The 110,566-nt window shown below is 41.0% G+C and overlaps 11 protein-coding genes, 1 long non-coding RNA gene and 4 other non-coding genes across 17 annotated transcripts; 11 read left to right on the top strand and 5 right to left on the bottom strand.

Moving 5' to 3' along the window:
* Positions 1-450: 450 nt before the first annotated feature.
* LOC115753449 (ABC transporter B family member 27) lies at positions 451-6,668 on the bottom strand. Its single transcript, XM_030692058.2, has 17 exons — positions 6,455-6,668; positions 5,643-5,717; positions 5,519-5,554; positions 5,364-5,438; positions 4,579-4,703; positions 4,206-4,305; positions 3,746-3,917; positions 3,540-3,658; positions 2,952-3,062; positions 2,706-2,850; positions 2,410-2,542; positions 2,041-2,116; positions 1,888-1,953; positions 1,641-1,748; positions 1,298-1,405; positions 993-1,190; positions 451-887 (listed from the first exon to the last, which is right to left on the bottom strand). The coding sequence occupies exons 1-17, from the start codon at positions 6,536-6,538 to the stop codon at positions 681-683; spliced, it is 1,938 nt and encodes a 645-aa protein (XP_030547918.1). The 5' UTR covers positions 6,539-6,668; the 3' UTR covers positions 451-680.
* Positions 6,669-11,599: 4,931 nt separating this feature from the next.
* Positions 11,600-14,669, bottom strand: LOC115753430 (ABC transporter G family member 1-like). The gene is made up of 8 exons (XM_030692034.1): positions 14,360-14,669; positions 14,080-14,159; positions 13,533-13,997; positions 13,357-13,443; positions 13,145-13,270; positions 12,848-13,042; positions 12,646-12,732; positions 11,600-12,556 (listed from the first exon to the last, which is right to left on the bottom strand). Exons 1-8 carry the CDS (start codon positions 14,667-14,669, stop codon positions 11,789-11,791), a joined length of 2,118 nt encoding a protein of 705 aa, XP_030547894.1. The 3' UTR covers positions 11,600-11,788.
* An 11,120-nt stretch (positions 14,670-25,789) lies between these two features.
* LOC125312898 lies at positions 25,790-34,821 on the bottom strand. The gene is made up of 3 exons (XR_007196974.1): positions 34,811-34,821; positions 32,918-33,102; positions 25,790-25,800 (listed from the first exon to the last, which is right to left on the bottom strand). It is a non-coding gene; the product is annotated as an uncharacterized LOC125312898 (long non-coding RNA).
* On the bottom strand, positions 29,973-33,029 carry LOC115753443. Its single transcript, XM_030692050.2, has 2 exons — positions 33,022-33,029; positions 29,973-30,547 (listed from the first exon to the last, which is right to left on the bottom strand). Exon 2 carries the CDS (start codon positions 30,526-30,528, stop codon positions 30,145-30,147), a length of 384 nt encoding a protein of 127 aa, XP_030547910.1. The 5' UTR covers positions 30,529-30,547; positions 33,022-33,029; the 3' UTR covers positions 29,973-30,144.
* Positions 34,822-36,098: 1,277 nt separating the features above from the next.
* Positions 36,099-36,200, top strand: LOC115753485. Its single transcript, XR_004016877.1, has one exon. It is a non-coding gene; the product is annotated as a small nucleolar RNA Z43 (small nucleolar RNA).
* Positions 36,201-36,509: 309 nt separating this feature from the next.
* On the top strand, positions 36,510-36,597 carry LOC115753486. The gene has a single exon (XR_004016878.1). It is a non-coding gene; the product is annotated as a small nucleolar RNA U83 (small nucleolar RNA).
* Positions 36,598-36,711: 114 nt separating this feature from the next.
* Positions 36,712-36,803, top strand: LOC115753490. The gene has a single exon (XR_004016881.1). It is a non-coding gene; the product is annotated as a small nucleolar RNA snR60/Z15/Z230/Z193/J17 (small nucleolar RNA).
* A 5,348-nt stretch (positions 36,804-42,151) lies between these two features.
* Positions 42,152-42,243, top strand: LOC115753491. Its single transcript, XR_004016882.2, has one exon. It is a non-coding gene; the product is annotated as a small nucleolar RNA snR60/Z15/Z230/Z193/J17 (small nucleolar RNA).
* Positions 42,244-43,057: 814 nt separating this feature from the next.
* Positions 43,058-44,875, top strand: LOC115753457 (uncharacterized protein C9orf85 homolog). 2 transcript variants are annotated; one of them, XR_007196852.1, is made up of 8 exons: positions 43,058-43,257; positions 43,380-43,501; positions 43,616-43,668; positions 43,838-43,901; positions 43,981-44,023; positions 44,161-44,208; positions 44,316-44,454; positions 44,504-44,596. XR_007196852.1 is itself a non-coding variant. In XM_030692071.2 (7 exons), the coding sequence occupies exons 1-7, from the start codon at positions 43,177-43,179 to the stop codon at positions 44,745-44,747; spliced, it is 621 nt and encodes a 206-aa protein (XP_030547931.1). In that variant the 5' UTR covers positions 43,061-43,176; the 3' UTR covers positions 44,748-44,875. The 2 variants fall into 2 exon arrangements, 1 of the variants encoding a protein (XP_030547931.1); XM_030692071.2 differs by lacking the exon at positions 44,316-44,454 and having other exon boundaries at positions 43,061-43,257; positions 44,538-44,875.
* A 1,159-nt stretch (positions 44,876-46,034) lies between these two features.
* LOC115753431 (probable methyltransferase At1g29790) lies at positions 46,035-47,144 on the top strand. Its single transcript, XM_048272264.1, has 2 exons — positions 46,035-46,175; positions 46,225-47,144. The coding sequence occupies exon 2, from the start codon at positions 46,279-46,281 to the stop codon at positions 47,044-47,046; it is 768 nt and encodes a 255-aa protein (XP_048128221.1). The 5' UTR covers positions 46,035-46,175; positions 46,225-46,278; the 3' UTR covers positions 47,047-47,144.
* A 2,698-nt stretch (positions 47,145-49,842) lies between these two features.
* Positions 49,843-51,088, top strand: LOC115753458. Its single transcript, XM_030692072.2, has 3 exons — positions 49,843-50,024; positions 50,595-50,683; positions 50,814-51,088. The coding sequence occupies exons 1-3, from the start codon at positions 50,001-50,003 to the stop codon at positions 50,959-50,961; spliced, it is 261 nt and encodes an 86-aa protein (XP_030547932.2). The 5' UTR covers positions 49,843-50,000; the 3' UTR covers positions 50,962-51,088.
* Positions 51,089-71,082: 19,994 nt separating this feature from the next.
* LOC115753477 (cytochrome P450 85A) lies at positions 71,083-74,406 on the top strand. The gene is made up of 9 exons (XM_030692106.2): positions 71,083-71,458; positions 72,090-72,414; positions 72,840-72,986; positions 73,087-73,332; positions 73,432-73,518; positions 73,621-73,699; positions 73,796-73,902; positions 74,033-74,157; positions 74,284-74,406. Exons 1-9 carry the CDS (start codon positions 71,268-71,270, stop codon positions 74,372-74,374), a joined length of 1,398 nt encoding a protein of 465 aa, XP_030547966.1. The 5' UTR covers positions 71,083-71,267; the 3' UTR covers positions 74,375-74,406.
* Positions 74,407-86,454: 12,048 nt separating this feature from the next.
* LOC115753406 (probable UDP-arabinopyranose mutase 2) lies at positions 86,455-89,661 on the top strand. Its single transcript, XM_030692007.2, has 4 exons — positions 86,455-87,039; positions 88,073-88,323; positions 88,408-88,576; positions 89,069-89,661. The coding sequence occupies exons 1-4, from the start codon at positions 86,710-86,712 to the stop codon at positions 89,408-89,410; spliced, it is 1,092 nt and encodes a 363-aa protein (XP_030547867.1). The 5' UTR covers positions 86,455-86,709; the 3' UTR covers positions 89,411-89,661.
* A 190-nt stretch (positions 89,662-89,851) lies between these two features.
* On the bottom strand, positions 89,852-91,556 carry LOC115753432 (scarecrow-like protein 3). Its single transcript, XM_030692036.2, has one exon. It carries the CDS (start codon positions 91,361-91,363, stop codon positions 90,092-90,094), a length of 1,272 nt encoding a protein of 423 aa, XP_030547896.1. The 5' UTR covers positions 91,364-91,556; the 3' UTR covers positions 89,852-90,091.
* A 10,184-nt stretch (positions 91,557-101,740) lies between these two features.
* On the top strand, positions 101,741-103,282 carry LOC115753434 (MYB-like transcription factor EOBII). Its single transcript, XM_030692038.1, has 3 exons — positions 101,741-101,870; positions 102,261-102,390; positions 102,835-103,282. The coding sequence occupies exons 1-3, from the start codon at positions 101,741-101,743 to the stop codon at positions 103,280-103,282; spliced, it is 708 nt and encodes a 235-aa protein (XP_030547898.1).
* A 1,687-nt stretch (positions 103,283-104,969) lies between these two features.
* LOC115753408 (agamous-like MADS-box protein MADS2) lies at positions 104,970-108,905 on the top strand. Its single transcript, XM_030692009.2, has 8 exons — positions 104,970-105,525; positions 106,811-106,889; positions 107,014-107,075; positions 107,183-107,282; positions 107,637-107,678; positions 107,774-107,815; positions 107,950-108,086; positions 108,538-108,905. Exons 1-8 carry the CDS (start codon positions 105,341-105,343, stop codon positions 108,632-108,634), a joined length of 744 nt encoding a protein of 247 aa, XP_030547869.1. The 5' UTR covers positions 104,970-105,340; the 3' UTR covers positions 108,635-108,905.
* Positions 108,906-110,566: the final 1,661 nt, after the last annotated feature.

Raw genomic sequence — 110,566 nt, 5'->3', positions numbered from 1 at the left:
TGTCGACACACCACCACGACGGTCACTTTTGCCGCCAGCACCACTTCTGCCATCGCAAGCAGCACCGATGAAACAAGAAACTTTCATCTTAATAGACAAACAAGCATCGAACAGTATAATGACTGTTTTTTGTTATTGGAAATGGCACTCTGCTAGGATCCTTCTCCATTTATTAAGGACAATATTGCACCCTAAATCTCAGTCGGGATTGTAGTACAGCTTGGAGAAAAAAAATGGAAAAACAAAGAATGCCTTAAGTTAACCTGTAAGTCTCATGATTGTGCTTTACAAATACAAATTGTTCCCGCCGAAAGTGGGTGACTTTCTTGAAATGATTTCTCCAACTTTCGAAGTGTTTCAATAGCCATTTCAACTATTTTTTGCATCCCTTCTCTCAATGGATGTTATCACGATCTGTTTCTGTTTTCTAGATTACAAACAAAGCAGTGATCTCAGTAAGTCAAGATAAATTTTTATCTGCAACTTGCTGTTGAGCCTCCTGATCACATCAAGAAGTGGTTTCAACAAAAGTGGTTTGTTGCCCAACAGGCGTTTTGACAGCAGGAATTAGGATCCTGTGGTTCCCAGGTTAAAGCCCAGTTGCTAGCATAAGGGAACTCATAACAGAGGGCAATTCAGAAAGAAGAGGACCTCCTACATAGATAACACAAAGGAGCACTTTAAACTTCGGTTCTGGGACCTTCCTGTAGTTGTCGTCTTACGAGCGCGGAGTAGATACCATTCTGGCTAAGAAGCTCTTCATGAGTGCCGCTTTCGGCTATCTGCCCATCAGATATCACTGCCACACTATCCGCACTCTTCACCGTCGAAAGCCTGTGAGCTATGACGAGCACTGTCCTTCCCCTCATTAGAGAATCCATGGCATCCTGAAGTTTTTTTACGAAAGATGAGGCGCAAAAGGAGAAATTTATACAGCAGTACAGAACACTCTCTGAGTAACGCATCTCTGAAAAATGTGAAAGATCTATAACCTGAACGAGGAATTCACTCTCAGCATCCAGAGCGCTCGTGGCTTCGTCCAACAGCAAGACTCTTGGATCCATCAATAGCGCTCTCGCGATAGCTACCCTCTGCTTCTGGCCTCCCGACAACCTCAGTCCTCGTTCTCCTACCACGGTTTTGTATTTATCGGGGAAACCTTCTATGAAATCGTGGGCATTGGCCATTTTCTGCAATCGTCGTTAAACTCCATGTGAGAAACATCTTTTTGTGAGGATGAAAAGGCAAATACATAGGAAAACTGCTAGGGAAGGAGAATTATCCATGGAGAGCTTACAGCTGCATTCTCAATGTCGGAAAAGCTAGCTCTCCCATTTAACCCATAGGCGATGTTTTCTTCAATCGAACAATTGAAAAGAATAGGCTCCTGGCTGACTATACTGACCTGTTGTATGTTCCAATATTTCAGACTTTTTCAATGAAAAATGATTTGGCCAAAAAAACTGAAATAACAATATCAGACATCCTAAGCATCCATCAGTATGCCAATGTGCTACTAAGGCGGACAATAAAACTGCTAGCAATCTCTTCATGTCCGTAATGCAGGCCACCTTCACAGGGACAACTGCACATCCTAAAAGAATAAGAGTAGGAAGTGGGCATGGATATGAAATGATTACCTTTCTGTGGAGATATTCATGTGATATTTCGACAAGGGGAATCCCATTAAGCATAATCTTTCCTTTCAGAGGATCATAAAACCGTTCTATCAGGTTTGCGATAGTAGTCTGCAAAAATATGAAGACTGTCACTTTTCAAATGAACTTATGAGTGCATAGTATGTTCAAGAAAAACCATCTATAGAAAGTAACAGGAACAGAAAGGGACAAAGGCAAATTTAGACAGGTAAAAAGATGTTAAAATTACTTTTCCGCCACCACTTGGACCGACGAGTGCTATTTTGGAGCCTGGTCTCATTTTCAATGTTATTCCCTGCAGTACAAAGCAGTCTTGACGATGACACGAGCGAAGAAGCATTAATAAACTCGGAAATTGCAGCACTGTGAGATTATGCAATACCTTGAGTACCATATGACTTGGACGAGATGGATAAGCAAACCAAACGTCATCTAATTCCACATCTCCGTCTGGATCTCTGAAATAGAAGACCAAACCTCACTCAGACATATATAATCAGATGTTTAATTAAAAAGCTTAAAATGGCATATCTTTGTGCCTCATTACCAGTGCAGAGTTAACTAGCAATCATCAAGATTTTTTAAGGTAAAACATAGAATTACAATTTACAAAAGAGGACGTCATGCGCTGATCCCTCAGATAAGGGTTCAAGGCATCTAATGGTGGAGGTAAGGAGCATGTGCATGTCAAATGCGGGGAGAGAGAGAGAGAGAGAGAGAGAGAGAGAGAGAGAGAGAGAGAGAGAGAGACCCAATAGGGCATTTATCTCCCGATTTTGGCATGGATGAAACACGATCCAGGAGCTGAAAAACTCTCCTACTTGCACCTGCAGCTTTCATGGCAGTTGTGTATAGTCCCGATAAAGAGGAGACTGAGGATCCAACTGCAGGAAAAGAAATTAAACGAGTGAACACTTAGATTACCGAGTGCAAATAATATTTGGCCGCAGGAGTGTCAGTTCACACAATGGAAAAACATTTAAAGCCAATGGAAAGTCTGATGCTTTCAAATTAGCCAGTAGTTTGCAGGAAGCAACAGGCATTTACCTGTCAAGCTGTAAAGGATGAAGGATGTAAGTGAGCCTGCAGTCATAGTGCCTGTTATTGTCAAGTATGCTCCATATACGACCACTATGATGACAGATAAGGTCGACGCAGCATTTAGACCTCCGAAAAATATACCAATCACTCTCTGCAAAGACAAAAATGTAACAGATGATAAACTACCTTAGGATTCGTAATAGTACCGTCTTATAACCCGCAGACAGTGGAAGTGAGGGAGAGAGGACTTACAGCTTGTTTGAGCCCAAGTCTTAATGTTTCATCTACTTTTTCCGCATAATTTGAGGTTGCATAACTTTCTTGAGCAAAGGATCTCACTGTCCGAATAGCCCCAAATGATTCCTGAAGATACAATTGTAAAGGCGAACGTCAATTGTAGAAGCCGCACAATCGACCAATAAAGCCTCTCTATCATACTTATGCTAATGGTCAGCTTGTTAAAAAAAATCAGTGTAAATGTTTGCCTTGTTCATCTACTAGAGCTGCAGATGTTACTGATCTGTTTTTCCAAACACAATAATGTAAAGATTTGGCAGCTTAGGATGTAAACTGTTTAAGTAAAGGTTGATAGGCAAAGAAGCATCATGAAGGGAAAAAAACTCAATTTCCCTCATTTAAACTAAAAAAGAAAACATTTCCGACTGTTCATCACATTATTCTAACATCTATCCTGATATTTGTTTATTCTCATGTTTTGCAGTCCTCCATGCTGGCTAAAAGACAATTGGTGGCATATACATAAAGGGAAAACAAAAGACAAATCCATGACCCAAAAGCTTCCCAGACAGGGAAACGATTCGAGAGGATGTAGTGAGAAACCTCAGCAATTGATGCAGAAACTGCAGCGGCAGCTTGAGTTGAATGTGAAAGTTCACGAAGATAGCGCCCAAATTTACGGACAGCAACTGAGATGACTGGAACTACTGCTAGTGCCAGCACTGAACAAGCATGGTAGTCTTCAATGAGCCCAAACACGACTCTACTTGGCCTCAGAAATTCAAACCACTAGTCGAAGAATTACTTACATGCCAATTTCCATGATGACGTGAACATGAAAGAAATACCAATTATTGCGGTTGTTAAGTTCCGGAGTGCCTCCGAAAGATTGTTGGTTGCAGCATTTTTTATGACTTGGGTATCTTCTGATAGCCTGCTTAAGAGTTCTCCTGTCCTGGTGACATCAAAAAAGGCTATTTCCTGTTGGGTTGACAAAGAACGGCGAGGGTCAAAACCTGTCCTCAAGGATTCATGCTCATAAAAAAATCAGTCATAAAATATCATAAGGTCATATTTGTCTCCAACGCCACTCAACCAGCAGTCCAGGGTGCTTCAGTCTCAAACTCCGCGAGAAAACCAAAATGCCAGAATAAGATTTAAATACAGTGTGATGCTAGTTTAACCAATAATCCAGATGCTAGATGAAACGTCTCCATGTGTTGGATACTAGCACTTCAGTATGTCATCAATGAAAGAAGCACGCCTCACCTGATGGATAAGGTGACTGAACAAATCTTTTCTTAACCGAGCCACCACCCTTTCACTAGCTGAAGCGAACAACCATGATCGAAGAGCAGTGCAGAGAGCTCTGAGAACAACCCAGCTGATTAATTCCTCGTAAATGACCTCACACACTAGGGGAACAGCAGAGCACATATTTTGCATCCCAGAAGCCAATATGAAGCAAAAGCAACAGCATTGGGAAGATTCTTCCTATGCCTCAAACCAAGCAAGACCAACAAGAGAAATGTTTTACATGGCATCAGAAATAAAAACAGCCAAGAGCCAGAAACTAAAGCAAACACAAATCAAGAAAAAAAAAAAAAGAAACGAGTACATAAAATCAAAATTTTTGACCTACCCGATTACAACTACAAGCACTATTTCTAAGATAGTGTTCTTGACAGCATTTAAGGCCTCAACTTGCTCTTCTGGGCTCTTTATCTCTCTGGATACAATGTCTATTATCATGCCTCCAAATCTGGGCTGCATTGGAATTAGTGTCTTTCATAAAATTTCAAAAGATATATGATGATATGGAGGCCACAGCACTGCCACAGTTTCAGTCCCCTTGCAATTATTTGACAATAGTCTATCTTATACAATGTTGGATGAGAGAATGGAACTTTGCATCAAAAGAAAAGAGGAATCTAATCCTCTCCGTTAACACCCTGCTTAAGTTTAAAAAGTCCCTGCCAATAAGCCTTGACGGACACAATTTAATGCTCTTTGAAAGGAAGCTATGAGATCTGCCATGTATCCGGATCAAGATGTCAAAAAAATTTAAGATTTTCACCTCCTCGATATTTAGAAGGTAACAGGTCTTATAATATCATGTCTATCAATAGAACTACCAATTTAGTCACTATAGCATCCCTCTCTTTCCATTGCCAATGACAGTTTGACGTATTACGAAGTCGTGTGAGCTTGAATGATTGCAGAGCAGACAAAGGAAGATGAATCATCCACAGTCAAGTGATGCTCAGAAAGGACCATCTTTTTTAGGCTCTTTGTAGCAGAATCATACACAGATGACATCTGAATGTAGAACCAAATGATAAGCAAGAGCACTTAAAAATAAAAAGACTTGTGTAGAATGTGAGATCGAGATGTGCTTGTAGAGCCACATATAAATGGAATACATACAATGAGGACGCTCGAAGTTGATGCTATCAGTAGGGCAATGGTGCCAATACTCAGCTTTCCTGCCTCGGGTTTTGCCTGCAAGGTAAAGATAGAGTCAAAGAGCATCAAAATTGGAAAATTTCTTATGAACCTTGAATGATCATAAGTCTACTTACCAGTGAAAATACCCGAAAGAATCCAACGTTGGCTGCCTGAGATTTCCAAAACAGAATTACATTTATTGGAAGAGCATCTCAAGAGAGAATAGTTAACCAAATGAAATTGCATGAACATCCCCACCTCTACTGCATCCCCGAACTCAAGGTCCGACACAGGACCCTCTTCTGACTGATCTTCTTTTGCCTTCTTCTTAGCCTAGATGAATTAGATTTCAGAAGTGAAGAACAATTTTTACAAATTTAGGCTCGCAAATTGCAGTAGCATCGCGAAAAACTGACCCATGAGTCCCTAAGTTACTACTCCAACCGCGACTGAAGAAGAACAAATAGGCTTGAAATCCCAACCAACTCCAAGTACCAGAAAAGGCAACAATCCCAAGATTTTCAAAGCAAATGCATGCCTGATAGGGCACACAAGCACTCTCTGCTATTAACGCATTTCAAAAGTTGGGACTTTTCTAGTCAGTTCATATTTCTTTCTCTTGGTAACTATTCTCGCACTCACGCCTTGTCGGAATCATGTCAACGGTCAACTCCCGAAGTTCCATGTCCAACCATAACAAGCAAAAGGGGAAAATCGAAAAGGCAAGGAAGGAGAGCAATCACAGCGCACAACACATATAGGCACCCAAGAAAGGAATCAACACAATTTCCTCCTTCATAACCAACACACACGCACACGCACAAAGAGCTCAACAGTTGAAATTCCCAACCAGTCTGAGCAGAATTTACAGAAGAAAAGAAACCCGAGACAAGTGGAAGTGACCATGAAAAACACAAAGAACAACAGCTAGAATCTAAATCTCAATCGTGCAAGAAAAGAAACAATTGGGTATCTCTGAAAAGGCCTCAAACTGCTAGAACCATTCACTGGGCTCAAAATCAAGAAACCAGAGAGAGAGAGAGAGAGAGAGAGAGAGGCAAGAAGCGTACGTTCTTGTTGAGGAGAGAAACTCTCTCGCTACCGGCGCTCATGATGGAGCCGGAGGTCCAATCCAGGTGCTGCTTCTTCCCCATGTCGGATCGAACGCTGAAAGATCAGACAAAAGAAACAAGAAAGAAGCACTTTCGCGGGAAATGAATGGAGAGAGAGAGAGAGAGAGAGAGAGAGAGAGATTGGCTGGAAAATTATGTGAGAACCGGAACCAAACTGCTCACTTGATATTTGTTGGTTGGTGGTTGGTGCCTTCCTCAAGTCAGCTCTCACCACGTGGCCACGTGTCCTCGTACCTTTTCTTTACCTGACTCCGTCATTTTTACCGTCGGTTTCGATGGATCCTGTCTCATCCGACGGTACACATGAACTGAACTCACATGCACATTGTACGACCTTCTTGTCTACCCAAATTAATTAACCGAGTGTCGAATTCGGACCAAAGCTGTCCGTCCCATGCCGTGTTTTCATCAAATCGTTTCTTAACGGGGCGCACATTACCGGCTTACGTATCCATGTCCGTCGAGCTTTATCGGTACATGATCGATTCGACGGTCTTGCATACTCCACCATATCTCAAAAGCTTATAATCTTTCCTTTTATAGGGACGCGTTTCTTCAATGGTTACTCTGATTGCTGAATTATAAACACGGAAATCACCCAATTTTGAATTTTTACGTAAAATTGCATGTGATTGGTGTCGATACCTTACAACCCCAATAAGAGGTACAGCTGAAGAAGACTTCTTTTCGATCCGATGAAAGATGGAGCAAAGCATAACCCCTTTTCAATAATTCAAACGCACAAGCACAGGTGGATTAACCTTTTCGAGTTGTGCATGCGACTTGACCCTGAACAAATTCACGCACATCAACTAAAATGCGAATGCATGACCATCAGTTTTTAGACCGAAAATCTCCCGACACTGCCCTAATTAACCGCGCCGAGGACACAGTCTTATGTTCATGCAACTGTAATCACATAATAATCACTCCCCCGGAAAGCACCCAGCCAAATAAAAATAAAAATCTATTTATGTCACTGCTAGACCAGGTGAGGCCTCCACCGGACAAACCCCGACCGACTTCGGGAATGTGAAAGAGACTCGGATCCCACCTTCCTCGCTAAATCGCTACCCAACAATTTATCCTCTCTATGTACTTTCGAATAAGACAAACATTCCGTAATAATCATTGTAATAATCATTGTAATAATAATAAAAACATGTCGTGTCTTTTTTTTCTTCCTTTTTTCATTTTTATCTTGGGATGCACTCCATATTAAATCAAGAGATCAAATTCAGACGACACCAAATATATGGACGTTCAAGCTAATTTCTACGCCATTTATGTCGAAGTTATCACGGAAAAACTTACTCGGCTTAATCTGAGCCTTATATATAAAAAGGACCCAACTCAAATTAAATGTCAACCGTGCACTTAGTCTATCTGCCGCAACGACCCAGTATGTTTTACGAGCAACCAATAGTCAATTTATAGTATGTCGAAATCGAGCAGGATGGTGTTTGTATTGAATTAGATCGCGTTGAGAATACCACTGTTGCTGACATAATAAACCTCCCTACCAAAAAATGCTGACATCAATAGAAAAAGGGATGGTCCGAATATTCGCGAATTGCTGATGTTTTAAGTAATTGCTTTCTTTGATGTCAAAAAAAAAAAAAAGTAATCGCTTTCTTTGACCCAAAAAAAAAAAAAGTAATCTTTTTCACCCAAGTTGGAGCTTGGGCAACAGCCAATCGATCATTATCTTAAAGCAGACCTGTCCAAGAAAAGGACATGATCATTTTCAGTCCAACGAAGCGATTTCTTGTGCGGTTTGCTTCTATAGCTCTGGGCAAACAAGAGGGAGGCAATTCCTAGTGGTCATCAATCGACATCCGTTCGTAAACAACAACTTAGTTGCAGGCAAACGTTGGGGAGAAAGGAACTGCTGCGGAACTTTGTGCTTTTCATTTTGTTAACTTCTCTTGATTAAGCGGCCGGGCGAAGTCTCGTGTCGGTTTTGATGCATTAAGCTATCTAAAAATATTAACCGAAGTCGACGTGATTGTGCTCTTTTGAAAATGACCGTGGCACGTTCCGTCCTATGATTGATTTCACCATAGATACCTTCTTCTTATTCCTTTTGGAAATCTTGATTTTGTGAGGAAAATAACCAGTTTTTTTATTTTCTCCCTTTTGCGTTAAAAAAAACGTCTTTGAGAATTCATCATTGCTACATTCACCGAAGTTATCTTTCTAAACTCTTCTTTGAAAGAAAAAAAAAAGATATGTTAATTTTTTATTGTAACAATCTTTCATTTATGCAAAAATTTGAAATCCATAAAAATTTGTGATTAAAACGATTCCAAAATCTCATTTCAATGAATGACAACTTTCAGACAGACATGTCTCTTCAAAGTTAACTCTTCTATCCAATCCAACGATCATGTCTCTATTCACGAGATACTAACTCAACTGTTCTTATATGAACATTTTCCATCGTTCGGTTCGGAATAGCTATTCCAATTTTCATGTTGAGAGAGATTAAGTTGAATTTCGATGACGTTATCAACTTGAGAAAGTGGTTCAACATCCCTCTAGCCGAACAAATATGTTTTCCGTCATCCTTTTGCCCATCATGGAGCAGTTTGCACGCAACTTGTATATTTGAACAAGTAAATTTCCGATTCTAGAGTTGACTATCCCTGCACTCCAATCTGAGTGCGCACTGACCCCGAATATAAACCTGTCTTTTGTCATTGCTTTTGATCAATTCATTCGTCCTGTCATCATAATTATTGTGCATCTGTATCATCCTCCAGTCTGGTAAATTTTTTTTTTTTTTGTGAGTATGAAATATGGACAAGTGGACGATAATGGGTAGATTCCTATGTGCCCAGTTATCTAATCATGTCTGATCATCTTTTTGGATTCAAAGCATGAGGAACAGTCCAGGATTGTTGGTTTTGAATATTCTAGATTCCCCACCAATCAGACAAAGGCAGAGACAAAAATCTTGGTTGGTCACGCTCCTCTTTTCCATAGAATAATCCCAATTGCAACAATAATATTGTAAATGAGTTTGTGAACCCTTCCGAGCAATCAGAAGAGCGCGGAATTGGACCTCCCTCGAATGGATGGATCTAGGATTGATTGTGGCACAGAGCAAAGAGAACCCGGGACGGGCAGGAGGATATGCTTGGTGGAATAGTCGCTCTAGAGCAGGTTCTCCCACCAGATCAATGCATGTATGAATACTAAAAAAAAAAATCTCGAAGGTCTATATATATATATATAGTATAGATTTTGTCTGCTTCTTATCAAATTGAAGCCCAAAACCCCAGATGATAAGTAGCCTTTAATATAGAATTCCCTTCTTTCGTGACAATGAGCACTTTTGCGCGCATTTTTAACCTAGGAAAGCAATGGATGATCTGGCAGGATCAGCACTGAGCTTGTGTTAGTTAATCTCTCATCTGAGTACGAATGTACTTTACCAAAACAAAAAAAAAATATTGAAAACGCCGCGTTATTTAACAATTATGCTCAATAAGTCCTTGAACTTTTGTTCATTTCGTAACCTAAGCTTTTCTTTTTTAATTAAAGCATCCTCGAAAGATACGTCTTTCTGTCCGACTCGTAGATAATCATGTGCGTTCCACATGAGAACGCAAGAAGACGCATGTAAGAACCACATGCTTTCTTCAGCACGATGCGAGTGTGATCCGAGAATTCTACTATAAAATGTTATTAAGTAAAACGATAATGTACATTAAAGTTTAAAAGAGAACCGGGGAAAATTTGACGACTTACATCTTATGATCACACAAAAAAAAGCGACGACGATTAGGTTAGGTTCCTATCAAATCGTTGATGAAATGATTTTGGCCTTTTCCAGGGTCTACTAAGAAATGCTTATTTCAAAAAAGAAGAGAAAACAAAAATAAGCAAACCAAAGGAATGAATATCAAAACGATAAAAGAAACAAGATAAATAGCAAAACATAGGAAAAGTATTTAAAAAAAGTTTTAAACCTATTGCATTGATATCAATTTAGTCTTAAACCAGTCAATTGGACCAACTTAAGCCCGAGTATTTTTACACTGGTGCCAATTTAGTCCATCTAGCCAATTAGGATAAAAATTGATGACGTGAACGTATGCCGTCCTACGTTACATGATTGAAATTAATGGGGACATTTTTTTAATAATTAAATATTTTTTGTGATTTTTTTGTTAATTCTTTCTCTTTTTTCCTTTATTCTCTTTGCCAATTGCCAACCTCCGTGTTGGCCTCGGACTTTAGTGAGGGCTGGACTAGGCCACCAATCGCTAGATCCTGCCAAGGGCCCCTAACCCGAGACCGGCCTTGCCTAGGTGAGGCCCCTCACCATCGCCGCAGGTAGGTGAGGCCCCTCACCGGTTGGGTGAGGTCACCCCTTGCCGGCCGACCTCTAGCAAGGGTTGGGCAAGGGTCCCCTCGTCGGATTTGGGGAGGGGAAGCCTCGCCTAGCCCTCGTCTACCCTTGCCAAAGGCCGAGGAGGCGTCATGGCCCTCACCGTTGTCGGCCATCACGGAGGTTGGCAACCGGCGAAGGAAAATAAGGAAAAAACAAAACAAAGAAAGGAAAGAAAAATACCCCCGTTAGCATCTACCATGCCATAAGGATAACTAATGTCCATGTCCGCAATTTTTGGCCTAAATTATCCACATGGGCTGAATTGGTACCTATGTGAAAAAAATTAGGACTAAATTGGTTCAATTGAAGGGTTTGGAACCGAATCAGTACCAGCGCAATAAGTTTATGACTTTTTTGGTACTTCCACCAAGAACACTAAACATCACATTTGTGTCAAGTGGCTTTGATGCCTTGTAAAGTTTTGCCAAACGCCCTTACCGCACTAGTCGAATGAGAATCGCATAGAGTTTTAACAGGTACGGACGGTTGGCAAGTGAAAAATAGTTCAAATTATCGAATCGGACCAAACTAAACCGATCTAGTCTAGTCTAATCTAATCCAATTTAATCTCTCTCGAACACTACATAAAAACACAAGCTCATTGAACTTTTCTCAATTTCCACACTACCCTTAATCATCAAAATTACTGAGGAATGGTTGTATGAATCACTCTCTATTTAAAAAGTGGTGAATCAACTCAACTCAACTTACTACCACCACATATTACGAAACGCAAGCGGGATGGTCGGATGTCGCGGCTTGTGATCTTAAACGGAGTCGACCAGTCGAGTCGATTGTGGAATTATCACAATCCTTGCAACGAATTAGACACCAAAAAGCACACACAAATCATCAAATCCCAACTTCTATCAGCATTGACTCAAATGCAGATGCCCGCTACTTGTATTCCCAGTCCCCACCCAGCCTCGTGCCACTGCATTGTTGCTTTCCGACTCTGGCGACGATGACCTCCGTAACGGATTCACCGAGTCTTGGCCCTTTCGCCTCCGCCACGCTGACATGATCTCTTTGGCAACTGGCTTCAATGTCTCGGTCGTCTTCAGGACGCCGAAGAAAATGAGCCGGTACGCGATTACCATCTCAAACAATATGGCGAGATCAGTCCACTTGGTGTAACTCATCTCCACTTGCCATGTATCTTTCAGCACATCTTCACCGCTGATCAAGCCGGTCCCTGCCAAAGAGGCCGGGTTCCTGGGAAACATTAGGCCCTCGAACTCGTTCTTGAACATGCCGTGAAACGCGTACTTGTTGAAGGACAAGTAGTAGACTGGATATCTCCAGAATACCCTGGGAAGGTCATTCGGCAGGCGGAAGAAACCGCCCCCAAGGATCATCAGTCCCTGGATACCCGAGCCGGCCGTCAGCCCCATGAGGAAGCTCGGGACGACACTCGCCACGATCATCATCAGGCTCTCCACCAGCATCATACAGGCAAGAAGAGTCGTGGCGAAGAATAGGAAGTGCCCGAGTTCTCTCTGGAGGCCCACGAGATAGTACGTGATGGCTCCGGGAATTAGGGATATCATAAGCAAGAAGGGCACAGAAGAGAGTGTATTGGCGAGAACGAACGCGCCCGATCCGTAGTGTCCGTTTAATCTTTCCCTTTCGAATACCTGATGGAAAATGATCAAAAGTGATGCGAGTCAGATTCGCATTGAATAATTCCTTTTGCCAAGTAACTGAGCAATCCTGATTGCCGCACCTTCAAATCCTCGATAAACGAAGGGTAGCCACCGATTGCCATAATCGTCAAGAATGAAGCGACGAACGTTATCAGTGAACCTCTAGCCTGGATCGAGTAAATAAATGGCAATGTTTCATTCGTCAGTGCTGTGGAAAATTGATCGAAAAGTAATGGAAAGACAAAAAAGATAAGGAACAGATTGGGTGTGTGCAGAGCTTACGTGAATAGAATCATAATCCAAGCCGATTTGGTAGAAAACAGTTCCCAAACTCAAAGCTATGGCGACGTACATGAGGAGGCGCATCCAGTAGTATCCCAGGTCGCGGTACATATTCATGAATGACCTCGTCACGAGGACGAGGAACTGGGTGAAGAAGCAAGCTCGGCTCTCTTTCTCGTGTACTTCATGGTCGACCTAGGACGATAATGGCATCATAATAAACATGTTCATTCTAATATTTCTCCTTTCGTGATCCCCCGGAGCATACCGCATTTGTATAGTTCGGTTACGAGTTACCTTTTGATGAATGTCAGCTATCTGCTGCAGGACGTGCCCGTAGAAATTCGATGACTTGTACGATTGGACGAGTACTTTGATCACTTCCTGTGTCCTCGGCTTTCCTCCGAGACCAGGGTCGATATCCTAGCCATTACAAAGGCAAGTTCTAGTCATGGCGGCTCGGCAAGATAGTTGCAAGGATGATCGAAAATGGGAGACTTCCAGTGTACCTCGTCAAAGTCAGTGTTGATGGTTCTGAGGTAGTGGTCCGATGGATTTTGCATGCTTGGACATGGAAAACCATTCAGAGAAAAGAACTGCAAAATTTCAAATTCAAGAGCTTCAGTCCTCTCCTTAGCTTGAGGATAGGATTACGGGGTCCTGCGAGGTTTTCCTGGTATGATACCTCAGGTGCTTTACTGGAGGGACCGAAGTAGACGGTTCGTCCCTGAGAGAGGAGGCACAGACTGTGGAAAAGCCCGAACACCTCGCTGCTCGGCTGGTGGACGGACGCGAGGACGGTCATGTCATTCTGTTTCGCGAGGCCAACGATGCGCCGCATGACGTAGTAGGACGCGGCGCTGTCGAGGCCGCTGGTGGGCTCGTCGAGGAAGAGGAGCTTGGGGCGGGTGAGGATCTCCATGCAGATGCTGACCCTCCTCCGCTGCCCGTTGCTCAGGCCCTTGTTCCCCCAGCTGCCGATCCTGGTGCCCACCGCGTCGTGGAGGCCCATCTCCCTGATGGTGGCTTCCGCCCTCTGCTTCTTCTCCGACGGCAGCATGGTGTCGGGCAGCTGCAGTTGAGCCGAGAAGTAGACGGCCTCTTTCACGGTGAGGGTCGACGTAAGCACGTCGTCTTGCGTCACGTAAGCCTGCGCTAGGGAAACGTTTTACTTGATCTCCACGAAAACTCTCCATGAATTTCGTTACAGAACATGAGAACAATTTGCTTACCGAGGTCCCATAAGCCAGTGGCTCTCTCCGTCCATTGACAAGAATCTGTCCGCTCTGTCTTCTCTTGGAATCCAGCCTCCCTGCAACGATCATTTGTTTATTGGAGTATAAATTTATTTAGTGCGGACCGACATAAATAATCACAAAATTATGACTAAGAATTCTTACAAAATGCACATTATCATATTATCCAAAGTGAACAAGGTATCCTAGTTTTTGGGAATCTTAAATCAAGTTTCCCTTCCTAGGGAAATCCGCAAGTTCACGATCATGTGTATACCGGCCAAGGCATCAAGAAGAGAGGACTTGCCGCACCCGGATGGCCCCATGATGGCCAGCACCTCGCCGGGCCGGGCGAAACCCGTCAGCCCCTGGAGGATGGGCACGCACCCGCTCTCGTCGTCTCCCACGGTCACCCACACATCTTGCCACGTCAGCGAGACCACCCTCCTGTTCGGCCTCAGCTGCTGCGTCGCGCGCATTGAATCCTGCATGTGAGGGCCATGGACGTCTCCCACGAAGCGATGATCGCGTTCCGGGCCGACGATCTTCTCCGCCTTCCGCGAACCGAGGCCCGATAGCGAATCCATCCAACGTGAGTTCGTTCGAATCGAGACGCCTGATCATTAGTGCCACCTTGGGCGAGCTCCGAGGGCATGTATATAAGGAAGGTTGCCAACATAGGGGGCTCCAGACATTTTTTTGGATCGTTGCGTTTGGGCGAATATATGAAGGCGATGAGAGAGAAAGGCATCATAGTCCAAAATCTGGTGATTATTCCTAAAAACACAAGTTGGACGAGCATTGGTCAACAGGAAAATTAACGTATGCTCAGCCTAAGTTCAAGGACGGCGAGTTGTTTTTCGACCAACCTCAGGAAAAGGACCTTATAAATTGATCGTCCCCCCCAAAAAAAAAAAAAAAAAAAAAGAAGAACAAAGTTTATAATTTTCGAAATTCTCTTTCTTTCATCCTAATCCCTCCAATAAAATCACTGCCGGATTGGGAGCTAGAAGACGATAATGAAGGATTTTTATTTATAGCAAGCTGCATCGAGCCTTTGACCGCCACCTAGTAATGTGTCGAAATCGAATAGTGGGTCGAATTAATTTATGTGATCTAAGTCAAAAATACCAACATATCCAATTCAAAAAATCGTTTGGAATTGGGATGGAAGTCGCCCGAGCTTTAGGTGAGCGACCAAAACCTTAGCTATTCTAGTGATTTTTGAAGGACATTAGATACATTGGGAATTCATCCGACATTGGGCTATTTTCAATTTTAATTTTATGCAAACTATGTAGGAGCATTAGATTTGCCAAATTAAAATTGCATTATCCACATGTCAATACAGCCGATCGGCACTTGCTAGGAGCTGCTACGGCGAGTGCGTTGGAGAATATTTCTGTGATTAATTCAACTTTTTTGGCATGAGATATGATGAACATAGGGAAAACAACAACAACGAAAGACCAAAACTCATTGCGCTTATAAACCTTTCAATTATGCTAATTGAGTTTTATATTTTTTGACGGTCGATTTTAGTCGGAAATCTTTGACATGAACTTTTCATTTATAATTTTTAAATAGTTGTTTTGGTTTTTTTTTGTTTTTACTAAGTGCCGGCAAGGGTCACCGGCCATAAGCAAGGGTTAGAGCACCCTAGCCTGATCTGGGCATCGCAACCTCTCGTGGGTTGGCGAGGGCTGCAGCGCCCTCGTCTAGCCCAAATTTGGCGAGGGCTTTGGCGAGGGCCTGGGTCTACACACCCTCGATTTGGCTGGAGTGTCACAGCCCTTAGTCCAGGCCCATCCTGGCCACAGTGAGGACATTGAGCTAGGGCTGCGTCACCCTCCCTAGTGCCAGCGAGGGTCGCCGGTGAACGATCCAAACAAAAAACAAAAAAGAGTAAAGAAAAGAAAAGAAGAAAAAGGTAAAATCAATGCAATTATTAACAAAATTATTTTAAAAAAAAAAGTCAATGTCAAGACCGGTCGTACCGTGTGTGATTGTCTGTGTCCACGTCAGAGATTTCTTGTTTAAATTGGTCGGATAGACTCAATTGGTAAAATTTGAAAATGTTTAGTATTAAATTAGCATCTCGAAAGGTTTATAGCTGAATTGACGCTAATACAATAAATAGATGAATTATTATTATTTTTTTGGTAATTTTTCCTTCACTAATCGAAGATGGAAATTGGTGAGTTCCCAATATGAAACAGTGTTTACGTGTTAGACATCCAAGTCCCGACACGTCCGATCATCGAATCTGGCCAAGTAATTCAATGTGAGAAGTGTCGATTGAGATCAAATTGAAAGATCGCTCTCGGTTGTCCGTCACTTGTCGTGTCAAAATAAAATTCAAAGATTAACTAACACATCAAGAGAAGTTTCAAATCGGTCAAAACCGACGGAGATTAAATGGTTCATTGACGCAAAACGGGAATAAAGCATGTAATTAGGTCCATTAATCGGTGGAGTCAATTTCAAGGCACGAAAATGGAACTAAAGTCGCATGTCATTTTCTTTAATGGGCTTGAACAAACATTCGGTGTCAAGGAAAAAATGGAAGTCAAATGGAGAGCGAAAAGTGAACAACATGCAAATTAAGAATAATGACGTGACGCTTTATCTCACCATAATTATTCAAAAAACTTAAGCCAATAATTGAAAGCGTGATTTAATAATTAAATATTTCTACATACTCTCTCACGCGTAAGTTGAACTTTGGCTTCAAACTAAAACGTGAAAACATAAAACAAGAGTGGCAAATTGAGGGTTTAGAAAGATTTGAAGTCGAGATCTTCGTCTTTGATACCTTGTGAAATTTTATAAGATCACATTCAACTATTTTAAAAGAATAAGTTGATAATCAAGGCTTCATTTACCGTTCAACATTTTAATACTACATTTAATTTAGAAGAAAGAAATGGTCATATTATCATGAATGAATTCACATGCACAATAGGGAAATAAGATCACTTTAGACATTTACCTCCAATTAATTCCTCTCTTCGCAAACATAAAGAGTGGTAGGGGTCAGCAGTTTTAGGCTATTTTCGAGTTTCAGAACCTCCGTCAGAATAGATTCCTCATTTTTTGAAACTTGGGAAATATCCTATATATCATGGAACCTACCTTATCACATGTTCTAGGATATAAGCGGGTTTCACCTGTATTCGTAATTGAACGATTGTAGTGTCTCTAAAGATCAACATTTGCTATTACAATTCATTGATCATAATTCATATTTAGATTTGCGAAGAATATGAAATATTAATAAAATAAAAATCTTAGTCACGGATATTGTCAGAAATGGAACACCGGACTAAAGATTTCATATTACACACTCACCATCAGACGCCATGAAATTCTTGTGAAGATATAGAACGAGAAAAATAAAAAGACTTGTTTCAAGTTCCGTAATTTGTGAAACCAAAAGCCTACCCTGTTTTCACCAGTTGGGCTCTCCGATTTTCGGTTATACCTTGCAACCATACTCACTCCTAAAGAGTGGAACTAGTTATTTTTCTCCTCTTAGCCTTTTTTTTTTTCCCTTCAACTTTCCTCTTTCGTCTGATTCAAACCCAACATTTGAGGTCAAAACCTAATAAAGATTGTTTAATATCTCAAAGAATTTCCCCAATGAGCACCTACAAATGATATTAAACGAATTTGTCGGGTTGCTCAAACAAGATTGTCTGACAAATAAGCCTGTGGTCCTCCTCCAACCGTGGAAAATTGTAAAAAAGTCCTAAACCTATAGCTTTAGTGGTAATTAAGTCCTAAAACTTTTTTTGATGCCAATTAAGTCCTAAACCTTTTATTGGTGTCAATTCAGTCCTAAAACTTTTGCATTAGTACCAATTTAGTCCTAAATCTTTTGTATTTATGCCAATTGAGTCAATTTAGCCAATTTTGGCCGAAAATCGCCGACATGAATGTCATTATCCTACGTGGCACGGCTAGTGCTGACGTGGATATTTTTTTAAAATATTTTTTATATTTTAAATAAATTTTTCTACATATAACCAAAAATTGCTTAAAAATTATTTAAAATATTATAATAATATGAAAAAAAAAATGTTCAAGTCAGCGTTAGCCATGCCACGTAGGACAATCAACCTCCACATCAGCGATTTTCAGCCAAATTAACCAGATTAACTCAATTAGTGTAAATACAAAAGATTTAGAACTAAATTGGCACTAATGCAAAAGGTTTAGGGCTAAATTGGCACCAATAAAAGGTTTAGGACTTAATTAGCACAAACGTAAAAGGTTGAGGACTGAATTGGCAACAAAAAAAATTTATGACTTAATTGGCACTAATGCAATAGGTTTAGGACTTTTTTGACACTTCGTCCCCTCCAACTGCACAACACCAAAAGTGGATGAACAGTACACACATCAAGAGAAGTTTCAATCCGATCAAAACCGACGGAGATTTAATGGTTCCTTGATGCAAAATGGGATTAAAGCATGTAGTTAATCCATTAACCAGTGTAGTCAATTTCAAGGCACAAAATGGAACTAAAGTCGCATGTCATTTTCTTTTATGGGCTCGAGCAAATGGCCGGTATCCGAAAGAGGAAGAAATGGAAGGAAAGAAAAAAAAAAAAGGGACTCAAATTGAGAGTGAACAGTGAACAACATGCAAATTAGCAAGGATGACGTGACGCTTTATCTCCCCATAGTTATTCAAAAAACTTAAATCCATAAATGAAAGCATGATTTAATAATTAAATATTTCTATCAACTCTCTCATGTCATGTGTAAGTTGGACTTGGACTTGAAACTAAAGCCTAAAAATATGTAAAAGAGTGGCAAATTTGGGGTCCGAAAAGATTTAAACTCGAGATCTTTGCCTCCGATGTTAGGATTTGGGAGCGCAGCAGAAGTTTGATATCTTCATCCACAGAGATCGCTACGAGGGAACCTAATTCCGAGTTCATCAACATATACGATTGGACACACATTCACTTAAAAGCTTAAACTAATGAGTTATAAGCTAACTAAGATATATTAACTGCCCCACATTACATCAACTCTCCGATATATGACTTTTCTAACACAACTTACACGTGCATCCTAATAATCTCCTCCTCATATGTGAGCTCCAGTACTAGGTTTGCTTTCTCTTTATTCAAATATGCTTCTGCATCAACTTATCTAAAATTGAATCTCCACAACTATGCACCCCAACCAACTAACATCAACTGCTAATTTGGGATTACATCACTCATGGTCAATATCTTGTATTACAAGACCAATTGTCCATTGCATCACCCATGGTCTATATCTTATGTTACTGAACCAATTGTCCATGGTCTCTTCTCGCAAGCTCGTGTTACCAAACCAACTATTTATGGTCTCTTCTCGCCAAACGAACCATGATAGCAATTATTTTCCACTCGAAACAGGTGTCGAGATATTCAATAAACGTTGGAAGAGATTGAAGGAACACCGGAATAGATTCGAGACCCACCAATCAACCATCGGCTCTAATATCATCCATTGGGAGCACGTAACGTAAGTCCGATACATTATCCGGGGAGATCGCCAAGAGCGAGCCCAAGTCCAAACCCATCAATAAATCTAGTTGGACCCACCTTCACTCAAAATGTTTAAGCTAATGAGTTACGGGCCAACTAAGATATATTAATTGCTTCACCTCATATCAATTATCCGATGTAGGACTTCTCTAACACAACTCACGCGTGCATCCTAACATCTAGTACCTTGTGAAATTTTATGAGATCGCGACAAACTATTTTAAAAGAATAAGTTGATAATCAAGGCTTCATTTAATAGTCAAACATTTTAATACTACATTAAATGTAGAAGAAAGAAATGGTCATCTTATTAGGAATGGATACACATGGACAATAAGGAAAGATCATCACTTTAGGCATTTACCTCCAATTATTTCCTCTCTTCGCAAACATCAAAAGTGATCGGGTAAGCCGTTTCAAGTTCCTTCCAGGTTCCAAAACCTTCGTTATAACCAGTTCCTCATTTTTTGAAACTTGAAACTTATCATGCATACATTGAAACTCACCCTATCACAGGTTCTAGGATATACCCGGGTTCCACCCGTATTCTTAATTGGATGATTACAGTGCCTCTAATAACTACCATTTGTTTATATAATCCATTGAACATAACTCATATTTAGATGTGTGAGGAATATGAAATATTCACAAATTAAAAGTCTTAGTAATGGATATCATAGAAAATAGTACATCATACTAATGGTTTTAGATTATACACTCAAGCATTAGATGCCATGGAATTCTCGTGAAGATATAGAACAAGAAAAACACAAAAACTTGTTCCATATTTCATAAATAATGAAACCAAAAATCTACCTTGCATCCCCTAAAGCCATGTTTCCACCGGTTTGGTTCTCCGATTCTTGGTTCTACCCCGAAATCATATTCATCCTTGAAGAGTGGAACTAGTTATTGTTCTCCTCCTCTTCAGCTTTTTTTCCCTCCAACTTTCTTCTCTTTTCCGATTCAAACCAAAGATTTGAGGCCAAACTCTAATAAATATTGTTTAATATCTATAAGAATTTCCCCAATGGCCACCTACAAATCATAGTGAATGAATTTGTCAAGTTGGCCAAACTTGATTGTCAGACGGATAAGCACGTGATCCTCCTCTAACTGTGTGACACAAAGATGTGTACATGCAAATTCAAATGGATGAACAATACACACCAAAAAGAAAAAAATAGAGGAGAAACCAGAGGAGACAACACATTTACATGCAATAGATTTTATTTTCCTCTTCTTTAGTAGGGTCAATGGAACCCGCATGTCTCTATTAGATTTAGAGAATTAGATAGTAGAATGAATGAATTACTATTTGGCACAAGGCCAGTATAACTATACAAGCGAAGAAGGGTATAAATGTAGTTGCATACAATAAAGTGAAAACCCTAATTCTAATATATACAATATATTTAACACCCCTCATCAAACTCAAGTGGGTCAACCAATGAGAGTTTGGAAAGAAAAGCAGCAAATCATTGCGATGTAAGAGATTTGGTGAAGTAAGCAAGCTGGGTTGTAGAGGCCACAACAACGAGAGAAATGATGTGTGCCTAAAGCTGATGACGCGTGATGTGATAATCGATGTCGATATGCTTGTGTCACATCTTAGACGCGCCACGGCCTTTAGAAATGCTTGCTAACCTCTCTCTGCTTTCTTTAACGCTTTATTACTTATACAGAGTATAATTAGCATATGCAAAAGACTTGATCATAAATGATCGGGAGAGCCATAAAAATTACAAGTGTATATCCTTCATATCAATTAGCAGACATGCCTAATAGAGTATGGCTTTATATGTTTCACTACATGCATTCATTTTATAAGTATGACTTCATCAGTAGTCATTTTTCATCCAAACTCTTATATCACATAGTCATATGTACATTGATATTTACAACAACACTAGTCTTTACGTCTGGGAGAAAACCAAAAACAACTACACCAATCTACATCAAACTTCGATATTATACATTGGTTACTAAACGACTACTCTCAAAAAGTGACTACGTCGTTCCAAAACGTTCTTCTTCCAAACTTCACTTTCTTCATCCCGACTATTCTTCACCGCCTCCCGCTCCACCATCATAAGCTTCCGAAACTAAGGGGCGAGGGCCCAAAATTTCCCTATTCTTGCCAGCAACAAACATGCTACGAAGCAAAACGACATAGGAGCCGTTCCAAACCACTATCAATAGATAGGATACTAACCAATTTCTTCAATTTAATTTTCGAAAAGTCGGGATCATCATGGTTTACCATGCACTAAAGATGTCTTGGGGGACACCGTAATAAGCAGAGGTAACAGGAGTGTTCACAGGTGGCATATTCACTTATCCGAAAATCACAATTTATGAACATTGAGCCGAAGCCCTACGAATAAAGGTCTACAGCAATAGCTACCGATCAATGATTTCAAACCATACGCATTAACAATTGATATTCAAAAGGTGTAAGAGCGTATGATTCAATAGCCATTCTTTGTCGAGGATGTCATGAATGCACATGCCATCTCTCATATCTAACATTTTGTAACCATGTCTGTCATAGACGAAAAAAAATCCACGGAAAACTCACGTGGCTTCTCGCATCGAGGCATCCCAATTCATACAGCAGAGGCATTCTCCGATAAAGGTTATCGAAGGCATCCCGAATTCCATACCGGCTCCACGGAGCATTGTTAGCATTAGACATCGATGGATAACTCTCATCTAACAATCAAATTTCATGAGATGTATATTCAACGTAGTGTCACTTTCGTTGACATATCCGTCCATCACCAGTTCAAAGCTCAATGATATAAAATCAATAGTTCATATCCCTTTCTCATTCAAAGAGAAATCAAGATGGACATTAGAATATATCAATCAAATGTTATACAGATCTAAAGCCATTCTCTAGAGGCTATCAAAATTGGAACTTTACTCGCCTTAGTTTCCTAACGGAAATCCTCGCTATCAAGCAACGCGGCGAAGCCAACAACGATGAACGATCCGAACAACGTGAGGCGACTACAGAGTGTGGACGGCGGAACTAGGGTGCTTGCAAGCAGAGGGAGGTCGGCGGTGAGCGTTTTGGAAAAGTGATTTTTGATTACAAAATGACGAGACAGACTAACGTCAAAGGCATGTATAAGCGAAGCAAAGTGGAAATCCAGACAATTAGGGACTGCCACACATCCCTAGTGTGTCCACCGCCTCTGCCACGTGTCACACATGCGTGACACATGTCCCTCGACCAATCACATGGTGCCTCGTGGCCCCGCCACATGATATCTTGCCATTCGTCCTCGTTTGGTCCTAATTCCTCATGTATTTGGTTCAATGGGATTGCATTCTTGTGCTATAAAATCCCCGTCATCTCGTCGTAAATTTCTAATGTCATTGATAGATATTCATCCACACTTATGGTGGGATTAGCTAAGGATAAGCTAACTGGAAATTTTTGGTTCTTTACAGCTTGGTACACTCATGAAAGATCGGATTTGTTGCAATGAAAATAGCACTCTTGTTGTCATGGTAAAGAGGAGTGGGAGCAGAGGAGGCAAAACTCAGATCGGCAAGGGGATGACGAAGCGAAATAACCTCAACCGTAGTGGCAACTATAGCTCGATACTTAGGCTCGGTAGAGGAGTGAGACATGACAGGCTGCTTCTTGACACACCAAGAAATCGGAGAATCAACCAAAAAAATACAAAATCCTGTAATGGATTTATGGTCGATAACATCTACTGCCCGATGAGTAAGCATGGAGAGCAAGTGAGGAAGTCGATGGAAGAAAATCAAAGCATGTCAGAGAACCATGAAGATGTTGCGGAATCTGGAGCACAACATCATAATAAACTATACAAGGAGCCGCGACAAACCGACCGACAAGATGAACAGCATAGGCGATATCGGGACGAGTGGTCATAAGATAGACAAGACGACAAGCAAGAGCTCGGTTGGCATCAAACAAAGGCTCATCGTTATCTAGACGAAGCTGTAAATGAAGTTTAATGGGAGTAGCCGCGATTCGAGTATCGGATAACTCAACACAAGCGAGAATATCGGTGATGTACTTTTGGTGGAGCGAAGAATACCATGTTGATTGCGAGCAATCTCAATATCAAGAAAATAATGTAAGAAACTGAGATCCTTTATAGCAAACCGATGGTAAAGATGTTGTTTAGTATAAGCAATATGAGCAGAGTCATCCACATTAATAATCATATCATTAACATATAGTAGCAAAATAGTACAACCAACAGGAGAAGTGTCAAGAAACATATCATAATCATTCTCACTCCGAACAAAATCGGTTGACCGAATAACATTTGTAAAACGTTCAAACTAAGCTTGAGAAGCCTGTTTGAGATCATAAAGGGCCCAACGAAGACGAAAAACCTGACCAAGAGAATGAACAATACCAGGAGGTGGCTGCATATAGAGTTCATTCTGAAAGGCCCCATGAAGAAAAACATTTTTCACATCAAGATAAAAGAGAGGCCAATTACAAACAGAGGCTACTGCAAAAAGAGTGCGAACGGAAGCCATTTTATCAATAGAAGCAAAAGTCTCATCATTATCAATCCCATATTCCTAATCAAAGCCACATGCGACGAGACATGCTTTAAAGCGCTCCATAGTACCATCAGAGTGAGTCTTGATTTGTAGATCCAGAGATAAGATATCAAGGACTTTCCTGGTGGAAGAGACACAAGATCCCACATACCGGTGCCCTCAAGATCAAACAACTCCTCAGATATAACGTTACAATATTGTTAACACTTGATTTTTAATCGCTCTTTTTAAAAAAATTAATTAATAATCAAGAAAATTCATGAAATTCAAAAATCAACTTTGGAACCCTTTGCCACATTTAAGGAAACAATTTTGAACAAAAAATAATTTTCATATTTTTTTCCAGATTTTGAAATTTCTTTTCATTTAAAAATAGCCGAAAATCGAGAAAAATGCTAGATGTGATCAGAAAAATATTCAAAAATTTTATTTTAATTTGAATTACGTTTTAGCCAAATCAGTTCTCAAAAATTCGATTTGGGTCCACAGTTTTTCTAAATCATGAGGATTTCATGCCTTAATCGAGAAAAAAAAAATCAAATCGAGTCTTTTTTCGAGTCAGTTATGATATTTGGATTTGGGACCTTTAGTTACACTTGTGCCAAATCAAATCTAAAGAACAACCTTCCCAATTTGTTCCCCTGCCCTCCAGCTGTCCCTCGAGCATAGAGGACAAACAAGGAATGGCTGTCTCTTGCACCGCAGAGCGATTGGGGGAGGGGAGGGGAGGAAGATCCTGCTGATCCCAGGCTACAAGAGGGGAGCTGCAGCAGCTCACTCCACAGGAAGGGAAGACTCGGTCAAAAAGCAGGGGACAAGCGCCGAAAGCAAAAAGAAACGTTGGTTTATTTGAAGAGATTGGGGAGTGGGCTGGAATAGGGTTATTGGGCTTTAGACTTGATTGGGGGGTTTTGTTAAAAGATGGGCCTTTTTCTTTTAGATTCTTATATGGGCTCTGTGTCCTTCCCTAGCTCGCGGCATTAGAAGGGTTGCGCTTTGAAGCCCAATCCGAATCACTATTTTTCATTAAAAAAAAAATTGTTATAAAAAAATGGAAAATTTGAAAAAAAGTAAGCGTCAACGCTAGCCATACCATGTATAAGTGTCAATGTCTACGTCAGATATTTCCTTTCCAGCGGGATGCACTTAAGCTGTGTTTGGTCGTCGGGATTTCCGGTCAAGATATGATTGGATATGATAGGATAAGAAATCTAGGGATTTGGCCATATCTTATCCACTATTTGGTGAGCTACGGATTTAAAGTCGGATATTCTCATTTCCTATCTTATCCCGCATTTGATAGAAATTGTATATCAATATAAAGGACATATATGCCCCTACGTGATGCTCATGAAATATTCCGATCTTATTACTATAAAAATAACGTTCTCATACACAAAAAAAAAACTTGAAAATATACACATTTTATTAGATTTTCAAACCTCTTTGCAAAAATAAATAAATAAAATGAAAATAGAAACAAATGAGACAAAAAAGTTGTCATCATTTTAAAAGTTAGCTTTTATATGACGGATAAGAAAAATCCTATCCGACCTTATCCTATCCCCTCCCCTCGGATTTTTTTATCCGGGTTATATCCCCTCTATATCCGACATTATACTATCCGGGACACCTACCAAACACGGGATATGATAAAACATATCATATCCTAAGTTTTATACGGACGACCAAACGCAACCTTAATTGATAAAATGTGAATATGTTAGGACTAAATTTGCATCATTGAAATGTTTAGAACTGAATTGACATAAATACAATAGATTTAAGACTTTTATTTTTTGTAATTTCCCCGTCATTGATCGAAGATGGAAATCGGCGAGTTCCCAATATAAAACGGTGTTTCTGTGTTATACATTCAAGTCCCGATGCATCTCATCATCAGATTCGGACGATTAATTCAATTTGAGAAAGTCTCGAACGAGATCGAATTGAAAGATTGCTCTCAATTGTCCGTCACTTCCCATATCAAAATGAAATTGAAAGATTAACTAATATATCAAGAAGAGTTTCAGTTCGATCAAGACTGACGGACATCCAATGGTTCATTGACACAAAATGGGAATAAAGCATATAGTTAGGTCCATTAATCGGTGAAGTCAATTTCAAGGCAGAAAAATGGAACTAAAGTCGCACGTCATTTTCTTCTATGGGGTCGAACAAACAGCCCGTGTCCGAAAGAGAGGAAGATATCGAAGGAAAGAAAAAAAATATGCAGTGAAATTGAGAGTGGAAGTGAACAACATGGCAATCAAGAATAATGACGTGACGCTTTATATCGCCACAATTGTTCGAAAAGCTCATGCCCACAGATGAAAGTAGTCCAACTTGAAACTAAAGCGTGAAAATATATAGTAAAAGTGTCAAACTAGAAGTCTGAAAAGATTTAAACTTAGAGTCTTCACCTTTGATATCGTGTGAAATTTTGTGAGATCGAGATCAATTATTTTAAAAGAATAAATTGATAATCAAGGCTTCATTTAATATTCAAACATTTTAATACTACATTTATTTTGGAAGAAAGAAATGGTCATTTTACCATGAACGAATGAATACACATGGGTAATAAGGAAATATCATCACTTTAGGCATCTCTAATTATTTTATCCCTTTGCAAAACATGAAGAGTGGAACCAGTTATTTTTCTTCCGATCATCCTTTTTTTAAAAATTACCAAAAAAGTCATAAACATATTGCAATTGTATCAATTTAGTCTTAATTTTTTTTTTTGCCAAGTCAATTCTAAACCTTCTTAATTTAAGTCAATTCGGTTCATTTAGCCGACCGGCACCGACATGATACTATCGATGCTGACGTGTACTTTTTAATAATATTTTAGTAATTTTATTAAAAATTTTACGATTTTTTTCTTTTCTTTTATGTAGTTTTTTTTTTTCACCTAACACTTAGGCTAGCGAGGGCGTCACGGCCCTCACTTCGATTGGGTTACTGCCACGATCGCCTCGTTGCCTTCACTTTGTCCGGGTTTGAGGGCCGTGACACCCTCTCCAGCGGCCAGTGAGGGCGTCCCAGCCCTGCTCTTGGGGTTGGGTGAGAAAAAAATAAAGAAAAGAAAAGATAAAAAAAATAAAAAAAATTCAAAAAATTACTTAAAAAAGTTCACATCAGTCTTGGCCGATTAAATGGATTGAATTGGCGAAAATGTAAAAAAGTTTAGGATTAAATTGAAAAAAAGTTTAGGGTTAAATTAATACAATTACAATAGATTTATGACTTTTTTGGTAAATTTTTTTTCAAACCGAAGATTTGAGGCCAAACTTTAGTATATGTTGTCTAATATCTCTGAGGATTTTCCCAATGACCATCTATAAATCATAGTTGTTGTTCCTTTTAACACATCGCGATAGCACGATTAAAGAATTTGTCGGGTAGGTCAAACTAGATTGTCAGACAGATAAGCACGGGGTCCTCATCCCACTGCGTAACACCAAAGACGAGACAATAAAGTTCTCTCCTTTGTTCTGGCCAAAAAAAAAAAAAAAGTTCTCTCCTTTGTGTCTCTTTAAGACGTGCAGATTAGATTCTCTTCTCATCTTCTTTAGTAGGGTCGACGGTCCCGCATGTCTCCACGCACTAACCCGTTCGTTATCATTGATTTTCCTGAAAATAATCACCAAAAAAGGGAAAGTAAAAGCAGCATCTTGATAAGCAATGGTAAAAGAGAACTTTGGGCCATGTGAACTTTAGGTACGATGTGGAATTTTGCTCACGGTTCGGATGGGAGTGTCGGCAAATGTTTTTTGCATATCTCCAAGGCGGACATTGTTAAAACGTGACCTTATTTAAAACCCATTTACGATTTGTCACGACAGTTACAGTAAATGAATCCGACGGACCATTCTTAGCACGAACTCGCAAGCAATACTCCCTTGAGAAAGCAATACCAATTGACATACTAAGGTTGTCGATGTCACGGGACTACCATGAGATACCCTATCTACTAACTTCATAGAGAGAGAGAGAGGTCCTTTCGTCGGAAGTTTTGAGATCCTCGTCAGCCGACCTTCTAATCGGGCGCTGCCAACATAGAGGTAAAAATTGGCTGCGCACGGTAACCATTATGTTCCAGAAAACCGATTCCGATTAAAATGACATTTTCTAATTCCGTTCCTGGATAAGTTTTAGAGAATAATAACGTGTTTGATAACTACTCAAAATTTCTGTTCATGGAATAAAAACGCGTTTAATAATTGCACAAAATTTCTATTTCGAAAAACTGTTTCTCTTCCTAATTTTTTTTTCATTTAAGTCAAATAACTATGTAGTTATTTTGTAAAATTTCATCCTAAATTGAACACTAATTTTAAATGCAAACTAAAATAATTTAAAATACATTATTTTTTTTTAGCATATCATAAATGAAACATAAATTTTAATACATGATGTTTGAAATTCGATTGAAGCATGGGACGGTTCCCATATTAATAACTCATTTTTTCTTTAAACGTTGTGTTGTCCAAAATACATGCAAATATAGCAAATGAATAACCAAATTATCCTTTGACAAAAAAAAAAATTATCTTCCTTGATACGAAGTACAAGTCCTTCACTATCATTTTGCAGCTTCTGTCCTAAATCCAAGTGGGTGTTTGACTTCAGCTTCACGTGTAGATGGTCACATTTTGTGACGCACAACTACAAGTATATATGTTATCATCTGCATGTTGGATGCCCTCATCTTTGCAATATTTTTTTACATAAGAGTGAAATCTATGAAATCTAAAAAATTTAAGCCCAAATTTAGGAAAATGAGGTCAAACTAGCCTAATCTAAGCTTCTTCCATTTTTAGGAATTTTCTAAATTTTTTGTGATTTTTTAAAACATTTCCAATTTTTTTCGAAATTTTTTATTTTATTCTATTTTATTTTTATTAGGTTGAGGGAAAAGTGATGAAAGAATTGAAAGGGAAAAGTGAGAGATGTGAGACTTCATTTTATTTTGTGATTCTCAAAAGTGATTTTTTTTAGAACTATTTTTTTTTTTTGTTCTGGATTTTTCTTTAAAACTGATTTTGGAAACATAATCAGAATCATTTACATTACCAAATAGATTTCTCATCTTTTTTTGTTCTAAGAAATAGAATCAGAGAATCAGAATGATTTTCATGCGGGCCCTTTAAGACATACAGATTAGATTCTCTTCTCATCTTCTTTAGCAGGGTCGATGGTCCCTTATGTCTCCACGCACTACTAACCTCTTCTTTATCATTGATTTTCCTGAAAATAATCACCAAAAAAGGGAGAGTAAAAGCAGCAGCTCGATGAGTAAATGGGAAACGAGAACTTTGGGCCATGTGAACTTTAGGTACGATGTGGAATTTTGCTCACTGCTCGGATGGGAGTGTCGGCAAACGTTTTCGCATATCCACAAGGGGGCCCTTGTTAAGACGTGACCTTATTTAAAACTCATTTACGATTTGTCACGTCAATTGTAGTAAATGAATCTAACGGACCGTTCTTAGCACGTACGCCCAAGCAATACTCCCTTGAGAAAGCAATACCGATGGATATACTAAGGTTGTCGGTATCACCGACTACCATGAGATGCCCTATCTAACTTCATAGAGTGAGAGGGGGGTTCCTTTCGTCGGAAGTTTTGAGATCCTTGTCGGCCGACCTCCTAATCAGGCACCGTCCAAAATAGAGGCGAAAATCGTCTACTTCGATGGTTCAGATTCGATTTAGTATACATCACGTTCATCGAATAATTTCTCGCGAAAAGAGAGAGAGAGAATCTGGTATATAACACAGCGAACAAACAATAACATTCCAAAGGAAGAAGCTGTAAAGCCTCCAGTTGCGGGATAATTCGAAAAGCAATCACATGATGATGACAATATCTCTGAAAACAAAAACCACCAAATGATATCGACAAATTGACCAGCATTTCCCCAAAATCCCATGGGTCTTACGCCTTACGGGGATAAGGGTTGTAGTGAGGGTCCAAATTGCTCTCGGGAACGCATGATGTGTACCGTCCGGGCCCTGTGCGGCCGCAATCGGCGGGGTTTCCCTGACTCCCGGAACTTCCCACGGCCTCTCCAGGTTTGAGGGCCGCCACCATGCTGACCAGGGCCTGCTCCGGGTCCAGCACCGCCATCAGCTCCACCTCCGGTTGCCGGTAAGCGATGAGGCACTCGCCCCCGTGGCACCGCCGCGGAGTGGTGGCGTTGCCGGCTTCCAAAGCGGCCCTCGCTCCCCGACAGCTGATCAGAGCTACTACAGCCGCGGTTGCGAGCAGGGACCACCACGCGAGGGAGAAACGAACCTTCCCGGAATTATTGACAGCCATGTATTCTCTCTCTCTCTCTCTCTCTCTCTCTCTCTCAACGAAGAGTAGGTGATGGTTGACTCTCTGGCTACTTGTTGCAGGTCTTTATTCAATGGACTGGCCAGACACAGCAGTAGTGGGACAGGCGTCCGGACATAGGTCACGGGGCCACCCTACATGTCACTTTGCGGAGGTTTCTTTCATCCTCTTTATAGGAAATACTTCCACGACAACTGCAAAAAATAATACAACCTTAGCCATAAATTTATATATCATTATCATGTATTTAGCTGTCGTTATTATCAAATTATCAGATTAGTTGCTTCCGTTATTAAAAAAAAAAAAGAACTATATAGAAGGTAAATGGAAGTTGGATTTCCCACATGTTCACTCTTGGAGTACCAAAGACAAAAATACACATATATTAGCTATTATAGCTGTTAATATCATATTACATTAAGGTTTAGATAGAAATACGACCTTTTAAGCCACAATACGTTTTTTCCCTACCCCGGTGTCAACTTTTCGGGACTCGTTTTTCCATTTTGTCACTACGAGAGACTTAAATTTGTAATTTGACTGGTCTATATCGATTCACACAAAGCGTCTCATCCATGTACATGTAATAAGACTTCACCCATAGGACGACATTCTTAAGCCCTAAGATCACTCTGAGTCGATCCGATTTGAACACGACATATGATCTGCTACATTCAAATCAAAGAGCACCTTCAGCCGGCCGACGTGGTTGGGGTTGGGGCTTGGCTTTCACGTCGACGAATCGCAAAAAGGGGCTCAAAAGAAACATCCAAATCGCAAAAGTTCTTTGCCGAAAAAGAGGGCCCTCAAAATCGTGTCTGCTTGCGAGCCTCGTGGGTTAGCGTGGATGGCCTGAAGCCATGTGCGGGGGTACTGTTGTTTTGGACTTAGGCGCACTAGCCACGAATCTAAGAAGTTCTTGTGAGTTCTTCACATGGAAATGCAAACTTTATGTCTTCAAAATTAGTATGGAAAAGTGTATCGGAAATTCGACATCTTGCCTACAAAAAGTAATCAAGTTTTAAAATAGTTCAATTGATTCAATTAAGTCATATTTAAAAAAAAAAAGTGATGAAATTTGTCCAAAAATTCACAAACCTATGTACAACGGCTAATTCAGTCATAAACTTTTTAATTATATCTATTCAGTCCTAAACTCATTTTACGGCAGCTAGTTTAGTCCTAAACCTTTCAATTGTGACATTTGTATCATAAACATTTGGACCATGATCAATTTTTGCCATAAACCTTTTAATAATTTGTCAACTTAGTTCTTCCGGCCAATTTCGGTTGGAAAAGCAATGGCATGATAGTCTAGTCAAGATGGTAGGCGCAGACGTGCATAATTTTCACAATTTTTTAAGAAATTCTGAATTACTTCTTTTTTTTTACCTCTTTCTTTTTCTTTCTTTCTTTCTTTTTATTTTTTTCTCCGCCGAGCCTCATCGATGGCCGGTGGAGATCGTTTATCTCAGGTGACCGCTACCCTGGCTAGCCTTGGGTGAGAACGGCTGTCGACTGGGACTCGACAGAGGGAAAAATGGAGAAAAGAAAAAGAAAAAGAATTCAGAAATTAAAAAGAAAAATTGCAAAAGTTTTCCACTACAGCAATTTTCATTTGTAAATCCTTAAAATATTTATGACTAAATTAGAAAATCATCAAAAGGGTTATGACTATATTGACACAATTGAAATGTTTAGGACTAAATTGGCAAATCGTCAAAAAATTTAGAACTAAATTTACGCAACCGAAAAATTTATGACTAAATTGGCCGTTGTACAATATGTTTATGACTCTCTGGATGACTTTCCGCGAAAAAGTGCAATCAAAGTCATTTCAATGAACAATACCTAAAATTACCCGCATGGCATCCTTAAATTACAATTATGATACGTGGTTTAGGGCTTAATTTCATTTGTTAAACAAAGTTCCAAGACTTTATTGAATCAATTGAAAATTTTAAAACTCGATTAAATTGGGAGATTGCACGTCTCACATATGGTTTAGGATTTAAGGTGCAATTTGCCCAAAAAGTAAGTTCAAATTGTAAATTAACTGCAGTTTCGTTGCGACAAATGCTCGTGTTTATCATTAGGGAATTGGTTATGTAACAATCTTTGGACGGCTATTATGCTAACAGTCTATTTATTTGTGACAAAAATATAATTAATAATTAATTACAAATTATTGTGGGAGCTACATTTTTAAGAATTTGTGGGTCACAATAGACTGTCATTCTTACAGTCACCCAAAAATTATTATGCTAATAGAATTCTTATTAATATGATGTAAATTCATTTATCTTTTTTATTTTTTCTTGAACGATAGGATGATGGAGCGCGAGGCTCACCGTCCTCTATTCATAACCACACATGCACGAACAGAGGCTTGTCATCTCTAAGAGCTCTTTTGGTCCCTCCCTCCGTACTCCTTAGTCAGCACTGAAAAGCATCTGGCCAAAGTCGCCATGCGACTCAATTCGACGAAGGCTCTCTTCCTTTGCTATCTGTTGACATTGGCCCTCTCCAGCGGAACCCCACATGGAGAGCTCAATGCTGTTAGAATCTGACACATAATTATAACGAAGTAAAACGTAAAATAAGAAAGAAAAAGCGAAATAAAATGTATCCTGATTCACGTTAAATTAGGACTACGTCATGCAGAGGATTCCACTATAATTAGCACATCGTACCTCTTATCCCATCCTTCAATTACACGTGAAAGAGATAATTTATAACAATAACTATTCATAGTCTCCGAATCTCGTGCTTTCCTAACGATGGGGAATATGAATCAAGTCTTGAAATTAATATAAGTAAAATAATATGTTTTATAAATTATTGATGTGCATAAAACATATACTTGACCTAAAATGCTTCGTCAGCCTCCATGCATTGTGTAGCGACCGCTTAACTGGAACCATCCTGCAAAACGAGCTCATTGAAGAAGAAGAAGAGGAAGAGGAAGAGGAAGAGGAGGAACCGAAGGCATATAGAAGATGAGCAGCCGGCGTGGCCCGCCCAAGCATCAAAGATGTACTTCACTCAGCATCAGATAATCTCACATTCTCAACAAAACTTCATTACATAATCCGTTTTACTCGTTAGACAGACATACGAAAATCAGGCTATCACAAGGGAGCGAGGACGGGCGCCGAGTTCTCGGGCTCGGTTTCGATGGACCTAAGACCACTGCTCGTACTTGTGCCCGGGAGTCGGAGATTCGGGCTTGAGACCTCGGTTCATTAAACAACATAAAATATTTTCCAGTTCACCTTCAGATTTCAACTAAATACGGAAAAATCTTATTATTTTCCTGAAAAATAACTTTTCGAAAAATATTTTTCAGAAATTTCGTATTTGTTAGGATTCAGTGCACACCCATAACGAAATCAAGTGTAAAAGCAAGAAAGAAAAATCAAGATACAAGGTTTATCTTAATTCCCCCTTAAACTAGGGTTACATTCAGTATATGATTCCATTATAGTTCGCACTTCACACCTCTCTATTACATGCCAAAAAGAGTTTAGTAGCTATTATAGATATCCATGCTTTCCTATCGATAGAGAACATGAACCACGCTCCAATAATATTTTCCACGAAACAAACCAACCTTTAGATAGAAATACAACTTTTTGAGCCACAAAAAGTTTCTCCTAACCCGACTTCAACTTTCTTGGTACTTCTTCGGATGGGTCTGTTTGTTCACGTGCCCATCTCAATCTCACTTTTAAATCCTATCAACTTTACATACAAAAAATCGAATATTAATATCACCAAAAATACCCAAGTTGACACACCTGTGATAAATAATTTGTATACATGCGATAAATTTACCTCAAACTAATTTTTTGACCATTAATAACCTCAAATTATTATACTTGTGATAAATTTTACCCCACATTAGTTTCTATTAAATTTGGTTAATATCACCAACAATCTTAAACCCGTATACTTGTGACAAATGGAAGGTCAAAATCCTAAATTGACACATCCGTCAACTATTATGTGATGTGCTAAGGGTAAATTTGTCACAAATATATTAATTTAAAGCTTTTCATAGTATTAATCCATTTCTTTTCGACGCCGGCGGTCGTATGTAAATGAATTATTTTGATTTAATCTAATTCTAGGTCGCTCATGGGGGCCCGGGTTGGCACGACCCGTGAATCCTTTTTAAAGTCCGTGAATCCGTTTTGCAGTCCAATCCCATCGTTTCCAGCAAGCTGTCGGTGGCCTGCGTTTCATACCTCCCCCAATCAACCCACAGCCGCTGGCTTGACATCCTCTCGCATGGAGCTCCCCTTGAACAAGGCTCTCCTCCTCCTCTCGCTTCTCTCCATCCTCGCCCTCTCCTTCCCATGTCGAGCCGCGACGTGGTCGTTAGGGTGCAATGTCTCCGCCGCCGCTCCGCCGCTGTCCAAAGTCGACGCTGCCGGCCGTCGCATAGCCGACCTGCAACTCGAGCTGGAGGCGATATCAGATCCGGGCATACTCGGCGCTAGCCTGGCGGTCTCTGGGGCTGGATCTTCCCCGTACCGGAATATCGCCGGCTGTGGCCGTGATGTGCAGAACGAAAGGTACACGCCGTGCACGCCGCCACGTTCCCCGACGCCACACTGCAGCCCGTATTGCCGCAACGGAGCTTGTTCTTGTTGACGTCCCCACTTCCGCCTTTGGACCTTCCACATGATCCAAAGGATTTAATGATCGATCGTCAGAGACATGGATGGATGCATCGAGCTCGAGGGATCGAGCAATTGTGATTCCACGTCATTTGTAAGAAGAAAACCTATCTGAATGGACCGTACGTTTATCTAATGAAATTGAAATCTACGGATGTTATGAAAGTACTCAATTGCATGATATTTTTTTGCAAGTTTTGGAATTAGCTGCACGATGAGGAAACTTCAAAACTAAATCAGCTCGTGGGTATAAGATAAAAGGCCCGCGCCGGCCCGACCCGACCCGACCCGGACAGAGAATTCCCTTAATTTTCGGGCCGGAACTTGGTACTGTTTCAATGAGGGCCGGTACCATTGCGGCCCGAAAAATAAAGTACAGGCCCGGGAATGAAAAGAAGACGGGCCAATTGAAGACTCAAATAACCCAGGCCCAACCCTACTACTGCTCATCATCTTCTTCACCGCGACGTCTCCCTCCTCGCGACGCCCAATCCGCGGAGGTCCACCGAGATTCCGTCACTTTCTTGCGCCCGAGTGCACGCCGGACGCCTACAGCGCCATCCCTCAATGCCGGCCACTTCCGACGGTCCCCCCCTTTCTCGGCCGAGTCCTATTCAGAAGAAACCCTAGTCCCCAAAATTTCCTATTTATAAGCAAAGTCGCACGAACCGAAACCCCAAACCCCACCATCTCCCCCCTTCCCCGTCGCTGTTCACCTCTCTCAGATCTCTCCCTGCTTCATCTCTCTCGAGGGTTCTCCTTCCGTGCTTCCAATTTCTGTTTCCCGATTAGGGTTGCGTCATCTGATGCCCATCGTTTTCTTGTTTTCAAATGGATCAGATTGAAAGGAAAAAAATGGTTTTTCGGGGACGGTGACGATTGTATCGTGAGAGGTCTCGTTCGTCGTAACTGGGTCCGATTGGGGCCTTGCCGACCATCCTGAAATATCACCACCCATATTCTGAGTCCCTTTTCCCCCCAAAACAGAAACACCAAGCTTCGATTTTTCTTTCTTCTTTTCTCTTGTTCCTGAGATTCTGGTAAAAAAAAGTTTATTTCTTTGCTCTGGTTGGTGAATTTGATTGCAGATGGCCCATGATTGAATCTAATAGTGCGGACATATCTAGTCTTCTCTATGAGGCCAATTGATCTTCATTTTCCCTTCGTAATTTCTTTGGTTTTTATAAATCTTAGCAAAGCTCTCCTGGGTCTCTTACGGGCTTTGGGTGTGAAGTATTTTTCTTCGAGTTTACGACTTTCCATTATGTTTTGAACAGTTGCCGGTGATGAAAGAGATGAGCTATTTGCGCTTATGGATGAGAATTCGTGATTTACGCATAACCTCTACTGCCTTCCTTCTGAGGCTGTGAAAGTCGTTTCTTTGATTGAATTTTTTTTTTAATTTTCTTTATTTTCCTTTTTTCGTGGGCATTTAGTTTTGAAAATGGGTTTTGATTTTACAGTTTTCTTTTGTTGAAGAGTTGGTCACGTGATGATTAGAAGCATAGTTCAGATGATAATCTATGTGATTATGATATTTCAATAGTCTTTCGCTCCTATCTGACGACCCCAACATGTAGAATTAATCTTCTAGTTTTGCAAATTCTGATCAATATTGTTTGTCTTTTCACAAAAGATTATTATAAAAAAAAAAATCTCAACCAAATCAGACCCGACCCAAACTGAATATCTTGGACGTATATGATTAAAGTATCGAGTCGGCCCGAGCCAGGCTGAACTTGGCATTATTTGATTTCGAGCCGGATTAAGCCTATATGAGATTCGGCTTGACCCGGCTCGTTGACACCTTTAAGTGCAGAGACGAGACGCATTTAGTGAGTAATTATGGACAATCGATGTAGTGTACAAGTAACGCGGCTACGAAGGTTATTCGTACCACTAGATTTACAAAACGATGAGAGCAACTTATGAGCTATTTGAGCCGATCTTGTCAAGTATTGTATACATTCTTATCAAGTTCGAATCGAGTTTGGATATAGTAGTCCTACTAGTAAACTCAATTAAAACAAAAGTTTACTTTTTTTTTTTTGTGTGTGTTTAGCAAACAGTAGTCTACTTTACTTAGAGAAATGATTTGTCATTAACTCAAGAATTCAAATCAAATAAAGTTGGACTCGAATATTTTAACGATTAAATATAGCATTGACTATCCATACTTGAGTTCGAGTTAGACCTCATATTTCAGAAATTTCGGACACTAAACTACGTTAGACCTCATAATTGCGGGAAGGTTCGTTTCTCCCTCGCGTGACACCCAGGCCGACCTCCTAATCAGGCGCCGCCAAAATAGAGGCGAAAATCGTCTATTTCGATGGTTCAGATTCGATTTAGTATACATCACGTTCATCAAATAATTTCTCGCGAAGAGAGGGAGAGAGAGAATATGGTATATAACACAGTAAACAAACAGTAACATTCCAAAGGTAGAAGCTGTAAAGCCTCCAGTTGCGGAATAATTCGAAAAGCAATCACATGATGATGACAATATCTCTGAAAACAAAAACCACCAGATGACATCGACAAATTAAACAGCATTTCCCCAAAATCCCATGGGTCTTACGCCCTACGGGGATAATAAGGGCTGTAGCGAGGGCCGGGATTTCTGTCGGGAACGCATGGCGTGTACCGTCCCGGCGCTCCGCGGCCACAATTGCCGGGATTGCTGCCTCTCCCGGAACTTCCCACGGCCTTTCCAGGTTTGAGTCCCGCCACCATGCTGACCAGGGCCTGCTCCGGGTCCAGCACCGCCATCAGCTCCACCTCCGGTTGCCGGTAAGCGATGAGGCACTCGCCCCCGTGGCACCGCCTCGGAGTGGTGGCGTTACCGGCTTCGAAAGCGGCCCTCGCTCCGCCACAGCTGATCAGAGCTACTACAGCCGCGGCTGCGAGCAGGCACCACCACCACGCGAGGGAGAAACGAACCTTCCCGCAATTATTGACTTCCATGTATTCTCTCTCTCTCAACGAAGAGTAGGTGATAAGTGACTCTCTGGCTGCTTGTTGCACGTCTTTATTCAATGGACTGGCCAGACATAGCAATAGGGGCACAGGCGTTCGGACAAAGGTCACGGGGCTACCCAAGAGGTCACTTTGCAGAGGTTTCTTTCGTCCTCATTTCTCACTTTTTAGGGAAATACTTCCACTATAATTGTAAGGAATAATACGATCTCAATAATAAATCTATATATCATTATCACGTATTTAGCTATAGTTATTGTTAAATTATCAGATTAGCCCTAAGATCACTCCGAGTCGATCTGATTTGAACATGACATATGATCTGCTACATTCAAATCAAAGCACACCTTCAGCCTGCCGACATGGTTGGGGTTGGGGCTGGGGCTCGGCTTTCATGTCGACGAATGGCAAGAACAGGCTCGAAAGAAACATCCAAATCGCAAAAGTTCTTTGCCGAAAAAGAGGGCCCTCAAAATCGTGTCTGCTTCCGAGTCTCGTGGGTTATCGTGGATGGTCTGAAGCCATGTGCGGGGGGGTACTGTTGTTTTGGACTGAAGCGCCCTAGCCACGAATCCAAGAAGTTCTTGTGAGTTCTTCACATGGAAATGCAAACTTTGTGTTTTCAAAATTAGTATGGAAAAGTGTGTCGGAAATTCGACATCTTGCCTGCAAAAAGTAATCAAGTTTTAAAATAGTTCAATTGATTCAATTAATTCATATTTAAAAAAAAAGTGATGAAATTTGTCCAAAAATTCATAAACCTATGTACAACGGCTAATTCTGTCATAAATTTTTAATTATGTCTATTCTGTCCTAAACTTATTTGACGGCAGCCAATTTAGTCATAAATCTTTCAATTGCGACATTTGTGTCATAAACATTTAGACCATGGTCCATTTTTGCCATAAACCTTTTAATAATTTGTCAACTTAGTCTTTCGGGCCAATTTTGATCGGAAAAGCGTTGGCATGAAGGTCTAGTTAAGATGGTCGGCGCGGACTTGCATAATTTTCACAATTTGTTAAGAAATTCTGAGTCACTTCTTTTTTTTTACCTCTTTCTTTTTCTTTCTTTCTTTCTTTCTTTCTTTTTATTTTTTTTCCCTTTTTTTTCCTCCACCGAGCCTCATCGATGGTCGGTGGAGATCATTTGCCTTAGGTGACCGCTACCCTCGCTAGCCTTGGGTGAGAGCGGCCATCGACTGGGACTAAATAGAGGGAAAAAGGGAGAAAAGAAAAGAAAAAGAAAAAAATTTGGAAATTAAAAAGAAAAATTACAAAAGTTTTCCACTTCAACAATTTTCATTTGTAAATCGTTAAAATATTTATGACTAAATTAGAAAATCATCGAAAGGGTTATGATTATATTGACACAATTGAAATGTTTAGGACTAAATTGGCAAATCATCAAAAAATTTAGAACTAAATTCACGCAACCGAAAAGTTTATGACTAAATTGGCCGTCATACAATATGTTTATGACTTTCCGGACGACTTTCCGTGAAAAAGTGCAATCAAAGTCATTTCAATGAACAACACCTAAAATTACCCGCATAGCATCCTTAAATTACAATTATGATATGCGGTTTAGGGCTTAATTTCATTTGTTAAACAAAGTTCCAAGACTTTATCGAATCAATTGAAAATTTTAAAACTCGATTAAATTGGCAGATTGCACGTCTCACATATGGTTTAGGATTTAAGGAGCAATTTTCCTAAAAAGTAAGTTCAAATTGTACATTAACTGCAGTTTTGTCACGACAAATGCTTATGTAATAATCTTTGGACGGCTATTATGCGAACAGTCTATTTTTTTTTTTTTTTTGGCCATAAAAATACAATTAATAATTAATTAAAAATTATTGTGGGAGCCACACTTTTAAGAATTTGTGGGTCACAATAGACTATCGTTCTTACGGTCACCCAAAAATTATTATGCTAATAGAATTCTTATTAATATGATGTAAATTCATTTATCTTTTTTATTTTTTCTTGAACGATAGGATGATGGAGCGCGAGGCTCACCGTCCTCTATTCATATCCACACATGCACGAACAGAGGCTTATCATCTTTAAGAGCTCTTTTGGTCCCTCCCTCCGTACTCCTTAGTCGGTACTGAAAAGGATCTGGCCAACGTCGCCATGCGACTCAATTCGACGAAGGCCCTCTTCCTTTGCTATCAGTTGACAGGGGCCCTCTCCTGCGGAACCGCACTTGGAGAGCTCAATGCTGTTAGAATTTGACAAACAATTATAATGAAATAAAGCGTAAACTAAGAAAGAAAAATCAACACAAAATGTATCCTGATTCACGCTATATTAGGGCTATGTCGTGCAGAGAATTCCACTATAATTAGCATATCGTACCTCTTATCACATTCTTCAATTACAAGTGAAAGAAAAAGTTTATAACAATAACTATTCATAGTCCGAAACCCCGTGCTTTCCTGTTGATGGGAAGCATGAACCACGTCTCGAAATTAATATAAGTCAAATAATATGTTTTATGAATTATTGATGTGCGTAAAACATATACTTGACCTAAAATGCTTCGTCAGCCTCCATGCACTGTGTAGCAACCGCTTAACTAGAACCACCCTGCAAAACGAGCTCATTGAAGAAGAAGAAGAAGAGGAAGAGGAGGAGCCGAAGGCATATAGAAGATGAGCAGCCGGCTTGGCCCGCCCAAGCATCAAAGCTGTACTTCACTCAGCATCAAAAAATTTCACATTCTCAACAAAACTTCATTACATAATCCGTTTTACTCGTTAGACAAACATACGAAAATCAGGTTGTCACAAGGGAGCGGGCACGGGCACCGAGTTCTCGGGCTCGATTTCGATGGACCTAAGACCAATGCTCGTACTCGTGCCCCGGAATTGGAGATTCGGGCTTGAGACCCCAGTTCATTAAACAACGTAAAATATTTTTTAGTTCACCTTCAGATTTCAACTAAATACAGGAAAATCTTATTATTTTCCTGAAAAATAACTTTCCAAAAAATATTTTTCAGAAATTTCGTATTTTTTAGGATTCGGTGCACAACCATAACGAAATCAAGCGTAAAAGTAAGAAAGAAAAATCGAGATACAATGTTATCTTAGTTCTCCCTTAAACTAGAGTTACATTCAAGAAATGATTCCACTATAATTAGCACTTTACACCTCTCTATTACATTACTCAATTACATGCAAAAAAGAGTTTAATAGCTATTATAGATATCCGTGATTTCCTATCGATAGAGAATATGAACCACGCTCCAACAATATTTTCCGCGAAACAAACCAACTTTTAGATAGAAATACAACTTTTCGAGCCACAAAAAGTTTCTCCTAACCCGACTTCAACTTTCTTGGTACTTCTTCGGATGGGTCTGTTTGTTCACGTGCCCATCTCAATCTCACTTTTAAATCCTATCAACTTTACATGCAAAAAATCGAATATTAATATCACAAAAAACACCCAAATTGACACACCTGTGATAAATAATTGGTATACATGTGATAATTTTACCTCAAATTAATTTTTTGACCATTAATAACCTCAAATTATTACACTTGTGATAAATTTTACCCCACATTAGTTTCCATTAAATTTGGTTAATATCACCAAGAATCCTAAACTGGTACACTTGTGACAAGTGGAAGGTCAAAATCCTAAATTGATACATCCGCCAACTACTATGTGGTGTACCAAAAGTAAATTTGTCACAAATATATTAATTTAAAGCTTTTCATAGTATTAATCCATTTCTTTTCAATGCCAACGGTCGTATGTAATTGAATTATTTCGATTTCATGTCATAACCTCTACTGCCTTCCTTCCGAGGTCGCGAAAGTCGTTTCTTTGATTGATTTTTTTTTTCAAATTTTTTTTCCTTTTTTCGTGGGCATTTAGTTTTTGAAAATGGGTTTTGATTTTACAGTTTTGTTTTGTTGAAGAGTTGATCATGTGATGATTAGAAGCATAGCTCGAGTGATAATCTACGTGATTATGACATTTCAATTGTCTTTCGCTCCTATCAAATGACCCCAACATGTAGAATTAGTCTTCTATTTTTGCAAATCCCGATCAATGTTGTTTGTCTTTTCATAGAAGATTATTATAAAAAAAAATCTCGACCGGACTGGACCCGGATCGAATATCTTAGACGTATATCATTCGAGTATCGAGTCGGCCGGAGCCGGCCCGAGCTTGGCATTGTTTGGTTTCGGGCCGGATCAAGTCTATATGAGATTTGGCCCGACCCAGCCCATTGACACCTCTAAGTGTAGAAACGGGACGCATTTAGGGAGTAATCATGGATAATCGATGTAGTGCACAAGCAGCACAGCTACGAAGGTTATTCGTACCACTAGATTTACAAAACGATGAGAGCAACTTATGAGCTATTTGAGCCGATCTTGTCAAGTATTGTATACATTCTTATCAAGTTCGAATCGAGTTTGGATATAGTAGTCCTACTCATAAACTCAATTAAAATAACAGTTTACTCTTCTTCTTTTTTTTTTTTTTTTTGTGTTTAGCAAACAGTAGTCTACTTTACTTAGAGCAATGATTTGTCATTAACTCGAGAATTCATATCAAATAAAGTTCGACTTGAATATTTTAACGATTAAATGTAGCATTGACTATCCATACCTGAGTTTGAGTTAGACCTCGACCTCGTATTTCAGAAATTTCGGACACTAAATTACGTTAACACGATTCGACTCGATCAAACCTTCAGTCATTAAAAAGGAGTTCCTAAGCTCCGTTTGCTATTAGAGGATTAATCACGATCATCGAAATTAATATAAGTAAAATAATATGTTTTATGAATTATTAATGTGCATAAAACATATACTTGACCTAACTTGCTCCATCAGCCTCCATGCACTCTGCAGCGACCGCTTAACTGGAGCCACCCTGCAAAACGAGCTCATTGAAGAAGAAGAAGAAGAGGAGGAGCCGAAGGCATATAGAAGATGAGCAGCCGGCGTGGCCCGCCCAAGCACCAGAACGCCTACGCCTGGAAGCCCAACGCCGGCGTCAAAATCAACGAAACGGTAAAACCCCCCAAAATTCGTGAACCCTAGTTCAATCGATTATCTGATTCGCACCGTTCGAATCCCTAAGCAATTGAATCGAAAGAGGGGAGACTTAACTTGATTACCGGCTGTGGATTTAGGAAGTTGGAGGGAGGTTCCGGCCGTACTCCGAGATAACTGGAGTTTGCGCTCGATGTAGAGAGCAGATCGAGTGGAAACGCCGTTACGGCAAGTATAAGCCCCTCGTTGAACCTGCTAAGTGGTAAAAATTGTTTCCTTTGGCATGTTTGCTTGTGCTCATTTGCTGGTTCTGCGTTCAAATTGGTGCTCCAAGTAGTACAGTTGTTCATTGGTGATTCCCTCTATGTTGTTGTAGCCAGAAGTGTTCTAGGAGGGCCGTTCGTCAAGCTTACCACAATCTTTGCTCTGGTTAGTTTCACCTCTCTTTGTGTGCGTTGCTCGAGTTTCTTCAAACTTGAACGGCCATCGGTTCGCCAGCTTGTTGGTCTTCTTCAAAATTGTTCGTCAGTGACTTTTATTCGATATGGAAAGGTTGCGTTGTTTTACTTGCATTCATGGAGGTTTCATGCTGATTTAGGATGTGCCAAGGAGCAGAATGTGTGTGCTAAGTGTCGTTGCCGAGTCGACAGTTTAGTTGGCAGGTAGTTGAGGATTGGGTTTTGCTTTTCGAGCTTCGCTCTCTTTGAAATGGAACTGAATTTGTTTTCTATGTTCCTTCAGAGACTCTTCCGAATTGGAAGCAGAGCAAAAAGCGCTCGAGGAGGTTGGTTTTCGAAATCCTTTTCATTTCTTGTTCGAGGCCCAAGAGAACCTTTCGCACTTTTATTTTAAGTTAAGATGAGGACTGTTTTTTCCCCAATCAACTTTAACTTCTAAAGAGATAAATGCCATTTTTTACAGGCAATTAAGAATGCTCGAGAAAGGGATAGAAGAACTCTACTTCGTGCTGTAAGTTTCCCTAGCCGACTTCTTTTGGCAATTATTGTGGCTTCACGCTGCATTTAGGAGGCATTGCTTGAAATGTCTTCTGGCATGCTCCTTGTATTGGCTTGCAACTATTAGGAATAGTCCATATCATTGCCTACTTAAGAGTGGATTCGAAATTGTCAAATTTCTTAATTGGGTCTTTGGGGTTAGACTGATACTGTATTCTGTTCCTTTTACACTTGCTTGTCCTTTCCCATCGTCCCACCCCGCCCACCACCCCCCCCCCCCTGCGCTCTTCTTCTCTCTTTCCAAACCATCCTCAGTGATGTTTTCTTTTACCCCTTTAACAGATGAACAAGTCAAATGACAATAATTCGGGGAAATCTGCAACTGAGAAAGCAAACAAGGTTGGAGATATATTCCCCTCTTCATCACTTGAGGGTTATGCCAGATCGCGCCAGGAGGGCAAAGCCGGTAGTGGTAACAAGGAAGAAGAAGTGGAGGGTGAGGAGGAAGTGGAGGACAACACGGAGGAAGACAACACTGATGATGAGGAATAAGACTGGAAAGCATGTAAAGGTTTAGACAGCTCCATATTTATGCTGTCCCTGACAGTAAATGTGCAAGCAATTTTGAGAGAGTTGCGAATGGGTTTTGGACCAAATGAATATAGATAATCCAGATGGAAGACGGATGTGCATTCTGTCATCTCCTAGGATAGATGACCCATGCATATTTTTACTTTACCTGCCCATTTCTGAAAGAAGAGCAATGTGTCGTGTTTTTTTTTTTTTTTTTTGGTGCAGCGGCGGTGAGATATTGGCTATGAAATGAAAATGATGAAGAGTTTTGTATAGACTCCTTTCTGCTCGTCTTTGATCCTGTGCTATGCTTAAAATAATGCTTCGACCAATAGAAGGGCTTTGTATTTTCAGACCGAGGAATCATTCCAGTTGCTTCCCCGAACTCAAGTGGTTCACCGGCTCTTGATTTTGTCTGAAACTTCCATTTCAGGTGCCTCCTGGTTTCTAATATCGGGGGACAATGCATGTGTCTCAAGGTTTCTTGGGAACATCCTGTTGCAAGTTTTCTGTACCGGTGCCGGATTGTCAACGTTGCTACCTTGCCCATCTTACGGGGGAACTAAAATAAGATGAAAGCTTGCATTGATTTGATCTCCAGTCCAGAAATTTGCTTGCAGTTCCGGTAAAGGAACCCTTGGGAAACATTAATTATCATCTGGCATTGTGCTGAATAAGAAGCTTTGCCTAGATCTGTGTTCCGAAGAATCATTTTTTTGGCTGAAAATCAGGCGTCTTGGAAAGATCAAACATAAATTATTCATTTTATGGTATCTACGAAGTCAACATCTGAAATAGAAACACTGCTAAGTTGCAGTTAAGGAAAAGATAATCACTTGGGGCCATAAAAATGCTGAAACAGAACTCAGGCAAGACATTGAAATGGCTTCCAGGAACCAATCTTCCCAGACTACTGTTGTGCCCTCTCTTCTTCATCAGCCTCCTCACGCTGATCGTCCTAGGTTCAACAATCTACTTCCAGCGGAATGTCTTCCCTTCCACAGCCGGAATCTCCTGGGAACAGCCTCCTCTACCTCTTTACTTCCACGGCCAAATCTCTGACTTGCAAACACAAGTCGGTGTGTTGCTAGAGCAGATGCACTCCAACACCGAGGAAGCGAAAGCCCTGGCCAAGTTCTCTGATCAAGTCATCCACATCGCCGTGGCTTTGGACAAGATAGCCACTCGCCTATCGCATCACGTAAGCAATCTACCAGCTAACGCCACCGAAATGAGCAATGTCGATGAAGACTCAAGTGATCCAGAGGAATCAGAAGAAGATGCATCGGAGGAATTCATCGGCAATCATGTCTTCAAAGCAGGGGAGCTCAGAAATTACACTTTGCCAAAACCTAACAGGGTCGCGGGCAAGAAGACATTTCTCGGCATCGAAGCGGTTAATCCGTCGATAGGAATGGCCTGCGCGGCAATGGCTTCTAATTTAGACCGGTTCATGAGTTACAAGTTGCTCGGGACGTGCCCAGACGATTGGGACTTGGCTCAGAAGCTCATGATCAGTGGCTGTGACCCATTGCCCAGAAGGAGATGCTTCTCAAGAACACCACCAAACTACACAAAGCCAATGCCCTCAAGCAACTCTCTGTGGAATCAGCCTAGGGATGCCAACATATTGTGGAGCCACTACAAGTGCAAGGACTATCAATGCCTCCTCTCCAACCAAACAGGGAACAAAAGGGGCTTCTTCAAGTGCTCGGACTGCTTCAACCTCTCGAAGCGAGGGTGGGAAGGGCCGGTCAACGAGCCAGAGGAAACTGCCGAGTTCACCATCGATCAGGTCCTGGCCCTGAAGCCTGGGGAGATCAGGGTCGGGCTGGACTTTGGCCCGTCGACGGGGAGCTTTGCCGCCCTCATGAGGGAGAGGAACGTGACGGTTGCCACAGCCACGCTGAACCTTGGGGCGCCCTTCAACGAGGTGATCGCGCTGAGGGGCCTGCTTCCGCTCTACGTCTCGATCGGCTCGAGATTGCCCTTCTTCGACGGCACGCTCGACATCGTGCACTCGAGCCTGTTCCTGGACGGGTGGGTCGGCGCGGAGCTGCTCCAGTTCGTGCTGTTCGATTGGGACCGGGTCCTGAGGCCGAGGGGGTTGCTGTGGGTGGACCGGTTCTTCTGCAAGAAGGGAGACGTGAAGATGTATGGGGAAGAGTTCGAGAGGCTGAGGTACAGGAAGCTGCTGTGGAGGGTTGTGCCCAAGAGTGACAAGTTTGAGGGTGAGTATTTCTTCTCTGCAGTGCTTGAGAAGCCCCTTAGAACTTGAATCTGCAGAAAAAAACCTGTCATGGTGTAAATAAGTCAGGAAATGAGATTTTGTAATGGAAAGCAAATAAATGAAAAATCATCTTTTCGTTTGAAACTCATATCAATTTGCATTTTAACGTCTGATCCTATTTATGAATTTGTCATTTTCCTTTCAGTTTTGCCCCTCTCACTGTTTCAATAAAAGCCCACTTGCCCACTCACTGCCCACCCCTCGGGTTGCACCGTCACCACTCCCCGGCGACCGCCGACCCAATTGAGATGGAACTTGTCGAGCTCCACTGGTGTGAAGCTTGACTCAAGCTCCCCCGGCATTGAGCTCGACTTAGATCTGTTGAGTTCGACTCAAGTCTAAGTCGAGTTGAACTCGAAAGTGATGAAGCTCGAGTCAAGCTCGAAGCTGGCCGTTACCTGAGAAGAGAAGACGAAGTGAGCCTAGTGTGGTGGTGCGATGTCCGTTGGGATTGGTGATGGGAGACCACGGGAGAGAAGGTATGGTCGAGAGACAAAGAGGGAGTAAAGAGAACGATTTAAAGTTTCGATGCGTTTGAGGGTAAATTAGTCATTTTGAATCTGAGGAATCTGTTTGGAAAAGTATTAGATTTTTAAAATTCATGATGTAAATCGATATTGAAGTGAATAGTATATAGAAATTTTTAAAATGAAAATACTTTTTTGACAATACTATCAGAAACGGTACAATCTCAATCTTAAATCCACACACCATCACCGTGATTTTATATAAAGCACTTATTGACTGAAAGATTGTGTGATAAGAAATAATAAATAGTATTACCATGCTAGCAGCTCTTTTTTTTTTAATTATCCCTAAAGATTAATTCACGTCCAAGAAATGCGTTCGCGGTACGACTGCGTATAGCAAATAATGATTTGGGCCGTGCCCACATGCCAATGTGCCATTATCTGGCGAACAATTTTTTAATTCTATTTTTATTTTGGTGAGAAAAGGGTCTTTAGATATTCCATTGCAAACCTAAGCCCGAAGGCCCTAGTGAAGTGGAAAAGAATCGAATCGAGGCCCACATACTTTTGTCTATGAACCGAACCTCCATCAAAGCAGCGGCCCAATTGGCAGCGGGTGCGGTGGCGGCACCGGTGTTCGGTCAGACGGCGAGAAGCAGGATGTCGGCGACAAAGACCCGCAAAACTACAGGGATGGCCTTTCTTGCGCAGCTCAGGTGGAAGGCGAAGTCGATGTAAGGATTCAAGGGTGGAGCCTCAAATGGAAGATTGGAGCAAAAGAGTAGGCCATGATGCAGGAGTGGAAGAGGCGAAACAAGGCCAAAGAACTTGTTAAATGATAAATGTAATCGATCACTGGAGAATTATTTCGATAGCCACTCTTTTCATTTAGAAAGAGGGAGGCAGCGGATTTAAATCTCCACCTTTGAGGAGAGTGGGGTGGGAACGCGTAAGGAGAGAGCAGAATTTTACAATATGATAGAATCAAAATTAAAAATAAAAGAACACGATGGATGTGATAACCACTTTGGAATTTTTAAAAAAAGTCAAACTGGAATTGCGGTCGTGGTGATCTTTTCTGCCACATCATGTCCCAACTTTGAACCGCCATCCTCATGACGTCAAATCGATCAACATTGTTGACTCAGGCAAAGAGCGAATTAAGATGGACGAGCATAGAAATTCCAGCACAAAGGAATGTGCTCTAGGAAACCCTAATTATCCATAAACCCCGCAGCCAACTTGGCTTGTCGTCTTCAACAAGAAGCTGCAATTTCCTAATTAATTTCCCGCCCGCGATTATCAATCTCGTGAGAGGAATTTGCACTTTCGGATCAAATGATCACCCACTCGATTCGATTCGATTCGATTCCTCATGTCTCTTTTCATTCTTTGACGGATTTCTTTTACATTATCTATGACGCGTTTCGGCAACACTTGCAGATTATCTAGAAAGAAGTGAAATGCATTCAACTTTTTGGTATTATTTTCGATATTTTCGATATATTAGTTGATGTTGGCCCTTTGTATTAGTCAATAAAGAAGAAGAAGAAAATATCGACCCTTAATACATGTGTTAATTTTAAGTAATATTCCATTTATTATTTGTTCCTCGAGTGAGCTTTCCTCTGCTGCTGACCCATTACACACTTTCTTTTCTCCCGTTGTTTTGTGAAACCACCGTTACCTGTTCTAAAAGCTGGAGTTTTTAAGTCGGACTTTTTAACGCATTATTAGAGCCAAGTTTTGTCCCTTTCGGATCTATGTCCACCCTATTAGTTAAATTCCACGTGACACTCCTAATCCGGCTTGCACGTGAAAGAGACATCAAAATATTGCACACCACTTTATAATGGGATTTATGTGGCTTTTGTATACACATGGCCTCGCTCTATTTTTACGTTTAAGCATTTACATTGTACTTTCTAACGAGGTTCTTCCATTTTGTCAAGAAACATAGCTGGAACTCGAACCCGAATGCATAACAAAACGGACAAGTCACGAAACAGCATGAGGAAGCTCAGCAGAAAAAGTAAACTAAAATTGTTCGTGGTGGAAGAGTCCATGCAGCGACAACTTTGACAGCAATTGAAACCCCAAACATGGGCTCAAATTCATCATGGTCACTCGTTGCCGTGATGGGCACGACCAGCGAAGGAAAACATACAAAGAAAGAAGAAGTAAACGGAAAGAAAAACAGGAGGCCAAGCCCCCGGTATTAGGGCAGGCGTCAATGGTTCGACTTCAAGCCCACTGTAATAACAAGAAGAGCCCCAGCATCGAACTTTCCTCCCTTCCCCAAGTCATTCCATACTTTTCCAGCATGCTGGCTCCTCCTGTCTCTTCCCTTTCAGGAGACAATGTATATATAAACATTCGAACCCTCGTTCATCCTACGTACCCGGCCTCTGAAAATCCACATCTTGGGCGGACGAGGAGGACAGAGCAAGAGGAGATCGACCACCTTTAACAATGGCACGTTGGGCGAAGCCAGAGGTACGAGGTTGCTCATCTTGTTTAGCTTGTTTCGAGTAAGTTCACGGTTTCTCTTTTTACGTCGATGCGCGGTCCATGCCGGTTTACTGTTTCTTTGAATGTAACTGTATTGCCGGCACGAGCAAGCTATTACCCTTACCGAGTTCATGTTTGTGTCATGTTGTACAAGTCTTGTTTTGAAGGTGATGGCGAGCTGCATCTTGTTGGGGTATGGTTCATATTCTCCCGATGGGAATTGTAGGGAGCAATGCCCCTTGTCGTTGGAGGGCTTTTAATTATAGTTTCATCCCACATTTTATTAGTAGTTTGGATTTGACCCCATGAACACCTATTGCTTATACATAACCTCTTTCGATTGTGATTTAGTGATGTAACAAAGAGGTGGAAAGTGTTAATTATAACGGAATCATGTGTCGGATGTAACCATAGTTTAAGGTTAAATCACGATATATCTTGTGTCTCGATTTTTTTTTTCTCGTTTTTACTTTTCACTTCGTTGTTGTTTGTGCGCCAAATTCTAACATCTTGGATTGACTAACTTTATTTTTCCCCCGCCTTTGCGTTATTTAGGTGTATCCATTGATGGCGGCGATGACATTTGTGACCGGTTTGTGCGTATTTCAGCTCACGAGGAACGTTGTTCCGAACCCCGATGTTAGGTATGTGTCGTGATCTGGACATTCGGATGCTTTTGCTAACAAATATTGTCCTAAAAAGAGTCGGTTCGTAGTAATAGAATTCGAGTTATCGGCGATCATGATGAAATTCGTCGAATTCGTTTGCGCATAGGATCAACAAGCATCATCGGAGGACGGCGGTGCTAGACAATGGCGAAGAAGGAGAGAGATACTCTCAACATGGCCTCCGCAAGTTCCTCCGCACTCGCCCGCCGGAGATCATGCCCACCATCAACCACTTCTTCTCCGAAGATAAATGAAGAATAAACAGCAGAAAATGAGGAAATTCTACGACGATCAAGCGTGTATTTTCTTTTCTTTTTCTCTTTTTATCATACTGAGACTGGAGTTTTCATTTTTTTTTTTTTTATGTGATAAACTGCGTCTTTTCCCGGGTTAAATTCTTGTGTAATTTGAACATTTCTTTACCAAAGACGAAGAAAGCCTATTAAATAAAATAACGTGCATTTAAGGTTCCATTTATTTTGGGAAAAATTCAACATTTCTGGAATATGTTCTATGGAAAGTGATTTTTTTAAAAATAATATTGTAAGGTATTTAGCTAAGACTTGAAAATGAACTAAAAAATTATTTGCATAAAGGATTTTGATTTAAGAAAAAAGGGGGAAAAAAAAAAAGCTTGCAACACGACACAACACAAGGGAAACTGGAAGGTCCGGTCATGGCCATTGCCGAGGCCACATGACCCAAGGTGACCACTCGCTGCGGTCGTGCAACCCCGGCGAGGAGTCGCGCGACCCCCAGGCCTCAAAGCGAGGGAAAAATTGACATGAAAAATTTAATTGATTGTGGGCTTCGTCATGAATTTTCGAAAATGCCGAATGCCCAGTGCTGGTAAAGGCCTTCGGTGGACTTTATAAATGTAACGCACTTTTCCAATGGGCCCCCAAAATTGTTCACCAAGCACTTTTAACATTTGCCCTGAGGACCTTTTAAGGACTTTAGGAATGTATTCCCAAACGCATCCTAGGCCCTCCTCCCTCACTCGAGTCATTCCAGGCCTTCTCGATTGCTGTTGCCCACATCTGCTCAAATTCCAAGTCCTCTGTTGTTACCGTCAAGTGAATCTCTGGCCATTAAAGCCAGAAGACCTACCAGTCCTGTGTCTCCAGGAGCATTTCATTAAACCCCATTCAAGTTCCTCCTAGCCTTCAACCTTCCTTGATGCTCCTCAATATCTGAACGGATTATCACCAGAATACCCAATGCAGAGCCAGGGACAATGCTGCAAATCTGCCATCCCCTGGAACTCATGCTAGACGACTTGCTGTCTAGTAGACAATTCCAGGACTCGAATACGAATACCACCAGGAAACAGAAATGGACCCTCCAGGTTCACGATGAATCGTTGTTGTTATCAGATAGTTGCTTGAAACAACATCAAAAGAAACAACTGCAGCACTCCGCTTCCACCACGGGGATAGGTCCCCTTGAAAGATCTGCAGTGTCCATCTGCAACTGTCGCATAAAACTTTCCAGCTTTTCTCGTTTATTTTTTGTCCCCATTACAAAGATGAAGCAGGGGCTTGTCTGAAGGCATTTTAGCTCTCGAACCGTCACCCTTGACAGTCCCAACTCAAAAGAATCATAATGACTTGGTGGCTAGTTCTGGTCAGCCACCACTGCCATTGACAAAAGAGTGCTCATCCAGTACATTACATTCCTTAACACATCCATCTCCCTCTCAAGTTGTACCTCCCTCGCTAGCTCGAGCTCCAACTTTCTTCCTGCCTCTCATTTTGATTTTCTTCAAACTCTCTCCCCAACCCTGGCAATACATCGATAATCTCTTTCCTTACTTTTTTAACTGCCATACCACCCTCCAGCATCCTGACTGGCCTTCCTCTTCAAAGACAGTTCCATCATTGCCGAGTGGAACTAAAGCATCGCCAGCCATTCTCATTTCCACCCATAGAAGCTACACGCCCTCCTCTTCTTTAGTAAATTCCACTTTGTTCCCCTCCTCTGCACCCTCCTTGTCACCTTCGATAGCATCCTGGAAAAATAAATGAATAAATGGAATAGGCGCGTCAGGAAGAAAGGGGATTAGATACAGAAGAAAGCTGTGAAATGTCAGTCTGGAGATATGTAGAGTGAGCTCAACAGGTAAATCAATGAGGGATTGCAAGGATTGGTTAGCTTGGAAGGTGTGGTATCAGGTTCAGAGCATAAACGTAGTGTGACGTTGTTCTAACAAGTAGGGGAAGGCCCAGAACAGAAATCAGATGAGGGAATGCAAAGAATAGAGGACTAGGAAAAATATAGGATCAGGTTCAGGGCACGACAGTGGTGTAACATTGTCGAAACAAAATAGGGGTGAGGCTCCGGAGGGACATCAGATGAGGGAATAAATGAAGACTAGAAATATGCGAAATATGCGGACTAGAAAATTGCGTAGTTTCTGTATTCTTTCTAATGAAGAGTACATTGGTCTACTTATAATATAAGGTAATCAGATCAATCAAGGATAGGGCAATGTGCACAATCGGGTCTATCCTAGATTTCAGATTCACTGGTTCCATCACCAATACTCTCCCCACCAGTCTAGCTATTTGTCCAGCATTATGTTCAGTCACCTGGTCGTGAGCAAGACCATGAAGCTGCAACCAAACTTCCTGTTCATCAAACCATACATCCTCAATATTCATATGAGCCTCCCACTTCTGCAGATTAAGACAGTCCCCTGTCATCGACCAGGGACCTGCTTCCAGGACTCGACCTGGGCACAAGCCATTTAAAGGAAAACAAGAAAAACAGAGTTCAGAGGAAAAGCTATAGAGACCATTTACTGAACATATACGATAGAATTGGATGAGGAAATGACATCGATTATGAAAAAGAAAAAGGCAACATGGGTAAAGAGGATCATGTTAGAAATGTTTGCAAGGTAAAAGGTGGAATCGGCAGCGGTCAAAGATGAGGAAAGATGGGCTATGAACATGGCGGAAAAAGGAAATTGGAGCGCTGAAAACAGACATCATGCCGAGGCGGCGAGCTCTCCAAAGAAGAGGGAGAGAACTCTCTCCTCCTGATCTCTCGTTGTGAAGGCACACAACTTCCATTAACAAAATTTTAAAAGCAGCGGTCGTCATACTCAACGGCTATTGCTCTTGTTCAACAAGGCATGGATCATGGGCTAGTCATCATGGGCTTCCGTTGAATCCAGCTCCTTCCCCAGTAATTCTTGATCGCAATGTTATTGGGCTGTAGACTGTTCTTCAACTGACCAAGAACAAAATTAGGAGATTGGAGAACGCAATCAATCTCTTAATTTGCTTGACCAATACCAAACAAAATGTTTCATATACTTGATTAAGTGTCCTGAGCACTCTCAATGTGACGTCCTTTCCGAAGCTCAGAGAAAATTACCATTGTATTCCTACTTTCTGCAAAATCTAGTGGATTTACAGGACGCCTCTATGCGGAAATGTAGCCCAAGTTAAGATGAACTTCGATAACAAATTTCCTCTGCGTTCTTTTAATGCTGTTTAATTTTATTATTATGTTATGTTTGTGTGGATTATTTGCTTGTGTTATTTTTTTTAGAATGGATGTTGCGATTTCTAATGCTTTGTAGGTTTTTTGTTAGTCTCATAAACCGATAACCGATACGCGTGATCGGCTAGCTAACGAATTAACCCTAGCATCTAAGGATATCACCCTTCGGATAAGAGGTAGCATGTATGATCCATTGTGTCAAAGAGTCTTTGGAGATTCTTGGGTTTGGGGTTCGGTCGGACATTAGTTTGATTTGATCCCAAGTTTCAGCACATAAAGACGATTAGGCATTATTGTCCAGCATGTGCGCAGGTAGAGTAGGAGGCATCCAAACACGTGCAGGCGATCTCGAGATAGATGGTGACGACGGGGATATTACACAATAATGACATGCATGATTGGATTTAGCGCACGAGGCTCGGTCCAAGTGTCGCCATGTTGCTGGGGAAGACGAATAACATACGAAAACATCAGAATCTGCACCTGTTCTTTCACCTACTAAACCATAGAACCTTAAAGCTCTATGGCTGAAAAGAGGCACGATAGGATAGGAATCCTAACTGGGTTTTCAATCATCTATCAACAATTCTTGATAATGGGTCGCACGTTACTGGTGCATTCAGCATTACAGATGTCCATAAAAAAGAAAAAGAAAGATGGTTGCATGATTCTGTTTAATAGGGTTCGACTTGTGTGCCCGTGATACGTACGTACCACGGGCTTTAGGATCTGATGTTCTGTACACAACTTTGAGTAAGAAATTTCTTGTTCTTACAACAGATGATGTCGGCGCATCCGTTGGTCGGTAATGACGGCACTGAAGCGTGGAAAGTAATCTAGGGCCATGGAGACTTGAGAAACATAAACATACCTCAAAGATTCAGATTCTAATTTTCACGCTTATTAGAAATTGGGGTGATGTATTTTTTCCAAGGGCGAGGACAATGGTAAGGATTAAATTGCAAAAAACCATGTCCTCGCACGTTAAACTTACTTTCTGTTTGTTTCGCAGAAATTAACTTCCAAGAAAACGTTCTTCGAATTTTCCAGCGTTCGGTTTGTGGAAAATAAACTAGTCAAGGGAAACATTTTCCATCCATGGAAAAAAAATTCCTTCAAAAGTGGGGAAAGTATTTTTCTCTTTTTGAGAAGAGGAAAACATTTTCCTCATCTTTCCTTCTTCCTTTCTTTCACATTTCCTTTCTTTTTAATTATTTTTTTTTTAAATTGTAATTTTTTTTTATTTTTTTTAAAAAAATTTATCTACATGGCCACGATCGACGACCCGCCTCGAGCGAGGCCAAGCCTCGCCAGCCTAGTGATGCTTGAGTTCGCCTGCGGTCAATTGCCGTGGCCGGTGACCAATAGAAAATGGGAATAGAAAAAAAAAAAAAAAACATAAAAAATAAAAAAATAAAAATTTTGGATTTTTAAAAATAAAAGAAAAAGCATAAATAAAAATAATTATTAAAATGATTCTCTGGGGGGAAAACCAAATCGGGTTTTTTATACCAAACTCCGAAAAATATTTCCTTGTGCATTTTCAGATTTTAATCAAATGCTGAAAAATATAGTCATTTTTCAAAAATATCACATTTTTCGTGAAACAAGCAGACCATTAAACTTTTTAATTAATGTCTCGAGTTATATATACGCGCGAGCTAAAGGTCTAGAACCGAATTCCAATTGATTCTAGGAAAGCTCTCCTTTATGGAAGAATTCCCCTCTGCCCCTCATGGTGGTAGCTCCCAAGCCCTAGCCTCCCCTTCAGCTTCCTTCACTCCCATTGTCTCAACCTGTTTCTTTTCTTCCTCAATCGAAGCTTTCTGGTCTCTGTCCTCTTTGAGCTTTCGGCGGTTTTCTACGGCAAGTTGTCTTAAAATGGAGGAGGATGTTGCTGCAGATTCTGTACGCACATTAATGAGCAGCACGCATGCAGTTGCCTTGATACAAATTATGCTTCATAGCTCACTTCATTGGAACGACACATAATGTTCGAATATGATGGATTTTAGCTTCATTTTAGCAGCATTTTTCAGGAGGCAATGGAATAGAAAAAGACAATACGAAACGATACCGTCTATTATCCGTGACTTGTTTCCATGCAATATACATATGCGTTGCATGTCCAAACACAAATATCGGTATCAATATCAACAACTTGCTTGATGTTGACATGCCATATAACACGGACAAATCTTGCGCAAGCGCCGTGAATGACGGAGTGCTGATCATTTGTGCATCAACGGGAACTTTGTTATTACTCATCTTGCCTTGTGGAAAAGGACTGTTCAGTTCAGATGAACTAACTAGAGACACTTTATTGGACTTTGCCAAACTAAGAAACCAAACCATCACTTCTTCGACCACGATACGTGCAATTTCACGAGTCATCTCACTAAATACCATGACGATCGATGTCATATTGAAACATATTCTTTTAGAAACAAAGGTAAAAATCGGAGATACAAGGACGGCGGCAATATCATCGGTAAGATTAGACCTTCCAACTCCGAAAAAGGTATGGCACAACCTTACCAAATGTACACAAACGGTCGTCTGTGGAAATTCAATGTAGCAAAACAACACATTAGAATGAAGCGGCTTAACATGACAAAAGAGGAAGGGTCAGAGTTGTTCAGATCTTCGGTCCCCGCTGTGAAGGCCTCGATCAGAACTGCCAGGCATTAAGATCTTCGAATCGAGAAATGGGGCGACCAGATGGACATGCATCTTTTTGCTCCTCGTCCTTCTTTTTTGCTATTCCGAAATAGCATTACATTTATCCACCCTAATTTTCAAAAATCGAAACACGGATTCACGTGGTTCGATTCCCTCACGGCGTCATCTTGAACACGAAGGAGAGAGCAAGGACATCATGCGTGTGAGCGCATTCGTCGCAATAACATTGCAAAAATTGGCCAAGGTCGCTTTCGGTTGCGCATTTTAGCCGTACCGAACTAATGGCCGGGCCTTACGAACAGACCGGTACTTGTCAAGTAATGGGTCGTACCAAAGCGACGATCGCGACATTCCCCCACGAGGGGAGGGGGTAACATGCAAGAATTCGGACACTACTTTCCGAGCCGGGACTCGTTTGTTTCGACCACAAAAATGTGTCCTGCCCTACCACAACAAAGGGAGGGGAGAGCTCAAAACCCTCTTCTTCTTCTTTTTTTCTGAAAATTTGAAGGGCAATCCCCTTATGGCAAAACAGTCAACCGAATCACATGGCCATGGCACCCCCTCTCTTTCCACAATGAAGTTTCCCTAAAATGAGGACTAAATTGAGAAAGAAAGAAAGAAATCGGAACTGAATAGGAATTATTAATAGTATAAAGTAGGGAATGATGAAAGGAACAAGGGCTAGGACAAAAGCATATTGGGCATATCGGTACTATCTGTAATGGGGACCTTCACACATGGGTGGGGGTGGGCTTGGCAAGTACCTGTGGGAGCCAAACACCACCCAACTTCAAAAAAAAATTTAAAAAAATTAATAAAGTTTAATCAAATCAACAAAAATTAGAAAAAAAAAAAGGAGGAAAAAGAAATGTTGGTTGGAATATGCACACGATTGGGGCAGAATAATTGAAAATTCCATTGGTGTGCTGGGGTGGTTTAATAATAATTCATTTCCAAATCTTTTGAAGCAAATCTCCAATCTTGTTTTTCTTCCCCATTCTCTCCATTATTGTTTCTGCTCTCTCTCGCTTATCAATTATTGGAAGGTGATACTATTACCTTAATCCAATGTTTACATATAGTTATCGGATTCGCGCAATGTTTGTAGGAGTCGTTAGAAGTGATAGTTGATCGACGATGTCGTCTTTGGTGTGGTTTCATTTTCTGGTACAGTCGGATTGTGATAAAGTAAGTAAAAGGTATGGACTACTCATTTATGTGTACGCTTAATGTTATGTTTTTTTTTTTTAAATGAGTGTGATAAGTCGCGTCATTATAGGCGCGTTTGGAAGGTAAGAATCCTATTCGACCAACACGCTCGATGTGTCAAGAAAAGCCAACTTAGATGCGGATTGGGCAGCTAAAACTCATAGAAAAATAGCATTACCTCATAATCGGATTTCTTCCCCCCTTTTGCTCTTTGGGATTTACTGTGTACCGAAGCCTGTCTTTCACGCTCTTCCACTTCGAACTAGTTTAAAAAAAAAAAAAAAAACGCTCCGACGGGAATGTATAAAGTTTGTTCTATCGCAACCCTTTGCCATAGAGCCTTAATTGCTGACTAGAGGACTCGATGCATCATGGGAAAAAAACCCCTAACTCATCACGTTTAGCAAACCAAGACTCGTAGCACATGCCCTCCATTGCCCGGACCAATCCATTTTAGTAAATGCTCTGCGGTTAACACATTCGTGGTGCTGCAATGACTAGTTCGGCCGTCTTGAAGTTCCCTTAGGGATCCATCCCCACAAATTTAGGCGGACCAAAGTTACGGCTCGAACTGAACATTTTATAACGAGAATGGTACTCCTCCAGTAATGCATAAGGAGATACACTATCTCGATAGTCGCTTCCAACTGTTCTCCCAAGCTGAAAGCGGGAAATGCTGCAAATTGTTTTCTCTGGGCACAGTTGGATCCATATTGACTTCCATGTGAAATCGGGCCTAATCGAACTCCTTCACCTCTCCGAAAGAAAGAAGCTGTCATGTACACTTGAAGTTAGCAGCAAGGAAATGGATAGTTACTTTCGAGACACATATGAGTTTGATACATCAGCCTAGGGAGTCATCAAAAGAAAGTTTGAACTCGGTATCATTAGCATGTCAAGTCGAATCAGCTTCACTAAAAAATTTAACTTAATGAGTTAGGCCCAAGTAGAATGTACATACTCCATATCACACCAAATTTTCAATACGGGACTCTCTATCACCCATCGCATGCAAAAACACAAAACAGAAGCGTCATTAACCTTAATAAAAAGAAATCTAATTTAACAAAGCAACACATAATATCAGTGAACTTCGTTTCCTTAAGGGCGCACATGGTAATACTTCTACTTCATAAATCAATTTCTGGCCAAAAGTTGATTTTTTCCACTTCTTCTCAAAAGCAGAAGTTGATTTTTCTACTTCTACTCCGGAAGTTATTTCTTATCAGAGAAATTCGTTTGGTGGCGGGTGAAAATTTCTACTTTTGAAATATTATTAACACAAAATATTCTATAAAAAATTATTGTCGGCAATCAAAAAATTTCTACTTTCTTTTGAACTTTTTAAATTTATTTAAAAATAATTTTATTATTTATTTTTTACTCTAGCCGTCGGAGACAGCGACTAGGTGGCGGCAACTGACGCGATGGTCGTTGGTTGGGCTGCGGGGGTGACGGTTGGCGGGGATTGCGGCCGGCGAAAGTTGGCGGTGGGCGGTGGTCGGCGATTGGCGGTCGTGATCAGCAATGGACGGCGGTCGGTGAAGGTCGGCAATGGTTGGCTACCGGGTGTAGTCGGCGGGTGGCGGCCGACGGAGATTTGCGGTGGGCGAGGGCAAGCGATAGTCAACGGATGGCGGTGGTCTTGAGCGGCGGCCGGTGGAGGTTGGCGACGGCCGGAGACGGTCTGCGGCGGCGGAGGTTAGCGGCGGCGGAAGTTAGCGGAGGTAGATATGATCGAAAAGAGGATGGGGACGTAATAAAAAGTGAGTAAGGCGAGAAGTACTTTCTAAATTGGAAAAGTTATTTGTTTTTAACTTCTCAATTGGGAAAAAAAAAACTTCAGAAGTAAAAATTTACTTCGGAAGTGAAATTTTTTTTCAAAAGTAAAAATTTTTACCAAATGGATTTATGCTTCAAAAGTACTTCTGGGGCAGAAATTTTCTTCCAAAAGTGTTATCACGCACCCCTTAAGAGTCCTCGAATACTAAGTAATTTAATCTTTAAAATATAATCATTATGTCAATATTTATATAGTCGTTTAATAATAATCTGACAAGTCTGATGGGAATGAGTTCTTTAACTGGAAGTCATGAGAGGGTACGTCCAGACACTGAGCAGAAGGGTATGGACCAGCCACACGTGACTACGTCTCTGCCACATTTGCAGTGTTGAAGGCTGTCGTAACTCCTCTCGTGCAATTTTGCAGAGACCACTGACGAGCGATCACGTCCTTTCTTCTGTTTTTCCGAACTCAATTTTTCATAATTTACTAAAGTGTGATTAACAATAAGTTGAAATGAATATGCAAAAAAAAAAAAAAAACATAATTTTTACTTGTTTTTAAATTGAACAAACAGACCCTATGGACAATTATAGCCATCTATATAAATATTGATGATGATGAACTACGTAATAAATATTGCGTACCATGTAAGAATTTTTAACCGAAAAAAATACCTTGCAATGTTTGAGATAAACAAGAAAGTTATCACATGCCATCTTCCAAACCCTTGTTAGAAAATTCAGCTACAAAGAAGATTAATTACATACGGATGTCAAGTTAAGAAACGAGCTCTTGATGCAATTTTCGATCCATATATAAATCATCGAAACCCCGAATCTAACGAACCTTACTTTTAATGGGATGCTTTCGTGCCATTCCTATGTAGGATTTTCTCTAATTTTGAATCTGTGGGGAGTGCTGCTGGGCTGGAATGGTGGATGAGGAAATTGAATGTGGTGGTGAGGATGGGAAAGGAGAAATATCCAGGGGGACGAAGGCAGAAAAGCAACAAAAGAATCAATGCACCAATCAATCTCACTGAATACAAACACACGAACGTGGATAGCCTCCCCCACACGTGCAACTCAAAATCAATCATCACCTAGTTGTGTCCCATCTCTTCATCTCTATCTATCTCTTTCTCATAATGATAAGATTCAGCCAAAAAAAGAAGAAGATAAATTGATTAATTTATAGATAGAAAATACCCAAAACACATAGAAAAAAGAAAAAAAACTTGAGCATGGCATGTTTTAATTAGTTCTTGCTCTAGCAGATTTGGATAGCTAGGTCCGTAAAACATGCTGGAGTCTCCAACATGATGAGAGAAGAGAAAGCGAGAATTATCGTTTCGAATGTGTCTCGAGAAATCGCGTTCTCCGTTCGCCGGACCGTTTATGGATCCCGTGTTGTTAAGAGTTAACCATTTTTAGAAGAAGATTCTACGAAATTGGTGTTCCGTGATTGGTCATTAGGATGGGGGATAAATAAATCTCTCTACCCGAGACAAATTTAAGTCGCCTGTGCTTACCCGCTCATCAAGGAACGGGGAAAAACTGCACTTTTGCACGTTCACCGACAGTAGAGCGAAATAGTAAAAATTCTTGGAAAGACATTTGGCTCTGTCAATGCTGACCTTTTACAAACTCGACATGTCTATTTCTTTCCTTAATAATGACAGTGAAGAGTGAAGACGAGATGTTTTAGCTCTAGAGATCAATTCCGAAAAGAACGTGTTAAAAAATTTAATTAGCTTGTAAATACGACGATGAATGCGAGAATTTTTGTGATGTGATTAGAAAATTCAAGCCAAAAACTTAAAAAGATAGGTAAAAAGAGATCACAAGAATATAAAGAGCATATATGACTCGTTATAAAACGATGTGAGACATCAACTTCAACAGACCGATGCCTACTGCTTTTCTTTTTAAGGAGATTAATCGACCGAAATATTCCAAACACGAAATTAAATATTTTTGGGCATTCTTCGTGGGGAAATGGTAGTAGAGTATTCGAAGAGCTTGGAATACTCTGAATAATCGGTGAGCCTAAAATACTTTTGAGAATGCGAGATGAGAGAAACATCCAGGCACACGGATGCATGTTTATCCAATGACTTCATTTTATTTGGTGATGAATTGAATTTGAAGAAAAAGAAAAAGAAAAAAAATAAATAAAAATTGGGAAAAAAAAAAAAAAACGGAAAAGGTTGTGATTGAGTGAGGGAGGGTACGATAGAGAAAAGTGCAAATTGCACGAGGGTCTCTTTCTTGTCCTCTTATGCTTTTTCTGCCACAATTTGGCCTCCCCCACACCAATTATTTCCTTGTACTTATAATCTCTCTCTCTCTCTCTCTCTCTCTCTCTTCCTTCCAGCCTAACATTGATGTCTTCTCTGTGCCAAAAATTTCATTCATATCCAATCTTGGCAGAAAATTTTCTGACCCCCCCCACAAAAAAATAAAAATAAAAAAAATCTTGACAGAACACCCATCTTCAATCAGTGCAGAATTCAATCCTCTCTCTCTCTCTCCATAAATCTCTTGATGGGAATTCTCTTTGTTCATTCCCATTCCATTGCATGCCTGCAATGACTGTTCCATTGGGTGTCGGCAATGCAACCATCAAATCATATTGCGGAGCAGCCACCACCCAAAAGCCAAAAACCACCAAAAAAAAAAAAAAAGGAAAACAGGAAAATGTTTGTGTCAGAGCAAAGTCCTAATCAATTCAATGACCCTCAAAAAAAGTTTTTCCTTAGACATAATAGAACAAAACAACAGGAAAACTTCAAAAGGTGCTGGTTGCTCCACCTGTCAAAGACAATGAAATTCCCATGCCCGAAAGCAAGGTTCAAGATAAGTGTTTTGTGTCCGCGCGCGGAATATTCAATCCTTGTATGGAGAATTGATGTGTCCGATCATATCTTTGTCATAAGTTTTTCATCCATCGAGAAAGCGAATTTTGCCGGAAAAGCATGAACTTCGGAGTCCATCTCATTTCTAGCTGTTAGAATTGGGCAACTCGCTAATCTTTTTCTCGACGAAGAGAAGCCTTCGACTCGATTGAAATAATCGGCGAACTACTTCACAAGAACATACACAACACACCCTTTTTCTCCCCCTTACCTTTTTGTTCTAAGTGCAATTTAATGTGCTCTTGGATGGCCATGAATATGAATGGCTCAAAGAATGGCAACACGACATCAAAAAGGGGAGAGGAAAAAAACGAAAGAAAAAAATGGGGTCTCCATCTTTTGTGTCAAATCCCTTTCCAAGGATCTGCTCTTGGATCTTACACTTCCCCCTTCAAGTCCCCATCGACCCCCCCCAACCTTTTATCACACGCTCGGACAAAGCCATCGGTTTCAGCGCTGATCGAAAAGTCAAAAGCAAAATGAGAGTTGTAGCTAAGGAGGCTTGGAGGAAAATAATGGAATACGAGATGGGGGAAAATCTAAATTACACGACAAAGCAGATTGTCCCCATGGTGTGTGAAATCCATGGCAACAAAGTTGTTCGACGAGACTGGTGATGATTCAGAGTCCACACCCCCATATGTACACCTACTGTACGGAGCCGCCCCCCTATCCCCCCAAAAATAAAGATGTGAGCCTGGTTTGATACAAAGACATTGCACCGATTGGGACGATGAGCAGACCATCATGGTTGCAAGCAAGGCAACCTTGGCCCGATCGCGATGGCCGGGTGAGAGCCGCTACCCTCGCCTGATGCTGGGAAGGGCTGACGACTCTTGTTTATTGGCCGCGAGGGATCGGCAACCCTTGCCAGCCACTTCTAGAGAAATTAACAAAAAGAAAAAGAGAAAAAAAGAAAGGGAAAAGAAAAAATAATTAAAAATTCCAAAAATAAATTAAAATAGTATTAAAAATTATACGCACCAATGCTGGCCGTGCCACATAGAATGGCCGGCGCCCATGTCAATGATTCCCTGTCAAAATTGATCGGATGAACTTAATAGACAAAATGTGAAAAGGTTTAAGACTCAATTGCCAAAATTAAAAGGTTTATGGCTGAATTGGCAAAAATAAATTACGTTAAGGAAATTTTTGAACAATTTTCCCGTTTAAAAAGTATCTCATCTTTAGATCTTGTCTTAATTTAAGCTAGCCATCTTAAATGATTGTCCATGTCCAGTATGTGTGACGAAATTTGCCAAAGAAAAATTTCCAAAAGGTTAAAGGAAAGATTTAGAATAATTGAGAAAACAAAATAGAGGGAACTACCTAACACCAAGAAAAAACCCCCTAATTTTAACATATGTCCCAATTATATTCAAAACTTTTTTTTGTCTTATAAAAAACCCTCAACTTTTACTTTTGTCCCAATTCTACCAGCTTAATACCAAAATGCAGCACAACTTTAGCATGTGTCCAAATTATATCCAAAATTTTGTTTATCTCATAAAAAATCTTCAACTGTTATTTTTGTCCCAATTCTACTATCGTTGGCCTTCCTTCCATAGTCACAATTAGTTAATCCTACGTGGCTTGAATTTTATCGCCGAACTTACCAATGAATCCTTGAAATTCCAAAATAGCAAGTTTCGAGGATGGTGAGATTTGAGATCGTTCGTCTAAATAATCATAACTCCATGTCTAGTTGTTCCTTGGGCTATTGAGTGCCGGGAAATGTGCTATCTTGAGTAGCTCTATAGCTCTTGGTAATGTGTAGGGGAAACAGACAGCAGAAGAAAATTGAGGAGTTTTTTTATGTCAATTTTGCTGAGATGTAATGACATGAAAATACCACGTAGGATCAACTAATAATGATTATGAATGGAAGGCTAACGGTGGTAGAATTGAAACAAAAAGAAAAGTTAAAGGTTTTTTATGAGAAAAAAAAAGTTTTGGATATTATTAGGACATATGTTAAAGTTCGGGATTTTTTTGGGTATTAGGCTAGTAGAATTGAGACAAAAGTAAAAGTTTAGAGTTTTTTATGAGACGAACAAAATGTTTTGAATATAATTGGGATATATACTAAAGTTTGGGGTTCTTTTGGGTATTGGGTCTAGAGGGAACTGAATGAACTCACGTGGCTATATAATACGATATGCAATCTTACGCATTATTCCTAACCAAAAAAAAAACTAATGAAGGTGAAAAGTTGCATTTTTAAAAAAATAAATGACGCAGAATATAGTAATGAGATGGAAACCATAGATGGTTTTTTTTATTTGGATTTTTTCCAAATTTATTAACATTTTGTTAATTCATGTGTTGGTGCTATTCTTTTGGTTGTGAATATAAAGCTTAAGCTGTTCAATCAATCACCTTCCTTCCCGCCAATCTCGGTGCACATAGCCGAACATTTGGCCGATTTTTGGAGGTCTAGAGGAATTGGCTATATCAACTTTTCGTCTAATCATTGAAAGATTAGGGAAAACTTGAAAAGAGAAACCATCATGATGCAATATGATTGAGAGGGCAACTCACTGTAAAATGGTCTCAGACAGATCAATTTGATGTGATTTGTCGAAACCTACGTCTTTGTCCCTTTGATACTGTAGTTCAATGCTCCACGTAACTATTCTACTAGGTCGAGTCCATTGTTTCTTTTTCACCATTTTCGTGTTGAAAGTGCTCAAAACACCAATCAAATCCCCATTCTTCTTCTGATGTGTTGAATTGGATTGATCAGAAAAAACTAGAGTTTTTCAAGTGAAGTTGTAACTTGTGTATGTACTGAAAGAGAAACATCTTTTGGGTGAAAAACGAGAAAAGTGACATGAGGTCATCCTTTAAAACAAGCACATATACATCCTTCCATCTCATTTGATATGCAGGAGAAAATTGCTAAAAAAGTCATAAACATTTTGCACTTTTACCAATTTAATCATAAACCTTTTAAGTTTTGCGATTTAGCGTCGGTGGTGCCAAGTAGAATGGCTGACGTCCACGTTAACGATTTCAGGTCAATAGGACTGAATTAGCAAACCGTGAAAAGGTTTAGGATCAAGTCGACAAAGTTAAAAGATTTAAGATTGAATTGGCAAAAATGCAAAAAGATTAGGACTTTTTTGACAATTTTTCCAATATGCAGAGATGGAATCACTTGCCATTGTGATTCGTTCTAGGAGGAGATGGTGGGTGAGAGGTGCGTTTGCACTAGTTGGCGATGATTGGAGGTTCAGATCGGAGATCTGTTGGTCCGGAAGAACAGCAGACTTGGATTGAGGGGGAGCTGATCCAATGTGGCAGCGACTCACATACGAGAGGGAGAATGTCGAGCGCACATGTAAGTGATATGAAAGAAAAGATCTCCCACATTAGATGTCTAGAACTGAAAGAAATAATAGATTACACTTAGTCAACCCATGTCTCCATGACTTAAACTTTTGGGTGAAAGGTGAGTTCGACTAGAGTGTCAATGGCTCAAGTCACGGGCACCATTTTGGATATCTTTCATTATGAATGAAGTAGATTTCTGCGGTCCTTTCCTCGGCAATGGCAAATTGCTAATGGATCTCGAAAGTGGTGCGTTCATCTAGACATTCACTTGCAATTTATCATATCACTCAATGTATTTCTTTTGCAGATTAGTCCTCGTACCCTCTTAGAATACAATTCAACTCTCTCAAGAAAAGATGTGGCAGCCAAGGCAGTGTCTTGTAGTTGATTTAGTAGTTCCACGAGTGGATCTTCTTGACAGACATGTGAAGGACTCGGGCAGTGAATGAATGAATCCCCCCTTTTCTTTTCTTTCTTTTTTGTCTTGTGAGGTGGTGTCCATGTGCCTCTCTCTCTTGACTCTTTCCACGAGCAACCCCTCTCTTCCTCCATACTTTTATTCTATTTGTGGTTATTGTGCTTCATTTACATGACACGGGTTTTATCTGATCCATCTTTAATGAAAACACATCATAATTTCCGCAAAATAACGTCAAGATCTTGACTCTGACCAAAAAAAAAACAAAACGTCAAGATCTTGACGTTTACGACTCAAATTAATCTTTGCAGCACACTTCCCAATATGCTTCATACTGCCTCTGGAGATTATTTTTCCACTGCCTGCCTATGTCCTAACGAAGAAAAAAGAGAGAAAGTTTCAAATAAAGGTGCAAAGTGCCTTCATTTTCTTAAATAAGAGCCCGAAGTAATTCTTGTTTCAAATAAAGTCATGAAGTATCTTCATTCTCTCAAATAAAGGCCTGAAATAACCATAGCTGTTTCAAATAAGGGTGTAACCTCGCCGGGTGATCAATGGCATCTTTGTTAAAATGCAATTTTAATCTGATTTTTATTCAAATCATAATAAAAATTACAAAAACTAAAAGTTAAAAAAAAAAAAAAAATAGGCGGGAGGGCTGCCCTTCCGCTTATGGCCGCGAGCAACCCTATCGACTAGAGGAGAGGGTTGACGGCCATTACCCAAGCCCGGCCGAGGGCCAACAACCCCCACCCGGGTTTGGAAGAGGGACACAACCATCTCCCGTTTTTGGCAGAAGGCCCTTACCGAGGTGCTTATGACCCCGATGGCCATCACCAATGGGGCAACGACCACAAGCTTGGGTGTTTTTTTATTTTTATTTTTATTTTTATTTTTATTTTTTGTGAACTTTTTTTTTATTTTGAAGAAACACAAAAAGAGAAAAGGAAAAAATTTAAAGTAAATGACGAAAATTTCCCCAACCAACTAGTGAGTCTTCGACAAAAAAAAAATGGTAAATCGGGCCCTTTTTTAGATCGATATGATCACTTCATGACTTTATTTAAAATAATGTCTATTTTAAGCCCTTATTTGACACAATAAGTTAAAAAGAAAAAAAGAAAAAAAGGTGGGAGGGCTGCCCTCCTGCTTATGGCCGCGAGCAACCCCATTGACCATAGGAGAGGGTTGACGGCTCTTTGCCCAAGCTCGGCTGAGGGCCAACAACCCTTGCCCAAGTTTGGGAGAGGGACACAACCCTCTCCCGGTTTTGGCAGAAGGCCCTTGCCGAGGTGTTGACGACCCCAATGGCCATCGCCAATGGGACAGTGGCCACAAGCTTGGTGTTTATCTGTTTTTTTTTTCCGTAAACATTTTTTAAAATTTTGAAGTAACACAAAAAGAGAAAAGGAAAAATTAAAAGTTAAAAAAGAAAAAGAAAAATAGGTCATAATAAAATTATAAAAATTAAAAGTTAAAAAAAAATATAGGCGGGAGGGCTGCCCTCCTGCTTATGACCACAAGTGACCCCATTGACCGGAGGAGAGGGTTGACGGCCCTTGCCGAAGCTCGGCCGAGGGCTAACAACCCTCGCCCAAGTTTGGGAGAGGGACACAACCCTTCCCCGGTTTTGGGAAAAGGCCCTTGCCGAGGTGCTGACGACCCCGATGGTCATCGCCAGGGGGACGATGGCCACAAGCTTTTTTTTTTTCTGTAATTTTTTTTTTAATTTTGAAGAAACACAAAAAGAGAAAAAGAAAAAATTTAAAAGTAAATGACGAAAATGTCCATAACCAATCGGTGAGCCTTCAACCCCAAAAAAAAAAAAAAACTGGTGAATCGGGCCTTTTTTTAGATTGATATGACCACTTCATGCTTTTGTTCAAAATAATATCCACTTTAAGTCCTTATTTGACACAATAAAGGCATCTCAAGTCCTTATTTGAAATAATATTTACTTTAGACCTTTATTTGAGAAAATAAGAATACTTCAAGCGAAGTTTTTAACTGAGAAAAAAAGAAGGGACAAAAAGGGACATAATCATCTTGAAAGTGACCAAACCCGAATAAAGAATTGAAGCTCTAAATAGTCCTGCACTACCTCCCAATATAACTATCAACATCTCCCCCAAGGCCGACCCTTTTGCCCTTTGCTCATTAAATGTTCATTCATACAAAAAAAAAAAAAAAGCATTTAAAAAAGAGAGGGTTGCCAACAAACATTCATGGCTGAGATCATGAGAAATCCAGTAGGTGGCCGAGTGCACGTACAACTTTTTCAGTTCTTTTTCTCCATTAGAATAATCCATGTTCATGACTTCTCTGTCCAATCACACCGTGTGCTCGGTTAAAAACTGCCAAAAAGTTACATTTCCTGGCATTATTATTATGTTTATTGGGGGCGCTTTTGGTTTTTTGCTTACTATTTTATGATTCCTACATGTCTTATAGGAGGGCCCTCCTAGTAGCGGGGTGCACGAGTTGGGTTTATTTTAATGTACTTATCTAACCATCTAAACCGAATTTATTGGCGGAAGGAACACACAATTCACTAATAGTATTTTGAGGGCACTGCAGATAATACATTTCTTTTACTAAAATTCATCAATTAGTGATCATTAAAGTATTTTTAAGTTCCTTGTATATAGACACTTGGGGCGCGCATGATAACCATTATATTCCTCTGTTTCCCTTCCAAACCTGTTTTTGAGATAGAAGTCTATTTGGTAATACAATTTCATTTTTCTATTTTTGAAACATAAATAGTAATAAGAATTATTCTCTCTCTCTCTCTCTCTCTCTCTCTCTCTCTCGCCACCGACTCTTCTAATGCTCGACGGGCGATAACCGTAGAAATTTTATGTTATAATTAGATAAATTTATATTTCGAGAACATAAAGTTTGTATCATTGTCAAACACGTTTCTCTGCTCGAAAACTCGTACAAGAATATAAAAAGAAAAATCTATTTCTGTCTAAAAATTATTGGGAAAAACAGAATGGCTATCATTTGCCCCCTTGAACTCTTCTAGATGGTTACAATTAACTCTTGAAAGAGGGAATATAGGTAAAGAAGTGAAAATATATCTCGAGTTTAAGCCCGAAAAGAATAGTTTCCTTATTCAAGTAGGTTTCTTATTTTGAATAGCTTTCCTAATTTAAGTAGGTTTCCTAGTTTGGATCCAATTCTTGAAAGTGTGTATCGAGTTTAAACCGGAAAAGGGCAATTTCCTAATTCAAGTAGGTTTCTTATTTTGAATAACTTTCCTAATTTAAGTAGGTTTCCTAATTTGGATTCAATTCTTGAACATGTCTTGAGTTTGAGCCCGAAAATAATTCAAGTGGGTTTCTTCTTCCGATTAGCTTTCCTAATTTAAGTAGGTTTCCTAGTTTGGATCCAATTCTTGAAAATATGTCTTGAGTTTGAGCCGGAAAAGGATAGTTTCCCAATTCAAGTAGATTTCTTACTTTGAATAACTTTCCTAACTTTAGCAGGTTTCCTAGTTAGAATAGATTTTTTAGTTTGGATACAATTTTTAAAAATATCTCTCGAGTTTGAGCCCGAAAAGGACATTTTCCTTATTCAAGTAAATATCTTATTTTGAATAGCTTTCCTAATTTAAATAGGTTTCCTAGTTTGGATCCAATTCTTGAAAACGTGTCTCGAGTTTGAGCCCGAAAAGGACAGTTTCCTAATTAAAGTAGATTTCGTATTTTGAATAGCTATCCTAATTTAAGTAGATTTTGCTAGCGAGAGTAGGTTTCCTAATTTGGATACAATTCTTGAAAATATGTCTAGAGTTTGAGCCCGAAAGTAATTCAAGTAGGCTTCTTCTTTTAAATAGCTTTCTTAATTTAAGTAGGTTTCCTAGTTTGGATGTAATTCTTGAAAATGTGTATCGAGTTTGAGCCCGAAAAAGACAGTTTCCTAGTTCAAGTAGATTTCTTACTTTGAATAACTTTTCTAATTTAAGTAGGTTTCCTAGTTAGAGTAGATTTCCTACTTTAGATCCAATTCTTGAAAACATGTCTTGAGTTTGAGCCTCAAAAGGATAATTTCCTTATTCAAGTAGGATTCTTATTTTGAATAGCTTTCCTAGTTTGGATCTAATTCTTGAAAATGTGTCTCGAGTTTGAGTCGGAATAGGAGAGTTTCCTAATTCAAGTAGGTTTCTTATTTTGAATAGCTTTCCTAACTTAAGTAGATTTTGCTAGTTAGAGTAGATTTCCTAGTTTGGATCCAATTCTTGAAAATATGTCTCGAGTTTGAGCTTGAAAAGGATAGTTTCCTTATTCAAGTTGGTATCTTATTTTGAATAGCTTTCCTAATTTACGTGGTTTCCAAGTTAGAGAATGCTTCCTAATTTGGATCCAATTCTTGTCTATATATAAGAAATGGATGTTCATTCTGAAAAATCTCGTATAGGAGATTGTGCTTGTGAATTCACCGATAAGCAATATAATTTGTGATAGATTATTTTGCGAGAAATTATGGAGCTAAACACTTAAATTAAGTGTAATTAAATTAGTGGTCCCCTCTCTCCTTCTCTCTCTTCCCCCACGAGGCGCTGTGAGTCCTATATATACGCGTACTCGCAGATCAAACCAGACAAAGCCCCATAACATTTACAGCTCTGAGAAGGAGGTGGGGAGTGAGAGTGGTGGGCTCTTTTGGTGCTTGTTGGGAGCCAGCAACAATGGCGGTTTACATCTTCTTGGCTCTTGGGGCGGTGCTGGTGCTCTGTGTATGCACTGCCCTGTTGAGATGGAACGAAGTGAGGTACATGAAGAGAGGTCTGCCTCCTGGCACAATGGGTTGGCCAGTCTTTGGTGAGACCACTGAGTTCCTCAAGCAAGGCCCTAACTTCATGAAAAACCAGAGTGCAAGGTGATCTCTCTCTCTCTCTCTCTAGTGAGTCGATTTCATTGGTCTTCTGGAGATTGAATCTAGTTCCAAAATGGGTTAAGTTTTTCTCTCCCCTGAAAGCGAGAAAAACTTTGTATAGACTCGTTTGAGTGATGCGGTGGACAGAATCAATTGCGTACCAAGAAAAAGCCGGTCTTTTTTAGTGGGACCGAACGAGTCCCGCGTATTCTTGAAATGTGATTGGTTTGACCTAATAAAACTTACTCTATGCAATATTTGCTCCAAGCCGCCCCGGTGCTGCTCTCTTGTTTTTCTGAAATGGTGGTTGATTTGGTGTATGTTCTTTTTGAGTAGAACCCTCCATTGCTTTTAGGTACCTTTATGGGGATTAAAAAGCTTTGCATGGACAGAAAATAAAGTTAAAGAAGTGGAAACCTTTGTGGGATCTATCGTTGTCGCCCCTGCGACTGATCCCCTTCACGACGGGTCGACTCCAGGAAAAGGGAGTTCGCCTTCTTTTTTGCACTACAGAAGTCTTCTGTCAAAGAAAATGCCCTTTAATAACATAAGATGTAACCTCATTTTTAGATCAAATGTTGTGGTTCATCTCTAAGGAACTGTTGGTTCCACCTGCTGATCTAAAACGCTGCAGGTATGGGAGCTTCTTCAAGTCCCACATCCTGGGTTGCCCCACGATTGTGTCCATGGACCCGGAGGTGAACCGGTACATCCTGATGAACGAGGCCAAGGGGCTCGTCCCGGGTTACCCGCAGTCCATGCTTGATATACTCGGCAAGCGCAACATAGCAGCGGTCCATGGCGCGTCCCACAAGCACATGAGGGGTGCTCTGCTCGCCCTGGTCAGCCCCACCATGATCAGGGACCAGCTCTTGCCCAAGATTGATCGTTTCATGCGATCCCACCTCGCCCACTGGGATGATGGCTCCATTATTGACCTCCAGGACAAAACCAAACAGGTACTTCAAAAAGAAAATTTCTAAGTTCTGGAAATCGTTTGGGGGTGAAAATGACATCACCGCCCCCCCCTCCCTCCTCCCTCCCCCCGCCCCGTGGCACGGTTAAATTTCTGCTGCTACCCCTCTTGGAAAGAATGCCAAGAGTGGAGAGTGCTTCATCCCTCCTTGAAAAAGGAAAAGTCAAACTCTTTCGTGGTAAAAATCTTGCCTTGTATACATTTGAAGTTTTAGAACCATCCCATAAATAGATTTTAACTGTTCATATGATCAGATCTTGAGAGCGCTTATTGAATCATCCCATGTACAATCTTTAACTGGGAATGTCACAGCCTGATGGCTCATAGTTTGTGACAGGAGTGCATACCGCATCTCACGATTCAGTTCCTCTGTTTCTTATGCGCATCCTGTTTCATCAATCTGTGCAGATGGCCCTTCTCTCGTCGCTAATGCAAATCGGAATCGACTGCAGCTCCATTTCTCAACAATTCATACCTGAGTTCTTCAAGTTGGTCCTGGGCACTCTCTCCCTGCCCATAGACCTCCCTGGCACGAACTACCGTCGAGGTTTCCAGGTAGATCAGCAAATCCGTGTACTCGCCGGCCAGTGTTTTCGACCTGTTCTTTAATGTTATGGTCTAAATTTGAGTCTCATTTTTGTTTTCGTTTTTGCAGGCTAGGAAAAATATACTGGGAATGTTGAGGAAACTGATAGAAGAGAGGAGGGCCTCCCAGGAAGCCCACAATGACATGCTTGGTAGCCTTATGAGGAGTGCTGATAACAAATACCAGCTGAATGATGAAGAGATCATTGACCAAATAATCACCGTCATGTACTCCGGGTATGAGACCGTTTCGACCACGTCCATGATGGCCGTCAAGTATCTCCACGACAGCCCGAGCGTTCTTCACAAATTGAGGGTAAGTTGGGAAGGGAAGGCAACGTGCTAAACTGTATAAGCACTAGATATTTTGTTATCTTGTCATAGGCATTGCTAACTTTGATTGTGGATTATTCAGGAAGAACACTTGGGAATCAGAGCGAAGAAAAGGCCAGAGGATCCTATTGATTGGGAAGACCTTAAGGCGATGCCGTTCACTCGTGCGGTGAGCCCACCTACATTCAACTTCCCTGCAGAAGTTTATTTTCTGCAAATTTGCCGAACTCTACTAACTCGTGATTGCATAATGTCATTCCTCATTCTTCAGGTCATCTTTGAGACCTCCAGATTAGCCACAGTTGTCAATGGGGTCTTGAGAAAAACCACTAAAGACATGGAGCTCAACGGTATGTTCAAGGGCAAGTCTCCAATCATGCAACAACATTTCTGGGAAGTGTCAAGTGAATTACTCAAAGCCTTCCCTCACTGTGTTTGATTTTCAGGGTTCTTAATCCCAAAGGGATGGAGGATATACGTTTACACAAGGGAAATAAATTACAACCCGCGATTATATCCCGATCCCCTTGCGTTCAATCCATGGAGATGGCTGGTAATCATGTGACCCTTGAAATCTGTAACATAACAGAACTGCACTGCTTAGAAAACATTCAGTGAGCTTCTATTCTGTACTATTGACGGACAATGCCCTTCTAAACATTCGAAACTCGCCAATGTTTCAGGACAAGAATGTGGAGTGTCGAAACTACAACCTAATTTTCGGTGGGGGCACAAGGCAATGCCCTGGAAAGGAGCTTGGGATTGCCGAGATCTCCACATTTCTTCACTACTTTGTGACCAGATACAGGTACAAATTACAGAGAACTCTGGCCCTTTTGGTGCATTATTGGACATGACTAATGTTTTTTCCCTTTTCTATTCCTCGAAAAATCTTAATAATTTATGGATCTTTTTTTTCTCTTTCCCTTTGCAGATGGGAAGAAATTGGGGGTGATAAGCTAATGAAATTTCCAAGAGTAGAAGCACCAAATGGGCTCCACATAAGGGTTTCCCCTTCTTGCTGACTGACTCCAACATTCTCATGTACAGAAGAAACAAGAAAACCAAGAAGCAAGACAAAGTACAGATGTATATTAAGGATTTTTATAGATCTAAGTAGGAAGCTGAGTCAAGATTAAAGTTTTGCAGTTCGAGCCAGATGTAATTAGTGCTAATCCATTGTGTAAAAAAGCTGCTGATTTGATCAGGAGGCTGGACCACAGCTCTCCCCAATATAGCGACCGAAGTATCATTTCTTTCAAATGAATGTGGGCATCGACAAAAAATTGTGTACCTAACATCATGTGATTGCATGTTGAAGGACTCTATTGAGAAGATTAGACAGTAGATTCTGCAGCAAAAGAAACAGAAAGGTGGGGGAGCAGGGCAGGCAACCAATGCCAAATGATTAACCGGCCCACAATTTTCTATTTGGAAGTGGGCCTGGAGTTTCCAGTCCTACCAAGCGAGAACACGCCGTAGATCACATTGACGAGAAGGTTTGGCACCTCGATGTCTGCTATTCACTACTAGAGCTGAGTCATGCGAAGACCTGCAGAGAAGTCCAGGGGAAGAGTCGGAGTTGCGGGGCGATCCGAAGTAGGTTCGGGTTGGACCTCTGGTCATATAGGATTTGGAGGCTTGCCAGACCTGCCTAGGCAGATCTGAGCCAACAAGGCCCTGAGCATTAATCGGGAGAAGTTGGCAAGCAATTTTTCTTCTTTGACCCTGTCCGTTCAAGCTCGATCAATTTATGAATACAATTTGGGTTTTTTTTTTTTTTTTTTATGAGCTGGTTGAGCGGGGACTTTTTAGTAGGGCTGAGCATAATGGATCGACTGAATCGAGAATTGCCCGGATCAGACAGTTTGATCCTATTCATGGGGGCTCCGGTTCAATAAAATTAGAACCAGTTTCTAGTTCCAGGGGAAAACCAGACCGACCAAACCGAATATAATTTTAAAAAAAAATCATAAATGTAAACCTAAACATAAACCTAAAATGCTTAGTATGACTTCTAAGTTTAGCGATAACGCGATGGAATTAACGAGAGATGGTTAGATGAATATGTTGTTAACAAGAAAAAATTAATGACAAATCACAAAAAAAAAAAAAAAAAAGTGACCGGTCCAATGGTTGGACCATCCAGGAACTGGACTAGACCGATCAGTCCGGTCCCCGCTCCTCGTTCAGTTCCCGATTTTGGGATAGGATCGAACTGGAAACCAGACACCCCTACTTCTTAGCCCCGGTTTCGGCTTAGTCTGCCCCGCCGCTGTTCTTGTGGGACTAACTTGATATGGGCCAATTTCCTGTTGGCCTCCCTAGAATAACATTCCGAAGCCACAAATGTCATGTGGGCTTATATTGGATCGGCATTTTCAAATGGACGGATTATTTTCGCTCCTTAGATTAGTTGCGATGGACATTTGTTGTGCACCTCGCCATTGAACTCTTTCTTCTCCGTCGCACTTTACATACACGTGACGGGATGACCATATCAAACCAAAATATCTTAGAAAGATATGCCAGAATAAAATCACGATTACATTCCCCAATGATACGAGTAGGAGGCGACCGAGAGTTACGGGCTCAAGCCAAACTCGAGTGGCCTCACCGTCACGTGCCGCGAATGATCTCGCCATAGATAAATACGGGGATGCAGGGAGAGGGGGCACGAGCGGCAGGGCGAGAGCGATGGTGTTGGGCGGGTCGGGCTGTGGTCGGTCAAGGCTGTTGGGGGATGGCTCTCGATCGTTGTTGTGCTGCGCAACTGTGCGCGAGGAGAGACAAAGGGCATAAGAAGAGAGTGGAAGGGAGGTTGGTTCATGAGGGGCTCTCCATCGTTCTTCTTTTTTTCGGTTTACATAGATCTGTGGGCGTCGGGAACTCTTCGAGCACTAGAAACTCAGACGAAATTTATTGATTAGTAGCTAAAGGGAGGATACACGCATATGAATCCGACGAGCCGTATGGGCTCGAAGCGACCGCCGACCTGGTTTTGTCAATTTCGCTTCGACCGAAGTACGTGCAGTGACACTTCTTCTGTGTCTAGGTCCTAACAATATATATGCATTCATCAAAAGGTCTGACAAAAAACAAGCAAAGTGTTCCGGAGGATGGATCTATTAGGAAACCTGCAAAGGAGCTAAAAATGAAAAGAGGGGAATGAATGCCTGTGCAAATGACTGATGCATCATTTGGCCCGATTTCCCTCCTTAGAATATGGAAAAATCAGGCCGAGATGAATGGAAGCAGCATTCCATTTTCATCGGTCAACGATCATGGCCTGAATGGGTTTCGCCTTTTTGCATTCCACACGCCATCTTTGATGTGTTTAGACTCGTCAAGCATGTGGATTGCATCATAAATGATCCGATCCAAATAGATTTATTTAATCAGTTTACGACTTGTTTTATATGTAATGTAAATTTAGTGACACGTATCCAATTCATACATGATCAAACATTTCTAACACACTTTCATATTTAATCCAATTTAGAAAAAACTCATGCTCGAACTAAGGTGAGAGTGCGGAATGCTTGAGCGCGAGATCAAGTGAGGATGAGAGAGAGTCATATGAATGGGTTGGGTCTAAATAAGTCGTAAACCCATTTAACGCTTTCAAACTCATTTCTGATGCATTTATTAAGTATAACTAACTTATATAACAACTCAGCCCATCGTATATGGGTTAAAAGATGGATTTACGATCCATTTTAACAAGTCTAGTTGTGTTGCAACAAACTATGGCGTCGAGAGCCGATCACTTCTTCGTAAAGGCGGAATGGTATTTCAAGATCGATATCTTTCACGTTCGCCGACCCGATCTATTTAGTCCACTCTTCTTATTCAATTCTATTTTAGGTCGTAAAGTTTGGGAAAGAAGGCAAATCAAGTCGACTAGGAATTTGCAATTGCAGTCAAAGCTCCCTCACCAGAACTTCCATCGTGGCTGGCCACGATCCATTCTCGGTGGCCGTCCTACTCGATTTGCACGTTCGTTAATTGCCGTGTGCGAAACTCAAAGTTGCTCCATCCTACTTTAATCGGACTCGAACTCGACAGTCAACTCGTCCACAATTTCCATTTCAAATGGGATTTTTAAATTTATCACACACGCATGCCTAAAAATTTATAGAGGTCCAGTCAATGTATGTGCATGGGATATAGCTTCTTCGATTGTATTTTGGAATGCGAAACAACTTTTCTAGGATTCACCAAAATGGCCGCTTTTCTAAGGATTGCTGCGATTTTTCTCACTTTCCATGTTGCAAGGAGCTATCCCAACAGCATCCTTGTGACCAAACTATGTGACCCGGAAACATATTCGGCATGGAGCTGTAACATCGGTAATGTTGTCAACTGTCTGTTTGATTTTACTGCAATTTCAGGTTACGATAAGTGCTGCGAGTCCACGGAAGATGACGACATTTGTTACGGTCATGCGGCATGCAATGGGGATACTTCTCCCCCGGATTGCACCACGTGCTTGCGGAATGCTTATGATTATATAATTCAGGATTGTGCGTACAGTATCGGGGCTCAAGTTCAGTTGACAGACTGCAGAATCCGATATGAACGTCATCAATTCATCGAGTAGCCGTATTTACTTGTTCGTAAAGAGCCTGGAGCTCCTCTTATCAAGTCTTTATCCTCACGTGTGATGAAAGTAGGACTTGGTCAATGTGTGGTGCCAACAAAGACATGAGAAAAGCGGTCAATGCAGCTCTTGCTCTTGGAGTTCCAAAGCATTTGAAAATTGGTTAAATCAAAATACTACGGGGACTATACAGTAGCAGGCGACGACGAGGCAAAAGCCAATCTGCCGTATGACTATAGCAATCCTGGACAAAAATCAACACATTCCCAAGCGAAAAGACTAGAGTTTTGCTAAATCTACCGCGGAAAAACCACTCCACAGATCGGAACCGATGAGAATTCCACTTTTCATTCATACTCCTGTCGACCTTAACAGGAAAAATTACCAAAAAATAACTAAACTTATTGGGGAAAATTATAAAAAAAAAGTGTTAAACCTATTACACTTTTGTCAATTCAATTTTAAACCTTTTGATTTTGCTAATTTGTTTATTTTCGTGCAAATTCAGTCCTACACCATTTTTTTTATGCTAATTCAATCCATTCGACCAACTTTGATTGGCTAGCGATGACGTGAATGCTAGCCGACATTAACATCGATAATTTTTAATAATATTTTAATTTTTTTTCTATTGTTTTTTTATTTTTCATCTTTCTTTTTCTTTATTTTTCCTTTCTTCTTCCTCCAGTCGATCGCCATGGTTCGGTCGGCCGGCCATGGCGAGGCCAACCTCGCCATGGCTAACCTCACCGGCCACCGGCCTAGGTGAGTTCGGCCAACCATGGCAAAGCCCGCCTCACTAGATCTATGAGAGGTCAGGCCTCGCCATGGTTGATCTCGCCCAAGCACCAACCAACAAGGAACTGGAGTCCAAAATCAAACCCACAACCCTCTCACTCTTGAAGCGTCTTGCTAGATTTTGAGACTCTTTCGAACCAATCCTTCGTCTTCGCCTTAGCGAGGGCGAGCCTCGCCGTGGCCGGCCGACCTCGCACAGGCCAAATTTGGCGAAGTCGGCCTCGCCATGGCTAGCCAACCTCGCGGCCCATCTCGCCCGGGCCAATGGTCGATGATCATGACCTCCCCTGCTCTACTCTTTGGCCAATTGCCATCGGAGACGAGGAAGAAGAAAGGAAAACAAGGGAAAAAGAAGGAAAATAGAAAAATAAAAATAATTTTAAAAATATAAAAATATTATTTATAATTTTTCACGTCAACGCCGACGTCCACGCCATCATCGGTCGGCATTCGTGTTATTGCCGGCCGACCAGCCAAAGTTATCCGAATGGACTATATTGGCACAAATTCAAAAGATTTAGAATTAAATTGGCACAAAAAGAAGGTTTATGATTAAATTGGCAAAAATACAAAAGATTTAATATTGAATTGGCCAAATTAAAAGGTTTATGACTGAATTAGCAAAAGTGCAATAGGTTTAGGACTTTTTTTTTGACAATTTTCTCAAACTTATTGTAATTGTGCAAATTCAGTCATAAACCTTTATTTTATTTTATTTTGCCAATTCAGTATTAAACTTTTTATATTTGTGCCAATTTAGCTCATCCGACACCTAGATATCGGCTCGTCGCTAATAGGGCCGTGTCGTGCGAAGAGATGCAAAGAAGTCCAGAGGAAGAGTCGGAGCTTTCCCCGATCAAGGGCCGAATCTGCAAGGTCGAAAAGTTGCGAGGCGATCCAAAGTAGGTTCGGGTCGTACCTCGGGTCATTAATCGGGAGAACTTGGCAAGCAATTTTCTTCTTTGACCCCGGCCCGCTCAAGGTCGATCAATTTTATGAATAAAGCTAGATTTTTCAAATTATGAGCTGGTCGAGCGGGGATTTTTTAGCCCCAGATTCGGCTTTAGTCCGCTTCGTTCATCAAGTCCATCGCATGTATGATGTGTGTGCATTCTCGTGGGACAAACTTGATGTGGGCCAATTTCCTGTTGGCCTCCTTAGATTAACATTCCAAAGCCACAAAAGTCATGTGGGCTTTTGTATTGGATCGTCATTTTCAAATCGATTATTCTCGTTAAAGGAATAAAACCATCTTGAAATCACCCACTTGAAATTTCACGTGTTGGATCCCAAATTTGTTCACTTTTCCGTCTTTCTATCTTGGAATTTTTGCATTTTCATGTGAATTCTAGTTGCTGTGATGTATCGGGTGCAATTAAGTGGGTCATTATCACACATAAAGATCTATTTATTTCACGAAAAGCAACTTTCAGAAATTTTTTTTTATAGATTTTTCGGTGTTTAGTTCACGAAAAATAAACTAGTTAAGAAAATATTTTCCACCAGTGAAAAAAACACCTTCAAAAGTAAGAAAAATTATTATTATTTTTTTAAGGAGGAAATCATTTTCCCTAATCTTTCCACTCTGCACTCCTTCACATTTTTTTCTTTTTAATTATTATTATTATTTTATTTTATTTTATTTTTTTCTTTTATATCCTTTTTCTTTTTCTTTCTTCCTCGGCTGGTCGCCAACTACGGCGACCGGCCACATATGCAAGCTAGTGAGCTTGATCTCTCCTGTGGCCTCCACCGGCCGATTGCGGTGGAGGAAGAAGGAAAAAGAAAAAAAAAGAAAAAAAAATTAAATGCAACAAATACAAATTAATCAAAAACTTTATTTTTTTATACTACAAAAATTGTTTACATTAGCACCAGCCATACCATGTGAGACAGTTGACATACCCATCAATAATTTCAAGCCAAACGACGATGTGAATAATCAAATTATATTTTTCTTACCAAACGAAAGAAAATATTTTCCAGTTCATTTTCAGGCCTGAACCAAACACCAGAAACTATTGTTAACTTTCTGGAAAATGACTTCTTAAAAAATATTTTTCAGAAATGTCACATTTATCGCGAAACAAACGGAACCTAAAAGCAGCATTATTCTTCTCTTTTTTGTTTTTGCACTCAGCGTTGTAAGCATTAGCTTTCTCAGAGAGAGAATATTCTGAAAAACCAAATTCTTTTTCGTGTTGTCAAGTAAATTCACCGATTAATTGTCATGGACATTTGTTATGCACATCACTGTTAAACCCTTTCTTCTCCATTGTATTTTATATACACATAATGGGATGACCGAATCAAACCAAAATAACCTCTTCGAAAGATCTGCCTGAATAAATACACAATTACATTCCCCCATGATTTGAGTAGGAGGCAGGCTCAAGCTGAGCTCGAGTGGCCTCACCGTGATCTCGCCAAAGATAAGTAGGGGGATGCGGCGAGAGGGGCACGAGCGGCGGCAGGCGAGAGCGATGGTGTCGAGCAGGTCGGGCTATGGTCGCTCAAGGCTGTTGGGGGATGGCTCTCGATCGTTGTTGTGCTGCGCTACTGTGCCCGAGGAGAGAGAAAGGGCATGAGAAGAGAGTGGAAGGGAGGTTGGGTTTAGACTTTGGTTATGCTTAATGGGTCTTTTTAGTTTGGGGACATTTCAAATGGAGGCCTTTGAAATGTGAAGAGGGTATTTGACATGAAGAGCAAAATTTAGGACAGCTTTCCTAATTATCTCTAATTCAAAATGATAGCTTAGAGATAAAGTTATCTGTTCTTGAGAATGTGAAGAGGGTATTTGATACTGCCGAGGGCGAGCCTTTGGAAAGAAGAAGGGAGGGAAGAAAAAGACAGAAAGAGAAAGAAAAATAACAATAATTCAAAAAATATTGCAAAAGTTTAAGACTCAATTAGTAGAAAAAGGTTTATTATTAAATTGTCACAATTATAATAGATTTAACACTTTTTTTTTTTTGTAATTCTCCCAGCAGTAAAATTTGAGTATAAAGAGCCCAACTTTAGAGTGAGAGAATCGAATGAAGCTTTTTATGTCCGTGTAGCTTCCTAGATCCGTGGGTGCCGGAAACTCTTATGAGCACCAGAAACTCAAACGAAGCTTATTGAATAGTAGCTAAAGGGAGGACACATCCATAGGAATCCGACGAACCGCACGGGTTCGATGCGACCATGAACCCGGTTTTGCCAATTTCCCTTTGCACTGAAATCCAGCAAAACCCTATGTGGAATGGCAACTTCTTCTGTGTCTAGGTCTAAATAATATGTGTATCCATCGATAGGTATGAACACACGCAAAGTGATCCGGAGGATGGATCTATAAGGAAACGTACAAAGGAGATTAAAAATAGAAAAAAGAAAAAAACGAGGGGATGCATGTGCAAATATCCAATGCATCATTTGGCATGATCTCCTTCCTTAATATACGTAAAATCAGGCCAAGGCATCCGACTTCCCCACGAATAGAAGAAGCGCTCCATTTTCATCTGTCAACGATCGTGGCCTGCATCCGTTTCTCCTTTTGCATTGAACACGCCGTTTCTTTTACGCAGCAAAAATGACATAAATGATTTATAAATTTTATCTCAATACGCAATGTGATGCTTAAGATTTTTAATCTGTCTAATGCGGCCCTTAACTTTAGCTCCACGTGCAATGTGATCTCCTTAATTTTTTGAATTGTTCAATGTGGTTACCAGACCTTTCGTACATGTTCAGTTTAGTCCTTGAAAGATATGAAAATGTTTAATATTGTCCCTCAACTTGAACTAATGGAAAGACATTAATGGACGAACATCATTCAATACTTCATGCAGTCCAGGAACAAAATCGAATATGTACCGAAAATTCATAGACCATATTGAACAAATTGAAAGTTGAAGGACCACGTTACACATTGAGTTAAAGTTCATGAACCACATTGAGCAAGTCAATTGTTTAGAGATTACATTGCGTATTGATACAAAGCTCAAAGATCATTTGCATCATCATTCCTTGTGGTATTGCAGCGAGATATTGCGAAGGAAAATGATGGCTTCTTCGTAATGGTGAAGCGGTATTTCGAGCCGATGTCTTTCACGCCCATCGAACCGATCTTTTTAGTCGGCATCCCCTAACCCCCATCGAAGATGGCCCCTGCGCTAGGACTAGGGGGAATCGCATGTGCGCCCCCTCTTGTTATTCAATGCTATTTTAGGTCATAAGTCTGTGAAACAAGGCAAAACAAGTCAACAAGAATTTGCAATTGCAATCAAAGCTCCATAAATGTGAACTTGGACAGTGGCCGGCCACTATCCATTCTCGGAGACCTCATCGTGGGTGGAGAGGAGCGATGAAGAAAACGCAATGAAATTAAGACGCACTATTCTCCATTTTACTCGACTTGTGCGTTAGTCAATTGCCGTACGGGAGACATAAAGTGTCTCCATCTATTCTCAAAGGATCGCATCGATTCTTATTGCGGTTTTTCTTGGTTTTCATGTTGCGACTAGTGATCCCGACATAACCCTTGCGACCAAAATATGTAACCTAGAAACGTATTCGGCATGGAGTTCGTACAGTTATAATGTTGGTCATGATATGTAATGTTTATTTGATCTTACTGCGATTTCGGGTTACGATAAGTTTTGCAATTCCAGATACAATGACGACGATTGTTACGGCCATGCGGTGTGCACAGGGGGGTGATTTCTCATCAAGGTTGCACCACATGCTTGCGTAAAGCTTGGAATTGGGTAATTCAAGACTGTAGGCACAACATCGAAGCTGGAGTTGAGTTGAAAGACTGCAGATTCCGATACGAACATTATCCAATTGGCGAGTAGCCGTATTTACTCCTTCATAAGGAGCTTGGGGCTCCTCTTACTAAGTTTTTCATCCTCGCGTGTGCGGATTACTGTGTTTTCCCTTTGAAATAAGTGATGAGCACTTACTTTGGCGGAGTTTTCCCCTCCCCCTCCCCCAATTGAAGACCGACTGCCCCGCGCTAGGACTACGAGCATCGCATGTGCGTCCGTTCTTGTTATTCAAAGCTAATTTAGGTCGTAAGTTTGTGAAACAAGGCAAATCAAGTCAACTAGAATTTGCAATTGCAATCAAAGCTCCCCCTCGGAGAACGCACGGTGCGTGGAGAGGCGCGATGTAGAAAACGCGATGAAATTAAGACGCGCTCTTCTCCATTTTGCTCGATTTGTACGTTCGTTAATTGACGTTGGCGAGACATAAAGTTGCTCCATCTATTTTAATCAGACTCGAACTCGATAGTCAACTCTTCCACAATGTCCATTTTAAATGGGATTTTTTAAGTTTATCTAATACACCGGCCTAAAAAATTTATAGAGGTCGAGTTAATGCATGTGCATGGCATATATCTTATTCGATTGTATTTTGGAGGGATAATGACGCAAATAGTCTCTAAACTTTGGCTCAATATACAAATCGATCTTTGAACTTTTAATTTGTTCAATATAATCCCTAAACTTTTGGTACATGTTCAACTTATCTACGGACAATATTGACGATTTTCATATAACTTGGAGATTAAATTGAACACGTATCAAAAGTTCGATGATTACGTTGAACAAATTGAAGATTCGAGGACAACAGTGCACATTGATCAGAGACCACGCTGAACAAATTAAAAGTTCATGATTCGCGTTGTACGTTAGACCAAAATTCACGAATAGTTTGCGTCGGTTTCCCTATTTTGGAATACGAAGCAATTTTTTTCTTTGAATTCAGAAAATGTAAGATGGACTCAATACGATGTGCGAAAAATGATTAATGATATTGGCCCGCGACGTACGGGCCAAATTAACACGTGGCTGCAATGCGAATAGCCAAGGTTGACTAAATTATAGTAAATAGATAAATTTTTAGATTAACAGCTTAAAATTTCCCAGCCGAGTGGTCGACAACGAGTTGAGCATAAAAAGTTGAACCTCGATAAAGTTTGGGGCAGCATTTCTCATACCTCGAAGTTGGAGGAACCTAGTGCTTTGGAATCATTCGAATAAAACAACAGGAAAAGGTATACAGTGGCATCTAGGACTCTGCTAGCTCATGTCATCCCGAATTTTGTGGACATGATTTCTGGAACAACCCCTTTTATAGAGCCAAGCTGATTAGCTAGGGACGCAAAAATTAAGATTCAGCAAAATGGCCACTTCTCAAAGGATTGCAACAATTCTTGCTGCGGTTTTTCTCGTTTTCCGAGTTGCGAGTAGTGATCCCGACATAACTCTTGTGACCAAAATATGGCCACTTCTCAAACGTATTCAGCATGGAGTTCGTATAATTACAACGTCGGTCATGTTATGTACTGTTTGTTTGATTTCACTGCGATTTCGGGGTTATGATAAGTTCTGCGATTCCAGATACAATGACGACGATTGTTATGGCCATGCGGTGTGCAATGGGGCGATTTCTCATCAAGATTGCACCACGTGCCTGCGTAAAGCTTGGAATTGGGTAATTCAGGACTGTACGTACAACATCGGAGCTCGAGTTGAGTTGAAAGACTGCAGATTCCGGTACGAACATTATCCATTTGACGGGCAGCCGTATTTACTTCTTCATAAGGAGCTTGGGGCTCCTCTTACCACGTTTTTCATCCTCGCTTGTGCGGACGAGTGTGTTTCCCCTTTGAAATAAGCGATGAGCACTTACTTTGGCGTAGTTTTATAGTGAAAATAGGACTTGGCCACTGTATGATTTCAATATATATATGTAAAGTGGGTTGATTCGTAAACCAAAAAAAAAAAAAAAAAAAAGGTGGGCTGATTCGATTGGACCAACTTATTATTAGCTACTTCCAGAGAATTGCACAGTTGGAAATTTTATGCAAAGTAAGAAGATGAAATCCCAAAATCAATCTGAAATATCTAAAACACCCAAGTTCATATGAATAGATTTTTGTGTTTACATACCGATGGCGAAGAGAAATAACGAGCACCAAGGCATTGAACAAGACAAGGAAAATTACGCTTTTCCTGGAGGATCATTTTACTCTATAGAGAGAGAGTTGTCTCAAATTACGTCGGGTCCCCTAACTATTCCAAAGGGTTTCACAGCTATAATTGCTAGGGCGGTTCCAGGGTCGATTCAGATTCCACTTAAAATCTGAAATCATCCGTGGAAACCGGTTCTTCAATTTTTGAAATTTGGAACCTACTCGATGGAACCAGTTCTTTAATTTTTGGAACGTAAAAAATCTACCATGCATACTTTGAAACCTATCCCGTCACAGGTTCCAAGGTCCACCCAAGTTCCATATGTGTTCTTAATCAAACGATTATAGTGAATCATTACCTCTCTGACCATCGTTTGCTATTACAAACAACAACCACAATTCATATTTGGACACGTGAAGAATACGAAACTTTAACAGAGCAAAAAGTTCCAGTCATAGATATCGCTAGAAATGGAAGTTCAGACTAGTGATTTTGGATTATACAAGAAGTATCGGACGCTCTTTAATTTTGAAGAACGTGGAATTTATCCTGCAATAAGACAAGAGTTGTCCTAGATCTAACCACGAACCAATGACAATTCCACTTATCATTCACGAACGCTTTTTTTTTCCCCCTCTGGGATCGTCACGGGTTGGCCCGCGACTTGCGGCACGAAGAGCCCGTCGCTCGGTTTCAAAATTAAGCGTAGAAAAAAGGCAAAAGCCAGAAGTTGGAAAAAGAGAGGGGGGAGGCTGCTTTTCGAAGGTTAGGAGTTGAACGAGTCGTCTTCCCCACAAAACTTCAGACACGTTCACCAGTTGAAAGCCACCAGTCATGCCGATCTCTGCGCCCCTCCCCATTTAAATCCCCCGCGCGCGAGCTCATTCATTCTCTCTCTCTCTCTCATATTCCCTCACGGGCCCCCACCACCTTCCGTCCCTGCCTCTGCCTCTGCCTCCGCCACCGATCCTCTGCATCTCGAGCTCGAGCAGCAATGGCGGACTCAGCAGCCGCGGCGAAGCCCACCCCGCTGCTCAAGGACGAGCTGGACATCGTGATCCCCACCATCAGGAACCTCGACTTCCTGGAGATGTGGAGGCCCTTCTTCGAGCCCTACCACCTCATCATCGTCCAGGACGGCGACCCTTCCAAGACCATCAAGGTCCCCGACGGCTTCGACTACGAGCTCTACAACCGCAACGACATCAACAAGATCTTGGGCCCCAAGGCCTCCTGCATCTCCTTCAAGGACTCCGCCTGCCGCTGCTTCGGCTACATGGTCTCCAAGAAGAAGTACATCTACACCATCGACGACGACTGCTTCGTGAGTGGCCCTCTTCTTTCCTCTGCCCTCCCAATCTGAAATTCCCCTTACTCTTTTTTTTGTGGGTTGGGGTGGTTGTTGGGTTTTCCTTTTTCTTCGACTGTGTTTAGCTGCATCATTCATGCGATTCTTTCTCGGTCTTGTGATTGTTTGGGCTTCGCCTGCCACATTGCGCATATGGAGATGAAGCCCTGTACTTGATCTGGCGTGGCAGTCCATTCATTACTTGGTGCACTCTTGTTTAAGACAAGCGAATTGATCTTCACCAGCTTTGACTGTTCTAGCCGGAAAATCCCCATGTCGTCTGATGGCTGGGATCCCTTGATCGATCTGGATTGTCATTACTCTGCACAGTCTAGGCATTCTGGCTGGATATGCAAGACTAGAGATCCGCATCTTTTCTCTTTTCAGAACACGATCCCTAACTTTTCTCCCCAGACCTTTGAAAGCAGAGCCACGTCCCTCTCGACTTTCCTCATGAAAATTCAGTTGCTGCCTCTCGATTATGGAGTCTCATTGCTTGTCATATGATGAATTAAATTAAAGAGCTGACCTGTGGAAGCCACCATTCTCTGATTTGGGGAGTCGACCTTGTACCAGGAGTTTGACTTTAATATCCCATAAGTTGTTTCGGCTCGAACATTATATCTTCGTTCTATTCCAATGCAAGATGACAAATGCTTAAGAGTCTGTCCCCTTTTTATACCTCTTTGGAGTCTTGTTGCTTCTGAGTTGTGACTTTAGGATCAAACTAAGATGCCTTTTGATTATTGTCTTAGTCAGGATTCATTATGAAGGCTTGGTCCTATCTGCTTTATTTGTCCGGGCGTCAAACTCAATCTAGTTAACCCTGGAGTGGTTTAGTGGTGTAATGTTCTTGCATTCTTGATTAAGAACCTATCTGTGCATTGAGTAAGAAAGCCTCTATGTATCGGTAGACATTAGAGTTTGAACCGCAGTTCACTCTTTCAATGTGAAGATAACTTCTTCTTTTTTGTTTTTTTGTGTTTTCTGATCTGGCTTGTTATATCAGGTCGCGAAAGACCCATCAGGCAAAATGATCAATGCCCTCCAGCAGCATATCAAGAACCTCCTCTGTCCATCCACTCCCTTCTTCTTCAACACGCTGTATGACCCTTACACGGAAGGTGCAGATTTTGTCCGTGGATACCCTTTCAGTCTGCGCGAGGGTGTACCGACTGCGGTTTCTCATGGCCTCTGGCTCAACATCCCAGATTATGATGCGCCTACACAGCTCGTGAAGCCTCTTGAAAGGAACCAAAGGTATATGAACCCTCCATATTCTCGTCCTTCCGCCAGCTTTTTGATGGATCTTTGGTAATAACAACTAAGAGAATGTTGCATTAGGTATGTTGATGCGGTCTTGACAATACCAAAGGGCACTCTTTTCCCTATGTGTGGCATGAATTTGGCATTCGACCGTGAGCTTATTGGCCCTGCAATGTACTTTGGACTGATGGGCGATGGCCAGCCAATTGGGCGCTACGACGATATGTGGGCTGGCTGGTGTGTCAAGGTAGCTTCCCTTTCTTTGCTCCATCAGTGTTGGATTCTTTAATATATGACTTGATCCTGTTATATACTGTTGAGGCTTGATGGCCCAATGCAATGCTTATGATCGGCACCAGATGTTAAGCACAATTGCCCAGGCCATGGGGTGGAGCACCTTGTCATAAGATTATCATAACGAACTCGCAGCCAGATCTCATAATATGAGCCCCTATTGCTCTGTATTGAGTAGGTTGCTGAATTGACTAACTTGTACTCACTCTATGTCGATATTTCTCTGTCAAAATTCATAACATCCTCATTAGAAGGCTCTCCACCGATTAACTGCTTCCCTGGAGATCTTTCCATAGAATTTTACAATGCCGCAGACCTGACAATCCTTCACTAATTACCATAGTATCTGCTCAATACCAGCACTTTTTATGTGATGGTCCTCATTTGGACGAGGAGAACACCTCGCCGATTCAGAGTTAACCCGATGCCACCATACCTTTCGCAGGTCATCTGTGATCATCTGGGACTGGGAGTGAAGACCGGTTTGCCCTACATATGGCACAGCAAAGCCAGTAACCCGTTTGTGAACCTAAGGAAGGAGTATAAAGGCATCTTCTGGCAGGAAGAGATCATCCCGTTCTTCCAGGCCGCCACTCTTCCCAAGGACTGCACCACCGTCCAGAAATGCTACATCGAGCTCTCCAAGCAAGTCAAGGACAAGCTCAGCAAGGTCGACCCCTACTTCGATAAGCTCGCTGATGCTATGGTCACTTGGATCGAGGCCTGGGACGAGCTCAACCCACCTTCCGGAGCCGCCTCCAAGGTGCCGAACGGCAAGGCCAAATAAGGAAGTACCGTACTTTGAGGGATATATTAGCTCCTTAATTTTCCAATCTAAGAATTCATACCAGAGAGCCATTACCATTACAGTACTTTTTTTCCTTCTTTTCCTCTCTTTTGATTTTACTTGGGAGAGTATAACGTATCGATTGTAGGCTTGTTTCCTGGGGCTTTCCTTCCACTTGGTGGATGTAACTTCACTGATTCAGTTCCTACTATGATGTTGTTTAACAATAAAACAACGAGTCTTCTAATGGAGATAGTCAATTCTCTTGCTCTTTGCTTCTTGAGTTTTGGTATGCATCAAATGAAGATTGGATAGCAAACAACAAAAATGACAAAAGGGTCTTCAACCAACGAAAAAAAATTGGATCTTGGATTGAATGTTTTGTTCTTCTTTTCATAATTCTGAGGCATCAAAGAAAATGGCGTTGCTTCTCGGCTGGTCTGTTTTGGCCTACTTTGGTTCACCTACTCCTTGACTCACGTTTTAGCTTGGCTTCATGTGATTAAGCTCCATCGAAAGCGGAATGGCGTTAGGGGCTACCAATTTCCAGATCAAGTAGACAAAGGGAATCCGTTTGAAAATCAAATAAACGACCAATACCAGGTCGTCTAGCTATTCTCATAATTACACACGACTTCAAGAGTAACAGGACAAAAAGAATTATAGAAATAGAGTCGGGCCCTAACAACTCCATGCAGACACCGCCAGAAGCGGTCGTTCATGCCAACAGATCATGGTACAACCCCTCTCGGTCGTGACTTTGTAGCCGTCCTGGAGATGGGCCTCGACCATGACTTTGGCATCCTCCATGGCGTTCCACCACAGCCGGACCGACTTGAACCCGGCTCGGCCGAGCCTCACCGCCCACCTCGCGAGCCTCTCATGCCTCTCCTCCCTCTCTAAGCCCTCGCACGAGACGATGTTCTCGATCTCCCTCCCGAACATCTCCTCCAGGGCGAGCCGCTCTTCCGAGCAATTGCCTCCAAAGGCAGCATCTATCGAATCGAACACCGCGCTGTAGTAGTGCAGGCCCTCAACGAACCGGTCGACCAGGCGGGTCATGTTGTGGTCGGCTTCTTGCTCGACCAGGAAGAAGATCCTGGGCGACGCCGACCGGACCATGCTTAGGAATTCGCTGACTCGCTTGCAATCCTTGACGGAATCGCTCTTGATCATGCCAAAGTGCGCATCTACTCTATCATCTTCGGCTAAAAGAGCATGGAGGCCCAAGATTGACACCATTGCCACGGTCTCCCCTAATCTCAGTTTGAGCATTTCTTCTGTCAGCTCTCTTAAAGACACATTCACAGGGTTGAACTGAAAGGGCATGCCCATGGTCTCAGCCTCTTTGACGAGGGCGTGACCTAAAATGTCCAAAACGTCTCTTTTAGCGGACACACAAGTCAGCCTCAAATGAGGAGGCCCATCTGGCCCTTGGTTTAGGCCCCTGAGGAGGGGAACCCACAATTTCGGGTCGCCGGAGCCCAGATCCACAATGTGAACCGCCCGCTCCCCAGCCAGGACCCGAAGCAAGGATCGGGATACGATGGCGTGCGTGAAAGCGAGGCACGGGAAGGCCGGCGTGAGGATGGGCTGGGCCCGTGCGGCTGTCAGCCCCTCCGGTTCGGCGTGGTTCAATGCCTTGTAGAGGCCCGGCCAACGCTTGACGACCCGGGCCGTGAGGGCATAGGCGAACCGGGCAGCGAGGCGCTGCATGGGGTCGCCGGTCACGGAGGAGAGCTCCGATATCTTCTGGAGGTAGGCGTCGGCCCGGTGGAGGTTGCTCGATGACGCGTTCTTGGCGCACGACAGCAGGAGCTGGATGAGGAGCAAGCCTCTCTCTTCAGGCTTGAAGGCAACATTGGTATGGGAAGGTAAGGTGAGGCTCAAGGTCACGTCCGGCTTCCTAGACGATGAAGAAGAAGAAGAAGAAGAAGAAGAAGAAGAATTCATCTGGCTAAGCACTGAGGGTGAAGGCAGCTAGGTCTAAACACAGATGAAGAGAGATCTTTGAAAACTTATAAGAGGAATCAAATTGTAGGGAGGGCCAGGTGGGTAGGGGACAAAAGAAGGTTGCATTTGGAGGTATGTTAGTATCTCCAAATGAATCAAACGAAATTAAATTGCATTTAAATTCGGTCCATTGGCTTTATCATATTGTTGTATTGTAGGCTTAAAAACAATATGAAGTGGGGTTTGAATAGTACGGTCCAATTATGTGAACGTTACGTGAATCGCTTCTAAGCCACGCACGATTTCGCGTACTATTGCATCAAACAGTCACATATGGCAGCTACGTAAATGCCCAACAGAAAAGAAGTATTCGTTTAATTGGCGGGTGCCCAAAATATAGCCATCCATTCGATCTCGTGGCAAGGGTGTCGGATTTGACTCGATTTACAACATAGTCAGATGTGATTGATGTCCTCAAGGACGTTTCATTTATGAGGAAGGTCCGAGCGTCGACCGAGTTAGCACATTGGAAGCCCCGGTAATGTCGACCGCGGAGGGTGGGGCGTCCAACTCGTTTGTCCTCAGGGATGCTTCTCATGAGATAACCTTTGGCCGATCGAATCAGGTGACTTTGCTAAAAAGGACACAAAGATTAGGTAATTGTTGACCAAAATGTGGAGCAAAAGAAGACCACGAAATAGTTTCAAGATTGAGAAAGGACTCGCATCCTCCAAGATGGATGGTTGAGATCATATGCATCAACCCTATTCTTTTTTTTTTTTTTGGTTGGGGGTAGCCATTGATTTTAATAATTGAAGGCTCGCGACGTTTGGTGCGTCTACTCGAACAACGGGCACTTTAACTTAATGTGAAGATGGAATCAAAGCCCAGTCAGAAAAATTTCTGAGGAGACCGCGAGCAGGAAGTCGCCATCATAAACGGAGTTCAAACTAGAACCACGTGATCTAGAGCTCGGACGCATATAAATTTTTTTGATGTGAGCTACATTAATTGAGATTATAATGTATTATTTTACGGGATTGATCTAATAAGGTAGGATACAAAGATTCTTAATAAGTTTAATATGAGTCCGGCTTGTGTTGGCCAAGTTGAGCTAGGCTCGTGATGAGAGAGCATAGCTAAAAACTCTATAAATAGCGCTCAAGGTTTTCCTTTAGCCCAACGAATGCATAACATAACCTCAAATAACGAGCAGTAATAGGATTGTGTCGTGAGGGGCAGTCTCATTGAGCTAGTGATACAGAGGGCAATGAAGGAGAAGCACTTGAGCTTTGCATCGTCGCTATTCCACATCAAGAACGATGGATTCCAAATCAGGTGCACGAATCTTTTTTACTCCATTATTGAGTCTCTAGATTCTAACTACGGTGATCTTGGGACGTCATTTTCGCGGCTTAAAGGCATATACCGCGTGCACATGGGTCTATCTGATGCCCGTGACATGAGTTTCGATTTTAGGTGGATCGATCTAATGTCGCGGCTCTAATTGGCTTATTCGCCCCGTCGGCTACGAATTTCTATACCATGTTTTGGCACGGGCAATAACGTTTGGACCAACTTTGCGTAAAACAGTGAATGCATGATTACGATTGTGTACACTGTACACGGCCCCGCTTGCCGTTGGATCCGAGTACGAGTCGATGGCTTTCTTTGGTCAAATCCATGGCTGATTTGAGCTGAGAGCCAGTTCTGAAAGCCCAACCTTTCCACTCGGAACTTTGCCAGTCGATTCGACGACCGACATAAAACCTCGGATTAATGTATGTACAGTACATGTGTCCTCGTTTTCCAAAATGCTAAGCTGATCATGGAACGAACGGCCCGCGCAAGCCCGAAAAACGTAGACGGCAAAGTCTTTCGAGGTACCATATTCCGATCTCCGCTCGATAGGTCGCCTATTGATCAAGGACAAGATTACCAAAAAATATCGTAAACCTATTGCATTTATGCAAATTTAATAATAAACCTTTTAAATAGAATAAATTTAATCTTAAGCCCTTTCAAAATTTGACTATGTAGTCAAACCTTACCAATTTTGGCAACAAATTGCTGGTATGGACGCCAACCGTACTATGCGACACTACCAGCATTGACGTGGGTAATTTTTGTTTTTTTTACATTAATTTCTGGATTTTTCATATTTTATATTTTGTATATTTTATTTTCCTTCTTCTTTTTTTCTTCTTCTTCTTCCATTGCTGGTCGCCAAGCCACGGCAGTAGCCAGCGAGGTTGCCCCTCACTAGGAAATAAAAATAAAACAAAATGAGAACATTGAAAAAAAAATTCAAAACATAATAAAAAAATTAAAAGAATTTTCCACGTCGGCTTCTAAAAATGTATTGTAATGAATGCATTCGCTCCATGCTTTCGAATCATGTTACTGGAGCCACCCATGCGGCTCGCTAAAATCTAAGTAGCGATCTTGCGACGGGCGCAAATCTACATCGTACAACCTGAAAACCTTTCGTTTGGATTGAGGTGCGTCTGTCGTCTTCTGTTCTAATCTCATCGATCATCTCTTGTGATGGGATTTTGATCAAGCAATTGGAAGAAAATAGTCCACGTGTCAACGTTCATTAATCTGCCGCAACAGATATTTATACGGGACAAATTATCAAAAAAAAAATATAAACTTATTGCATTTGTGATAATTCAATAATAAATCTTTCAATTTTGGTCAATTTAGTTCTAAACTTTTTGACGACTTGTCAATACAATCTTGAACCTTATAATTGTGCCAATATAATCTCAAACTTTTTGCAGATTTGTCGAATTAGTCATTCCAGCTGATTTTGGCCGGAAGTCATTGATGTGACGGTTTAGTCAATACCTACCGTCCAACATGACACGGCCGACGTTCACATAGGCAATTTTCATTTTTCTTATTTTATCTTTGTTCTTTTCTTTTTTCTTTTTGCCCTCATCGGCAGGGGCGTCGACACCCTTGCTAGACCCGACGTGGGCTGCCCTCACAAGATATGGTGAGAGGGACCGGGTGGCCTTAAGCTTGGCAAGGGCATCGAGGCCCTTGCTGGCAATCGACGATGTTCGACGGAGGGGTCAACCGTGACACGTAGAATAGATAGCCCTAACTAGACCATCTTGTTAGCGATTTTCAACTAAAATTAGGCGAAATAACTAAATTAACAAATCGTCTAAAGGTTTATAGCTAATTTGGTAAATCATCAAAATGTTTAGGACTAAATTAATATAACCGAAAGGTTATAACTGAATTCGCACTATTAAAAACATGTTCAAGACTGATTTGGTAATGTGGAAACTAGAAACATGGAAACTAGATGAGGACACGCGACGAATAAACGAAAAGAAGACGAGGAAAAGAGTCAGATCGTGGGATGTACGATTGGGTGCTGGCATGTTTAGGCCAAGGAAAGCCACGAGTACTAACCAGAAAGATACGCAAAGAGTTCGGACTGATTCCGTGGCCGCGTTTGAACACATCCCACGTAACTTCTCAATTAAATAGAATGCACACAAAAAGATATCTCAAAACCGGCTCACGGCCGAATCCTAACCAACAAAACACAAACCCAAATCACTGGCTCAGTCCCCACAACCCCCACTGCTACCACCGTGGCCTCCGATCACTTGCGTCGCCGCCTAGGTCTACAGGCGCTTGCCCGCCGCCCTCCTCGCCTCCTATGCCCCCGGCGGAGCCGTTTGACTTAAAAATCTAATGTGGCGATGGCCGGCAAAGGGAAATAAGATAAAAAAAGAGAAAGGAAAGGAAAAAATTCTACGAATTTTTGAAAACTTAGGAAAATCATCCACGTTGGCGCCCATCTTACCACATAGGACAATCGACACTAATTGGACCTCCACATCAACAATGTTAAGTGAAAATTAGCCAGAATGATTATATTGGGAAATCGTAAAAATATTTTTGGACTAAATCGGCAAATCGTCAAAAAGTTTAGAATTAAATTGGCGGAATTAAAAAGGTTTAGGGGTGAATTGACCATTGTATAATAGATTTAGAAATCTTTGAAAAAAATTTCCAAAATTTATCCAGTGAATCATAAACATGTTGTCCTAAACTTTTAATTTTGCCAATTTAATCGTAAACCTTTGCGCAAAATTCTTATATAGTCCTTCAGATCAATTTTCGCCAAAAATCGATGAGGCGGCACTCTAATCCTCGCCAGCCGTCCTACGTGACATAACACTACATCAACGATTTTCGGCACAATTGCCCGGAAGGATTCCATCGAAATCTCACGCCAAGATTTAGAACAAAAATGGCAAAATTGAAAACTTTAAGACTAAATTGGCGTCCGTATAATAGTTTGAGGAATGAAAGAACAATTTCCCAGCTTACCAAATGGACTTCTAAACTTAATCGGTGAGGCTCATTATTGTTAACTATGAAGAGCCTACTCTGAAAACTATCTTAATTGTTCTAAAAGACTTGTCGATAAACAAACATAAATGCCTTTATTCAAGTTGGAAAACAAGGTGCATAAAAAAGAAAAAAACATCTGGGGCCTTGTAGATCTGGTGTCCGACTTGAGATTGGATTAACAACCAAAAAACAAAAAACCAACAAGATTCAAAATTTCATATTTGTATACTTTGAGTTTGAATATCCTAAGAGATGGTGCGATCAAGTACATGGGGTGACGGCCAGATTCTGGCGGGGTCAGATCGGTGAGGAAGGTAGAATAATACATTGGAAAAGTTGGCATTCTTTGACTTAAGTCCAAATCTGAGATTTGTATCTTCCCTACCCTAAGCTTTGTTGACCAAACAAAGCTTGGCGAGTGCTCATGAATCACAAGGCTCTCCGGGGTTCAAGTGCTAAAAGGCCCGTGCATCCCAAATGGTGATTTTATGGGAGCAGGAAGAGGGGCTAGCTGGGAGATCTTGGGACTAATGACTATAATCTTCACTCCGAAGAAACCGAAGGTCTTGATGTAAGAGCTTGAAGTGGCCAGTTCGATCGATAAAGATCCGAAATCCTGGGATCTCGGCGAGATGAGCCGGCTACTGGAGGCTATACAAAGGATTCTGTCATCTGTTTGAGGTGGTGATGATAAGTCGGTCTGGTCTGCAGAGAGGAAGGGAGTCACTGCTGTCCAGACTGCTAGGAGCAAGGGCCCTTCCTCATTTACTAGCCGCTGCTCTGAAGTTATGGAAGAGAGGACTCAAGAGAATCCTCCCAGCAAAGGTTGGCAAAAACCAGGTAGTGGGAGTTGGTCAAATGCTAAATCATGGAGAATCCAATTTACTAAGGCATGATTACGACTACGTGAATGCATGAGCAAGGGTTAATAGATACCTAATTTCGGCAAAGAAAGAATCATGGAAATCACAAGGTAGTTTACCTGCTTACTTGTTAGAGTAAGGAAACTCATGCTTTTAAAAAGAAAGAACACTCGATATCAGGCATCCATAGTGAGACTCCATGGAAACCATCCTACTTGTAAACAAGGCAGAAGTCTGAGAGGCTAAGACGAAGCCCCCACCATGATTGAAAAGAAAAGGTTGAGTTTGCACCAAAAGCCTTCTCCTAAGAAAGCATAGGAGAAACTGTTGGAACGCATTATAATAGGTCCGAAGTCATATCTAGTCCAAATTGAGTGATTTTTTTTAGGGATCGACAAATTTTATGTATATATACTCTTGGAGGTAACCAGTAATTTGACAGTGGAAGCAGAATGTGCAGAAGAAGTTGAAGCCATTCCCATCAAGGAGGGACTGGTTGCTTGCCAAAAACGAAAGAGAGTGAAAGGATGTAGGGATTGAAACTGGTTCCAGCTTTTGTCTACAAGGGCCTCACTGATTGCTGCTCTTCTCTTAGAATTTGATTACCAAAAGGGAAAAGAAGAAGAAGAGAATTCTCGTATTAGGATCCTTCATTCCTCGCAACACAATACAAACATGAATCAAACGAGGCTTAGCAATATACAACAAAAACATGCCTTCAACTCTGATTGTCATCTTATCAGACACGTCTTAGTGTGCCATGTCATACAAGTGGCATATATATGCAAGACTTGATTCTCTATAACATATCCAAATAGAGACGAACATTACTCTCTTTTTTTTTGTGTGTGTGTGTGTTTTCAAGTATGTTTTCCTCATTCCATCTTAGAATACATCCATCCTAGGAAAATTGTCCAGGAAGTCCTAAACCTACTGTATGGCAGCCAATTCAATTCTAAACTTTTTAATTTTTCCAATTTAGTTCTAAACCTTTCAATTATGCCAATTAAGTATTAAACCTATTAATGATTTGCCATTTTAATCATTCCGGCCAATTTTGACAAGAAATCATGACGTGATGGTCTAGTCAACGCCGGTCTTCTTAGGTGGCACGACCGGCGTGACGAGGAGAATTTTTTATATGTTTTTTAAAATTTTCATATTCTTCTTTTTCTTTCTCTGGCCAATCACCGGGCCTCGGTGGTGGTTGGCGTGGTCGAGGCTTGCCTAATGTCGATGAGGGTCGAGCCTTGCCTAACGATAGCTAGAGCCGAGTATCACCGGCCGGGCGACCCTCACTCACCATCGCTAGGTGAGGTCAACATCACCATGCTATTCTTCAGCCATCACCAAAGCCTGGTGACCAACTTAAGGAATAAGGAAAGAGAAAATTATCAACGGCAGCTGTGCCACATAGGGCTTCGACGTAGACTAGATAACCACATCAGCAAATTTCCAAACAAAATTAGCTAGGAAGACTAAATTGGCAAATAGTTAAGGGTGCGTTTGATAACATTTCTGTTGTCGGGAAAAATTCCTGTTCAGAAATAGTTTTTTCTATTTCTATTCCCTGGACAAGTTTCTAAGCGAGAAAAAGCGTTTGATTACTTTACAAAATTTCTATTACCATAATAGAAAAAGAATAGAAATGCAATTGATATGACCCTAAAAAATTTTATTCCCAATCTTTTCATTTAATCATAGAAATATCAATGGAGACTTGAATCATGTTTGGATATAAGTGGACCTTTCTAAGGACTTAAATAATCAAGATATTCTAAAATGGCCTCAGAAAATCCAACGTAATTGTTAGTAAGGTAGTAAAAATACCATAGTCGGTCCTACCCGGCTCGACCTAAAATTTTTAGGATTTTTCGGTTCGAGTTGGGTGGTATGGAGTATGAGTAAATGATTTTAGGTAGTTTGACGGTTCGGGTCCAGTCAAGTCGGGTTTTGGTTTTTTTTTTTTTCGCTCTTCCCTTCTCACCTGCATTTTCAAGAATCCTAAAAAGGCGCTATAATTAATCACAATATAATATTTGTATACTCAACAAAAAAAATTGATAACATTTAATTCCAGCCTCTTCGTCGACTCTCACCACATCCACCTATGATAAACAAAAAATACGACTTAATAAACTCAAGTGTCAACATATACACACACACACACAAAGCATTCGAATCACACACAAAGCATTCAAATACGAATTTTTATGTTCTTCCGTTGTTGTCAATTTTTTCATGTTATACACGAATTTCTTGGTGCGTCTTCTGTAAAATATGTCCGATGTTGTTGAAAAAAAAATCTTAATGCAAAAATTATAAAGATATCAAATCGTTTATTTTCATTTTGTCTTGACATTATTTTGATGGCAAGTATACTAAGGAAGCCAAAAGTATAAACAGCCTTCTGCCAAAAAATAATAATAATAAACCGACCCGACGACTTAGGTATTTGCGGGTCGGGTGATGATGAGCTTGTTCTATAATGACATTAGTTCTCTTTTTATTTGCAGAAACAAAAAAGTAGATTTTTTTACTTTTTGTTTCTGTTTCAAATCTATTCTCCGGCTACCGATCTATTACAAGGAATAGAAAAATTAACAGGCGTACACAAACAGATTTCTATTATTTTTTTGTTCCGAGAAACAAAAGAACAGAAAACGGAGAAATAGAATGTCACCAAGCGCACCCTAAAAGGATTAGGACTAAATTGGTACAATTAAAAGATTTAAGACTAAATTGACAAGTTGTTAAAAAGTTTATGACTAAATTAGTAAAATTAGAAAGTTTAGGACTTAATTAACTGTCGCATAATAGGTTTAAGACTTTTTGGATAAATTTTCCCATCCATCCTGGATACTCAACTGCACATTAGTTAATGAGAGAGAGAGAGAGAGAGGTTAGTTGATGGATGGTGTGGTAAGGGCGGAAGTTCTGGCAAGAACTCGAGGAAGGATGAGGGTTTTGTATTTTCGTCTCTTGCCATCCTAAGTTACACACTACCACGTCATCGATTTTTGACGAACATTAGTCAGAAAGACTACATTAAAATTTTGAGCGAAGATTCAGAACTAAATTGACAAAATTGAAAAGGACAGACTAAATCGACATCCATACAATGGGTTTAGTATTGATTGGGTAATTCTCCCGATCAAGACCAACCCAACTTTTTGCAACGAAAAAGAATTTGATGATTCCTAACTTATATATCGAACTCGAGCCACAAATGAATGAGCACAAAATATAGATTAACCAAAACGCTGTGACAAATGAGCACAGAGATCTTATTTCATTGTGCTCACAATATCTCATCACTAATGAGGATCTCATAGGACCACTAGACAAGATATAATCCCAGAGATTTCTCATTTGAAGTTTGCTTTTCAGCTCACACTTCAACTCAACTGATGCATGATTCCCTTTAAAGTAGTGGGATGATCACATTCCTTGTGATAACTAGATCCATCTAGAAGCCTTTGTAGTACTATCTTTCCCCTTATGATTAACGATTGAATAAAACAATGAGTAGTTTCCCATTATTAAAGAAAAAATGCTTCATTTGGTGGCACTTTGATTGATCTCCTCGTATAGTTAAAACTACGCAAAAATCAACGACCCTAAATCTTCTAGGAGTGATTTAGGACCCCCTAAATCAACCGGGTGAGCAATAATTTCACCACACTTGGCACACCAAAAGGCCTCTCAAATAGCCTATTTTGAAGGGGAACTCCAAAAGGCAAAGACCCATCAAGCTTTTACTATATAATAAGTAAAACTCTCTGTTCGTGCATTATCAAAATCAAGTATTTTCTTGCAATGATGTTCGAACTTTATACCAAGTCTTGAAGTCTCCCCCAATATCTTTTCTCCATGAAGGAAAAACCCTTTATGATTAACCAACATAGTTTAATCACCTATCCCTACCTATTTATGGGCATCCACACATTAAACAAATCTCAAGTTATCCCCATTAAAAAATTACCTAACATTCCAAATATGCTACTCACGTCCACTCCTCGAGGCCACGTGTAGACTTGGTGAGTCACCGAACTTGTCGCCTTTCCCATATTATATCACCCCCATTACCACTTAAAGCAATGCCAGAACCTTCCCTTCGCCTACTATTTTAGAAGGGAATCGGCAATATGATATGACAATCTCAAAAGGCATGGCATTTAAGATTTTGTGTCTTTCAACAGATGGCGTGGAGCCATTGGAGCAAAAGCCACTTTCGAGGGAACATCAACAACCCACTAAGCAAATATTTTCCGGCTGCATCAAGATTATGCTTTGCTTAATCACTTCGCGTGGTTGCACAATGTAGCTGAGATACGTGTAGCCGGGGGAAATCATCACCCAAATCATATCTCCTGATTGTCCGTTCCGAGTTTAATTCACACATGGTTAAGTGAAAATAAAGTAGCGCGTGATTCGTAGACTCTTTTCTAAGATCGAAATGAGTCTTATAGATATTGTAATATGATCGAGTTGATCTATCAAAATGAATTTACGTTTTCAAATTATTGAGTTTGCAATAAGATTGTTTCTTCGGGATGTGATTAATGCTAACTTGAACGAGTAGGATGAGCAAAAGATGATAATGTCTTCCTAATTACAAATATGACAAAAGGGCATCTTGAAGTTCTTTTGAGCCACGACTATTGCTAATACAGGCACTATAATCGCTTCTTTTTTAAATTTACTAAGCACGAGAGTTAAGTTTAGCCATGATATTACAAGCTCTATTTGTTCCAATCTGATTGGATGAACAACCGAGCTGGTAAGCACCTCGGTGGGATCTGACATCGGGACGAGAATCATAGGATGAGAAGGATACGGATTTCGTAGTCCAGGAAAAGGGACACAAATTCGATTCAAAGATTTCTAGTGCTGGTTGAGATCAGCAATCCAAGCAGCAAATGAATAAAGAAATCGACAAGTGACCCGAAGAGGCATGATATATATACAAGGCATTTCCGCTAGTTTGAAATTGTCAGACAAATTGGGGACAAACTCACCCAATCTTTCTCCAACTTCACTGAACATCTCGAAAACCCTAGAGCGGACAAAAGTTGGAAGCAGAAAAGAGAAGAGAGACGAAAGAAGGAAGAAGAAAATGGTGGGAATGATGGGATGGGGAAGCCAAGAGCAAGGATGGAGGAAAGGGCCATGGACGCCCGAAGAAGACAAGTTGCTCAGCGAGTATGTGGGCTTGCATGGGGAAGGAAGATGGAGCTCCGTTGGCCAATCTGCCGGTAAATATCTCATTCCTTTAACTTTCTGCTGGTGGATACGAATCCTCTATCTTGCACAATACTTTCTGCTCATGGACACGAATCCTCTATCTGGCGTGATAGCTCTAGAGATGTGTATCAAACAAATTTAAGCCGTTCCCACGTGAACGAGGTTCATTTTCGAAATTTTGATCGAATGTACTGATGGTCGAGAGATGTCAAGACATGATCATGTTGGATCAAAGAGTCTTGTTCCTTTGCTTTGTGACCATTTGGAGATTGTTCAATATCATATCATTGCAAGCATTCGAGTTACTCGATGATGTTTCTATGGGTATAGAAATCTTTTCAAATTTCCCATTTGGTAACTAAGTTTATGATTGATCGAGAGCCCTTCGGGTTGTTGAGCAGGATTGAATAGGAGTGGCAAGAGTTGCAGGCTGAGGTGGGTGAACTATCTCCGCCCGGGTCTCAAGAGAGGCCAAATCACACCTCAAGAGGAGGGCATCATCATTGAGCTCCATTCTCTCTGGGGCAACAAGTAAATCTCTCTCTGTCCCTCCAAGAGACACAAATAAACCCACAATTAGTCGCTAATAAGAGTCATCATATACCATTAAATTAGTCGTAATAAATTACTTTAGATATAGAAAAGAGAAATGCTTCCCTGACAAGACTATTAGGGATGGTACAATCTCAACCGTAGATCCGCACATCATCACCGCATGTTTTGCATAAAACACTCATCAATTTGGAAACCGTGTGGTTAGAAACAACTAACAGTATTGTCAGGCTAGTAGCTTCCTATAGAAAACACATCAAAGCTCTAAATCTTTGACGGTGACCACCTTCTATGTTACCTATATCTTTACTCTATTTCACTTGGTCCTAAGCATCGAATTTACTCTTGACCGAATAACAGGTGGTCGACCATAGCCCGATACTTGCCCGGACGGACCGACAACAAGATAAAGAACTACTGGCGAACCCACTTCAAGAAGAAGGACAAGTCCTCCCACAAACAAGAAAAGCGAAGCCGAAGAGCTCAACTTCTTAGGCAAAACTCGAATCATCAACAACCACAGCAGCAGCAGCAACAAGCACAATCGGAGATTAACCATGAGATGGGAAATACGCCCTCATCCCTCCATTCAGAACCAAATGGTCATCAGGAGAAAGAGGCGGTACCCGTGCACGCCGCTGCCGAGGATCATTGCCTGCTGGCTCATGAAGTCCCGTCCTGGTCGAACTTCGTCGGAGACCACGTGCTGTGGGGCGGGCTTTGGAACTTCGACGATGCGCAGGGTCCGTTCGATCAGCCAAGCAATTGCAATAAGATGGCCATGCAGAATCAAGCCTCGAGTGCAGGGTTTTCTTGCGATTTCCCTGGTGGAGGACACCACATCTTCCAGGGAAATGTTGTCGACTTTTAGCTGTGCTTGCGTCCTAAATTCATAATTCTCTGCTTGGAATAAAAGTGTTTTTCATCATCTTCCCCTAGTTGAAGAGGATTAAAATAATTGCTTTCCTTTTTTTCTTTTTAAAAAAATTATTATTATGTATCTGAATCTTTTCACTCGACGAATCCTCTTGAATGTATACATGGAGCTGATTCACATATTTGGAGTTGATTCACATATTTGGAGTCTATGAAATAAAGAACACAAACAAGAGTTGCAGAAGAACTATGTGGACTTTCTTCTGTTGGATCATCGGAGCAATGACCGGCTGTTGTTGATGGATTCATTGCAGCTGTTATCAAAAGAAGTTACTTACAAGAAGGACGGACTCCGTACAATTTCGACCGGCTGCCGACCATGCCGCCATCGTACATCATTCGTTGTCGAATTACTTTTCAGTTACTTGCATATTCACACAAATCACAAGTTCCTTTACATCGACCCAGATTTTCCATAGTAAATCCCGCGTTAGTCCATCAACGCATAACAAACATGCCAAAGACAAATTTAGTATGCGTTTTTAATACCCAACGAACTGAAATCTCATGTACTTAAATTGTTCCAAGATGCCTCAGCCCAACTGCGGTCCATTCTCTAGCAATAGTCCAACTTAAGAACGGACCAATGCCTTGCTGAGCAAAGTTATTGCGTCCTCACACGACCGTGCATTCATAAGGCTCAATTAAGGAAAAGATAACAAGATTCGTTTGGTTGGTCCATAACTCAATCATTGATCCAATTGGAAGTTAAAATGGCTTAGGTTTCTGTTCCCTTAGTGATCTCTAGACGAAAATATCTGATTTTTTTACGCGTTTTTGACATATTAATTTCGAGATATTACTTAATTTGTATGCGAAAGATATTGCCGCACACGAAGCACAAAAAATGGGCATCATTTACTAGGCAACTTACTTAAACCAAGAAAGCAAAAAGAAAGAAACAAAGCACATAGTTAAATATACGAAATTTGGTCGGTTAATTAGTATATTAAGTAATAATAATTTTTTTTGTTAAATATAAAATATGACCTATTTTCTTAAAAACTTTATCAAACATGTCATATCATTTGCGAGCGAATTTGGACGGCATTCCATTCCAGCCGAACCACTCTTTAAACTTCTTGCTCAATTAAAACTGGGAAAAGCTCGACAGTGATGGGAACCCGCCCACTCACCGGTCGACACGTGGAGGACCACTATAAGGATATGACGACGTTGCCATGCGCCTCCCCCATACGCGCATGAAACCTCTGCAGAATCCAACAATTTAAAGCACAACTGCCCTCCCCCACGCGCGACGAGCATGTGGCTTAACCGACGGTCGCCACGTCAACGGTCAACTTCTCGCTTCCCCGTCAGACCAAATTACACGATCCCTCACGCGCTATTCCTGCGCGTGGTATATCGGTTTTTCTTTTTCGGTTGCCATGCAGAGACATTGCAGGGACTGAGAAGCAGACAGAGAACTTATACGAAACGGGAAAGGGAGAGCACCCACCCAAACCCCAACTTCGATTCCCATTTTTCCTCATTTTCAGTAGCTCTCTTTTTATTTTTTTGTATTTTAGAGAGAGAAAGCGCTGGTTACTGGTTAGAAAAGGGCCGCTCATCTGAGAGACTCAGTTCAACAAGAAGATATAACCCTAGGGGAAAGAGAACTCTCTCTCTCTCTCTCTCTCTCTCTACACCTTTTGGGCTTGTCTTGTTCATCTTGATCTGGGGTTCACTGTATCGTTTTCTCTGGTTTTTCACACATTTGGGTTCGTTTGGGGTCTGACCAAGGAAAGAGAGGAAGGAGAAGAAGAGGGAGGCCACAATAACAACAACCATAATAATTGAAGGGGGAAGAGAGAGAGAGAGAGAGAGAGAGAGAGAGATTTCATACAGTGTTCAATTCATGAATAGGGTATAGAAGGTGGTTTCAGGAGGAGGAATAGGTGTGTTTGAAGGTGAACAAGAAGAGGGGAAACAATTTTGCTGTTGTTTTTTATTTTTATTTTTTGGGTTTTTGGGGAATTATTTTTGGATTATAATGGGTAGGGGAAGAGTGGAGCTGAAGAGGATAGAGAACAAGATAAACAGGCAAGTGACCTTCGCCAAGAGGAGGAATGGGCTGCTCAAGAAGGCCTACGAGCTCTCCGTCCTCTGCGATGCTGAGGTCGCTCTCATCGTCTTCTCCAACCGTGGCAAGCTCTATGAGTTCTGTAGCAACCCTAGGTTTGACTCTTCTCTCTCTCTCTCTCTCTCTCTCTCTCTCTCTCTCTCTCTCTCTTGTTCTTCGTTTCGTGCGAGACGAGATCTAGTTCTCTACTGGGGTCTATCCGATCTGCTAGAATTCTTGATGTGCTCATCAGTAATTACCCTAGACTCCTTTGCGGATCATGCTTGATTCTTTAGACAAACTGTATGCTTCTTTTCCGCACTCTCCATCGTGCGCGGTCCAGTTCTGATTTTGATGCCCAGCGAAGAGATTGGAAAATTTTCCTTCTGCTCTGCCGTTAAATTTACTGATGCAGATCCAGAAAGAAAGACAACCCCAGGTCATTTCTGGAGAAAAGCAAGACGTTTGATTAGACCGGTGACAACTTACCCTAGCAGACCATTAGACCATTGGCTGAGCTTTCTCTCCTCAGCGTTCATTCGTTCTAGACATAGAGAGAGAGAGAGAGAGAGAGAGGGGTGTCCTAGAGTGAGTTTTTGATGGGAAATACAGTCAAAATGGTTGGAATCCATAGGTAATGATGGGATCAAGGGGAGGTCCTTAATTTGTTTTGAGTCTAGTTAATGTGTACCGTCATCTCAATGCGCCCATGAAACCGATGAGTTCTTCTTTGCTCCCTTTAGAGCCTGGATTGGAAGTTGTTCTTGACCTTTTCTTACCCATGCCCTGCTAGAGAAGTGAAATAGTTGAAGAAATAAGCGCAAGCATCGATTCGATATCGGATAAGCAACCGAGAGCGCGAGATTCAAAGAAATAGCGCGTTTGAATTTGTGGATCGGCCCTGACCTACCTACACACCCGAGTGTCATTTCGAGAGTGTAAAATATATGACAAATTCATGAAATCATCGACAAGACTTTCATATTGGAATTTTTTTTTTTTTTAACGAGACATGAACTTTCTTTGTACTTGACCTCCCCAGCGAGGAAGAAAATACATATTCCCACATTGAGAAATTCACAAGAGAGCTCACTATGCATGTTAAGCTTGAATGGAACAGCCACCATTGATGGTAGAGCTTAATGAAAAGTAACAGAGAAATGCTACCGCATTCATGAAAGGAAAGCTTGAAAGGAAAAAATTTGCTATTTTAATGTACAATTTCCGGTGCTCGGTGCTTTGAACTTGAATTGCTGACTTGATACACTTGCTCAAGGAGGCCAAAGCTGTGGAGAAGCTCCTCTCAATCGTAGAAAAGTTATGTAATTGATGAGCAATCTTTGTGTAGACAAATCAACCTCTGAATTGACTGAACTCCCTCTCGTATAATGGTTCTCTCAGCATGCTCAAAACGCTTGACCGTTACCAAAAGTGCAGCTATGGATCGGTTGAAGTCAACAAACCCTCCAAAGAACTAGAGGTACAAATCTTTCGACTCTATACCTTCGCATGTTTCGGATACACGGACGCATCGCATGTGCACAGGCGGATTTCCTCGCTCTTTTCTTTTTCCGGTGTTTTATTTTGTCGATGACAACAAACAGAACGCCTACCGGGAGTACTTGAAGCTGAAAGGGAGATTCGAGGGCCTACAGCGGACTCAGAGGTGATGAGTTACGAACGCTGAATGAACATCAATTTGTATAAGGCGCGCATGGTGTTACCCAATTTGGTCTAATTTTGGAGCCCCCGTGTTATTTGACAATTTTTCAGAAACCTTATGGGGGAGGACTTGGGGCCCTTGAACTCGAAGGAGCTCGAGCAGCTCGAGCGTCAACTCGAGGGATCATTGAAGCACATTAGGTCGACTAAGGTATTATGTCTTCTATGTCGTGTTTTTGTCCATGACTTGCGTCGAAAGTCGAAATCTAATCTAATCCTATACGCCAAACTACCAGCTTCTACATACCTCTTTCAGCAGAAGTACTAAACCTTAAAGTATCTTTTTGCCTGTTAGAATCGCGTACTTTGAACTCTCCTTCGATGGTTTGATCTTAATGAGCTTGAACTATGTTACATACTTCATGTCACAAATGAATTCTTCTATATGGGTACTGAAATTCTCAAGATTTACTTGTCATTTTTCTTTCTTTTATAGTTTTCTTTCTATCTTCAATTTCCTTCTCGATTTGATTGTCTAACATGTTGGGTACATCCCGTTCTACAGACTCAGTGTATGCTCGATCAGCTTTGCGATCTCCAGAACAAGGTACGAGCTTTTGACAAGTCGAGAGCAACGATAACTAAAGTACTGGCGGCCTGTTACACATATGTAACTAAAATTTACTTTTGCTGCAATTACAGGAACAATCCTTGATGGAAGCAAACAGAGCGTTGACCCTCAAGGTTAAGATTGTTCTTGGCCCTGCTATAGATCACAAAAGATACTGACTTAAAGAGTTTTTTTCTCTAAGATTAACCATATTTATCCATAACTATAATCTTGATTTCATCTTCATCTTTTTTTGCCTTTACGTCAGCTGGATGAAGTTTGTGCGAGAAATAATCTTCGACCGCCGTGGGAGGGTGGCGATCCAAGCATGACCTATGGTCAACCCCACCCACACCCTCAGGAATTTTTCCAGCCTCTTGAATGCAACCCCATCCTACAAATCGGGTAACTTATTGAGCTCAATCTCGCCGTTTAATCACTCGTTCGTTGAGTTATGATCGCTGGCACTTTCTTCCTTGCACATAAACCGTCGGTTCGACAGGCATGGAGAATCTAATCTCAAGCAACGTAAACAGTACATGCTAATGCAGGAGCGCATGCCTGCATTTCGCAGATATGCTAAATGTGAGACCCTATGTGTAGGAACCCATGGCCAATCCTTTCAGGATCAGGTGCGCCTGGTTATCGTCCGATCGGCTGGGAACAAACACCAGTCCCATTACCAGGATAGTGGATCACGAGCTCAGCGCACCTGATTCTAGACCCACCTAAACATTTCCCTGATCGACCATTGAGAGCGATTATACATATTTATGTATTTGATCCCGCATCGTTCTATTACATGCACTTGTCTGGGTCTCGAAACGCTTATGAATTGCTGCATCTTTCTTGAAAGGTATGATGCCGGGGGATCTGATCAAATGAACGCCAGTGCAGCCACTCCAAATGCTCCTCAACAAGCCAATGGGTTCCTTCCTGGTTGGATGCTCTAAGCCTCCTACGATGACAATAACTCCCCTTGTTCTTATATATATCCATAATAACAAGCTGATTAGCCTCTAGCAATGTAACTAGGCAAGTTCAACATAAAGCAGCTAAAGAACTTGTTTAACTTCAGACACCAGGTGGTGTGCTGTGGACCTTAAATCCCCAATGTCTTGTATTCTGATTCCGAATTATAGCGTAGCGGGTCTTAAATCCCCAAGAACTATGATGCAATGGTTTCAAATGAATAAGCCAGAGATTCTATGTCTTTGCTATGCCCATTCAAAGTGCAGTCTTGCCATTCGGGTTATTTTCGTCGATGATGTTTGCGCAATTCGCATGCTAAATCCTGGAAACTATTCGGCTCGGGCTCGGGCTGATGCTCAGGCACGAGGAATGTAGGTTCTTCCTACCGGACTGCGATTGTTCGTCATGATCATGAACCAAAGTTTTGATTTTTCTTCTCCTCTTCGTTGAGAAGTCTGCTTGGTTTTGCATAACCCAAACTATTTTAATGAGTCGGGGCATGGACATGACAGGCCTTGGGCTCGTAAGACGCCTACAAAACCAAAGGCCTTCTCTTGTCAGGCCTTGTTAAAAAATCTAAGGCCTTTCTATTTTAGCAAGAAAAGTGTCAAAAAAGTTATAAACATATTGCATTTATATCGGTTTAGTCCTAAACTTTTTGCATTTGTGCCAATTGAGTCTATCCATCAAATCTTGGCCGAAAATCGCTGACATGGATGCTGGTCGTCCTATGTGGCACGGGTGAAGCTAATGTGGATAATTTTTTTTTATTTTTTTTAATATTTTAATAACTTTTTTCGTTTTCACTTTTTTTTTCTTTTTCTTTCAATACAATTTTTTTTCCTATTGAGGGTCAGCAACGGTTGCCAGCCGACCCCTGTCGGCCCTAGCCGAAGGCATCACCGTCTCACCCGGACCCCGCAAGTGCCGCGAAGCTCTCACCTAGGGCTAGCAGTGATCGGCCGATGAACCTTGCGTCCCTCAATAAAAAAAAAGGTACATAAAAGAAAGAGGAAAAAAATCAAAAAAATTATTAAAAAAAAAGGATCCACATCAGCATCGATCGTGCAACGTGGGATGACCGGCATCCACGTCTGCGATTTCTTACCAAAATTAGCTAGATGGATACAACAGGCATAAATGCAAAAGGTTTATGACTAAACTGGCATCAATAAAAGGTTTAGGACTGAATTGGTACCAATGCAATAGGTTTAAAATATATTTTTTGGGACACTTTTCCCCTTTTATAATGCTGTTCCTCAAATCTGGTTCTTTCGAATTACAGCCACAATTAGATAGAGAATCAAGAATCTTGGTTTAGTTAATTAGTCTGCTTTGAAGAGCATTATTGCGGTTCTTTTCTGCGTGCCTGTCGCTATCCTCTCACTTGATCTGGAATCCATCTTTGTGCAATGGTGGTACGATGCGTGATTGCTAATCTAATCAACTGCCGGATTAGAAGCCCTTTTTTTCTTAATCTGCCGCTTCCCTTAGTTTTAGGGATTCCATTCCTACAATTATTGCGATATTATACATTAAAATCCGATTTTCTTTTTTTCCTTTTCTTTTTTTTTGGTCGAATATTACAATCCGATTCGGGATTTAATCTGTTCGAAGATATAAAAGACATTGCAATCATCAAAAGATACCCCACTTCTGACCAAATAAATAACCACTAACATACCTCTACTTTTGCGAATATCATTCGGGGTACCTCTAAGCGAAACCTCACGATGAAAAGACCAAAATGCCCCACTTGCAAACTCATTTTAGTATCTTGCTTAGGGTTTGGGCGGTCTTCAGCTTGTTTTGAGTTGATTTTTTTTTTTTTTTTTGGTGGGTGCCATGAATTTAGGATGTGGAACTGAGTATTCTTTCAAAGAAAGTGTCGATTTTTTTTTCTTCATGAACGT

Source organism: Rhodamnia argentea, chromosome 11, assembly GCF_020921035.1.
Source record: "Rhodamnia argentea isolate NSW1041297 chromosome 11, ASM2092103v1, whole genome shotgun sequence".
Lineage (NCBI taxonomy): Eukaryota > Viridiplantae > Streptophyta > Magnoliopsida > Myrtales > Myrtaceae > Rhodamnia > Rhodamnia argentea.
Note: the sequence above shows the minus strand (reverse complement) of the source record. Positions and strands in the feature narration are given on the sequence as shown.

Excerpts from the sequence above, each read along its gene's own strand:
- LOC115753449 (XM_030692058.2), bottom strand. The coding sequence starts at position 6,538 with ATGGGGAAGAAGCAGCACCTGGATTGGACCTCCGGCTCCATCATGAGC. Across the intron at positions 4,704-5,363 it reads CAACTTCGAGCGTCCTCATT|CCCAGATTTGGAGGCATGAT; the intron begins GTATGTATTCCA and ends ATTCCAATGCAG. Across the intron at positions 3,918-4,205 it reads TCAGTCACCTTATCCATCAG|GAAATAGCCTTTTTTGATGT; the intron begins GTGAGGCGTGCT and ends TCAACCCAACAG.
- LOC115753430 (XM_030692034.1), bottom strand. The coding sequence starts at position 14,669 with ATGGATTCGCTATCGGGCCTCGGTTCGCGGAAGGCGGAGAAGATCGTC. Across the intron at positions 13,043-13,144 it reads TAGCTGACATTCATCAAAAG|GTCGACCATGAAGTACACGA; the intron begins GTAACTCGTAAC and ends TTATCGTCCTAG. Across the intron at positions 12,557-12,645 it reads CGTTTATCGAGGATTTGAAG|GTATTCGAAAGGGAAAGATT; the intron begins GTGCGGCAATCA and ends ATTTTCCATCAG.
- LOC115753443 (XM_030692050.2), bottom strand. The coding sequence starts at position 30,528 with ATGGCTGTCAATAATTCCGGGAAGGTTCGTTTCTCCCTCGCGTGGTGG.
- LOC115753457 (XM_030692071.2), top strand. The coding sequence starts at position 43,177 with ATGAGCAGCCGGCGTGGCCCGCCCAAGCACCAGAACGCCTACGCCTGG. Across the intron at positions 43,258-43,379 it reads GCGTCAAAATCAACGAAACG|GAAGTTGGAGGGAGGTTCCG; the intron begins GTAAAACCCCCC and ends CTGTGGATTTAG. Across the intron at positions 43,502-43,615 it reads CTCGTTGAACCTGCTAAGTG|CCAGAAGTGTTCTAGGAGGG; the intron begins GTAAAAATTGTT and ends ATGTTGTTGTAG.
- LOC115753431 (XM_048272264.1), top strand. The coding sequence starts at position 46,279 with ATGATCAGTGGCTGTGACCCATTGCCCAGAAGGAGATGCTTCTCAAGA.
- LOC115753458 (XM_030692072.2), top strand. The coding sequence starts at position 50,001 with ATGGCACGTTGGGCGAAGCCAGAG. Across the intron at positions 50,025-50,594 it reads CACGTTGGGCGAAGCCAGAG|GTGTATCCATTGATGGCGGC; the intron begins GTACGAGGTTGC and ends TGCGTTATTTAG. Across the intron at positions 50,684-50,813 it reads GTTCCGAACCCCGATGTTAG|GATCAACAAGCATCATCGGA; the intron begins GTATGTGTCGTG and ends GTTTGCGCATAG.
- LOC115753477 (XM_030692106.2), top strand. The coding sequence starts at position 71,268 with ATGGCGGTTTACATCTTCTTGGCTCTTGGGGCGGTGCTGGTGCTCTGT. Across the intron at positions 72,415-72,839 it reads TCCAGGACAAAACCAAACAG|ATGGCCCTTCTCTCGTCGCT; the intron begins GTACTTCAAAAA and ends CAATCTGTGCAG. Across the intron at positions 72,987-73,086 it reads ACTACCGTCGAGGTTTCCAG|GCTAGGAAAAATATACTGGG; the intron begins GTAGATCAGCAA and ends TCGTTTTTGCAG.
- LOC115753406 (XM_030692007.2), top strand. The coding sequence starts at position 86,710 with ATGGCGGACTCAGCAGCCGCGGCGAAGCCCACCCCGCTGCTCAAGGAC. Across the intron at positions 88,324-88,407 it reads CCTCTTGAAAGGAACCAAAG|GTATGTTGATGCGGTCTTGA; the intron begins GTATATGAACCC and ends ATGTTGCATTAG. Across the intron at positions 88,577-89,068 it reads GGGCTGGCTGGTGTGTCAAG|GTCATCTGTGATCATCTGGG; the intron begins GTAGCTTCCCTT and ends TACCTTTCGCAG.
- LOC115753432 (XM_030692036.2), bottom strand. The coding sequence starts at position 91,363 with ATGAATTCTTCTTCTTCTTCTTCTTCTTCTTCTTCTTCATCGTCTAGG.
- LOC115753434 (XM_030692038.1), top strand. The coding sequence starts at position 101,741 with ATGATGGGATGGGGAAGCCAAGAGCAAGGATGGAGGAAAGGGCCATGG. Across the intron at positions 101,871-102,260 it reads CTCCGTTGGCCAATCTGCCG|GATTGAATAGGAGTGGCAAG; the intron begins GTAAATATCTCA and ends GTTGTTGAGCAG. Across the intron at positions 102,391-102,834 it reads CATTCTCTCTGGGGCAACAA|AACCCACTTCAAGAAGAAGG; the intron begins GTAAATCTCTCT and ends GAACTACTGGCG.
- LOC115753408 (XM_030692009.2), top strand. The coding sequence starts at position 105,341 with ATGGGTAGGGGAAGAGTGGAGCTGAAGAGGATAGAGAACAAGATAAAC. Across the intron at positions 107,076-107,182 it reads GGCCTACAGCGGACTCAGAG|AAACCTTATGGGGGAGGACT; the intron begins GTGATGAGTTAC and ends ACAATTTTTCAG. Across the intron at positions 107,679-107,773 it reads TTTGCGATCTCCAGAACAAG|GAACAATCCTTGATGGAAGC; the intron begins GTACGAGCTTTT and ends CTGCAATTACAG.